Source organism: Xenopus laevis, chromosome 3L (genome assembly GCF_017654675.1).
Source record: "Xenopus laevis strain J_2021 chromosome 3L, Xenopus_laevis_v10.1, whole genome shotgun sequence".
Taxonomy (NCBI): Eukaryota; Metazoa; Chordata; class Amphibia; order Anura; family Pipidae; genus Xenopus; species Xenopus laevis.
The window spans coordinates 119,841,938-119,986,116 of NC_054375.1; positions in this window are offsets into that span (position 1 = coordinate 119,841,938).

Genomic DNA, 144,179 nt, shown 5'->3' on the forward strand with positions numbered 1-144,179 from the left:
TGGAAAGGGTGTTTCCCTTTGTTGATTCATTAACAAGAGTCCTATAAAATATGGTCTGGAGTTCATTAGCAGAAGACTGAGGTGCAATACAACTCTTTTCACTCAATAAATTCAACCAGAGCAGATGTCCAAATCCCTGCATCCCCAAAGAGCATCTCCTAATGAACTACAACTCCCATCATCCCAGCCTTATTTAAAAATGGTTTCTATTACAATCCAAGAAATGGTAGTGGTATACAAGTTTGACTAAAAACAGATTTTCCTTCTTTATAGATTTTCATTCTTTATATCCCACCTTTCTTAGGTAGTAAGGTCGGCACCAGTGTCACATTAGCCCTTCCTTGTTGACTTTTGTCGCAAGTTTAAATAGTGCTGCATGTTTTCTATCTCATTAGACATTCTGATTTCTTACATTTATGCATTTTAACGGTTTGTTGGATTTGTTTATTCTTAGGGGCATATTTATTATGCTGTGTAAAAAACAGTAGGATAATTTACTGCACATCGACAGGTTTCACCTTGTAAAACAGGGCATCAAATTTGTATAAGCTTTTTCTTAAAATGACTTCCACTGGAAAATAATGTAAAAATAATGTAAAATGACTATGGCAAATCTGGCGTTCGCATGGCGTAAAATTACACACACTGTTACACAGCTTTTTACATCGTTTTTCAGACGAATTTCACTTTACACACCATAATAAATATACCCCTCAATGTTTACACTTTCCTGGTTCTGCCAAATCACAGGTATCTTCACTCAGCAGGGCTTTCAGTAAGTGAGTTTTCCAGATAAGGGTTATTGATCCTTCCAGACGACCTGAATGATAAATTGCCTGGAAAAAGTTAAAGACAGAGATGAGACATGGAATTTACTGCAATAGATGTCTGTACTTCCCTCCTTCCCTATGGCATGTAGCAAGGACAGGTCTGCCTTGTTCCGGGCAACACTAGGACTGGTATGGGATCTGTTATCCAGACTGCCATCTCCCATACACTCCAATTTAATCAAATTATTCAAATTTAAAAAATGATTTCCTTTTTTCTGTATTATGAATAGTACCTTGTACTTGATCCAAACTAAGGTAAATGTAATCCTTATTGGAGGCAAAACAATCCTAATTGGTTTAATCCATGCTGAAATGATTTTTTTGGTAGATGCAAATTACAGAAGGATCCCTTATGCAGATAACCTCAGGTCCTGAGTATCCTGGATAACAGGTCCCATACCTGTATTATATTTCCAGTAAGGGCACAGCTAGACCCTGAACCAATGCACTTTTTGAATAGGTGAGTTCTTTTTAATGCTCTAGCATTTAGCATTGTGTGTGAGTCCCATGACTCAGAAGTTGTACTACATGTTGCAGCACACCCAGTGGCCTTTGGCTGTTGGTAAGAAGCTGGGAATTTTGGTTCAACAGCAATAAATGGACCACAGGCTGCTTACTCTGTATAAACAAGTGTGTATGTGCTCCATGTGTGTTTCCCATTATGATGAATTAATATTGGTATAAGTGAGAACATGGTTGAGCTGGTCTAGAGTGCAGGGGGCATCCAAGTAAAACCCAATGTGTGGCGTGTGATTGGCAACTGAATTTCTAAGCAAATGCAACCAGAAAGGGCACAGCAGAAACCTCAAAGAGCCATGCCTTTTCAGAGGACTTATCTTACTATATTGATGCCCACACCCACAAGGAACACCATCAGAAGATCAGTTATCTTGTCCTGTCATTGACAAGTTGCAAATGTCTGTTACATGTAACCAGACATTGATGAAGTTTGAGAAACAAGCGGCCTATTATCCTGACAATACACAGGCTTTAACCACTTGAACTACTATTAAAGGCTAAAGCCTAATGGAGGGGATCTGTTACTTTTACTTGTAGTGGACAGTTTATTTGACTTGTCTTATTTGCAACAAGGTACAGAGAGAGAGAGAGGGAGAGGAAAACAGCTCTTTTTTTCTCCCTGTTAATTAGGGAAACCGTGTTGAGATATTTCCTTTGATCTGAAGAACTGAGGACTGGTTAAAATCTTCACATCTCTGTTTATAAATCCCAGGGCTAAAGCATCTCGCTTTTCTAAGGCATTCGTTTTTATGGAAAGGTTACAAGGGGGGTAAAAGGTCAATACCTATGGTAATCCCGTATATAGGTTTAAAATATGCTTAAGCGCTCCATTGTAAAGTCAAGAATACTGAAAAGATTCATTAAATCACGAACAAAGAGGCAAACTGAGCACTTAAGTAGTATTATAGGACTTTCTATCAGTTGGCAGGAGCAGAAACTCTGAATGGGCAACTGGAAGGAGCAGATTTATAGAGTACATACATTAGAAATAAAGGCAAAAAGTTTCAAGGATTTAAACATAAACGTTTTATCTATAATTATGTGAGTTTGGTTATCCTGGGAAACAGCAGTGTGGAATCAGAGAGCACTGCAAAATACTATCCTATAATAATATACAGGTATGGGATACATTATGATTCTCTTTGTAGTCATTGTTGTTTTTGGATTATTTAGATTTGTGTTCAGCAGCTCTCTAGCACCCCCCGATAATGGTTTGACCAGAATATGAAAAGGAGAGGCACTAAGCAGAACTAAGTAATACAAAGTAACAGTAATAAGGGGCAGATGTATCAAGCGTCGAAGTTCGAAGTTAAAAAAAACTTCGAACTTCGAATTCAAAAAGACCAACTGATTAGTGGTCGAAGGTTTCTGGGGGTCAAAGTGGTCTGTATACTTCTCATCCTACGATCAAAAGAATAGCGCCTTCGATCTACTTCAATTCGAAGTTTTTCCCCAAAAAAAGTCGATCTCTCAAACTCCACCAATTGCCTCCATATAGGTTCTAGGAGGTCCCCCATAGGCTAAAACAGCACTTTGGCAGCTTTTAGGTGGCAAATGGTCGAAGTCAAAGTTTTAAAGAGACAGTACATGATAAATTTCAATATTCGAATTTCAACGTTTTTTTCAACTTCGAATAAATATCTCAAAATTCGAAGTTTTTAACCTGAAAATTCACCTCGACTTTTGATAAATCTGCCCCAGTAAAATAACAGTAAAATTGTAGGGTAAGATTGTGGCTGCCGAAGCAAGTGATTCCAAGCCTAAAGCAGGAAACAGACTGAACAAGAAGGCAAATAATTCAGAAACTGTAAACAATAAAAAGAAGACCAATTTCCTTATTGAAATTAGGAAATTTGCTAAGAATAGGCCTATTCATTTATCAGTAAGTAAAGTGAAAGTAGAAGCAAAAGAATACCCCTTTACATTATAGAAGGTGCAGAAGTTGTACATATATGAGACCTGTTATCCAAAATGCTCGGGACCTGGTGTTTTCCGGATAACGTGTCTTTCTGTAATTTGGGTCTTCATACCTTGAGTCTACTAGAAAATCTTGTAAATATTAAAATATTGTAAATTGTAAAATATTAAAAAACCCCAACAGGCTGGGTTTGCCTCCAATAAGGATTAATTATATCTTAGTTGTGAGCAAGTACAAGGTACTGTTTTATTATAATAGAGAAAAAGTAAAATAATTTTTAAAATTTGGATTATTTGGATAAAATGGATTCTATGGGAGATGAACTTTCTGGATAACGGATTTCCGGATAACAGATCCCATACCTGCATTACCAAAAGACAGATTAGGGGAAATGGTGGGCAGAAATGCCTGACTCGTTTTCTAGAAATTGGAAAGTTTTAAGAAAATATTAATAGGTGTAAATCTAGCAGGTTAGCATTAAGCCAATTTGGCCTGTAGCCAGTAGAGACCAATAAGCTTTAGAGTTGATCAAAAACAGGAAAAAGTAAGTCTATAATTGCTTGCTGTGGGTTACTGTCATTTTATGAAATGGCCCGTCCTACTTCCATACATCCAGTTTAGGATATATTAAGCACTAAGTTTGGTGTGTGGGCAGAAGAATCAGACACAGTGACAATATGCCCTTGAAGTCCAACGAGTTTCAGTAACTAGTGCTGCAGTAAAATTAATCACCGGCCTCATTAATGTGCAGTTGGATCCAGTTTTAGTGCCAGACAGGGGAAGCACTTGCTCCTCTCAGCAGCAATGTCTGCAGGGTGCCTCTGTTATCACTAACATTTCATAAGTCCATGCCAGCTTTTGTCCTGCGGGCGAGGGATGAGGAGGAGTGCTGCTTGTCCTGGCATCTACTGTAACTGGCAGCGCTTCATATATCACCCAAAGAATGAGCAGCCAAGTTTGGCAACACATTCATATTAAATGCACTGCACATACATATCATTTTCATGCTGCTTTTCTTTGCAGGCATCAACAGCTCACTGATTTTTTTTTTTGGGAATCCTCCACAGTTTCTGCAAACTGCACTATATTTCAGGGCAATAACTCACTTTAAATACAAGGTGCCTTTGAAAAAAAAAGTATATTTCCTATTGTGTTTATAGTTTTTCTGTGTTTACAGTATGTAGGTCCTGATTACAGGGGTGGGTCCTGTACATGGGCCCTAGGTAGTGATGTGCGAATAAATTCACCTAGGGTGAATCTGAGGCGAATTTCCACGTGTTGCTGCAGTCCAAAAAAATCACGAAACTCCCGTTAAAATTCCAGATTTAGACGCAAGCAACTTATCAGAAGTGAGTCCAAAATTTTTGGACGCAGGCAAATTTTCGCCAGCATCAAAAAAAAATTTTGGACGCATTTCTGAAAAGCTGCTCGCGTCAAAATCGCAGTGCGTCAACACTATTCAGACGCCCATTGACTTTTACGCTGGTGTCAAAATTGACGCGAGTTTCACTAATTTTTGGCTGAGAAATTCACAAATTTTTCGGCAAGGCAAATGGGAGAAATTTGCACATAACTAGCCCTGGGTCCTTTACATGGGCCCTGGGTCCTGCTGGAATCCAAATGAGCACATACAATTGGGTCTTTTATCAGAAGAGCAAAATGTCTTTTTAAACACCATCTTGGCTTTGGTGCAAAGTCTTACCCCTGGCCCTGAAAATGTTTGACACACACTAAACTAGGGGGTTGGGGGAGTCTCGGCCACCTTCTCTAATTGTAAATAAAGGGTAAGGTAGTCATAGAAAACGGTGGCAAATGTTTATTTTAAGGCATGTACCAGAAGTAAAGGGCTATTAAGGAAAAGTTACCATTATTTGTATACATATGTAGGATCCCTTATCCAAAAAACTGTTATCCAGAAAGCTCTGAATTACAAGAAGGCTGTCTTCCATAGACTCCTTTTTTAAGCAATTCAGATTTTGAAAATGATTTCCTTTTTCTCTGTAATAATAAAATAGTGCCTTGTATTTGATCCCAACTATGATATAATTATTCCTTATTTGATAAAAACAATCCCATTGGGTTCATTTAAATGATTTTTTAGCATTCTAAAAGCATTGTGATTTAAATTACAAAGCAATCCCTTATCTATAATACCCCAGGTCCCAAGTAATCTGGATATTAGATCCCATACCTTAATACAACCATCATTCCTGCTTCCTACACTAATTGCTATGGGGTAATTTCTTACTCCTGTTTTTTTTTAAATCATTTATGCTGTCCCCTACTTAAAAGAATGCCCTAGTCTTTGCAGTATTTCAATTGGACTTCATTTTTATGTTTTCTATTTCTGCTTCTGCCTCTTCAACCATCGAATGGGGGCAGCCAAAAAACGGTTTCACTGTGAGTCCACAATTTTATTGTTAATTTGTCTTTTTATTTGTTAATTTTCCATTCCATTTAGTCATTTTCCAGTCTCTCATTTAAATCACTGCCTAATTGTTTTGGTAAATTGGATCCTAGCAATCAGATAGCTGCAAACTAGAGATCCGTTGAACTAAAAGCTATATATTTTAAAAAACACAAAAAAGAAAACCTTTAAAGACCGATATCTGGCAATCTCATAATACCACTATTCACATCATACAAAAAGTTAATTTGAAAGTGAACTACCCCTTTAAAACATCCCTTGATTCCACCCATACCTCATAATGTTGTATATAATATTAACACACTCATGAACTCTTGCAATCTCTAATTGGTTCTCCCATAATAGTACTATTACTTCCCCAGTTCCTGCTAAATGTTTTTACTAATGAACTAATAACTATTTCTGCAAACCTCTTTTGTACTCTCACCATATTTCCTCTTGAATGCAGTTTACTTTCTAACCTGGAAGGTTTTCACTAAACAGAATATTGCCCACATCTCCATAACTATTTATTTGAGATTAGGAAGCAACCAATGCTTAGTGCTCGAATAATGTTCCCTTGGGGCCCATGGAAGTTCTCAAAAACCGCTCCTCTTTATAACCTCTGCTGTTAGGCTCCTTGCATGTCCTGTTTGCAAATTGTTCTCTGTGACCTTGGTACTGCTGAAATAAGTAGTGGCATTGACTAGGCCAGTGATCCCAAACAAGTAGTGATCCCCAACCAGTGGCTTGCGAGTAACATGTTGCTCACCAACCCCTTGGATGTTGCTCTTATTGACCTCAAAGCAGATGCTTATTTCTGAATTCCAGGCTTGTGGACAAGTTTTGGTTGCATAAAAACAGGTCTATTGCCAAACAGAGCCTCCTGTAGGCTGCCAGTCCACACAGGAGCTTTTTTCATGCTTGTGTTGCTCCCCAACACTTTTTACATTTAAATGTGGCTCATGGGTAAAAAAGGTTAGGGAACCCTGGACTAGGCCATCACGCATTTTTTGTCTTATGCTATTTATTTCTGGTACAGGTACTTACTGAATATGAGATATTGGCAAAATGCATGGAAGTTTTAAGAGTGAGTTTGTAGGATCCTGGGGTTATTCCTCTAGTGTTCTAGGCTCTTCTTAATAATTACAGTATTTTTGCATTGCTTGAAGCAATCTACACAATAAGTCAGGTTGAAAAAAAATTTTTTTTATTGAAAACAAAGGTTTGACTTTATCGAGAAAAATGTAAAGTTATCTTATTTCAGGATTCCAAAATTGAAATTGGACCAGTCCCTGGATTTACTTTGTACCAGGACTTTTATTTTAATGTCCTTGTCTTTCCTGATCTGTTAAAACATTTGCTAGTACCACCATTTAAGATAAAATTGCAGCTCAACATCGACCCTTCCTTTCTTCTAATCCTAAAAGATGATTTAAGAGATGCTGGGTTTTGCAGGGAGAAGGCCAAGAAGTGGACCGAGAACATGCCAAAGCTAAAATATCTCCTAATGGTTTTAGGAACACCTGGTGGACTCGAGGGATGTATAGAGGCACTGACTTTTATACATACCACATACAAAAGACTATCCATTTATGATCCAGGCATTCCAAGGTATTTAAGGCTGGGTTATTATATTGTCACCTTTCACTGGGAGAGAGGGTAAATCATCTCTATGTCTTATGTTCATAAGAGTTTCTAGTCTATCGCCGTCTAGTTTAATGCAGAACTGTCATCCATCCAATTTTTTTTTAAAAAAAAGTATTTCAGTAAAAATCCCTGAGTTAAAATGCCAATCTATTTCTATACCTATTTAATTCAAAATTATGAACTATAGTATGTTAAATTTTTTAGTATGAAAAATTGTCCAGTATAAGTGTATAGAGCTGTGTTCTTACAGATACTAATGAGATGATGTTAGAAAGAAGAAAGAAATCATTAAAGGCTGCTTGTAAGTGATACTTAGGAAATTTGTATTACCCATCATTCCCTTTTGTCCGAGAGCTATTTGTGGTGGAACTCAATTTCCCAGATACCTTAGCCAGCATCTGAAGAAAAGTGGAGTTATGAAGTATCACTATAGGTGCAGCAAGTATTTTATTATGGCCTAGAAGCAGCTCACTTTGAAGTTTGAATGTTCCATGAAAGCTCTATGCATTGCTACACTTCTCTTCTTCGAACACACAGTGAGAGTCTGCTGCTTGTCAATGCTTGACTTGGTTAATTTTTGTTTTTTGCCCCTCTATCTGTTCTCACTTTCAATTATTTCTCCATTCCCTGTAGGATCTTGTTCAGTGTTCCTTCAGCAGGCCAAACATTAGGGAAGTGAGTGGCCAAAGGGCAGCAGAGGGCACTCCAGGCCAGTTCAGGTTAAGCTGTGGTCACTTTGTCTTTTTTTCTCTCTCTGTTGTTGACACAAGGACACAGGGTCTTGGCCTGAGGTTTTCCTGCCTAAATGTGTTTACATGCAGGTCAAGGACTTGAGGACAGATAAGCATTACAAAAACAACTTTACAATTGAGATTTGAGAAGCTGTGCATGCACAGCCAGAGAGGCCTTTAATAAACACACTTGTACAGTGTGTGATCTCAGCAAAGTCGCTGAAAGATGAGAGTAAAGCTCCTTAAAGAAAGTCTTCGGCTATAATCTTATTTTGTAATGGAGCCGAGAAATGAAGCAGGCGAGTTTTTAAAGGGGGCATGGAGCCGGTTATTTTTACCGCGTAATTTAATCGCAGTTCATCTATCTGAGCAGCAGTTACTTTCCTGGGTTCCTCATTGACATTGTAAGTCCAGTTTACAAGCAAGGGAGGATACAATGAGACGGTAGACCCTGAGGCTCCTGGGAGCCTAGAAGTTTAAGGGCCTTTAATGACTCATTTAGGCAAACACTGCAAAGATGCAACTGACGGTATTGACCTATCATGTTTTGAAAAAAAAAAAAAATATATATATATATATATATATATATATATATACACCCCCGTTAGGGAGGTGGGAGTGAGGACCCCTATGTGTCTTCCTTCGACCACCACTTTTTTTGCACTTTGTACTTTCTCTGTCCCTAATATATTTTAGTAACTAAAGTATCCCACAAAGAACTGGCCTACTGAGTGTAGCATATACAATAACTGCTGTTACCATGCTGTTCTATCCAGTGTTTTCACAGCCCATTTGCTGCCAATTAGTTTGGAGGGTGCAATATCCTCCCCCAAACCAGCATCTTGGGCCTCATTGTTACATGCCTTTTTAGCCCTGCACCAAATTACATCCATATCCGCCTACAGCCCCATCTACTGGTAAGCCTAGCTTGTTTTTCACTTGTTATTTAAAACTACAGGTATAGGAATCCCTTATCCGGAAACCCGATATCCAGAAAGCTCAGAATTAGACTGCATTTTATCCAAATAATCCACATTTTTAAAAATGATATCTTTTTTCTTTGTGATAATAAAACAGTAGCTCGTACTTGATCCCAACTAAGATATAATTAATCCTTATTGGAAGCAAAACCAGCCTATTGGGTTTATTTAATGTTTACATGAATTTCTAGTAGACATAAGGAAAGATCCATTATCCGGAAAACCCCAGGTCCCGAGCATTCTGGATAACAGGTCCCATACCTGTACTAAAAAGAGAAAGTTATGCCTGTGGCCCTCCAGTTGCTGCTACAAGTACCAGCATGCTTAGCTATGTGATGCTGGGAGTTGTAGTCCCAGCAACAGCTGGAGAGCTGCAGGGGATTCTGTTGTAATTGTAATTACATCTTAAAAATCATAACTCATTATAATAATGTGTAATCAGTACTTTGATTGTCTTGCCTGGGGGCTTGCTCTGAGGTTTGCCGCATAATAAAATTGTCTGTCTCCCCTGCCCTGTGATTATTATTAGATCAGTATATTGTCAATACAAATGTGCAGTTACAGGGGTAAAATGCTTTCATTCCACTTTTTTGAAACTCACATTTACAGACATAAGTGACAGCAGTGAAAGGGTTAATCTCAGCAGCCATAGTAAATTAAGTTTGATAATCTCTGTTAAAAAAAAAAGAGTTTTACACTAAATGCTTCTACTCACAGTAGTGCAACAAATTTTTTGCGGCTTATTTTGTTCCTGTAAAAGGACATCTGAGACAATGGCAGCTGAAAAGAATTAGACCTCCAATGCTCAGAGAGCAGCAGGAGGGAACTAAACAGTTTAAACACTGTTGGAGTTTATTGTGGGTAGAACACATGAATACCAACACTATTGACAAACCAAGGACATGAGCCACTCCTGAAATTAAACCCTACAACACAACACCCCCCTTTAAATACACACACATACGGATAAGGATAAGGCAGGCATTGCAGGCAAAACTCCCGTGCAGAACTGCCAGATGTAAATCTAGTGCAATTATTTCTATGTCACAGGCAGAATCACTGTGACTGTTAACGTAAATTCCTGAAAAATAAAATAAGGCAGCCCTCACTGACTGCCACAGAGCAGGCAGTTAGTACAGAACTCCATTATGGCCTGCACCACCTGTGCTCCCTAATTGCGCATCTAAATAATGTGGCAGTTAGAAGGCAGAAGGAGGGACGCCAGTGTTATAGATATATATATATATATATATATATATATATATATATATATATATATATATATATATATATATATATATATATGGTCGAAGGAAGACACATAGGGGTCCTCACTCCCACCTCCCTAACGGGGGTATATATATATATATATATATATTATACATAGGTTTGGGATCAGTTATCCAGAAACCTGTTATCCAGAAAGCCCCAAATTACGGGAAGGCCATCTCCCATGGACTCCATTTTAATCAAATAATTAAAATTTTCAAAAATGATTTCCTTTTTCTCTTTAATAAAAAAAAAAAAAATACCTTGTACTTCGCAAAGATACAGGTATGAGATTCGTTATCCGGAAACCTGTTATCCAGAAAGCTCCTAATCACGGAAAGGCCGCCTCCCATAGACTTCATTTATTAGCAAATAATTAAACTTTTTAAAAATGTTTTTCTTTTTAAATAATAATCGAACAGTAGCTTGTACTTGATCCCAATTAAGATTTAATTAATCCTTATTGGAAGCAAAATCAGCCTATTGGGGTTATTTAATGTTTACTTGATTTTCTAGTAGATTTAAGGTATGGAGATCCAAATTACGGAAAGATCCCATAGCTGGAAAACCCAGGTCCCGAGCATTCTGGATAACAGATCCAATATCTGTATAATGACTCCTTGTGAGAGGTAAAACATTCCTATTAGGTATATTTAATGTTTAAATAATTTTTAGTAGATTTAAGGTCTGGAGATCAAAATCCGGAAAACCCCAGGTCCCGAGCTTTCTGGATAACAGGTCCAATACTTGTTTAAATGAAGATATACATACATACATACATACATACATACATATTGACTTTCACCTATAAACTGAGAGAATGAAGCAGTGACTTCCTTATGCATAGTATCTTAATCTGTCCTACATTTTATTTCTTCCAATCATAAGTCCTCGGACGACTAACAGAATGCCGGGCCAGAGTATTAAAAATAGTTACATTTGGGAAATGGTCACATTTTGTTGGCTCCAAAATGTAAGCACTCAACTTATTCAATTAGCAGGCTATGTAAAGCATTTACATTTTTCAAAATCAAAATAAATTACGATGAAATTTAAGAAGAGGGCTTTTTAAATTTAGTAAAGTTATTATTTTGAATGTTCAGAGGCCTTAAATATAAATATATACTTTTGAATGATTAAATAAAAATTTAGGAGACCCCAGCCTGTTTGATCTGACCTCGGAAACTTGTGCTGTTTGCTGAGACTCTACATGCAGGTATAGGATTCATTATCTGGAAACCCGTTATCCAGAAATATATTACTGAAAAGCCATCTCCCATAGACCCCATTTTATCCAAATAATCCACATTTTTTTTAATGATTTCCTTTTTCTCTGTAATAATAAAACATAGTAAGTTGTACCTGATCCCAACTAAGGGGTATATTTATCAAAGAGTGAAGTTAGAGCTCGCCACAGTCCTCTAGAGCAGTGATCCCCAACCAATAGCTTGTGAGTAACATGTTGCTCTCCAACCCCTTGGATGTTGCTCCCAGTGGCCTCAAAGCAGGAGCTTATTTTTGAATTCCAGGCTTGGAGGCAAGTTTTGGTTGTATAAAAATCAGGTGCACTGCCAGAGTCTCAATTTAGGCTGACATCCACATAGGGGCTACCAAATGGCCAATCACAGCACTTATTTGGCAAGAACATTTTTCATGCTTGTGTTGCTCCCCAACTCCTTTTTCTTCTGAATGTTGCTCATGGGTTCAAAAGGTTGGGAATCCCTGCTCTAGAGTGAAATTCCGCCACTCTTCATTCATTTTTATGGGATTTTTAAAAGAGTATTTATCAATGGGTGAAAGTAAAAGTTCATCCTTTGATAAATACGCCTTTCAAAATCCCATAGAAATGAATGGAGAGTGGCGGAATTTCACTCTAGGAGACTGTGGCGATCTCTCACTTCAATATACACCTATGACATAATTAATCCTTATTGGAAACAAAACCAGACTATTGCGTTTATTTAATGTTTACATGATTTTCTAGTAGACTTAAGGTATGAAGATCCAAATTCCAGGTCCGAGCATTCTGGATAGCAGGTACATCTGATTCCCTTGCTCACGTAGATAAGCCTTTTTTTTTTGAGATTTTTGTCTCCAGTCTCTTTGTCTGTTTTAAAAATACATTTATATTTATTTATAACAAGTTAAGTCATTATGACACACAGGAAAATCTGTTTGTCTGGTAAAGTCATCAAAATAATTAATTCCAAATAACTGGCCAATATGATATGATCATTGACTATTGGACCTGGTGGGCCTGTGCAGACCTAGTAGCCAAGTGAAACATCAGAAATCCTGTATGTTTTGGGCCTATACATGGGCCAGTGGGTGTCAAATATAGCTACACCTGCAGCCATATATGGTTACCTTTGGAATGATGTTATACATATAGTATATAAAAATTGTAGAGACACTGGATAGAAATAGATTTCATTGTTTTATCCTGTAAACAATGAATGAGCTTCTACTTCATGGAGAATATGTATTTGTTATCATAAATATACTATGGTTAAATGATTGACACATCAATATTTTCCAATAGCTGTACAGGTATGGGACCTGTTATCCAGAATGCTCAGGACCTGGGGTTTTCTGGATAACAGATCTTTCTGTAATCTGGATCTACGTACCTTACGTTTACTAGGAAATCATATAAACATTAAATAAACCCAATAGGCTGGTTTTTATTATAGGATCAATTATATCTTAGTTTGGATCAAGTACAAGGTACTGTTTTATTATTACAAAGAAAAAATAAATCATTTTTAGTGATGGGTGAATAAATTTGGCAGACGCGAATTTGTGGCGAATTGGCGCATTTTGTCACCCGCGAATTAATTTGTGAAACTGGGGTGAGAAAAAAAAACTTTGGACGCGTGTCTGAAAAGCCGCTCATGTCACAACTGTCGCGTGTCAACATTATTCGGAAGCCCGTTGACTTTAACGCGGGCTTCAAAATGTACGCGAGCGTCAGAACTGACGCGGGCGTCAAAGTTTCCGATTCATGCATTTTCCCGCGAAACGGGGCAGATTCGCCAATCACTAATCATTTTAAAAAAATTGGAATATTTGGATAAAAATTTTGAGCTAAAAAGGTCAGTCCTTCCAGGAGATCCTGGCCAAAAGGTGAACATTCAAGGGCCTTAAACTAAAACAGTTTGACAATCATTAGAGTTAAATGATCATCATGGCGGGACACCTATGGCAAATAAAAATCATTCAGAAAGGCCATTAGGATAAAAAACTTTCTGCAAGTTCTGGAAAAGCCCTACAAAATCTGTATGTTCTGTACTCAACCCTGAAATGTGTTTCAGCATGATAAAATGTTTAAAATTTGCCTACATGAGTAAAATATATTTACCACAAGAGCAGTTTACTATTATTTCTACTATTACTATTCAATACCTTTTCTGTTCCCTGTCCTTATTTATGGAATATGAATTCAATTAGCACTAACTGTAACTCAGTAACTGATCAAAGTTTTCAGATGAAATCAAGCTCCGTTTGCACTGAAGTGTTTCTCCCACAGGGATCCATTAGTTCATATTCACTTTCCAGTGGGGTAGGAAAATGGGAAGTCTGATCAGGAACCAGCCATTTTTGAAAGCGGTTTCAACAGAAATCATGCCAAAGAGAGAAAGAAAAGGGAAACAAGAATGTTTTAATTAAAGAAATCACATTAACGGAACAGTCCCAATTTTGACAGCTCAGCCCCCAGTCCTGATTTCTTTCTGAAATGTTCCGTGTTTCTGTTTGATCTCCTGCACTGAAACCAGAAAAAGATACAAAGTTTCTGAAACTTATTTAGATAAGAGGCTTTTGACAGAGAGCCCAGAATACTCAACACCTGCACTTAGATACATTTGTAACTATTTAAGATAAGAAATGATTTAATTGTAACTATTATTTAAAATAAGCTGGTCTCTTGGGACTTAGCAAAACTGTAATAACACATATATCATGACCCTAAAACCCCCAGAAATGTGTTCAGACTTTCCATAACATGCCAAATTTTGTAAAAGGCACGTGGAATTTAGGGGGTGTGGCCACATAACGGGAGCGTGGTCAAAAAATATTCCCTGTGCTGAGCGCGGCAGAACTTTCTGTTCCTCTTTTTGTTTTCTAAATATTGGGAGGAATGTAATTTGCTTTTACCAGCACCTGGAGAAGAACCTAGAGGTACGATAAACAAAGTTCTCTATCAAAAGGGGTATAGATTCATTTTAATTGAATTAATTATTTGATGCTTGGCTCATAGCTACTAAAGTTATTTGTACAACCAAAATTAGAGTTTTCGAAGATTCTAAAGCAAATAGTAATTTTACAAATACAACCATAGAGTGCTTTGTATAAAACTGTATGTAAGGAACTTTCCTTTTTTAATGTTTCTTTCCCATTTAAAGCCTGAGCCCACAGCAAAAATAAAAAAACAAAGTCAATGGAATGCTCTATGCTGCCTGACTTTTCAAAAGCTATGCAAAATAGAGTTTATCTGACCAGATTGTTTTGCAATGTTGTCTGGGAGTTATGGCCTCTGATTCAGAGCTTCTGTTAAAATATTTCAGTGGAATTTTAACCCCAACACAAATTAAAACAAAATGTAAAAACACATGATGTTTAAAATGTATCCTTTAGTATAGCATTAGTCTATGGGTTCATTATTCTGTCTACAATATAACACTTGCAGATTATAAAATACTCCTGCTAGACAGAACTCTGACCACCAGCTGTATCTCGAAAACCTCCAGTCTGGTTAACACAAAATACTTTAGATTTGCTAGGAATGCAAACCTACCATTATGGCAGTCTGGTCTACTTATGTCCCCAATGACGGTAATTGATGATCACTCACTGAGCCTGAAGTGGCAGGAGCTTTATTTGTTTATGTTACGCATGATATATTCCATTGGGATCCCACATTAAATAGTGAGTGAGTTTGTTGTTGTTTTAAAATAAAAAGTGTGTAGGTCCTTCTCCTGGGTGCTTCTTGTTCCATCTCCTGGGTGCTTCTGGTCCTTCTCCTGGGTGCTTCTTGTGCTTTTGGGTCCATCTCCTGGGTGCCTCGGGTCCTTCTCCTGGGTGCTTCTGGGTCCAACTCCTGGGTGCTTCTGGGTCCAACTCCTGGGTGCTTCTGGGTCCATCTCCTAGGTGCTTCTGGTCCTTTTCCTGGATGCTTCTGTTTCTTCTCCTGTGGACTTCTGGTTCTTCTCCTGGGTGCCTCTAGTCCTTCTCCTTGGGTGCCTCTGGGTTCATCTCCTGAGTTTTTCAGGTCCTTCTCCTGGGTGCTTCTGGTTCTTCTCCTGGGTGTTTCTGGTTCTTCTCCTGGGTGCTTCTGGTTCTTCTCCTGGGTGTTTCTGGTTCTTCTCCTGGGTGCTTCTGGTCCCCTTCTTTACTCGACTCCGTTAAAGCTCCAGTTTGAAATTCGAATAAACATTGTAGTCAGACTTGTTTTATTTGATGCTTTTATCTCTCTCTTCAATTGAAGAGTGACATAAAATGCTATTAACATGGGTACATTTCATTAGAGCTTGCAATCTAAGTTCAAAGCTATTCTATAAGGGAAAATTTGCAGCAAGTTATACCTTTACAAACAATCTTCCATTCCAAAGCCAATATGCCAAAGTGCTTGATTAGGCAAGAATTTCAGATAAAGAGCTTTAAAGCAAGATCTAAAGGAGCAAATGGGAAAAAAAGATAAAAAAGAAATTTAGGAACCTAATAAGATTTTCTTTTTTTAAATGTGGCATCAACAAAAATTGATAGCGTGACACTAAAAAAAAAAAGGACAGCTACTTTAAATTCAGTATAATGATGAAGCCAGATTTGTACATAATAAATCTGACCTGGACCAACACGGGATGCCTCATTAAGAATACATCCTGTTTTGGCCTCTCTATCTCCCGCTGGTTTGCAGTGGGGAAGAACCGCAGAGACTTTTTTGAAGATGGGCTTTCATATAAACCTGGACAATGTGGAGTGTGCGCTACCCAGTAATGAAATGTCATTCAAAAGATCCAACCATCAGACCTTTTCTCACATGAAATGGGAGCTGCGACTGTTTGGCATGTTTAAAGGCATGTGGGTCTGTGACTGCAATTTGACAATACTAAACTAAAAATATTATTGGAACAAGAATTATAGCAACTGATTATACTGTGCCAAGCATTTACAGCGATAATTATAAACAAACAGTGGCTTATTTTAAAATTCAGAGAGAACCTACAATCTCTAGAGAATTTATTCCATGAGTAGCCAAATACTAACAATTTGCACTATATAGTAACCCATAGCAACCAATGAGACATTTACTTTCATTATACTAACTGAAGTATCCTGATGTGAGCTAATTGTTGATTGGTTGTAATGGAATACTGCACTGGTGTCAATTAGCCAGTAAATCCATGCCAGTCTGCCTAACATGAAAAAATAGATATTGTTCATTTGAGTGTATGTATATATATATATATATATAAATATAATTTTCTGCGGGACTCACCACTCACATCAACACAAGCCGGGTGCTCACCAAGATAATAATATTCCAGTAGCAGAAAGCACTCATGGCACAAATTTTCATAAAAATGCAAGAAAGTCACCCCCATGATAAGGGACAAATATCCTTGATTTTATCCTTGATAAATACATGGAACGATGGGAGACGAGACTTAACAGGGTGCAGGAGAAGGCCCAATAGGAAATTGCCCTTGACAATATCAGGAAGGCGTCTAATAATACGATTATTAAGGAAAATGCTTGTAAGCTCTTATACGATTGGTACCTCACTCCGGCAAAGCTCAGCCAAATATGTCATTCCGAACCAACCTGCTTGAGAGGCTGTGATACCATGGGGGATGAACTACACATGTGGTGGGATTGCCCTCTAATTTCTGACCTTTGGAAAGAAATATTTGCTCTTTTGAGTGCCATGCTCAATAAAACGATTGAACCAGATCCTTGGCTTGTCCTTCTTACTTTCCAGTCGGCATCCCTTACCAAGAAGGAATTTAAGCTGTGCTCCCATATATGATTAGCAACTAGATGTGCTATTGCCCACAAATGGAAAGTGGGTACTCCTACAATACCGGAAATTAAACGTAAAATATGGTGAGTGTCCTCCATGGAAAAACTTACAGCAATAATCCATCATAACATGGACAACTACAATGCAATTTGGTCCCCATGGGTGACTTGGTGTGAGGTGAACTCACGAGTTCCTTTAAACTTACCTGCAAATGCAATGTGAATTCTCTCTTATAGTGTCTCGTGATATACTTACTGTTTTCCATGTGATCTTGACTCAGATTGTGGTACTGAGTTGTTAATATGCTTATTTGTTATAAGGTCTCAATAGGCGAGAGTCCTTCCCTCTTCCCACCCCCCCCTTTCCCTCCATCGTCTTTTCTTTCCTTTCCATGCTTTCTCTAAGTTTCTTTCTTTCTATTACAATTATATTTTCACAGTCCGGACATCATCATCTGTCACGAGTTGCTGAGATAATCTATACCTTGTAATTGTCTGATTTTCACTGTAACTCTTTTGGCCTGTTATATAATTCTTTATTCCTCCAACCACATAGCTACACGTTTCGATCCACAAGGAACCGTCATCAGGAGTCTGTGGACGGTATATATACATTTTTATATTCGGGAAGTCACCTCACAGGCCCACACCCCAGCCGCCTAGCACAGAGCCAGCCACGCCTCCCCCTTACATGCGTGCGTTCCTCTTACATATGGCCACTAGAGGGTGGGAGAGGAGCACCCTTAGTTTCTGGTTGTGAGTGGAAAACGGGTCTGGGCTAGCGAGGCCTACAAGACCTGTGTCCCTTTTTTCCCTGTGTCCCCTGGCCAAGTCTGACCCTCAAACTGGATTAATGATTTGCCTATGAAGCATGTAAGTGTAGTATACGGGGCTTCCCAGATCTGTGACTTTCCATTCAGACTCTAAATATGGCCCCATCAGTTCTGTTATAAGCACAGCTAAATTAGTGGTGTGCCAGGGTTTGGGAGCTTGCCCAAAACCCTCCCCTGGGTGAAGAATGGGTAGGCCATGACTTATGGGCCCAAAGTAGGCTTGTTTTGTTTTAAGCCTATAGGCTGACTGTTGGCTGGAAGGACTGTCTTTTATATGCCTGTCCTTTCCCATTTCATTTGCTCTGCCCTTACTGGAGAAAACAGCTTTCCACCCTCCCTCCCTTCAGGTAGGCACAACTATATTGTCAGTCCTTTAGTATATGATATATTTTATAATGTATATATTTTATCATACTCTTCCATTTTAATGTCATTTATTGCCCTTAATTTCACTTCATTTAGTCTTTTAGCACAAAAGGATGCATGCTGCATGGAAGATGGTTTTCAGTTAAAGCACACAGCATTATTCCACAAAGCAGCTAAGTCTATCAAATACGTTTTATAATATGTCGTCACTTTGAAAATCTACATGAAAAAACATTTCCAACCAACAATATTTGAATTTATTCTCAAGGGTTTGTTTTTGTTGGAGACCACGTGAAATGATATCAAGGCTTTTCCTTGAAGGAGGATCTTTCTTGTCTGCACAATAAGATTTGTTATGTCTGCTTTACCTGCCAATGTTTAGTAGAAAGGGAGTGAAAGTGATGAGGACACACTGAGCTGGAGGAAGCATTGTGTTGTAACTTTAATATTCACCTTGGTTAAATAGATAGCAGGGACTAATTTGGGTTCATGACAACCTTCAGTTTAGATATATATATATATATATCTAAATATTCAGTACGGGAGAGAGAAAGAGAAATACAGTAAGCATGTATGAGGGGGATATTTATTAGAATGTTGTGTTTTCTCCCTTTCCCTGTACTTCCTTCTTTGAAGTGCCCTGTTTGTTTAAATCCTGAACTCGTGATCTCAGAACAAAGAGCAGGGAAGTCCTCATTTTGTCACATACTTTCATTTGTGTCACATCTATTATCTGAGCCAACATTCTAGAGCTTGCAGATCACCTTCCTCTGTGGCATGGGAATGGTTGCCAGCTACACTATTATATGTCACATGCTGCATGATCCTGCTGTGTTTCACAAAACTGCTTAAAGGGAATTTGCTGTCAGAAGAAACAGTGTATACCTTTGCCAGAACAATTTGCTGCAAAGCAGCGTCAGTTTGGAAATATTGAATGCATCACTTTACGGCTGGAAAAGTTACTAGACTCATATTATTAGCATCAGCAAGTTACCCAACACTTTATATTAATATATACAGTAGTTATCGATGCCTTTTTTGCTTGTATGGAAGAACACATTAACTGTGGCTAGTTCTGTTTCCTTTACAGCAAAAACGAAAAAAAAGAAACAGAAGCCGGGTCTTGCTTTATGGCATGGGTTCTAGGAAGACATTTTTAGGATCAGAGCTATGGAACAACTGGACTAAGAAGTATCAATTGCCCTTTATCTGAATGGCTCATTAACATGCTACACTGCTGTTTGAGATGCCTGGGACTGATTTCATGATGAAAGTGAATGCCATGAGAAAGGCTTAGCTGTGGCAAAGTAAATGGAAGTCTGCACGTTGATCATACACGTTGAGTTCCGCTCATGTTGTGAGGCTGCTGACGTCTTGGTCTGGAGGGAAATTAAATCTGTATGTGTTAAATCTGAAAGTTTGAGTGAAATAATATTAAATGGTACATTACAATAAAAGAGGCAAACCATGATAACAGCATGCCTAAGATTCTGTGTACCAGATTCAAGGAAAGTAAAGACTTCAACCAATTCAATGGGACAGATTTACTAAAGGGCGAATTGTCACCAGCAACCGATTCGCACACATCGCACGACTTCAGTGCAAATTCACTACCAGTAGGTTAATCACTAATATGCAAAGTTGCTTCCTGGGCGCAAAACGCTGGTGACTTTTCGCTAGCGTTACTTCGGCAGTGCGAGTATTTCATAGCAAAGATGCACTAGCAGTTGTTTGTGCTTAGTGATCTTGCGATTCGGTCAATTTACATACGGCTGATCATTTAAAGCTGTATGGAGGTTTATTATATTATAAATGTTGGCACAAACGCTTGAAGTTTTTCTTACAGATGTTCAGGGAACCATAATAAAGGCAAGAGCGTTAATATAATGCCCTAAACATGAGCCCACTGTAAAATGAATATTCCATATGTTACGAAATGTCTGGATAAAACTGGTTACCTGAAAAAAGTTTAAGGTAAAACTTAAAAGTTTAAGTTAGGACTTTTGCTGGCAATCCTACTTGAAAAAAGGAAAAGTCGCCATTGTTTTTTCAACTTTAATGCATTTTCGGCAGACGGGATATGATGTAAGTGAACAGAAGATTGAGGAAGATCTGGCTTCTTTTTAGCACTTTGCCTGGTTTGAGGTGGTGAAGTCAACTCTGGCGAAAGAGATAAAATTCAGATAAATCCACACTTTACTGAATTTGCGAAGTAACAACCTTTCACCAGAGCGAAAAGTTGCCTGGCAATAGAGTGCGAACTAATTCTAGTTATGGTCTTTTTTTATAGCGAATTGGCTCCTGAATTGACGATGTCGCTGCAGATGTTAACGCTGGGAAAAAGTTGCTAGCGTTAGCCACATAGCCCTTTAGTGAATCTGCCCCTATGTCATGATCCAGTTCATATCACGCTTAATGGTAATTTGAAAGTTAGGTCTCAGAAATGCCTGGAGTGGATCATTATCACCCTCATGACATGGGGTTTGTTGATATTTCTGGTCAAGGTGCAAAGAATAATCTCACTGATTTAACTGCTTCACAGATGGGTTTAGAGGGGGCAATTTCGCACATCTTAGGATTCATTATTTGCACCTCTTAGTGTCCAATATTTGCACCTGTGGGATACTTAAATGAGACCCAGTGTGTCTTCTCATTATTTGATTGAAGAAGAATTTTCTCACTGGTGACTGTTGTCATCAGTGAGTTGTGTAGGTGCATGTACAATTTATATAATGGAACACCTTCACTGTTACACAACACATAACTAACATGTCTGACCTAATGCTTTATCAGGCTTAAATTGTACTCTATATTAATGAAATATGTAATTACTCCTATACAAAGTTGTCAGAAATAAAATGTTTTTGCATAGCCCACCTGTAATCCTTATTCAAGAATCAAGAAAGAAGCTCACAGAAATCTTCAACATACAACCTAGTGAAAAAGGATCCTGTCAGTTTAAATTCTGGGACTAAAGATCAAGAATATGATTGATGAGAGAAGCACTGAGTGACATGTCTGCTCAATATAAATAAAGGACAGCAATTCTAACAATAATGATAACAATCAGTCCAATCACTGTGTTGAAGGGGTATCTCTTCTTTTGCACGTGCCCTTACAAATCGCCTTTTTGTTAAGAACTATAGGACTACGGTATCAGTAGACATTCCAGATTTAAATGAGAGCAACTGATCAGTTTGATTGGAAACTGACAACTTTCTAGAGTAGACCCTTATTTTAATACAGGTATGGGACCTGTTATCCAGACTTCTCGGCACATGGGGTTTTTTGGATAAGGGGTTGTAATTTGGATCTCTATATGTTAAAAATATGGATCTATATGTAAAAAAAAATCTCTATCTGCTAGAAAATCATTAACATAAATCAATATCAACATAAAACTCAATAGGACGCAAATTCACTAAAATGCGAAGTTGCGCTCAGGGAGGCGAACAGTAGCGAAGTTGCGCTACCGTTACTTCATCAGGCAAAGCGAAGTTACGCTAGCGATGCCTAATTGCATACGGTGTGAAGTTAAAATATAATGGATGTATATGTTGCAGCAAATGCATTACACTACACAAGCCCAGGAAACCTTTAAAAAATAAAATAAAGGTGTTCTATTGCCCTAAACATGTGCCCACTGTATCGTTGAGTTGCCATATGTTAGGGGGGAAGGAGGGTACCCCCAAAAAATGTTTCGATCTTTTTCAGCCTATCACCCTTTGAAACGTAAAAAACTTTTTTTGAAGCAAGCCCTATCTAATCTATTGCACTTCGCCTGGTCTGAGGCGGCGAAGGCAAGTCTGGCCCAAGAGGCAGTAAAATCCACAAGTTAGTGAATTAGTGTAGTTATTTCCCTTCGCCATAGTGCAACTTCATCTGGCGTAAGGGTGCGAAGTAGCGCTAGAGTAGGTCCACTTCGCTAGCGAATTTATAGCAGCACCGTTAGTAAATAGGTGAAGTAACAAAATGATGTCACGCTGGCGAATTTGCTTCGCGCTTTAGTAAATTTGCCCCATAGACTCCATTTTATCCAAATAATCCAAATTTTTAAAATTCCTTATTCTCTTTAATAATAAAACAGTGACTTGTACTTGATCCCAACTAAGATATAATTAATCCTTATTGGAAGCAAAACCAGCCTATTGGGTTTATTTAATGTTTAAATGAATTTCTAGTAGACTTAAGGCATGAAGATCTACATTACAGAAACATCCGTTATCCGGAAAACCCCAGGTCCCGAGCATACTGGATAACAGGTCCCATACCTGTAGCTGATGGAGACCATGATGTAATGTATACCTAATTAAAAAAATAAAGCGTAGCATGCTGGCGGTTCAGCCACAGGACAATTATATTAATAAACATCAAATAACCAGACAATAACCTGGTTTAAATATACTCATCTCTTGGACTCATCGTTCATGAGCACAGATCCCACATTGCTGTTGAATTCCTCTTATTGTGTGATATTGCAATTGCTGCTTGACAACAATATAAAACCTTATACCACAGATAGTAGATTGTTAGAGTCGGTGGTGTCAGGTTCAGCCAGATTCTTCTTAGCTGTAGAAATCCCTTGAGTGCTTTCTGTTTTGAAAGTGACCCTTAGACATCTGGACAAAAAAATGCTATTTCCTCAGGTGAATGACTAGAGACTCTCTCACCTGCTCTTTTGTCCTGGGTATTAGTCACTGAGCAGTCTATATTTATAACAATGGCCCCAACTAATGAGTTGGGTAGGTGAACCTCTAGCTTCATTTGATACCCATGATAAACTGTGAATACGAAATAAAAACAGCTTTTCTTTGCCCAAGGACCTGTAAGTGGCTTATTTATGTTCTACTGTTTGGTTTTAAAGGCACAGAAAATAGATACTCTTAACACGCACAGAATTCTCTTATTTGTGCTTTCTTTCCTATTCCCAGAGCTCTCAATAACCATTTGTAAGTATTGTCCTATTTCTGTATAGCTCTATCCTTTATAACCTGCAATGGAAGCCGCGGAAATGCACGAGGGTTTCTAGAATTGTCACAAGTAATAATAAATAATAGCAAATAAATATGGTAACATAATACAGTAAACACAGAAAATACTGTAAATACTCTTAACATGCACAGTATTCTCTTAGTTGTGCTTTCTTTCCTTTTCCCAGAGCTCTCAATAACCATTTGTGAGAATTGTGCTATTTCCGTATGGCTCTACCCTTTATAACCTGCAGTGGAAGCCGTGGAAATGCGTGGAAGTTTCTACAATTGACACTAGTAATAAATAATAGCAAATAAAAATGGTAACAGATAATACAGTAAACACAGAGCTGACCCTGAGTGTGAGCTTAGTTTCGTAAAAGGAAAATGTCACAATCTAAAATCAATAATCGTGTTTACATGTTAAGTTGTGAAATAGATCATTTTTCTATTTGGAATTTGTTAGAAATTTCTAGGAACAGCAGACGGGTTTCTATGGAAATGGAATTTGTATATTTACTAACTGGTAAAAAAGACTTGTTTATTTGCAGAGCAGAAAAGTTAAGTAATGCTGATCTCTCTGTTTGGACTATGTTAGAAATCTCTAGGAATTAAATGAAATGGAAATTTGTAAATCCTTAATGTAACTCCTGGCTGGCCAGTGTCACTGTCAGGCTCCTCTTGCCCCAGTCTTTCCTACTAAGAGACTGGCACACTTGCAGATAAATCCGCCTTCTAAAAATAGAAGACATTTACTTGCCTCATGCCATATACATAGCACTGCCTTAATACAAAAAATGAGAGTTTAAGGGGCAGATTTATCAAACGTCTAAGTGAATTTTCAAATTTAAAAAATGTTGAATTGCTAAGTAATTTTGGGTACTTCGACCATCGAATAGGCCAAATACTTCACCAATTTGACCATTCGAACATCGAAGTACTGTCTCTTTAAAAAACTTCGACTTCGACACTTCGCCACCTTAAACCTGCTATGTTAGCCTATGGGGACCTCCTAGAACCTATAGCCAGTATTTGGCTAAGTTTTGAGAAGTTGAAGGATTTTTTTGTAAAATCAAACGATTCGAAGTATGATCTTATACATCCTTCGACTTTGAATGTGGGACTACCCTATTCGATGGTCGAATTTCGAAGTTTTTTTCACTTCGAAAATTCGACCCTTGATAAATCTCCCCCTTACTCTCACATAAGGCATCATGGGCAGAGACATGCAAATCACTCATTTATGTCCTTTTGGCGAATTATGCATCCAGAACCAATGGTTTATAGTACAGATACAGCCTAATAGCTCAGAGCCATAGTTCCAAACTTGCAGACAGCCTATTTCAATCTTGTTAGATCTCATCAGTGCAAGATAGGTTCTTTGTAGATAAATCAGGAACACCATTTTTGGTCTGACTGGACAGTCAGATCACATGTAGACAGCCAACTACATTCAATTCACCCTGGACTGCGAACTCCTGGGGTTAGAACAGGAAGCCAGTGGGGGTAGAGAAAGGCTGGTGAGGTCTGGTAGAGGAGCATGGAGTAGGCCTAGGCAAAGTCAGGTGAAACCAGGGTGAGGACAGGCAAATTAGGATAAATAGAAGGAAACAGGCCAAGGTCAGGGCAGGCAGCGAGCACTGGGATCAAGTTCAGTCTGGGTCACAATCAATCAACAGAAAGAGCCAGGATACCAGGGAGACATTCTATAACCAAGTACAGTTCAGAACACAAGCTTGTGACATGCCAAAAGACAGGGACAGAGATGACAAAAAAAATTACACTGCTCAGGAAGTGTCCCAATAAAAGGAAAGAGAGCAGAGTATAAGGGAATGAGGTGACTTCCCTTAAACTTTCCTTAGTTAAATCCCAAAATAACACCAAAGCAGTTGCTTGATTTTAGGTGCTTCCTACACTGTTCCTGAGAACCATGTTGCTACTGGTTTTGTGTTAAATTTGGCCTGTTTTTTCTAAACTCTGCCTGCCCTGACCTGTGCCTGGATTTGATTGTTGCTTATTCCTTTTGTTACTTTGCCTGTTTACAGTACCAGCCTTGCCTGTATTTCCTATCCTTCTTGCTTTCAGGGCCAGCTTTGACGGTCTTCCCTGTTGTCAACCATGTCTGTCTTGCTTATCTTGCCTGTGCCAAATAAAGAGTGAAGCTTGTCTTGCTAGTCAGGGGCGATCCTGGCCCCCCGTCCCCCGGAAATTCGCTCTTAAAGTACCAGGAGCAGCATTTTTGCTGCCCCTGGTACCTAGTGGGGCGCTACCGCCTGAGGCGACGGCCTCAACTTGCCTCATTGGCGAAGCACCCCTGTTGCTAGTACAAGTCTTGCCTCTTCTGCTTGTACCCTAACTGCTTCCTCCTCCTTACTAAACTCTTCTGGTGACCATTGGTCCTGACACTGAGCTTAGACCTTTTTGTGGGCCATCACCTCAGACAGTCAATGACTGATAAAGTTCATTGGACAACTGGATTTGACATCTTAAGCAGTCATTTGTTAGGGCAGTGGCAAACATGACTTTTTGTTATCCACATCTGTGTAACCCTGTGCAACATCCCTTGTTTCCTTCCCACTGGCAGTAATGCAAATGGCAGGTGGGGAAACGTATGCATCACTTGCACTTTCTGAAGTAACCTACAGTTGTTACACATATGTTTTTCTTCTGGTGATTTACATTACTATCTGATTTTAAATGCACTACAAACTCAGAATGCTAAAAGATAGTGTAGGAGGGGCCTTGCCGTGGCATGTGAGCTTACATATTTTGGCCAAAGTGTTATACTAACACCTAATTTTTTTGCAATCATTATTTTTAAAGGCAAACCACACACTGGAAATCTTTCTCCTTCTTTTGAGTACAAAAAATGGCTTTTAATCATTTATAGCTGCTGGTCAACTCCAGAATGTAGGTTAGACCGAGCGCTGACACAAGGGTGCTTCTAGCAGCTGGTCAAAAGGTGGCTTAGACCAAGTACTGGTGATTTCTTTTTGTGTTACAGAACTGTCTGATGTCACTGATGTCACCATAGATGCTATGAGAATATTGTTGCTGATATGGACAGGTATGCTAGGAGCTTGAGCAACCTTAGTGTGTGTGAATTTGAATTGTAAACTTAATTGAGACATGGAAAATCTCTGTAAATGGCTGGGGAATATGTTGGTGCTATATAAATAATAATAATAATGACTAACTCTAGATGTCCTGCATCACAGGTAGTGATGGGCGAAATTATTCGTCAGGCCCAAATTCGCCGGCGTCAAAGTTTGTTCGTCAAAATCGACGGTTCGCTAATCTTTCGCCAGTTTTGCGAATTTCGTGGGGAATTTGCAAAATTCATGGCGAAGCGAAACAGGACATCACTACAACTGAGATAACTTGCACTCACATGATATCAAGTACAATGTGGCCTTGGCATTAAGCTGAAATTAATTTAAAAAACTGAACATGTACAATTCACCCAAATTTCCTTCCCTGCAAATATCTTCTTACACCATTAAATATCCCAATGATGTACTGTCTATCTTACTTAAAAAAAAAAAAAACAATTAAAAAAAAAATATAAGATTGTTTAAGAAACTAACCAAGCTTTTTGCATACTAAATGCATTCTGAAAACATATAATCTTAATAAATTAAATGTTCAGTCCACATAGAAGGCTGAAGGCTGTTACATTGTTACTAGGTGATTCCGTGTAGGAAATATCTAAAATAGAGCTTCAGAAGACTACATGATTTCATGCCTATTTCATTATGCTCCGTAATGTCTGATTACTCTCCAGGGTTCTCATCTTTTCTCTTTTTAATATTCATTTTCAAGCAACACTTTGCAGCTCTTTATTTTAAATTTCTGCATGAATTTAGTCAGAGTTCCAGGGAATTGTTGCGAACAAACCATCAAATTAACCACTTTATACACCAAGTCCGGCTTCTGAGTCTGGTAACAAAGAACAATTAAGTACAGAAGCAGCCAGACTTGTGACCTGGTAAAGGCAGGTAATTTTCCCAGCAGAAGGACTGGTGGGTGAGCCCATGCTGCTCAAATGTTCGCCAGCTGCAGAACAGATGTAAATAAGAGGGATAAACTGGAAGAATTCCACTCAGATGTTAACCACACAGGGCTTGCAGGAAATTCACATGCACAAAGAGTAACTAATCAGTCTGCTCAGGACACCTATATTATTTGCAGGCAGTAAAGGTTCAAAAAAATAAATATATATATATATATATATATATATATATATATAAAACAACAAAATGGAGTGGAGATTAACCCTGGTTTGTGACCTACTCCAAAGGACAAATTATATATCAACCAAAAAAAAGTCCAGACAACTTGCTTGTTCATCAAGAAAAAACTTTTATCAAGCAAGTAATAAGTACAACGTTTCGAAGCTCCCGCTTCTTTATCAAGCAATAAAGTATTGAATGACATCACATCCTTTTAAAGCCATAAGTATAAGCCACACTCATAAGTGGGATGTGGTTTACCATGCAATATATATAGACCAATATCCATAGGCTTAAACAGTATAACACACCTGTGTCAACAGAACATAAAAGTAGCATCATACAATTATTAGAGAAACATATTGGTCAAAGTTAACAATATGATAAGCAAAAAAAGAATTATAAGGAATGTGTAGAATGTCATATTTAAATCATCCCAACCACAACCCAATGGAAGTGTGTCATAAATTTTTCAATCACATGAAAGCATACAGATCATACTCTCTGTTAAGCCCTTTTGGGGACAATGTTTGCAATGTATGTATCCAAAATTTCTCTCTTTTCTGGAGTTGTAGAAGTCTATTGCCCCCCCCCCCCGATGTGGGGGGGGCAATAGACTCCAACACAAGAAATCTGAGGGTTGCTACAGAATGTCGTGCCAAATGGAAATGGGCTGGTACAGGTAATTTCAATAGCTCCTTCCTAATTGTGGATTTAGGCTGACTAATACGATCCCGTATCGGTTGGACAGTCTCCCCAACATACGCAAGCCCACACTGGCACTTAAGCATATAAACCACATATTCCGTATCACATGTAAAGTGACCTCGTAGATCGTGAGTCAACTATGCAGGAAAGATTACCAGATAGGACAAAAAGTTCTCGTATACCCTTTGTACATTCTTACCATCCCTGTACTCGGAAAATTCACCATGTAATTTACAAACAGTGGCCCTTATTGCGTACAGCATACCCAGATATCCCAGAATTTCAGGAACCTCCATTACTATCCTACAAACGTCCACGAAACCTTAGGGATAGGCTCGTAAAAGCTGATCTGGGCACCCAACGGGTCAATACACAAAGGGTCTTGGCACCCTTAACAAATGGCATGTCCCCATGTGGCAGGTGTAATCAATGTTCCAGTGTTATTCACACTAACGCTTTCACCCAGCCACATACAGGGAGGAAGTTTGAGCTACGAGGTCACTTTACATGTGATGCGGAATATGTGGTTTATATGCTTAAGTGCCCGTGTGGGCTTGCGTATGTTGGGGAGACTGTCCAACCGATATGGGATCGTATCAGTCAGCATAAATCCACAATTAGGAAGGCGGTATTGAAATTACCTGTACCAGCCCATTTCCATTCGGCACGACATTCTGTAGCAACCCTCAGATTTCTTGTGTTGGAGTCTATTGCTCCCCCACGTCGGGGGGGGGCAATAGACTTCTACAACTCCAGAAAAGAGAGAAATTTTGGATACATACATTGCAAACATTGTCCCCAAAAGGGCTTAACAGAGAGTATGATCTGTATGCTTTCATGTGATTGAAAAATTTATGACACACTTCCATTGGGTTGTGGTTGGGACGATTTAAATATGACATTCTACATATTCCTTATAATTCTTTTTTTGCATATTGTTAACTTTGACCAATATGTTTCTCTAATAATTGTATGATACTACTATTATGTTCTGTTGACACAGGTGTGTTATACTGTTTAAGCCTATGGATATTGGTCTATATATATTGCATGGTAAACCACATCCCACTTATGGGTGTGGCTTATACTTATGGCTTTAAAAGGATGTGATGTCATTCAATACTTTATTGCTTGATAAAGAAGCGGGAGCTTCGAAACGTTGTACTTATTACTTGCTTGATAAAAGTTTTTTCTTGATGAACAAGCAAGTTGTCTGGACTTTTTCGGTTGATGTAACCTGTTAGGCTCACCCTTAGATCACAGCTTAATATGCATGCAGATAACATATATGTATACTATTGTATGCACGTTTTTGTATTTATTTAAAAACTTTGCATCACTTCTTTGTGGTGCCGCGAAGTCGAAGGATTTCAATTCGGCAGTCGAATATCGAGGGTTAATTAACCCTCGATATTCAACCTTAAGTACATCTGCCCCTTAGGGTAGGACTCCATGAGCGTTTTTGTTGCGATCCGATATGCTGCGACAAAACCCATGCTGCACACTGCGTCTGCATCTGACAGTCGTGTTGCGTTGGATCAACGCTGTGACACCATGCAACAATTCTATTACTTACCTTATTTTTGTCGCATGCGTTTTGACGCAGCGCGTCAGATCGCGACAAACACGCTCGTGGAGTTCTACCCTCATGCAAAGCAACCTGTAAGCAACTGCAATGCAAACTGTAACTTGTTGTATTGGTTATTGCATTAGTGCAACTTGGCCCCCTTAATGTAAAATAGCCCCAGTGTATTCTAGTACCCCTTCTGCTTTCAAATGTTCCTATGTATAAATAAAGTACCTTTAAATCGAAGTTTCTGTTTCATTCTCCTTTAAATATATATAACTAGTGATGGGCGAATGATTTCGCCTGGTGCGAATTCGTGAAACTCCCACGAAAGTTCGCCGCCAGCAAGAAATTTTGGACGAGCATCTAAAAAGTTGCTCGCATCAAAATCACCAAGCGTCAACACTATTCGGACGCCCATCAACTTTTAGCGCCAGCATCAAAACTTCAACTTTTTCGAGTTTCACAAATTTTTCATGAATTTTTCGGCGTTCTGTGAATTTTGCGGGAAATTCACTCATTTTTTCAGCGAATCGAAATGGTAGAAATTCGCCCATCACTATATATATAACTTTAAAAAAAAAAAGTATATGTATTATTAGGATGGCTTATTTCGTGATAGGGAAATCAGATTAGGTATTTAAGTCCACCACTTGTATGAAATACACTGCTGGTTGATTGTCGCAGACATAGCTGATTATAGTGGCGCTAGCACTGGAGTGCTGAACTGAAGGATATGTTATGTAGAAGGGTTCCCTATCTACAACAATGATCAGTATATTTGTCTCCGACTGTGTATGACATTATGTTACATTACTGGCCTGCCTTTGCTGAAAATTATATATTGATTTTTCCAGATCTTACGATCAGATATATCAAATTAAGATAATTTCAGTGCACAGACATGGTTGTTTGACAACTTGTACGTATATAGCTTTAGGGTCATCTCCTGATTCCGGAACAGAAATAACTATATATGTGCAATTTCATAGCCATGCAGCTGTGCTCTTTAAGTGAGAATTTATTATAAGGTGCTTCCAAGCCAAAATAGACTTATTGATCGAACATCACAGACATCACAGGCTGGATAGCATTATTTTGCTAAATCATAAATACTTCTTTTAGGTTGCAAGAATGTGACCTTAGACAACCTTTGCAAGCCTGCAATACAGAGAATATATTTTTAATTTTTGAGTTAAAATATTTTACTAGTAGGATATAATTATAAGAATATTATATTCTTGCATACAGAATTTAGCACATCAAAAGTTTTATATTCTTCTCAGTGTATTTGAAAGAGATGTGATGTTTGGGGCATGTTTGGTAGTAGCAATATTAAGGGGCAGATTTGTCAAGGGTCAAAGTGAAAACTTGAATTTCAAATTTGAGTATTCGAGTTTTGTTGTGGCCAAAACTGTCAAATTTGACTAGGGAATTGTTAAATTAGATTTTCAAGATTTATCATAAACTGGCCCTTTAAGAACTCAAATTCAACTATTTGCCCCCCTAAAATCTGCCGAATTGCTGTCTCAATCAGCGAAAAACGTCCTGGGATCAATTTGGAGTTGTTTGCAGCCTTCCTGACATTCAAGTTTTTTCCTGATTCGAGTTTTCGAATCAGTTGTCGATCCCATTTTTAAAATTCGATTTTTTTTTAATAAATTTCGATTGGCCGAATTTCAAGTTAATGGGAGTTTATAGGAGTTTTTAAAAACTCACATGAACTCGAAATTCAACCTTTGATAAATGTGCCTCTAAGGGAGGTTGAGTAGCACAAAGACGTCAAAATAGTAAGGTGATGTTAAAGGAAAACTATACCCCCAGAAAGAATAATTGAGCAACAAATGTAGGGGGGAAGGCGGGTACCCCCAAAAAAAATTTGATCTTTTTCAGACTATAACCCTGTAAAAAGGAAAAGACACCAGCGTTTTTTGGGACATTGAAAAAATTGCAAGTCCTATCTAATCTATTGCACTTCGCCTGGTCTGAGGTGGCGAAGGCAAGTCTGGCGATAGAGGTAACGTTCAGTAAAATCAAAAACTTTTGTGAATTTGGGTAGTAACGCTCTTTAGCCAGACCGAAAATTTGCCTGGCGTTAGAGTGCGAAGTTGCACCAGAGTCTATCTCCTTCACCAGCGTAATTACGCCAGCAAACGTTAGTAAATCGACAAAGTGCAGAAATGACATCGCAATAGCGAATTTTCGCGACCATTAGCCACTTTGCCCTTTAGTAAATTTGCCCCTCTGTCTGGTAATTGGTTCATGTGACCTAACAAGTATAGTTTGTTTGGTATGTTTGTGTGCACCGTGAATCATACAATCCCAGGGGGCTGCCCTTATTTTTTAAAATGGACGTTTTCTATTTATGATTACCCAATGGCACATACTACAAAAAAGTATATTATTATGAAAATGGTTTATTTACATATGAGCTGTTTTATGCAATAGCTTTTAATAGATGCCTACAATGTGTGAGGGTTATAGTTTTCCTTTAACGTCGAAATGTGAAATCATCATGACATCATGAGCTATGTAGGAAGGAGCAAACTGATCAGTTGTGTGTTTATGAATTGACTTGACTTGCCTGACAAAGCACATGGTAGCTCTGAATAAAATTACATTAGATAAAGGGTTTAAAAAGGCAGTAATATCAAGCACAGTCTGTTGAGACCTTCATGGCATCTTGGCTTTATCTGCTGTGACATCATACAGGCAGGGGAGCTATCCAAGGTGGGAGAAGTACCTGAAGCTTGCTGGGAGCCCTAGAGTACACATGTGAAAGGAGGCCCTGGCAAAGTTTAGTTTAGGCACCCAATCTACAGGATGAGCCACTAAAAGTAATAAAGGATCCCTAGCGGCAGAGAAAAAGACTATCCATGAGAGGAGAGAGATATGCAGGAGGAATACGGTCATGGGAAAACATGTTTTTTAAAAGTTAATGGTGCTGCTCCAGCTGACTTCTGCACTGAAATCCATTTTTCAAAAGAGCAAACAGATTTTTTTATATTTAATTTTGAAATCTGACATGGGGCTAGACATATTGTCAGTTTCCCAGCTGCCCCCAATCATGTGACTTGTGCTCTGATAAACTTCAGTCACTCTTTACTGCTGTACTGCAAGTTGGAGTGATATCACCCCTACCTTTCCGCCCCCCAGCAGCCTAACAAGAGAACAATGGGAAGGTAACCAGATAGCAGCTCCCTAACACAAGATAACAGCTGCCTGGTAGATCTAAGAACATCACTGAATAGAAAAAAAACCCATGTCTCACTGAGACACATTCAGTAACATTGAGAAGGAAAAACAGCAGCCTGCCAGAAAGCATTTCTCTCCTAAAGTGCAGGCACAAGTCACATGACTGGGGGCAGCTGGGAACTGACAATACATCTAGCTCCATGTCAGATTTCAAAATTGAATATAAAACAATCTGTTTGCTCTTTTGAGAATTGGATTCCAGTGCAGAAGTCTGCTGGAGCAGCACTATTAACATGTTTTCCCATGACAGTATTCCTTTAAGGTTCCTGTCTCAGTCTGGCAGCTCAGTAATTCAGGTGCAGATTCTGAACTGTTACAATTTGCTACATTAGTTGATACATTTCTCAGAAGCAACTGTGGAATATTAGCAACTATTGTATCATTTCTAAGTATCATTTGTAACAGCTGCCTTAATCGAAACACAGGGATTCTGTTCAGCAGGGCCAAAGATAAGAAATGTAACATCTAGGGGGTTATTTACTAAAACGCAAATTTATCTTATATTTTTATTGAACCAAATTCAACCAAACTCTTATCCATGATTTCCTCTTTTTTATCAATAAAATAACTTGAAAAAGTCGAGTTGTGAAAAAACTCAATAAAATCAATTGAATCTGAATTTTTCAGATTTGACACCTGAATAGCTCTTTTTTTGGGTTATCTCCCCATTATCAAGCAAAACCCAGTGCAGATCACATATCTCCAAAATGTAAAAGGGACATCTGCCTACTGACTTCTACATGACCTTGGCATGTTTAAGAGTCTGACTTTTTGCAGCTTCCGAGTACAATAAAACTTGAAAAATTCAAGGTTTTTTTTCCCATGAATATAAGTTTTTGCCCAAAAATTCTTGTGATTTACTAATTAACCCCCTAACATATCAATTTTGAACCGTGAGCCCCCCTCCCAGAACTGCTTTAAATAGACGTAAGAAGGTCAAAAATTCAACTTTGCAACTGCCACAGGTGCCAGGCGGAACAGGCCAACTTTCTTCACATGACGTGGCAATGCCCCCACATACAAGCATTTTGGAGAGCGGTCACAACTCACCTCTCGACACAACTGGCTCTCCCCCCATTGCTTAATCCTCAATCCTGTCTGTTGGGAATTTTGGAGGGAGTTATTCATGGGAAACTCTTACACCTTCTCACTAGAGGACTGTTATACTATGCGAAAAAGTGTATTATATTGAGATGGATGGGGCCCAGGCCTCCCTCGCTGACAATGTGGCGTAAGCAAGTGAATAATGTTCTTCACCTGATCAAACTTACCTACTTGTCTAGGGGCTGTCCGGACAAGTTTGATAAAATTTGGCGTCCATGGACAGATGCTGAGGGCATAACTGTTGTAGGTGAATAAAACTTGTATCTGATGGTCATGGGGAACTCTGTATGCATTCTTTGTAACTGATGACCGGTAATGTCAATGGTCAGTGTCTCCCAGGCGGGAGTATAAGCCCCTCCCCCCCTCCCCCTTGTCTTGTGAATGAAAATCAATAAAAACTTTTTGGTTTAAAAAAAAAAAATTCAACTTTAATTAAATAGAAAGTAATTGGATAAAAGTCTTCATTTCTGGTGACCAACTGAATTGAGAAAAGCGTTGGAAGGTGAACAACCCCTTTAAGTCTAGCTACAGTTCCAGTTGAGGCCCTATATAAAAGGAGACATTTGGATCAAGGTGTAGACTCTTGAATACAATGAAAAAAGTAATCTCTATGAAAAGATTGGAAATGATTGTCTCCTTTTACAAACGGAATAAATAGTAATGTTTAAAAAGAGTTACTGGGAAGGACTGAACTATAACAGCTTCCAATTACAAGTGCCTCAAAGATTAAAACACCAGGCACCAGCCGTGATTTTGGTTTATGTTTTTTTGCTGCATGATAACTTAATAACTGTTTATAGATCTGAGCTTGAATATTTGTGGCTGATTCTAAGCATGATTCTGTGCTTGTTGTCTTTATTCTGCATGGAGCCTTTACAGATCTTTCATTCGCCTAATATAGCTGAGGAAACTGGGATTACTAGCAGTTACATTTTGGTTTGGGTCTTAGCCATTATGTTCATTCCATATGTGAACAGATGAAACAGGCTGTAATTGTGTAATATATCTCAGAACAATCTAGTATGGAAAAGCTATGCTTTGTTGCACTGTGCGGCAGGTTCAATGAATCTCTCATAGAGCTGAAGGATAGCTCTATGCCCCTTCTGTATCTGTACCCTAAAACATATGCTATGAGGATAATATAGTTTTTGGTGAACTTCGGGAGATGATTAGCAATAAGCAAACATTTTCTCGATGCATGGATTCGTGGTGAAATATTGCATTTCACCATCTGCGAATATTTTTTTACAAAACGGCAAAAAAAGAAAAAACGTTCATTCACTTTAATGCATTTGGACAAAACTTGAGAAAAAACACCCACTCCGTTTAATGCAATTGGAGTGAGGAAAAAAAAAAGTTGCCCATAGATTGTAATGTATTTTGCTACAAACAAGTCTCTGAGACAATCAAATAGATACAGGTATGGGACCTGTTATCCAGAAAGCTAAGGACCTGGGTTACCCAGATAACAGATCTTTCCATAATTTGGAACTTCATACCTTAACTGTACTAGAAAATCATGTAAACATTAAATAAACCTGATCGGCTGATTTCGCTTCCAATAAGGATTAATTATGTCTCAGTTTGGATCAAGTACAAGGTACTGTTTTATTATTACTGAGAAAAAGGAAATCCTTTTTAAAAATGTGGATTATTTGGATAAACAAATCATAATTATAATATTAAAATATAATATTATAATAATAATTGGCTATAATAAATCTAAACGAGCTGTGATAAAAACGACTAAAATCACCGAACTAAGTTACCAGATCACTGAAAATTCAGAGGCACCAATAAATGCAGGTTGTCAGGCTGTTCCACCGTTCTGTTCCTCAGATTTTGATTAAATGCAACTAGTGTTGCCCTTGTACCTTGATTTTCTGAAAGTATCCCTGATTTTCCAACTCTTCTAACTTTTATTTCTAACCTTACTGATTTCAAAGTTGAGTATGCCCTCAAAGCATGCATGCAATAAACCAATGTACCTGTAGAAGTAATTGTGCCAGTAATCTTCCTTGTATCATGTCCCCATCTGACCCTGTTGCAATATACTGTGCATGTGTTCCAGAATTTTGCTATGCTGCCCACAAAGTACACATTTTTTCCAGATATATTGCTGTATATGTATTTAGAGACAAACTGTCCCAACTGATTGAGAAGGAAGAAAAATGTAACCTTTAAGCAAATTTTTAGTATGTTACATTTAAGCTGATTTCCATGCCTTCCTTTTTTGTTCCAATATAAAATGCTATCTGCTGTGCCGTTTCTTTAAATGCTATCTGCTGTACCGTTTCTTTAATTTAATCAGGCCCTATCCTTCCCATCTTCCAGTTTCACCTCCAAAACACTGCCTGGTTGCTATGGTAAGTAAGCCCTAACAGCCACTTAGCAGTTTAGACTGCAGAACCCAAAATACTGAATAATTAAAAAACCACAACAAATAAAACAAAGTATAACATGTAAATAGTATTGTAATGCCACTGACCCTGTCCCTCCCATACTAAAATGGAACTGATTCTTGCTTAGCTTGTTTATAGTATAGGCGGTCAGTTAGATTTAACCTTTTGTGTACCAGCAACTGAAAACAAAAACATTCATAGATCATATAGTACCATAGTACAGGTATGGGACCTGTTATCCAGAATGCTCGGGACCTGGGGTTTTCCAGATAAGGGATCTTTCCGTAATTTGGGTCTTCATGCCTTAAGTCTACTAGAAATTAATTTAAACACTAAATAAATCCAATAGGCTGGTTCTGCTTCCAATAGGGATAAATTAGATCTTAGTTGGGATCAAGTAGAAGCCACTGTTTTATTATTACAGAGAAAAAGGAAATCATTTTTAAAAATTTTGATTATTTGGATAAAATGGAGTCTATGGGAGACAGCCATTCCGTAATTCGGAGCTTTCTGAATATCGGGTTTCCGGATAAGGGATCCTATACCTGTATATATGGTACTAGCTCTAGGTTTCTTTAGAGCCGATGCAGTAGGTTCTACAATCCATGCCAATGGCATTTATAATACAGGTATGGGATCTATTATCTGGAAATTCATTATCCAGAAAGCTCTGAATGATGTAAAGTCTTTTACACCATAGATATAATTATAACAATTTGCTGGACATGAATATGATTTGATACGTGGACACGTTACTGCTTACTCAAGTTACTCTATAGGGACAAAATATGGCCTTCTTAAATCTTTTCTGTTGAGCTACAGTTGTCATTTAATATGGTAGAGAGTCATTGATAGTGTGCGAACATCTCACTCTTTCCTCTCTTATTAAGATTTTCTCTTTTTTTCCCTTTAATCTGAGATGCGACCTAAAACCTTTAAGACAGAAGAATGCAGAATCCTAATGAGTAAACATTAAAACTGTTTTGACAACTGTCCAGGCTTAAGCCGTTTCCTATTTCATCTGAGTATTGATTTTCCTGTTAAATCAGATATTGCCTAGTACAAAGTGAACCAAAATAAAACAGTCTTTTAAACAAAATGTCAGTTAAGGTGTTTTTATTTATTTATTATAAAAAGGAAGAATATGCTTTATATTAATTTCATTGCAATAAAGTGCATATATATATATATATATATATATATATATATATATATATATATATATATATATATATATATATATATATATATATATATATATACACCATATATACCATATATACCATATATACCATATATACTGTATGTGTGTTTGTTACTTCCTCTTAATACAAAATAAACATTAAAGCATTGTGTTTATTGTTTTTAGATGATAATTCTTGTTCTGTAATTATGCTCTTTAACTCTTTTACTGCATATATAAGTTGCTGAAAAATCAGCGAAAGTATTATTATTAATACTAATATTTTTTTCATTAATAAAGTTGTGCACAATATTATTCATGCACTTTAAACCCCTTCCCCCAGAAGGGGAAGTTGATTGCTTATTAAAGCATACCTCCCAACATTTTGGAAATAAAAAGAGGGACAAAAAAGTTGCAAAAAAAACTGACCACGCCCATTCCTGTGACCACACCCCCTAATTACCATGTTCATTTTACAAAATTTGACAGGTTATGAAAGTTTGAACATATTTCTGTGGGGTTTTTTCAGTTATTACAGTTTTGCTAATGAAGGTGAATTGCCCTTTAAGTGGTGAATTTTCCCAAAGGGTCCTGTTATCTTATATTGTTACAATTACTTATTTGCTTATCTAGAAATTGTTACAAAAGTATCTTAGCTTCTGCTGTGGCTGTTCTTGGCTCTGCCAAAAGCCAATTGAGTTAGAAACTTTGTTTCTTTTTCTGGCTGTTCAGTACAGAGAAAAACTGGACTTTCCAGAACAAATGACGGACTGCGGGTTAAGCTGTCAAAAGAGGGACTGTCCCTCTAAAAATGGGACAGTTGGGAGGTATGATTAAAGGTGAAGGAAAGGTGACATCACCCCAGGCACCCCCCCACCCCAGTGATTATAATCACTTACCTGATACCCCGGGCCAGTGCTTCTGAGTGAGCCAACAATTCGATCTTCTTCCTTCTTTGTGTTTTTGAGCAAGATCTGCATAAAATTCACTCTGGAGAACCACAGCAAGTTCAGTGTTGTTTTATTTTCTCATATACAACATATATCCTCATACATATCCTTCATCAGGTGCTTGTCACAATGTGAACCACCCAAACTATTGATCAACCCATTTACACCAACAAGTGTGTCAGCTCCAACATGTGGCCAGACGTATGGCTTTGGAGGTGCCGGAACCCGGTTACAGATTGAAGTGGGGATGGACACCACCCACATTTTAAAATTTAATTTTGAGCAAAAAGATGGCTTTTTCACTTTATTTCAAATGTGCTGGCTCAGGGTCATTGAAGAATTAAGAAATGGAACTGCTCCACAAATACCCCGACCAGTACAGTGTTCTGCTAACAGGAGCTATGTAAGGGGAAGAAGCACATCAATTCACACGGCTTAAGCCTTCATCTTGTTTATTGCAGACATTGTGGCACAAGCTTTCAGATATTTGCACCTGAGGAAGGGGTTTGTCCTCGAAAGCTTGTGCCACAATGTCTGCAATAAACAAGTTGAAGGCTTAAGCCGTGTGAATTGGTGTGCTTCTTCCCCTTACATAGCTTGGATACTATTGGACTTGGAGGCAGTCTGGGAATTGAATCACCCTACATGAAAGTAAGTGTGTGCAGCAGTGAATTTTCATTTCTTACTACTAACAGGAGCACCAGCCTGGGGTATCAGGAAGGGATTATAATCACTGGAGGTTGCCTAACATGTGGCACCCATGCAGTCATTTCACCTTTACTACTCCTTTAAATAAGATTCATCAAATCCAGAATTTTGCAGGATTTGCATTTAGCCTACTCAATGTGTTAGAGCCAAATCCAAGCCCTTCAATTTATATGACTCTGGACAACTAAATTCAACATATTTTAGTTTAAATTAAAGGATTTTGTAAATTGTTCTTAATACAGTATGATTTATGGATACCTCGATAAAAATAAGAGGATGGCAGTTTTCACCGTGTTTTAACATGTCTGCAGGCTTGTTATATGCTAAAAAGGCTGATCAAATTTTGGACTAGATGTGAACCCAAAGTCTGAAGACAACTGATTTTTTTTGGCCTGTGCCAAAGCAAAGCACAGGGAGATAAAGTTATGTGCACAATCCCATATGAAGATGACATAGGGACAGGCATTGTTACAAGAAGTCAGATCTCTAGAAGGTATTGACTTATGGGTAAACTGGGTAAATATGCACCTGGTAAGTAACCCATGGAAACAAGATAGTGATTGTTTTAGTCAGCTACAGGTAGAACATTTAATTGGCTGCCATGGGTTACAGTCCAGATGCAAATTTACATAGTGTTGATAAATTAACCACCATTTTTTTATTTGTGTGCAAGTATTCCTTTCTTGTATATTAGTACCTAGGCTAGAGCTCATCATCTCTCACTAACTCATGCACCTTGCAATGGTTTTGAGCCAACGCATTACATGCCTGTCTTATTAATATGCCTTATTAATGATTGGCCTGTCTTCCTGACCCCTTTCTTTGTCCAGTTATTTCCCTACACACTTCAGTTCATTATTTGAATTTCATTTCAGCAATAAGCAAAATGAACCCTTGCAGTTTTATGCTGGAAAATGAATTATTTAGATGAGCAATTTTGGAAAATTTTAAGTTATTAGGATTGGGAACGAAAGCAAAACAATTACAAGTACAGTAATGGAAAAAAAGAATTTAATGAAAAATCAAATCAAATTGCTTTTTATAAAACTAAATACATTTTTAACAAGAAAACTAAAAATATCGCTGTTCCCCTCCATCAGTTTGAAATTGAATGCAGAGTTTTGATAGCTATAACTTTTATGTTCATTTTTAGATTACGTCTAATTGATTTATAATGCAATACACCTATTGGAGGAATAGTGAAACAGCAACAGGTGGAGGAATAATAAAACAGCAACAGGTAAAGACAAACTAAAGCCAATGGCAGATAGTGTATTTCCCCACAACTAACAAGCTAGCAGCAAATGAGACCAAGTAAAGCACAAGGTATGCTTTAGCAGTCAACAAATTAGTTGATAGAGATGTTACAAAATTACAAAACTACATTAACTAGACTATTTATTAAATGGTGTCATGGGAACAACACAGCAAAGATTTCAGGCAAAAATGGACAGAAGTATTTTTAGCCCAAAATCCACCCTATGTATACAGTGACAGGTGGATTCCATTACATGAGCTGGTGAAAGACTGGGTAGTATTGGCTGACTTTAGCCTTACACTGTGCCATTCTGGTTTAGCAAGAACCTCACAAATGTCAGAGCTGACACAGTTCAAGTCCATAGTACAGCTGCTGGTTTAGTCCTAGGACTCCAAAAGCAAAATAACTCAATTATTTTTATTTATGCATCATCATGTTGTTAATGTGAGATATTTCTTCTAGGAAACAAACAATAACCCTGTATTAAAAGAGCATTTAAACAAACAATATTCACTGAAATGGAGCTGTGGTTTCTATGGCAATATCATTAGATAATACCATCGTTAGCCAATCTCCGTCCGTCATATATACGAGCATCATCATTTTACATGATACATGAACTTTGTATGTTGCAATATATGCAAACTGTATTGATCTAATTTCAGTATTTGTGATGTATGGTATAACAATCATTAACGATGGACGAATCTGTCCTGTTTCACTTTGCCGAAAAATTTGAGAAATGGCAAAATTTCGTTAAACCCGTTTCATGCGTGCAACAATTTATCTTGCTACAAATGCATTAAAGTCAATGGCCGTTTTTTCTTATGGCTACTTTTTTTGTCCTAATGTCTTAAAGTCAATGGGTGCTTTTTTTCTTATGGCGACTTTTTTGTCCTAATGCATTAAAGTCAATGGCCATTTTTTATTATGGCGACTTTTTTTGTCCTAATGTATGAAAGTCAATGGGTGTTTTTTTCTTATGGCGACTTTTTTTGTCCTAATGCATTAAAGTCAATGGGCGTTTTTTCTTATGGTGACTTTTTTCTCCAAATGCATTAAAGTCAATGGGCATTTTTTTTATGGTGACTTTTTTTCTCCAAATGTGTTAAAGCCAATGGGTGTTTTTTCTTATGGGCGTTTTTTCCATGGTTGGTGCATTAATTCGCTCGTCACTAACAATCACGTAATATTCTAAAGTGAGATGAGTGATCAGAAAATCTGTCCAGCTTTGCTCCGGCAAAATTTGCAAAACCACAAGAAAAAGTGTGAAATGGTAAAAATGAATGAATCACATTAAAGTCAAAGGGTGTTTTTTTCACAGTGACTTTTGGGGCAACTTTTTAAGTTCAAAATACAATGGAGTCTCCGCAGTGATATTTTGCACACAGAATTCTTTGGCGTTTATGAAATTTTCCAGTGGATTTTATAAAATATTTGCCAAAGGAGAAATGCAGGATTTCACTGCAAATCTAAAACTGTCGAAAAGCTTTACTCATAATCCCTCTCCATACAAAATTGACTTTTGGGCATGATCCTGTATAAAACAAGCAATGCTGAATCATAGAAATACATTATTTGAAATAATAATGAGGCCATGTTATTACATTTGCTTTGATTTACAGGGAAAGACTTATATAAGCAGTGCAAACTGTAGAGCCATTAATGAAACAGGCGCTCCCTGTCTACTCTCTTCTTGTATATTAAATTAAACGGATAAAATAATTAGAGCTGAAGAAAAAAAAATTAAGCACTTACAAGCTTGTCAGCACCAGAAAAGCCATTGAATATAAAAAACCTAAAAAGTACTGCAAAAAGGAAATCACAGGTTTAACCACCCTTCCCTTATGCTTTCTGAGTTCCCTTGTATGTTATAGTTTTCCTGGGTTGGAGCCCAGACAAAATTCTACACCTGCCAACACCATCTAATACCACTTAGATCTGCTAAGACTCCACTACCTGCTCTAAATAAGAGCTTGTTGAGAAACCAGCATTAGTAATAACTCTCCCCACGAAGGAAATCAAAGGGGTCTGCGTATTAGCCCAGAGCAAAGTTTGTTTTAATGCACTATTTCATTTTAAGAGCGGAGTTAAATCAATTTGTAAGGGGCTGTTTTTATTAAATGTAAATCATTAATCTTAAGAAAAAAGTTTACAGACTATTTGTTAATAGCTGAAAGGGTCAAAGAAAAAAGGTTTTTTTTTAAAAAAAAAAAGCTCTCCCACCATGAGCATTTACAAAGTATCCATTCCCTCTAATAGACATTCTTTTTAAAACTATAGGTAAAGCATACATATTTATTTATACTACATAACATAAGAACACGAGTGAAGGATTCGAATTAAAAAAACTTCGAATTTCGAAGTATTTTTTGGGTACTTCGACCATCGAATTGGTTAAATTCGATCGAATTTGATCGAATTCGAACGATTCGAATGATTCGAAGTACAAATCGTTCGACTATTCGACCATTCGATAATCGAAGTACTGTCTCTTTAAAAAATACTTCGACCACCTACTTCGGTAGATAAAACCTACCGAAGTCAATGTTAGCCTATGGGGAAGGTCCCCATAGGCTTGCCTGTGATTTTACGATCGAAGGATTTTCCTTCGATCGTTGGATTAAAATCCTTCGAATCGTTCGATTCGAAGGATTTAATCGTTCGATCGAACGAAAAATCCTTCGATCGATCCATCGCAGGATTTGCGCAAAATCGTTCGACTTCGATATTCGAAGTCGAACGATTTTAGTTCCCAGTCGAATATCGAGGGTTAATTAACCCTCGATATTCGACTCTTGATGAATCGGCCCCTAAAAAATTAAAAATAAATTAAATATATTGTTTCCTGCAAAACAATAATAAAATAATTTCTGTGGTTAATTCGGTGATCGCAGCACTTTAGGCTAGATTATATTTAGAAGTCAAATAAAAGAATGGATAGATGCTTTTAATATTCTTTATACCACAAATTAAAAATTGCATTCATACCAAGGGTATGTACGTGAAGTTGGTCCTCTCTTTGCTGCTAAATCAGCTGTTACCCTCTACTCTTCTGGAAAGACATTTTACTTGATGTTGGACCTATACCAGTGGGATTTGCTCCTGTTGCACTGATGCTGGGAGATGAGGTCTGGCTCATATTGGCACTCCAATTAAAGTATTCAGTTGGGTTTTGGTGAGGGCTTTAGGCAGACCAATCAAGTTCTGCTCCCATCACTGCAAACCAGAAATGCATGGACCTCTCTTTATATACAGGTTTGCTACCTGCTGACACTTGAAATGACTTATCCCAAGTTTTTACCACAAAATAGGAAGCATGGAATTGTCAAAAAAATCTCACTATATGACATGTCGTCATGGAACGTATTGGTAACTGTTTCTAGGATCTAACTTGGGCCTCTGGGGCCCACTGGGGCTGTGACTCCTGAAGTAAGCCAAGCCTCCTCATCCTGAGGTCCTCTATCCCCCCTCATCTCCGTGTGACAGTCCAGGCAAGAGGGAGCAACCCTTGGTCCAGGCAGGGGAGTGGATCCTGGAGCAAGCAGGGTACATAAAGACCGGGCCCAATCAGGTTTTTTTCCTGGTGTCCTGCCAGACCTGTCCGACACTGCCTGTGTTAGCAATGATGGATAGGGCTCAAACAGCCAATGCTAATAATTAAAAAAGTGTCCACATCATTTTTTGGTGATATAGTTTATATGTCACTGGCAAGCAGAAGAAAAGGTCATTAATAGGTCATTAATAACTTCTGAGTATCACTGTTATAACCATTAGTCATCATTCTAATATAAATAGGAAGCCATGTGACCAAATGCATTAACACATTTTTGACAGTTTGATTGGCCATTATAGAATAAAGATTGGCCATTATGCTAAGTATAAAAAAAGAACATACAATGCTCTAACATTCAGAAAATACCAGCTATTAAAGGGATAATACCTCTGGAATTACTGAACTCTCGGACAGAGGAGCAGTGGCACTTAATGTGAATATGCTAAGTAAAGAATGACATTGAGAATTCCAATGCACAGATTGAATTGCAGATGTCAGGAGCACATACATTTTTTTTCCAATAAACAAATCCAATCCTATTTTTAGAACACGCTTCCTTCAACAAAATTTGCTTGCTAAGAACAATAAGAACAGGGTGTGTAGTCAACTAATTACTTGGCAAGAATCTGATCCATCTTCTCTGGAATGTGTTAACCAACTTGAAGCTTCTTCTGACACAACTAATAGATTCTCATCCCATTTTAATGCCATTTCTATGACTATATTTAATATTGTCACGTGGGGACAACTGACTCTAGTGTTAATCTCTTGGCCTTGAGGCTTTTCAAAAATAAATATAAAGGTCTGAATTCCTTGAGTGGAATAGGCAGATGGGAAGAACAAGTGCTCATTAGTCATCAAGGGAAAATAATATCCATGGAAAGAGTCTCTGGAATCATATTCTCTCATGGTTCTCTCTCAGGCTTCAGGTGGGCCTTTTAGAGGTGTATTATGGTACAAGCAGTCATGTGGGTAACATTCTCCTCCTGTCTCAAGAAGGAAATGTATGTGGTTATTATTACTTTAATTGGCTTTATTCTAATAAAGGGAAATCCATTTACATAGATATACATCCCGTTGACAGTTCCTGCTCCATAGAAGTTTAAAAATTAGTTTGCTGTCTGAGGCATAATTACATTATGGGATATGTTATGCAAAACAACAGAATTTTATTGACTGCTAAAGACAAGTAAACAAGAATTAATGGGGACATGATTTGCTAGAGTATATTCAAAGCAAGTTTAAGAATGTAATGAAGATCAACACCTTGAGCTGCAAAGAGGAGAAGAAGAGGAAGAAATATTTATAGGACCAGTTTGATTAAAGATCAGTGCAGAGCAATCCATAATGTTTTGTTATTTTCTAACAAATTAATACAATTGAATTAGACTAACTTAAAAAGGCGGTTCACCTTTAAATTAACTTTTAGTATATTATAGTATGGCTAATTCTTAGCAACTTTTCAACAGGTCTTCATTATTTATTTTTTAAAGTTTTTGAATTATTCGCCTACTTCTATTGATGGCTGAAATTGCAAACTGGAGAGCTACTGAATAAAAAGCTAAATAAACCAAAAATAATAAAAAATGAAGACCAATTGCAAATTGTCTCAGAATATGCCTCTCTACATCATACTAACAGTGAACAACCCCTTTATTTGATTAATAATATATAGGGGTATATTTATCAAAGAGTAAAGTTAATAGTGAACTTCCGCCACTAGAGTAAAATTCCGCCACTCTCCATTAATTTCTATGGGATTTTTATAGGCGTATTTATCAAAGGTTGAACTTTCACTTTCACCCATTGATAAATACGCCTTTCAAAATCCCATAGAAATGAATTGAGAGCTGCGGAATTTCACTCTAGTGGCGGAACTTCACTCTTTGATAAATGAATAAATAGTATTGATATTTATATATTATTGATATTTTTTAACTAAGGATAGTTCTTATTGATTTTTATCAAGTTACAAAACAGCAATTGATAGCAAAGATAGTTAGTTAAAAATCACTTATGGTTGACATAACATGTACCACATAAATATACTTGGGGGCAGATTTATCAAGGGTCAAATAGTAAATTGGAATTTTCAAATTGTTTTTTTGGTGTCAAAATTCACACATTGGAATATTAATCCCCCAATTAGAATGTAAATTTGAATGTGAGATGTATCACATTTTGACCATGGAAACAGTTCTAATTCAAATCAGATTATGCTACACTTGTTTACCCTCCTTCTTCTACCAAAATTCATGCCCTTAAAATTAGACTGTTTGAGACCCACTCAGTTATCACCCACCTCTCTTTTCTCTCTTTTGTTATACCTGTAATTACTAATGAAAGGTGCCCACCATTTTTTTATAGGAAGAAAGTTTCACCCTGTATGTTCAATTAACACAAAGCAGTCAGGTTGCTAACAATGTCTCTTGAAATAATGTAATTTCACATTTTAATTGATCCTTGTCCCGCACCCCAAAAATAATTTCAAGGAACTTTTGGGGGCAAATTCATCAAGGGTTGAATTTCGAGGGGTTAAATCCCTCGAAATTCGACTGGGGAATAGAATCGAATAGAATCGAATAGGCAATTCGGGTGAATTTACGCGCTGGCGAATAGTCGAATTGGCGACTATTCAACAGGCGAATAGGCGCTCGATCGAATATTCGCTCAAAGGATTTTCATTCGATCGAATGCCTTTTTATTCTATCAAAAACTTGGAAAACAAGCCTATGGGACTTTCCCATAGGCTTTTAAAGCAATTCGGTAGGTTTTAGGTGGCGAAGTAGGCAGTCGAAGTATTTTTAAAAGAGACAGTACTTCGACTATCGAATGGGCGAATAGTCGCAGCGTTTTTGTGCTCGATCCAGTACTTCGACTATCGAATGACGAATAGTCGCAGCGTTTTTGCGCTCGATCTATTTGAATCATTCTACTCAGGCGAATTTACGCCAATTCGATAGTCGAGGAGCACAAAAATTCGAAGTTTTTTTACTTCGAATCCTTCACTCGAAGTTAGTGAATTGGCCCCTTAATTTATTAATTCCAACCTTCCAATGTGCTAAACTATTGAGATTTAAAAGTTTAAGCAGTATACTTTACTGTTAGCCTACACAAAACATATTTTGAAGAGAAATATGTCATTGCATTCCTGATAACATTCAGCCTATCGTGATGCTGCTCACAAATAGGCATGTGGGCGTAAATTTTATAGGGAAAAATAGAACCTATTTTAAGTGACAGTGCAAAAAGTCTCCCTCATTATCCAGCAAATGAGATGTATTTATAAACCAGCAGGAATAACCAGTACCCATTAAGTGAGCTGAACAAATTTATAAGAGCTACCGATGACTGCAATCTGGCCGTCAATGTGACTCAAGGTCACTGCATGTTTTACGTAGTCAAATATCAAGCAGCCAATTTTATCTTGTGAAAAACTATCACAGCCTAAGAACGATGCAGTGTTTTAGTGCAGAGTTTCAGTAAACGAATGGAGCCAAAGTATTTTATGCCCTCCCTTTGGCTGACATTGGAAGGTCAGAGGGTGCAGTTAGCTAACCTGAGGGATTCAGTGGCTGTGTGAGAGGACTGGGGGCATCTGATAAGCTATTTGTTCTTGTTGACCCTTGGTTCCTATAAAATCAGTCTAAATGTAGCAATTTGAGCTAAAATACATTGATCCAAGCATTTTGTTTTCCTGTCACTAGAACAGGGACAGGTACCCACAGGGCACACAACTCCTGATTAAGCAGTTCCTTGGGGATCTGCATCAGTGTTGACCCAGTTCTCCCATCTCATGTTCAACATGCCATAGGATAGAAAATTCACCAGGGTGGATGTTTGTTGAGATAAATTTCACTGTCTGCCTTTTCAGATCTATGTCAGGCAGCTGCTATCACCTTCACACAAACAATATCCTTCAGTAAACGATAAAGTCAAGTCAAAAGGAAACCTAGACGTATTATCAGCAAGTCTGTGCTATCCTCTTTCACTATTTTGCTTGCCAACAACGCACCCTTTTCCTACACAAAGATTCAAAACCATCACAGATGAGAGCAAAGGCCAAATAAATTCCTCTGTGACATATTCTTGGAAAATTCACTTTGTGAATGTGTGCGTTCTCATAAAGAATAAAAAATACCACATTATCAAATTGAAATCATCCTGCATGATATTGAATGAGCTGTGAATGAATTACAACATATGATAGGATACAATTTAATATGCCGTGTTATCGGAGAGATTTTACTATGCAAGAATAGAAGGGAGCGTGGAACATTACTTACTGGGTAAGAACTATAGAGGAAGAAATGGTGGTGCTAAATCCTTGTCTCAGAATGAACTGATGCCATGAGATGTAGACATTTCGCATGTTTTGACAACCAGTATTAGAATGTTAGCTCCATTGCCCTGCCTTGGTAGAAGAGTTGCTCAATACTAAAAAGAAAGTTTCCATTTTAAAAATGAAGGGCCGCCCTCTGGAACCCTACGATTCATGGTGCACACAAACAAACAATACATCACAAGAGCTACTTAATGGATACAGTTCTGTCTTTTGCTTCCTCATTCCTTCCTGTTACAGTTAGAGCTGCAGTATTTCCGAGGCAGCACACAGACCATCGCAAAATGGTGGCTCAAGGTAAAAAAATGTAAAAAGGCAATATTTACTTATATATCTATTCTAGTTTAGGTAAGATTCTTTAATATGCCCCTTAATATCATATAAACTGTTGCTTAGGTGTTGACTTTGGGGGTATAGTTTACCTTTAAAGGAATTGTTCAGTGTAAAAATAAAAACTGGGGAAATAGATAGGCTGTGCAAAATAAAAAATGTTTCTAATATAGCTAGTTAGCCAAAAATGTAATGTAAAAAGTGACTGGGTGTGTAACATAATAGCCAGAACACAACTTCCTGCTTTTCAGCTCTCTTGGTTTACACTGACTGGTTACCCTGGTTATCAGTCAGTAACCAATCAGAGACTTAAGGGGAGGCCACATGGGTCATATCTGTTGCTTTTGAATCTGAGCTGAATGCTGAGGATCAATTACAAACTCACTGAACAGAAATGTACCATGTGGCCCCCCTTCAAGTCGCTGACTAACTCAGAGTTATAGAGCTGAAAAGCAGGAAGTAGTGTTCTGGCTATTATGCAGGGTAGAATTCAGCTTTATTCCTGGCTGTTCTCTCCACACTCTCTGCTCCTCCCACTTCACTTTCACTTCCTGTGTCCATAACCTTTCTCATTACTAGTGCTAATCTCCTAATTCATGTTAAATTGAACATTTAACATTCTTACAGGAATGGATGGAACAACATAACAATAAGGAAGAGCTAAAATAAATAATAAATACCCCACAGGCGGGGCCCACAGGTTGACAGGTGCGCACAATGTTTGTGGACCGCAGGCGTGTTCAGGCTGATCACCGCCTCCTAGTGCCCCACTTCCGCCCAAACCGTGAAACATACCTCCCAACTGTCCCGTTTTTAGAGGGACAGTCCCTCTTTTGACAGCTCAACCTGCAGTCCCTCGTTTGTACAAAGTTTCTAACTCAATTGGCTTTTGGCAGCTACAGAAGCAGATAAGATACTTTTGTAACAATTTTGAGATAAGCAAATAAGTAACACTATAAGATTACAGGTCCCTTGGGAAACATTACACTTACAGCTTAAAGGGCAAATCGCCTTCATTAGCAAAACTGTAATATATATATATATATATATATATATATATATATATATATATATATATATATATATATATATATATAATATCAAAACAGGGGGGTTGTGGGAGCACTCTAAAGGCTTTAAAGTCTATATATAAGTATAATAAATGCTATTGCATATGTACCCAAAAAAGGGGTTATTTTGTTACAAAGTTATGATCATAAAACTGATAAGCCACCATACCACGTTAAGGTAAACCCCGAATGACGGTCCCTAACTTGTTTTATTTTTTATGTGCATTTTAGCATTACCTGTAATCAATGTCCGTTGAACGCTGTTTTTTCACTGAGGGCTAAATCCTCCCCAGCCAGCAATCAGGCTTTTAAAGGAGAGATATTCCCAAAACAAACGCCCAATTTTAAAAGCATAGGATCACCACTAGTTTAAAGGGGGGGTATGGGGTGCTACAACCACTGAAGCTATGCCACAGCTTCCAGCTAAATATACAATATCAAAACAGGGGGGTTGTGGGAGCACTCTAAAGGCTTTAAAGTCTATATATAAGTATAATAAATGCTATTGCATATGTACCCAAAAAAGGGTTTATTTTGTTACAAATTTATGATCATAAAATTGATAAGCCACCATAACACGTCAAGGTAAACCCCGAATGGTGGTCCCTAACTTGTTTTATTTTTTATGTGCATTCTAGCATTACCTGTAATCAATGTCCGTTGAAAATAACCCCTGTTTTGGGTACATATGTAATAGCATTTATTATACTTATATATATACTTTAAAGCCTTTAGAGTGCTCCCACAACCCCCCTGTTTTGATATTGTATATATACATATATATATATATATATGTATATGTATATATATATGTATATATATATATATATATATATAAATACAGTATATATATATATATATATCTGAAAAAAAAATATGTTCAAACTTTCATAAACTGCCAAATTTTATAAAAAGAACATGGTAATTAGGGGGTGTGGCCACAAAAATTGTCGTGGTCAAAAAATTGCCGCACTACGTGCAGCAACTTTTTTGTCTCTTTTTTTATTTCCAAATGTTGGGAGTTATGTAATAATACACTGGATGTAGGCTCCCAGCTAACTTTCAATGAACTCTGGAATAGGGGTTGCAAAGGGGGGGGGAGCATGAAGACAAATGAGAACCTCTTCTGTTTGTGCTTTTGTTTTTGTTTTTGCTGAATTCTAGTTTGCATGAGGGATTACCATATTCTGTACTGCCAATTTATGAAGGCCCTAATTATTATTATATGTTAACTATGTACCATGAAGACATATTTCATAAATACTTAATATCGTATTGCAGATTATTCACTTGTTTTAAAGTATTTAAAAGGTATCACTTAAATGGAAACTAGTCCACAAAAGTCCACAGTAAACATGCATTTGAACTCATTTATCACACTTAGGGGCAGATGTATTAAGGGTCGAATATCGAGGGTTAATTAACCCTCGATATTCGACTAGGAACTAAAATCCTTCGACTTCGAATATCGAAGTCGAAGGATTTAGCGCAAATGCTGCGATCGACCAATCGAAGGATTATTCCTTCGATCGAACGATAAAATCCTTCGAATCGAACGATTCGAAGGATTTTATTACAACGATTGAAGGAATATCCTTCGATCAAAAAAACTTAGGCAAGCCTATGGGGACCTTCCCCATAGGCTAACATTGACTTCGGTAGCTTTTAGCTGCCGAAGTAGGGGGTCGAAGTTTTTTTAAAAGAGGCAGTACTTCGACTATCGAATGGTCGAATAGTCGAACGATTTTTAGTTCGAATCGTTCGATTCGTAGTCGTAGTCGTAATCGAAGGTCGAAGTAGCCCATTCGATGGTCGAAGTAGCCCAAAAAACACTTCGAAATTCAAAGTTTTTTTACTTCGAATCCTTCACTCGAGCTTCATGAATCGGCCCCACCATCTGTGCAAGGACGTATGCAAACATACATGGGAGATTTAATGGTTGTATCTCTGGATGCAAACACCATCTCTATGACTATGACCTCAAAAGATTGCTAGTGTTTTGAAAAATGTTTTAACTGTGGATAATTGTGGTAACACAGAATGTTATAAGAGAATTGTATTTTTTATTCTTTGAAAACACAGTCATGAAAATATTTGGCAGAGCTTTTAAGGCTTTGTTCTATCCATTCTGTCATTGAAATAATCTCACAGCCTTGAGTCAGTCAGAAATGTACATTTGGTCACTTCCTGTACAATTCTGGAGCTATGTAAATATCAGGCACAAATGAGACATCTTTTGATAATAAACGGAACTTGATACAAGGTTATCAAAACAATAAAATGTTCACATTGTCTCTGAGTTTGCCATCTGACACCTCTGGTGCCCTGAACGGAAAACCTGCTGGAGTTTAGATGTTTGAACTTTGCCCTCAGTGGACAAAACAAAAAAAAATAAAATGCTAATTGGAAGTGGAAAATAAGTCCTATTCTGCTTGTTTCCACATTCTGACATACATCACTGACATATTTCTCTGACAGAACAGTGACCTCAATTCTTATCCAAATCTGTCCAAACAGATACTGGAAGCAGAATGTCCCAGAGGTTATTTCAGCTGAGCATCTGTTTCCACTGTATGATATATTCATAACCTTGTGTACACCATGATCAGGAATATGTATAGGGAAGGGTAAAGATGAGTGATTTGGGAAAGGGAGGACAAGGGTTTATATTGCAGACAGAAGCAAAGTCAGTGACCTGATCCAAGCCGAAGGCTAAAGCAGTGAGCTAAAATAATGCTATGATGACACTCACCAACAAAAAAAAAAATTTGTTCTTCTGAGGCCACCATCTCATACACAATAATTATGACCATTGCTGTAGGCATCAAGAATAACAAGAAAAAAAAGAACAAAAAAAAAAAATGTTTTTTCTCACAAGAGTCTGATAAGTGTTGGCACTTGTGGGCTTCACCCATACAGCAGAAGTAAATGATTTTTCTCAAATATAAACTAGAATAAATAACTGCTGATTTAAAAATATGTGCATAAATACAAATTTATATGAATAAGGGATGGGCCACTATTTAGATTAATTTAGCCAAATACTGTATCTTCCAATCACTTTTATAAAAATTAAATTAAAATCAACAGAACTTCCATAAATGGTTCTCTTTGTGGAACTTTGTTGCACAGCTAAAAGAAACTGGTCTGGCACTGGATTTATACAGTAAAGATATGGGACCTGTTATCCTGAGTGCTCGGGACCTGGGGTTTTCCAGATAAGGGATCTTTCCATAATTTGGATCTCCATACCTTATGTCTATAAAATTCCATTTAAACTTGAATTAAACTCAATAGGATTGTTTTGCCTCAAATAAGGATTATTTATATCTCAGTTCGGATTAAGTACAATGTACTGTTTTATAATTACAGAGAAAAAGGAAACAAATTTTTAAAAATTTTAATTATTTGATAAAATGGAGTCTATGTGAGATGCCTGTAATTTTTTGGATAAGGCGTTTCTAGGTCTTTTGGAATGTCTGCTCTGTCTTTCTATATACATGTCATAATTTTCATTCTGGTTAAATTGTCCCATTTGGCTGGGCTGTTGATCTCTGTCCTTGTATAACATCACATCTAAAATTGTTATTTTAGAGAAATTTCTATTTTTATTTCATTTTTTACATTCATGTGTTACACTTTCATTTGACAAAACAAAATAAAAAATTTTGATTTTTTTTTTAAAAGCATAGAGTTGTCATACTGTATATAAATCTATGCCGTTTTGGATAAAGTACCCCTAGTATCAAACATAAGAACAATGCAAGGCAAAGATGATTTCCAAGACTATATAAAGGCACATGGCTGTGGAATTTCAAGGTGATTTATAAAGTCCTTGGCAAAAAAAATCCCTGGGGTAAGATAATATGAAGTTGCAGGGAGTGAATTATTAGCAGATATTTGTTGTTTGGTATGTATGCCCTAACAATCATTGTCAGTGTCCTTCATAGAGTTTAGGATGAAAATTTTACCAGATTTTTCAAATAAATCTCCCTACTATTACCACGTTGGAAGGAACTAGGGAGGAGACTACACGGAAATAGAGAGTGGTCAGTGCACCTCTTCTCGTGGTGGTTGTCTTTTTATGACAGACCTCTATCAAATGTAACACAAAAACTATAGGGAGATATTTACAATGGCATGGACCTGGTCTGCTCATTTACTTAGTTTGGGGAAAGTGTTATTTTCTCGGATGAGTAGGAAAGAGCCTGGGGCCCATGTAAACTGCTGCTAGGACCCAATGTTCATCAATTAAGAAAAGTATACCTCCTCGCATACCCCCTTTAAGACTTTGATACAGATGTACCCTTCTGTAGAATTCCCTTCCATATTCCATTTGACTTTCTGAAGACAAATACAAGAGGTCCTCTGCACTCAACTCATTATCAATATATTAAGGACATTGAGACATTGATTTTGTGCCTTAAGCTACAAAAAATGCCAAGGGATTGTTTGTCCATAAAGTATATTGCACTATATTTAAGATGGCCAAATACATCAAAGTCAACTTTCATCTGATGACACAACTTTCCCTTTGATTCTTACTTTCTCCCAATTGCTCTGCCTTTAAACAGAGAGATTTACCTTCATCTTCATCTAGCCAAGGATTCCTATCTTATACATGATAAGCCAGACCCACCTAATAAATGCAATGCTCAGTTCTACGCTTTTACTGACTCTTGGTTTCCCATTCTTACAACTTTTGACTCATTAAACTGTAAGTTCTACTGAGCGGGGTCCTGATACCTTCTCTATCAGTCAATATTTGCATGTTCGGTTAATCCTGGAACTGCTTCTCGGCAGCCCGGTAAGACATTTGTCATTTTATTTGTCTTTGTTGACCTGGATACCGCTTTGATTTAAAAAAAAAAACAATAATCTATAAATGTTAGATTTGACTTCCAAATTCTCATATAGGTGGGAGTTTACACATTTGCCCCAGTAAGTAAAGGGTAGTAACTAGGGATAAGCAAAGTGTAAAATGTATTTTCACAAATGGGCTGTCATTGAGGACATAAGTAACAACCACACTTGTGCCTAGCAGGAGAATGCATTGTTCTCACCATTGACAGTCAGGGCAAGCAGGAGTTGCAATCGGATCACGTCTCCTGCTTGCCCTGGGTGTCATTTCTGTCTGCAATGCTTGTGGCAAGTGGAAACAGTCTCCTGCTTGCCCTAACTTTTAAACAAATGACAAAAAAAAGTCAGCATCAATTTGACCTGTGTTTGGGAGATCTTCTGGATTTTGTAAGCTCACTTGGAAAATATGCTCGCCGCTGGTAGAAACCGATTGCTTTATTCGTTGTTAAATGTACAATTCCACAAAAAGAGTCAGTATGCTTTTACAATGGTTTTACGGATATGGTATCCATTAACCGAAAACCCGTTATCCAGAAATCTCTGAATTATAGACTATAATTATAGACTCCCTTTAGATGTGTTTCCCGATAGTTGCTAGAAGCTTCATTCCATTTAAGAGCCATAGACTAGAAATGCCTTAAAAAACACCCTAACCCTGCTGTTCAAATTTGTGCTTTATGTTTTACATATAATGTGCAATAGCATTTTAATTTTTTTTACCAAAAAAAAGTGGTTACATCAGTTGTGAAATACATATTTTACTTTTTATTTAATGGTGCTCCTGTGCATCCCAGTGCTCAGTGTTGCTAAATAATAGATCATAAATGCCTGACTGCCACTACATTGTCTGTACACTCTCTCTCTCTATTTACACTGTATATACTGTAAAAGAAATAACAGTCGATTTAGCAGTTTATTAAGTTCTTAACAAATTTGTGAAGTCCTGATTTATTCTGATCATTCCAATCTCTCTAAAGAACTACAGTTTGCAGCCCAGTAACTGTGGCTTCGGGAACCGTCGTTCCTGTGAAAGGGGATTGAAGGCCACCTGGCCTTGAATGGCAACAGAATGAAATAAAAAATGTGTTCATTTATTAGGACAGGAATAAAAATTTCTGGGTCTCAAGGCATGTACAACTAACCTTGATAAGCACTTAAGGAAAAAAAAAGCAATTTGCATTTTTATTCCCCCCTCTCTAACATAATGCTTTATTTTACAGTTTCCATTAAGGATTATTGCTGTCTTTACACAATGCATTAGGCACTTTTCTTTCTATTGTTTGTGTGCAGTTTCCATCAAAATGTTTCATCCTGGTAACATTTAACACTGATGCAGTCTTTGTCAAGCTCTGTTGCTATTATCTCTGAATGTGTTTATTCAAACAGGTCTCTTCAGGACCCGAGAACTGCCCTCTGTGAAAAACGTGTCACTCATCACCTTCTCATGCCGTCTGAATTAACAATGCCGAAGGTCTTATCTGACATGGAAAACAAAACCTTACCTGGGTGGGCAGGTCAACGCTGCTTCTTATGGTCTTAATGGACTGAAACCAAATGTCACTCTCCTCCGTAACCTTGAAAAATCATTCTGTGCCAGATCAAGAATGTTTAATTGGTACAGGTCCTTATGCTGGACAAAGTCTCCATTAAAATAATAAAAAAATAAATAATAAGAAAAATATGTCCTTCGAATACTTGCAAAACGTTGATATTTCACCCCACTGTTATAATATAATGAAAGTAATATGAAAGTGGTTGACTTTGTATTACACAGATCTTTCACATCTATTGATTAGGAAATAAGCACACACAATAAGGGTCCATTACAAACACAGTGCAAAATACAATTATCAGCAGCAAATCACTTGTTTTTTACACACTATGCAGCATTTTTTCCCAGAATTCAAACTATGCAGTCAGTTACATCCAATAGATCAAAACGAATGTAATTGCAAGTGCACTTGTTCACAAATTGGGTGCAGGTTGCAGCTAATACTTTCACAAGAGATTTCATCACTTCCTGGATGCTGCTAATAGCCAGTTTAGTCTATTCTATATGGCTGTAGGACAGCATTGCCATGTTTTTTACCACAATGCGTCATTTTTCTCCACAATTTGAGCTTTGGTACAATTTCTAGGGTATCTGCGCCTAATGCAGTTGCATCCGCTGCATAAGAAATATTTAAAATCCTTTTCTATCATGTTAGCTGAGCAAGATAAACTTTGCTTATATTATACAAATGATTTACATCACAGCAAGCAGAGAGCAGCCATTTTGTGGACATTGTTATTAAGGCAATCTTTACATCACCACAGAATCTTGTGTATGTGTCTGAGTTGGCTACACAATTATAGGCATTGAGGAGGGAGGGGGATGTAAGGCGTGCAGGGACATCTAGGAAATGCAGAATTGAAAGGGAAAGTAATTGACTGCCTCACCTCTATGCCTGAGACATAGGCAGAGCAGGCAATATGTGATTATTAAATACATTTATAATAGGTATGGATGTTTAAAAATGATTTGGGTTTCATGTTCAATTTTCAAATTACCTTTATTATACAGCTTTTTATATCTGGGTGACAGGTCACCTTTAAATTAGCATTATCCGACCGATAAATCAGATGCAATTGCGTTTTCTAAGTGCAGTTGGCATCATTTTCAGCATTTGGTGTACAATTGACATGTGCATCCTTCTCTTCTGTGATATTGGTGCAGTAATGCCAAAGAAAGGGGGAGGCTCATGCACCTCAGCAACCGCTCCTCCTCTGCCTCGCCATTCTATCAATCCCTGCACTGGCTTCCGCTACCTTTCAGAATCAAATTCAAATTAATGACCCTGACATTCAAAGCACTTCATAACTCAGCCCCACCCTACATCTCTGAACTCATCTCTATATACTCACCCAACCTCTTACTACGCTCCTCTACTGACCTGCTACTCAACTCTTTTCTCATTACCTCCTCACATCATGCTCACATTCAAGACTTTGCAAGGGCTGCACCCCTCCTCTGGAACTCTCTCCCACGGTCTGTCCGACTTTCTCCCAACCTTTCTGCTTTCAAGAAATCTCTCAAAATGCACTTCTTTCGAGAAGCCTACCCTCACTGTTAACTTAACTACCAAATGCAACACCACATATAGTACCACAGTACCCACTTAAATTCAATCTTGCCCACTCCCACACCTTGTGTATTACTCCCTTCCCTTTAGAGTGTATGCTCTTTTGCATAGGGCCTTCCTCACCTTTTGTACCGGTATTGATTGTTATGTATGTAACTCCATATGTTCTATGTATATAATTCATGTGATTTAGTTGTATATTCACATTTACTTTACAGTGCTATGCAATATGTTGGCGCTGTATAAATACATGTTATTAATAATAATAATAATAATAATAATAAAACCTTGAATGGTGATTATGAGATCATTGGTAAAGGCCAAGGACACTAAAAATTGGGGGGGGGCATCTAATGAAACTTTATAGGGAATGCCAAGGAAATGGTGTGAGATCACTGGTAAAGGCCAAAGAAATTTTTATGGAATTTGGTAATGCCAAAGAAATGGGAAAACATTGAATAGTGATTATATGAACATTGATAAAGGCAAAAGAAATATAAGTGTCACGTTCGGCACCCTATATCCAGAACTCAAGCTAGGCTCCCTGGTCTTGGCTCTCACTTCTGCCTTTAAACGCCGCCTTTCACCTCGGGAGGAGCCCTTGGCTAATTGGATCCCGCCAGGTCTTATTTGAGAGAGGAGCAAAGCTTACGGTTCTGGATGAGCAAAGGGGCACGATCGTCTCACCAGGATACTGAAAGGAAGAACACCACTAGGAACAGGCAGGCTGGGCCAGCACATGCAGAAAATCATCAGACAAGCTAGATTCAGGGTTAGAGAGTGTAGAATAGTCAGTGGACAGGCAAATGGTCAGGATTGGAGAGTTTGGAGTTAACAGGCAGGCAAGGGTCAGGATTGGAGAGGATCAGAATAGTCAAGAAGTCAGGCAAGGTCAAACACAGTATATCAGATAGAATTCACTAAGAATAAACACCCAGGAACTTTTCTAAATAGAACCTAACAATGGGCAGTGTACTGATACCTGAATTCCCCTTTTATACTATTTGAATTTTGCGCCAGGCGCGACGACGTCATCACGCTGGCGCATAAACCAGTAAGCGTGCCAGCGTGCGCCATAGGAACACAGAAACCCAAAGGAGAAGGACGCATGCGGCGGGCAAAAGCCACTGGACCACCAGGGTAAGCGTTCACCACTAGACCACCAGGGAAACCTTTCCTTACAATAAGGATACGATGAGATGATGTTTCAGGGAAACCAAAATGCAGGTCACAGTTGAAAATAGGTCATTAATATTAATGAAAGGTTTTGAATGGCTGTAACAAGCAGTGTCGTGATTGTCAAACAGTAGAGGTATGGGTAACAGGGCATATAAGTCTCTATCAGTGATTTCTGTATGGATCTGTGCTGACAGATTGTGTAGGGGAAAGCCACAGAGAGTTATTACAATCCATGAATGGCAAAATACTGTTCTTTGGTCATTGACAAGAATATTGATACAAGGAGATCTTTTTTTTCCATTTTACTGTAGTAAAAACATATCCCATATTAATTTTAGAGTTTAAAAACTCTGTTGACAAATATACCCTTGAGAGCTGCCAAATGTACAACAAGAAGGGTAGCCAATTGTCTTTACTGAGTTTCCAGAAGGAAAAGATAGCAGAAGAAATGTTCTTTTTTTTGGCAGGATAATATGCAGTATATTAATATGCTGTGTTTTATACAATTTTATGTCCTTCGCCATAAGTTAAATCCCTCTAGTTAGCCAATCTTTAGACTCGCATCTTAATTGATCATATTTAAACCTTGCTATTTTTATAAATACAAGGACAAATTATGCAGCTTATCTTCTCTACCACTGAGCGCAAATGTACATGCAATATGTTACAAAGTACATGCATTACCTTGGAATAAATCACATTTCTAATACCCAACAAAAAATCAGCCAGGCATTTGTACATATACAAAATATGAGATGAAAAATAGATGTTCTCGACACAATAGGGAAAGGCTAACTCTACTGTTAAGCCACTCCCTGGAAGTCATGTTTTCTTATTGTCACAATGAAAAAAGGACACTGACGGGTAATGATTATATAGAAATGGAACATAATTTTTAACACATTCTATTTAGAATATATCTGATTTCCTTAAGATTAAGCTCATAATACAATGACTGTTTGTTTTAATGATAGTTCCCCTTTAGGTTTACACAGGTGAAAAGCAATTGTCCTAACAAGTATGCAACTGCAGTGAGTCATTAAAATAACAGGCAAATTTTCTGAATAAAAAGCCCACAGTTGAGGAATCATTATACAGATTGGGCATCTAAAGAACACCTGTGAAAATTAAGACTAAAAAGCGTGCCAAAAAAGTTAGAGACAAAGTAATAAAAATGCATAATTTAGGAAATGAGTGTAAAATAATATCCAAGTGTTTGGAATTGTTTAATTGGAAGTGGAAGTCACAATCAAATAAAATGTGTCCATTTGGCTAATGGCATATGGGGTGTTTTTTCGTTGGCCTTTCACCACTTGTAATATAGTTTTATATAGCTAATACACAAGGAGTAGTGATAGGCAGACCTTCACACAACAATGTTCATTGGATGCTTAGGGGCACATTTACTAAGGGTCGCATTTCGAAGTGCAAAAAACTTCGAAATTCGACCATCGAATAGGGTAGTTCGACATTCGAAGTTGAAGGAATCCTTTGATTTCTCAAAACTTGCCCAAACACTCAAGATAGGTTATAGTTGGTCCCCCATAGGCTAAACAGCAATTCGGCAGGTTTAAGATGGCGAAGTGTCGAAGTCAAACTTTTGTAAAGAGACAGTACTTTGAATTTCGAAGTCGAATTTGGCCTATTCGATGGTCGAATATCCAAAAATGACTTCGGAATTCGAAGATTTTGAAATTCGACCCTTAGTAAATCTGCCCCTAAGTGTGCATCATCATGCTTTCCATTAAATACCAATACAAGCATTGTCAGGTGGACATGGGAGTTTTGTCAGGCACTAATATTTGCTACTTTTCACTGGATGGCAACAGAGACAAAATATATCATATGCAATTATCCTTAAAAATGCAACTAGGAAAAAGCCTCAGAAAGCCAACAATCCCATTAAAGTAGCTGCAATGTCCATTAGATTGCAGTGGAGAAAGGGTGCACCAGTAGTTTTCTATTCCATTTTCTAGAGAAGATGTGAAAGTACCTCCAGAGTTTGCAAAAAAAAAAAAAAATATGAGTGATTCAACCGCAACGGAAGAAAAGAGGTTTTGGTCAAATCAGACAACAATAGAGTTTGTTTTCTTTGCCAAGTTTAAAGCAATATACAGTCACATGAAAAAGTTTGGGAACTCCTCTCAGTCTGCATAATAATTTACTCCTCTTTCAACAAAAAAGATAACAGTGGTATGGCTTTCATTTCCTAGGAACAGTACTGGGGTGTTTTCTGTCTAGAGGCTGTTGCATCTGCAAAAGAAGGTTGAAGTATTGATGTAATATCTCTGTTGGGGTGCCCACATTTATGTGCCTGTCTAATTTTGTTATGATGCATATTTTCTGTTAATCCAATAAACTTTATGTCACTGCTGAAATACTACTGTTTCCATAAGGCATGTTATATATAAAAAGGAAGTTGCTACTTTGAAAGCTCAGCCAATGATAAACAAAACTCCAAAGAATTAAGTGGGATTTCCAAACTTTTTCATATGACTGTATCTAGTTCAAATCTACCACTGCCCCTACCTCAAATTACACTTACCTACAGTAAAGTATGTACAGGTATTATTCAGAATGTTCGGGACCTGGGGTCCTCCGAATAAGGGATATTTCTGTAATTTGGATCTCCATACTATATGTCTACTAAAATATCATTGAAACATTAAATAAACCCAATAGGATTGTTTTTCCTCCAATTACATATTAGTTGAGGATTGAGTAGAAGATATTGTTTTATTATCATAGAAAAAAAGGAAATCATTTCTAAAAAGTAGAATTATTTGTTTAAAATAGAGTCTATGGGAGACAGTCTTTCCATAATTTGCAGCTTTTTGGCTAAAGAGTTTCCGGATAATGAGTCCTGTACCTGTAGTAGATTCATTCTATTGGGCTGCTTTCTTTAGAAGTGATAGGGCATCTTATTAAAATAAAATTCTTGTAATGTAATTACTGCAAAAAAAATAAACAAACCTGAAACTGAAAACTGGGTTATAGTACATTTTTTTTAATCCCAAACAATCCCCAAAGTAACACTGTGGCTCAAGAACAAAATAGCAATATGTCTTGCAACAGCTCAATAAAAGTTTAAAAAACCCAATTCCAATTTAAAGTCTGTAAAACAAGCATTATACTACTAAAACGTAGTCCAAATTCAATGTTAAGCAGTATGCAAAGCTGATAAATACTAGAAGACTTAAATTAAAGCTGCAAAAGGTGGCTATACAAAACACAACACCAGATTTCATTTTTTTGATCATGTATGTTGTGTAACAATATAGTTCTAAATTTCATTCTGACCTGAACACTGAGTGCAAGGACTTTTGATGTTCTTCAGAATCTGTGTAGGTTCTCGTTGGGTACTCTGATTCCAAAACTAGCAGGTTAACTGATGAAATTGACCCAATCATGTATTGATTGGAACTTTCATTTGGGCACTTAATGATAAACAATTTCTGTAAAACACTGAGCAAATATGTCATAGCTATATAAATACAAGATAACAAAACTCTCTGATATGAACAGTTTCTATGTTTCAAGCAACCATGCTTTCCTCAAGGTTACAATGTTACCTGTAGGAATCAGTTACTGAGATTTACTTTTACTGACTGAGTCACTCGTTCTCAGACTTTATTGTTTACTTTGCCCATTAAAGTCATTTTAAAAGTCAAGCAAACTATCAGGCGCTGTGGTAGGTCTGACGAATTAATAGCCTCCCCTATGCCTCTTACTGGAACTCAGAGCCCGAATGGAGACAGGAATAAGTCCAGGTAGAGAGTAACAGAGGTGCCGGTAGTAGGTGTTCAGCAGCACTTGTGTAGAAACCGAGTCGAAGTAGCCGAATAGGGTAAAACGAGGACGTAGTCAAGCCAGGCAAGGTCAGGAAACAGGATCTGCGGTACCGAGGGAGAATCCGAAAGAAGAGTCGATAAACAGGCCAAAATATTCAGGAAACCAATGGATCAGACAGTCAAAGTTCAGGAACGCTTAGTGTCAAGGCAAGATCACTTCGCAGTGATTTGCAGGCCTCGGCGTCCTTTTACGCGCTGTGCGCATGCGTCAAAAACGGGCGCGCGCCCGCGAACCTTCGTCCGCGCGCGCGCGCGACCAACTCGACGCGGACGCGCCGATGCGCGAAAATGACGCGACCTCTCGCGAGGGCAGACATCAGCACCAGAGGACTGACATTGCCCCCCCTCAAGGCGCGGCCTCAGGACGGGCCCAGGCTTAGCAGGATAGCGTTTGTGAAACAGCTTAATAAGCTGAGGAGCATGAACATTGTTTGTTGGTTCCCAAGACCTCTCTTCAGGAGAATACCCCTTCCAATGTATAAGATATTGTAACTGACCTCTGTGGTACCTGGAATCCAGAATTGCACCTACTTCGAATTCCTCGACCCCTTGGATAGACACTGGCACTGGAGGAGAAGAAGAACGACCAGGAAACGTGTTCTTGACAACTGGCTTGAAAAGAGACACATGAAATACTGGATGGATCTTGAAGGATGCCGGTAACTTCAGCTTGAAAGCCACTTTATTTATTTGTTGAGTGATGATAAATGGGCCAAGAAATTTCTGTCCTAACTTCTTGGAAGGGCAGTCTAATTTAACATGCTGAGTGGACAACCATACTTGATCCCCTACCTTAAATTCTGGACCTCCTCTTCTCTTTCTGTCAGCAAAAAACTTGTACGATCTCTGTGACAAAGTCATAGCTTGCTGGATCTTTTGAAGATTACTTGACAAAAAGGCAAGTCGGTCTTGTAGTAAGGGTACTGTTACTTCTCTGGGTAGGTTGGGTAATACCTGAGGATGAAAGCCGTAATTGGCAAAGAAAGGAGTCTCCTTGGTAGAAGAGTGCACAGAGTTATTGTATGAAAATTCAGCAAATGGAAGAAGTTGATACCAATCATCTTGTAGGAAGGAAGTAAAGCAACGAAGATACTGCTCAAGGGTTTGATTTGTTCTTTCTGTTTGCCCGTTAGTTTCAGGGTGAAAAGCTGTGGAAAAAAGAAGTTTAATCTTCAGGGACTGACAAAGTGCTCTCCAGAATTTGGATGTGAATTGAACTCCCCTGTCGGACACGATCTCATCAGGAACTCCATGTAGTCTGATGATTTCTTTAATGAAGACCTCAGCCGTAGAGGCAGCAGAAGGAATACCCGTGAGGGGAATAAAGTGCGCCATCTTGGATAAACGGTCAACCACAACAAAAATTGTATTAAAACCCTGTGAGGGAGGTAATTCCACAATAAAGTCCACTGAAATAGATCCCCAAAACCTGTCAGGGACTGGTAAAGGATGAAGAAGTCCCATGGGTCGTGAACGAGAGAATTTAAAACGAGCACAGGTCTCACAAGAACGGACAAACAACCTACAATCCTTATTTATCCCTGGCCAAAAAAAAGTCTTTTAGCTAAGTCAATGGTTTTCTTTGTTCCCAAATGCCCGGACAAAGGATGATTATGAACAAATTGAAGAACCTCCACACGAAGTTTCTCAGGAACAAAAATTCTATTCTTGAAGAAGAGAAAACCATCCTTTGGTTCTAGATCCGGGGCGGTATCAGAGGCAGAAGAAGCTTCTTTGACTCTAGACATAAGTTCAGACTGTAACAAAAGGAAGTTTTGTGGTAAGAGGATGGTATGGGTCTGTTCAGGGCATTCACCTTCTTCGGAAAACATACGGGAAAGGGCATCAGCCTTGCCATTCTTGGCTCCTGGTCTGTAAGTAATGTGAAAATTGAAACGAGAAAAGAATAAGGCCCACCTCGCCTGTCGAGGCTTGAGACGTTTGGCTGTACGCAAATATTCCAAATTCTTGTGATCCGAGAAAATTAAAACAGGATGTGCAGCTCCTTCCAACAAATGTCTCCACTCTTCAAAGGCAGCCTTAATTGCGAGGAGTTCCCTATCGGAAACATCATAATTCTTCTCAGAGGATGAAAGTTTCTTGGAAAAAAAGCTACAGGAAAAAGAGAACCTTGGGATCCAAACCTTTGAGAAAGAATAGCCCCTACTGCGACTTCAGAAGCATCTACTTCAAGGACAAAAGGCAAAGCAGGATCTGCATGTTTAAGAATCTGGGCCGAGACAAATAATTCTTTCAATCTTTGAAAGGCAGACTGAGCTTGAGGAGTCCAGAAAAAATGTCTAGAAGAGCTGGTTAAATCTGTAATGGGGGCAATGATTCTAGAAAAGTCTTTAATAAACTTTCTGTAAAAATTGGCGAAACCCACAAATCTTTGAACTGCTTTGCGACTGTCAGGCGTTGGCCACTCAAGAATCGTCGCAACCTTCTTCTTGTCCATACATATTCCTTGATCAGAGATGATGAAGCCTAAGAATTCGATGGAAGTTTTATTAAATTCACACTTTTCCAATTTAGCAAAAAGACCATGGGTCCGGAGTCTGTTGAAAACCCTCTTCATATGTTGAATATGCTCTTCTAACGATGCAGAAAAAATAAGTATGTCATCCAAATAGACAATAACAAATTGATCGAGGATGTCTCTAAAAATATCATTGACGAAGTGCTGAAACGTCGCGGGGGCATTGCAGAGACCAAACGGCATGACAAGGTATTCAAAATGCCCATAGCGAGATCTAAAGGCTGTCTTCCACTCATCGCCCTCCCGAATTCTCACCAAATTGTAGGCCCCTCGTAGGTCGAGCTTTGAGAATATCTTTGCACCTCGAAGATTTTGAAATAGTTCATGAACAAGAGGAAGAGGATAACGATTCTTGACAGTTATATGGTTTAACTGCCTATAGTCAATGCATGGACGTAAAGAGTGATCCTTCTTCTCTACGAAAAATATGCCAGCCCCAGCTGGCAAAGTTGACGGACGGATGAATCCTTTCTTTAAATTCTCGTCAATATAATTCTTTAATACCAGTAGTTCAGGTTCTGAAAGAGGGTAGATACGTCCGAAGGGAATAGCCGCTCCGGGAAGAAGATCAATCGGGCAATCATAAACCCGATGAGGGGGAAGCTTGTCAGCCCCCTTCTCATCAAAAACGTCTAGGAATTCATGCAAAAAGGAAGGTATTGTCGTTAGACGAACATCACCGGGTGTATATAGGGCTAGGGAAGTATTTTCACAACTCTTAGTGGCTAAATGAGTGACACCAAACTTTGAGTTGAATTGCAGAACACCAGTGCACCAATTTATTGAAGGATTGTGACGTCTCAACCAGGGTAATCCAAAAATAACGGGGAACAAAGGAGAAAAAATGACATTGAATACAATAGACTCTGAATAGTAGGGAGTAATCAAAACATTCAGGGGAATCGTCTCATGTGTCACAGGCCCGGAAGAAAGTGGTGACCCATCGGCTGTTCTTACAGAAAAGGGATCTTGTTTAAGACGAATGGGAATGTCGTGATTCTTAACAAACTCAGAGTCAAGGAAACAGTCACAAGCCCCAGAGTCAATGATGGCAGAAGCTTTAATTCTTCCTTGGAGCCACTGTAGAGAAATGGGAAGAATTAATGGTGAAACTCCCCTAGATGAGGTGTTAACGGACAAAAAAGACAGTCTTGTTTTACCTGAAGGACGAGTGGGACAATCCTTCAAGAAATGGCCAGACAAACCGCAGTATAGACAGAGATTTAATTGGCGTCTACGAAGTCTTTCTTCAGGTGAAATGGCCGATCTTAAAAGACCAATTTGCCTGGGCTCACCCGATTCCACAGCAGATGAAGAAGAAGAAAAACGAGGGAGCAAAGGAGCCTTGGGAAGGAGCCAGGAAGAAGATCTTTCAGCACGTCTTTCTCTTAGGCGTTGATCCATCTGAATCACCAGATCAATAAGGCCTTCCAGATCAGTAGGCATTGCTACACGAGACAATTCGTCTCTTAAGGCATCAGAGAGACCAATACGGAATTGATGTCTTAAAGCTTTATCATTCCATTCCGTGTCTGCAGCGTACCTCCGGAAGTCTGAGATGTACTCTTCCACGGGTCGTCTTTCTTGACGAAGACAACGAATAGCTGCTTCAGCAGACACGTCACGTCTAGGGTCATCATAGATTTGACCCAATGCCTGGAAAAAAGTACTAGAGTCATTCAGGAGTGGACTTTGACTCTCCATGAGACGATGTGCCCAAGCTTGCGGTTCCCCAGACAGTAGAGAAATAATCACTCCCACCTTGACTTGTTCGGAGGCATAGGTCTGTGGCTTTAAGGAGAAGACCAGGCGGCAGCCATGGAAAAAAGCCCGGAAAAGTTTTCTATCTCCAGCGAATTTTTCAGGTAGCGCCACCTTGGGTTCAGAAAATGCAGGAGCAGAAGCGGTAGGTAGAGCTTGAGATGCGGGAGCTGGAGGAGGGTTGTCAGGAGAAGCAAGATCTTGTAGCTGCAGCTGGATCTGTTGATAACCCCCTTGGAGGTCTCGCACCGCCTTGGTGAGAGAAGTGATTTGCTGCACGAGGGCATCAAATGGCTTAGAGGCTTGATCACCGTCAGACTCCATACTTGGCGAAGTGATACTATCAGGCGCTGTGGTAGGTCTGACGAATTAATAGCCTCCCCTATGCCTCTTACTGGAACTCAGAGCCCGAATGGAGACAGGAATAAGTCCAGGTAGAGAGTAACAGAGGTGCCGGTAGTAGGTGTTCAGCAGCACTTGTGTAGAAACCGAGTCGAAGTAGCCGAATAGGGTAAAACGAGGACGTAGTCAAGCCAGGCAAGGTCAGGAAACAGGATCTGCGGTACCGAGGGAGAATCCGAAAGAAGAGTCGATAAACAGGCCAAAATATTCAGGAAACCAATGGATCAGACAGTCAAAGTTCAGGAACGCTTAGTGTCAAGGCAAGATCACTTCGCAGTGATTTGCAGGCCTCGGCGTCCTTTTACGCGCTGTGCGCATGCGTCAAAAACGGGCGCGCGCCCGCGAACCTTCGTCCGCGCGCGCGCGCGACCAACTCGACGCGGACGCGCCGATGCGCGAAAATGACGCGACCTCTCGCGAGGGCAGACATCAGCACCAGAGGACTGACACAAACTTATGTAGGCCAGCGGTCACCAAATGGTAGGATCTTTGATGACAAAGCCACCCATTACTCTCAAGTTTATGGGTAAATTGTAATTTTTCCTTATTTAAGAAAAGAATCAACACAGAAGAGGAGATAATGTAGTTACAGATACAAAAATACAAAAATATGCATGTGTAATAATTTATAATATAATATACACAAATTTATAAAACGGCAACATATTCTGCTGCTTGTAAAATGAATGTATATGCGTACAGGTGACAAATAAGAATACAACCAATACAGGAGGTTAAGAGGGTCCTACTCTATAGTGCATACAGTATATGTATTTAAGCTAAATACACATTGGTAATAAATTATGGTATGGGACCTGAGATTTTCTGCATAAGGGATGTTTCTGTCAAGCTTTAAGTTTAGTAAAGAAAAACATAAAACATTAAATAAACCCACTAAGATTGTTTTGCCTCTAATGAAGATTAATTATATCTTAGTTTGGATCAAGTACTGTTTTATTATTACAGAGAGAAAGGTGATTATTCTTAAAAATGTGAATTATTCGATCAAAATGGACCTTACGGAGATGGCCTTACCGTAATTAGGATACCGGTTTTGCGGATAATGGATCCCATACCTTGATTCCCCAGATCAGCACCTCAATAAACATTAAAGACAAGACAGTTTGAAATCATGACCTGAGAAGTCCTGAAAGGAAAACAGGAGGCTAATCCTACAGGTCCACATGCTTCTCATGGCAGCTCAGCCAAGACTGCAAGTTGTTGAAACAACCCTTAACCAGAGTCTCTTCAAGTTACACATTGTTGATATAACAAATCTGCCACGGCTAAATAGTTTTACTTGTTAATATTTGTTCGTATAATCTTTTCTACCGGGTAACTGCTTGTTTATTGCTTTCAGAACTAGCAATGCGGGGCTCGGCATTGCACAAACGTTTGAGAGAATTGCAAACAGTGCCCGGCTCTGTGCTGAGTGAGTAGCAGCAGTGAATGACACAGCAATAGAATAAACTGGATTAACTGCAACAGGCAGTTTTATTTTAAGGCACCTTAACTCTTAGAAATTGTTGCTGACTCATTGTAGAACACTGAAAGTTGGAGTCTAGACAACATTTATAACAATATATAATAATGCGAAAACTGACTATACTTTTAAAGCTCCAGAAGAGTCACAAATGAAGTTTAAGGTTAAAAACAAATAAGGCTGGAAATGTTGTATTTTTCTGTATATACTTACTGTGCCAACAAAGAGGTTCAGCAGAACTGTAACAGTACAGTGGCCTTCAAAATGTCTACAGACATTTGGCATCTTGGCTGGGCCATATTTATATCTAGGCACCCAAGGACCCGTGCTGCTGATTCATTGTAGTTTGGAATGTAGACTACATTTATAATGAAATACAGTATAATAATGTGAGAACTGATATACTTTTTAAAGCTCCAGAAGAGTCACAAATAAAATGTAAGGTTAAAAACAAATACAGTATAACCCTAATTTGGTTACTCACTCTTTAAATAGCAATTAACCTTTGGCAATCCAGGGCCCTGAGTCCCTTTTCAAATGAAAATTACTGGGAACTGGGATTTACAGTGCAGTGCCTCCACCTAGGGAACAGTGAGGATCACACCTCAGGGGATTTCCACTAGGAAAAATAAAACACACACAGTTTGCAATAAAACAAATATAAACTTTATGTAAACTATAAATGCAAATCACACAATATAGCTTTTTATAGCTGCTACAGTCCCACACCAGGTGGATAAATGCAGAATCATTCCAGTCAGTTCAATGTCCCCAGGTAGCTCTACCTACCCCAAGGTACCCTTCCCTTTGAAAGTAGTAGCCGCTCCTGCATCGCAGGTACACAAGCAAGACCTGTCCTCACCCTGGGGAACGGTAGCCGAAATATCCTTCTTCCTGGAAACTCTTTTTAATCAGCTGCGCCACTCTCCGCAGATCTGATTCTCTCTAGCTGCTGAAGCAGGAACCCCCCTTCTAAGCTCTGTACATTTGGCTCCAAAGTCAGGCACTCCCTCTCTCCCAAGGATGCACTGGGGCACCCAGCCAATCGGATGCCTCTCCAGCCTGTAACTGGCCTGGATGACATCACAGACAGCAAAACAGGGAAAGGATTTGTCTGATCCCCTACACAAATAAGGCTGGAAATGTTGTATTTTATATACTAAACTTACTATACAAACAAGAGGTTCAGCAGAACTGCAACAGTACAATGGCCTTTAAAACTATCTATAGAAGTTTGGCATCTTGGCCAGGCCATATTTATATTTAGGCACCCAAGGACCGGTGCCTAGGGCAGCTTTAAGGGGTTGGGTGCCTATATATAGATCAAGTTTTTTTAAAAAATATTTGCATTTGTAGAGTTTTGAATAAACAATAGCAGTTGTAACATTGCAATGTCATTCAGTACAATAAATTTGCCAATAAAGTGATGTTGATTATAACCAACATGTTGATGATGCATTCTTTACCGAGTTCAAATGTGCAATGGGGAGTTATCCCCAATAGCGAATCTTTAGCAGTTCCATATATTTTGATAACACACTGTAACATTAAAAACAATGAATCATGAGTCTGCAATATTTTGTCATTATAATAAAGGTAAAGATTAATAGTAAATAAATGAAAATATATAAAAGAAAGAAAAAAACTAAAAACCAAAAATGAATTTAACTTGTGGTTGCCTAAATGGGCTTGGTCTAGATCAGGTTTATTACCATTAAAGTGTAAAAAGGAGGGGGGGGGGTAATGTTCCATTGAACCTGTATATTATCCATGGTTGCCAAACCTTTGGGAACATTGTAAGTTCATCTGTATTTTCTCATTAGTGAAAATCCAATCAATCAAGTTTTTTAAAAGAAAAATAAAAAAACTTTACCCAGCCACCACTGGAGTTTTCCCTTTTAAATCCGGCAGCTGAGCTGGGGGGTGAGAGGGTATAATGTTCATCATCAAGTGGAGACTGCGGAATACATCTCTGTATGTGACATCACTTCCATAACTTTGGGGCGCACTGAGATCCAATGCCTAGGGTGGCACCGAACCTATATACAGCCCTGCCACTTGGATGTTGTTGAGAGGCTAAGCTTGGGGGGGGGGGGTCACCGGAAATAATCAAGAAGAAAATGAAGTGCTTGTATCATATGAGGTGATGCTGCAGGACTGATTATTAATTCTGATACAGAATGGGATGGTTTTTGATTTGCCATGTAATGTAAATCTAAAAATTAGTCTTGTATGATGACTTTTTATTACACTGTATGGGGCCGATTCACTAAATTCGAGTGAAGGATTCAAAGTAAAAAAACTTCGAATTTCGAAGTATTTTTTGGGCTACTTCGACCATCGAATGGGCTACTTCGACCTTCGACTACAACTACGACTTCGAATCGAAGGATTGGAAGTAAAAATCGTTCGACTATTCGACCATTCGATAGTCGAAGTACTGTCTCTTTAAAAAAAACTTCGACCCCCTAGTTCGGCAGCTAAAAGCTACCGAAGTCAATGTTAGCCTATGGGGAAGGTCCCCATAGGCTTGCCTAAGTTTTTTTGATTGAAGGATATTCCTTCGATCGTTGGATTTAAATCCTGCGAATCGTTCGATTCAAAGGATTTAATTGTTCGATCGAAGGAATAATCCTTCGATCGTACGATCGCAGAATTTGCGCTAAATCCTTCGACTTCGATATTCGAAGTCGAAGGATTTCAATTCCTAGTCGAATATCGAGGGTTAATTAACCCTCGATATTCGACCCTTGATGAATCGGCCCCTATATGTACCATGTATTGTCAGGTACAGTAAATGTAGATACATGCGCTATGAATCAGCAGACAAGGAGATGGATATCTACTGGAAACATTTTCAGAGGCACAAATATTCAATGCTAAAGGACTGTGACTACCTTGGGACAACAGAAAAGCCCAAAAGGTACTATAACAGTGCATGGTCTGTCTTTTATATGTTTACCAGTAGTGTTAGTCTTACTAAAAGTTTAGGCTGGCATAGTTGTATATCTTTCTGTACAGACTATTTACCTGCACAACTGATATGCACCAGTGTTTTAAAGATGTTCAATTTAGAATATTGTAGAATTGCTGAGCTGGGCTACTGTTAGCATCCCTTAGGAGGAGTTTTAGATAAAATTTAAAGAGCAGAAATATTTATAGTAAAAACACTTTGTTGGTTATACAGAGTGTCTTATCTGTATTTTCTTTAAATAACAGTGTAAAAACCAAGCACATTTATTTAGAGGGTCTCATAATCTCCCCTTCAGTTGCTCCCAAAAAATGTTCAAGAGAAAAAAAGATGCCATTGCCATGTAAACAAAAAAAAACTAGAGATTTTATATCCTATGAGTTAAGTCTGAGGGGGGAAACAAGTGATTCTACTACAGTAGATAACTGGATCTCCAAAGTAATTTATTGGCTTAATAAACTGAAAGCAATACCCAAAACAATGTACTATGCTTGCAAAAAGGCAGGATTTTTCGTGTGTGCATAATAAATGATGCCCTTTGTAAGGCTGGTATAGAATGACATTAGTTTATTATGATTCTGGATTCCCTGGGAAAGACAGCATGCATATACAAATGGGTTTGTGTTTAGCAGGCTTGACAAACTGCATTCCTTGTGGAACAAAACAGTGCAGGTGCTCAAGATATTGCTGTTTTTGTGCAGGTGTTGTAACTATTGTCTGTCATTCTTAATTGTGCCACTGCTGAAAATGCATGGGTATCCTGAGAGAGACCGAATTTATTTCTAAATACACTTGTCATACAAGAGAATTGTACAGCACTCACAGATAGACAAATGTATTATCGATTTATTTAGTGTTTGACTATTCGCCATCTAAAACCTGCCTAGTTTTAGCCTATGGGGATCTCCTACAAGCAATTTGGAGTCGTTTGGTTGACTTTGAAATAAAAAAAAAATTGTTTTTTTTTTGTTTTTTTATGAAAAAACTCAAATTGAATTTGATCAAATTTGATTCAAATTTGCAGGTTGATGTTGTTCACCCGAATTTAAATTTTTTTAATTTTTTAATACATTTCGATTGGTTGTTTGTTTCGAGTTTATGGGAGTTTTTAGAAAGTCCCAGTAACTCAAACTTCGACCCTTGATAAATCTACCCCCTAGTATTGCTTCAAAATAATAGGCAATCATAGGCTACACTCTGCACACACCTCTCACGAATACATTGTTGTTAAATGCATAACAGCCTTGTATTCATGAGAAAGTGCAGGTAGAAGTGCAAAGACCTGCATCTGTGGGTGCAATCTATAAATTCTCATTGTTGTGATGATAATAATGCCAATTCACTCGTTTAAGGCAATGGCACAAGTGACATGTTGTTGCCTGCTCTAAATTTATTCCATTAAGAGAGACAAAACATCTGAAAATACCTTTGTATGACTCTCCACTAGTAAAACACTGGAATTGCTTAATTATACAAAATTGCCTTTTCCTCTTTTTAGATATGTAGCTGCCCTCACTGATATAGATTTAGAGCAGTCAACAAAACATTCTGCGGTCTTGAAATAAGGCATTGCCCCTTTCTTCATTAAAATAAAGGCTTTGGAAATGTGTGCCAGGGTATGCCATGTAAGCAGTGTGATAACAAACAATGTTTGCTTGGTTTCTACCTTTACATATACACCTGTGAGTGAATGAACTGCTGTCACAAACAGTATGAAAAGTTGTGGAGTGAGAAGGTGCTGTGTACGGGGTTGAACTTGGTGAAAGCATTTAATCCCAGCAGAACATGGACCCATTTAGGAAAAAATTCAATATACTGAATGTATATACATAGAGGACATGGACCTCCATGCCTTAAGTCTGCTAAAAATTTAGACATTAAATAAACCCAATAGGGTTTTTTTGCTACCAAAATGGATCGATGAAGCTTAGGTACAAAGGTCCTGTCTTATTATTATAGAGATAAAAAAAGGAAACCTTTTTTTTTAAAAAAAAAATTAGAGTTATTTGCTTAGAATGGACTTGGCATCGCTGTAACTTAGAGCTTTCTGGATAATGGGTTTTCTGAATAAAGGATCTCACACTTATTACATATAAAACAATAAGGATGTATGTATGATGATACAGATTTGTGGCAAAATTTACACTTTGCAGTTCTGCACTACACCATTTGTTCCAGATCCAGACCATGTGTTAGATATTTCTGCCAAAAGGGAAGTTGTACTGCCTTGACTACATCCTCAGGAAATGCAACTGCCTCTACTTCTGATATACTGTCTGAGCTGAGTGCCTATATATTCTGTAAATGCCTCTTTACTGATGTAAGTAACCTGTGGATCATTTGTCTCTGACAAATAACGTTATTTTGTTCTGTTTGATTTGCAAGAACCTCCTGGCGCCCATTTCTTTATTGGATAAAGCACAGTAGCCTGTGGGAGTTGTAGTTGCACTACACCACACCTTCAATACTTCCCTTTTGCAAAGGCCCTGCCTTAAGTGATATAGTCCCGTGTAACCCATGCTGTAGTATACTAGCTGGTTGTTAACCCCGTTGGCCTGTATAGTCCAAAAATGTGTTACACTTTGATAAAAAGTTCTGCTGGGGTTGAACAATGTAATGGTTAAGCTGAACTCAGGAGAGGTGGTTTTGAGAAAAAAATAGGATCAGACAGCAATGTTCATTGGCTTTAGACTGGAGGGTGTGCTTTGTAATCTGATCTGAGAAAAACTGAGCATGCTCATTAGCCAACAGCCCAAGTAAATTCCTGAGGGAGGGGTGGAGTGGGTTAGAAGAGGAGAAGGATTTCTAAGTGATTAGGGGGATGCTGCAGCCTTACTTTTAGCCTTTTAACATCATTCAATGTGTGGGGGGTTTACATTTCCTATAAGATCCTTCTAAATGTCTAGTCTCCATAGAATAACAAATTTAGACTGCTATGTAGTTACTCTCTAAGCCACTTTAGCCTCATAGAAAAACACAGCTGGTTATCAGGGTCAATGAGTGCAGGTTTTGGGTATCAGCATGTCCAGGGTCATTTCACAAGTGCTTCACTTGGCAGAGGTGACTGGATGCTTTGGAAAGTGCCCTTTCTAGTAAATAGATTGCATAAAACCTCAACTGTATGAAGCCAGATGCCGTACAGTGTGTTATGGAAGATGAGAAAATTAAGTATGTGTTAGAAGACAGGGTGTTCCAGAAGCTCGAGGATGAGGGGACACTGCATAAAATTGCCAATCATTTTTATATGGAGTCAATCAAACTGCCAATCTTGCTGAATGAGGAAAGTATAATTTAGGAAGGTAGCTGAACAGGGTGGAACACAGTGTACACCATAAGAGAAACTGATACCCTCCAGGCTATCTTAATGTGACTTTCACTGGCACTGACTTTGTAGATATCCAGGAGGGGTTTTTTTTTGTAATAAAATCTGACTGATCCATGATGCAATGGAGTTGATCTGTAATCACAAGAACTTATTTGTATTATTTGTATGAAGCGTTATATTATGTGAGTAGGACTGAGCACATGGCACTGGAGTTTTCTAATAACTAGCGCAACTCTGTGTGCCCTTTATACCTTTTCTGTCTCTCATCCTTCATGTTCTATTTTGGTCCATGACTACAGTAAGTAATTCCCAATTCTAAAGTAGTTACAGGCTGCTAAGGGGAAAAGGGAATTACAAGATGTTCAGAAAAGAACGCAGCAAAAAAAAAACCAAAAAAAAAAAAACAGTGCTTTGCAAGAGCTTGCAATCTATTTGTAATTTAGCAGTCCATACATTTAGTAGTTGATCACACTCAAGTATGAACACTTCTTATGTCGCAAATTTTATCAGGTTATAGTCTACAATCAGTTTTGAGATCTGTAGCTGGTTTTATGGTGCTGATGGCTATTACTGATGCTCATGATAAGTTACAGGCACTATAAGATTGCTGGAATATTTATTCTTCTGTATTCAGCAGGGATTGTGCACAACTGTGTGAAGAAAAATATAACTCACTTTGCCCTTATTTCTTGTTTATTTCTTCTTGTTTTTATTTCCAGGTGTCTTTTCTCCCTTCCCTCGAGAAATGAAAAAAACGCTGGAAGATAAATCCATTCCCGGAGACACAAATACTAATTAAATACCTCTATTCACTTTGTCACGTCCTCACTAACTCCGTCCATTGCAACTAAAGAGATGAAGCCCTTGTTTAATTTCATCAGGCCGGTAAGGAAATATTGCCTTTCGGGAATAGACCAAATTGCAGCAAGTGATTTCAAGGCAGCAGTATTTATCTCCAGCCCTTGTCTTTGCGACCAACAAAAGGCCACAACTGTTAGTCCCTTCCCCTGTGTGCAGCTGCAAATGAAAAGGGGCAGGGACTGGTACTTTCAAGTGTCAGACCTTTTGTACCCGAATACTAGTTTATGAGGCTGATGTCAAGCAGCTTACTCAATGAAGCCTTTGTCCAAGCTATACAGGGCAGGACAGTGGGAAAACTGCCCACTCTTATCCTCAACCCATCCATCTTTTTTTCCAGTCCCACTGTGTTGCATTTTTCTCTTAATTTCACTCCCTTCCTTGCTCGTGGACATAAGGATCCCCTAGGGTTAATGTACTGGAAAATTGCTCTGCATGTTTATGAGGGGGTTCTGTCCTAAATGAAAGCAGAGAAACATGCACTTTTTCCACTGAACTCTAAGGGCAGGTTGGCTCTGACCCTCATTAACAAGACCCCATAGATCTGCTAGAGGCCTCATTGTGGAGTTTGGCAGAATTCACTTCCGAATAATTTTTTTCTTTATTATTTATGAGTCCAAAAGCGGTTGCCTTGCTGACAGTCCCCGCCTTATACATAACCATTATACAGGATCACATAACCTCTACAACGCTAGGATGAACTAAGTAACCAGGAATAGCCCTTGTGTTTGTGATGCAACAAAGATCCATGTGAGCCCACACTGCTGCTGACATTGAATCCTTGCACAAGCATGCCTCGTGGTATAAAATGCTATCTTTAATTGGGAGAGATCTAAATTTAAACCCTCAAAGAAGTTTCCACCATAAAAAAAATAGCATCTTCTTTCCAGGGAAGTCAGACCTTTAAGTGTGAGGGCTTGCTGTTGTATGTAAAACTAAACTCCTTTATTGCTGCAAACAACAAGTCAAAAGTGCATTACACCCTAAGGCTCCATAAAAAGGAAACCAACCTTCAGATGTCACTTTAAGTGGCAACAGGATTGTCCTTTATTTTCTACTCCTACTTCTACTACTACTACTACCTGAACAAGAAAAATATATACTATCCCTAGGTAAAATGTTTATCTAAGTTTGAGAGAAAATAAAATAAACTTTAATCGAACTCAATGATAATAAAAGAAGACAGCCAGCATGTGATTAGATGCATAGATGCATATCAGTGATCTTCTATATAATTGTTTTCTAATTTGTGTTGTCAAAATACAACACTAATATGTTTCCTATCTCTGTGGTTTATTTTCCATTTAATAATTCATTTTCATAAACACTAACTACTGTGATGCCAATATTTGGAGTTCATGACGCATTGCATGCAATCTTAAGAAGATATTTTCTCTCCTATTTTTCTTTTCTTCCTAAAGACTGGAACTATGAGGAACAGTAGTGGTCAAAATGGACCGTCATCTAAAAACTCCCTCTTCAGTATGTACAGTACCTGTGTCAGCAGTCCAAACATCCCATTAACCATGAGTCTTTAGAAAAGCTATAAGTGTAATTTATGACTATGGATCGCCGAATCCTGGATTTGGGTCAGGATTCAACTCAATACAAGCTATTTTTATCAGAATCTGGGCAAATTCACGCACACACATAGGCTTTATCCACATGTGCGCCAGCTTTTAGGGTGTAGAGGAAGGGTTTGGATGCGGTTTGATATTTACCTGAATCGATAACCCTTCACGGTGCATCACTATTTCCGGCCAGATGTGATATACGCAAAGTGCGATTCCAGATTTGTGGATTTGTGAGTATAACCCGATGGATCCTGTGTTTGTTACTAAATTTTGTTCTATTGGTTTATTGGAAGAACCTCCTTTCTTTTATTTTTAAGCACAGTAGCCTATGTGAGTTGTAGTTCCAGTACACCTTTACTTTATATCTTCCATATAGCAAACGTCCAGTGTGTTGTCAGAGCCAGGCCAGTCCGGCCAGGTGCCCCAGGCAACCTTGCCGGCTGTGACACTGGCTGAGCGCATGCCCGTCTTGATGCTGGCGTGAATGCTGAGTTGGCGCTGCCGGGCATGCATGCACAGGACTCAAAAAGTCAAAGCTATACGCACACAGTTGGGAAGAGAAGGGACCGGACATGGGGTAGGCGATGGAGCAGATAACTGCCTGACGCCCCCAAGCTTTGTGCCCTAGGCACATGCCTACTCTGCCTACCCCTAGTTCCGGCCCTGCCTGTTGTGTTAGAGTCAAATGTAACCTGTGCTCTATAGCTTTAGCTGGACATAGCCTATTTTAACATATAGCTTTATCTTAACATAGCCCAAATTAGTGTTAGGCTTGTGACACATGGGCAGATTCGGGGAGATTTAGTCGCCTAGCGACTAATCGCCTCTTCTTCTGGGCGACAATCTCCCTGAACTACCTTTGTGTGCGACTAAATCTCCCCGGATCTGCCCGTGTGTCACAAGTCTTACAGCTCAAACTAAAGGTGGTTCATAGAAACCAAGAGTCAGCAGTTTATTGGCCCACATATGGAGCCTGTCCGACCGATATCTGGTCAAAATTTGGAAAGATATCTATCAGGCAGGTTTGATTTTAAATCCGATGAGGACCAACCCCGATTTGACCCAGCCCATGGGTGGCCAAATTGGTCCTAGATCCACTAGTCTGTGTATGGCCATCTTACAAAATTAAAATCCAAATATACTTTGAATGTGGCAAACTCAGGTTAGGCAACATGCTACACCTGTCATTCCGAGACTGATTCTCATTATTTAGACTGGACATAGAATTTGTGCTAAACGCAAGTTCTAAGTTGTCTTATTAGGATCTAAAGCTACTACTGAGATGAATAGTTCCAAAATGCCAGTGCCAGAATGCCACACACACACACACACACATATTATTTCTCAGGAAAGCACCTGTATTTAATGTGGGGTAAGTGGTCCAAATATGTGGGGCCAATTGAGCTTTTAAAATCACTATGGGGTTGCTACCTTAGGGTTGCCAGATGTTCAAATAATTTCAAATCTTTTAAAATGCTATGAGCAGGGCAGAACTGATTGCAAATTGTTGCATTAAAGCAAAAGCCTGATGTGTCCTCTAACATGTCATGGGTCTGATGCGCCTCACAGTCAGAGCTGGAAATTCAGTTTCCTAAAGTTTGTATTTTTACTTGTGTGACGCACAAATCAGCCTGTGTTGCACTGAAACCCGAGGCCGGCATCCGAGGGATACATCAGCATTATGTAATTATGTTTCCTAAAGCAACACTAGGAACCATTTAATTTTCAGCTGTGTGGAGAGGCATCTTTATGGCCATAATTACCAAAGCTTGAGGGGTCTGATTACTGGTAATAATGCTTAAAAAGTTGCTTAAGCAAGCACACACACACACAGCCACAGTGGGGGAAACTCTGTATTTTATGACAGATTACACATGGCTTTCTGTATAGCGTGCAGAGAACATTACACTGCCGAAAGGCTCATTTATTCTTTATTTGAGCAAACTCACTCTGTACCCTAGGTCAGACACGGACAATACAGTGTCATTTTTTTTTCTTTGAAATGATTTTCAGCCCTGTAACTTGCTTTTCTGATGGAATCCTACGCAGAGCGGCCTGCCGTATCTCTGATATACTCCCCACCTCTTTCTGGACATGGTAATGAGTAGTTTCAGTGAAGTTATTACACTTGTTTAACACCATCAGATATGGGTATAATCATGTCCTCGGGCAAGGTCTGCTATATTAAAATACAATTCTCTTTGCAATCCTATTTCCTTCATTCCCCGCTTTGCAAATAATCTCACATTCCAAATGACAGACCCCTGCTATGGTTTTTTCTTCATATCTATACGAGCTGATTGAGAGACATGATCCTTTTAAAGTGGTTGTTCACCTTTAAATTAACTTTTAACATGGAATAGAGAGTGACATTCTGTGAAAATTTGATTTTCATGTTTTATTATTTGTGTTTTTTGAGTTATTTCGCTTTTTATTCAGCCGCTCTCCAATTTGCAATTTCAGCAATCTGGTTGCTAGGGTCCAAATTACCCTAGCAACCATGCATTGGTTTGAATAAGAGACTGGAATATGAATAGGAGAGGGTCTTATTAGAAGATGAGATGAGTAATAAGATGTAGCAATAACAATTCATGTGTAACCTTACAGAGCATTTGTTTTTAGATAGGGTCAGTGAAAGGTGGAAAGAGCCAGGAGGAGAAGGCAGATAATTCAAAAACTATAAAAAATAAAGGCCAGTTGAAAAGTTGCTCAGAATTAGCCATTCTGTAACATACTAAAAGTTAACCACCCCTTTAAATCCATATTGAATGTGCATGTAATGATGACTAGTTATTATCATTATCCTTTATTTATATAGTTAAACATAAAGAGGGGTCAGACTTTGTCCATAAAGGGGTTAGGAAGTTGTGCTCCCGAATGGCCTTTAACAAGCAGATGTTACTGTAACATGCTTAGGGAGTCAGGCAAAAATATAACCTTTGACCCTTTGTGGCAGCTGATCCGATGAGTCCTTTGGAAATATTCTGGCAACTTTGCACAGTTCTCACTTTTTTCCCACCATCCATTCCTATTCTCTCTTCTGCTTTGGTGCCGTGGAGCTTATGGGACAAGGTCTTGCACAGTTGCTCATGGTTTGACCTGTCTGTTCAGAGAGGTCAAAGAGCTAAGGGCCTCAGGGGAAGCCGTACATCTAACTAAAGGCCAGCTGATGAATCATTCCCAATTTACAGGCAATGGGTGAAGGGGGGAAGGGAGACAAGGGCAGGGGGTGTCATGGCCTTTTAGGAGACATACAACTGTGGCCTATACATCAGCATTTACATTGGACTAACACATTGGAAACGCACTTTCCTTTCGGAGCACAAAAGGCTGAACCTTGGCAAATAAAGGCAGCGATAGCAATCTGCGGATCTGTAACATGAGATTCTGCCCAAACTGTTTCTCACAGTGAGAGCACTCTGTTTTGTTGTTTCACATACACTGTCAGTGCACTGAGCAAATAATATTCAATGCTATTACCATATGTTTGGATAAGCAGAGATTCGCTGGGACTCCGGGGTCACAAAACTAAGGGCATGGGAGCCATACAGACACCAAATAAGCTTGATTTGCAATTTTGCGCTATATATTTTTCTTTCCCGGGTATTTATTTTGATATAAATATCTAATTGTACCCTTGGGGTTTTAGCATTAATCATTTTACAATTAAAATTCTTTGGCCAAAAAATAGCTTAGTATGAGCTTGTCCGTCACCATTCCTAACAGAGAGCACAGACACATTTGGGATGTCTCGGTAGGGTCTGATAACAACCTGGCATTTACATAAGGCCACCAAGGAACTTGCCTTCCCTCCATTAGGCATCCATTACATTCACATGCACTGTGCATGCACAATTAAGCTGGAATTATGGATACAAATGCTGCATTATAGACTAAAGGAATTGTTCACCTTTAAATTAATTAATTAATAAACCCATTTTCTAGAAAGCTCTCCATTACGAAAAGGCTGTCTCCCATAAACTGCATTTTATTCAAATAATCCAATTTCTTTAAAAATTCTTTTTTCTTTTTTCTCTGTAATAATAATACAGTAGCTTGTACTTGATCCAAATTAAGATATAATTAATCCTTATTGGAAGCAAAACCACAGACTATTGGGTTTATGTAATGTTTCTAGTAGACTTAATGTATCAGGATCCAAATTACAGAAATATTTTTTATCCAGAAAACCCCAGGTCCTGGGCATTCTGAATAACAGATCCTATACTTGTACTAAAAATTAACTTAAAGGTGTATAATCCTTTAAAAAAAAAAATGGGGATTTGTGGAAATATTACTTGCAGTCAGAAATGAGCCCCCAATTACTTGATTTGGGAGTAAAGTGAGTGGCCCTGCCCAGGTCGTTACTAGTGGCACTAATGGGTAATGGGTGGCCCACTGTGTATCATTTTCAATGGAAACAAACTGCATTAAAGGGCTCTTACACACGGGAGTTTGTTTGTGTGCTCCCCTGCGTTGCGTTTTCTTCTATTCAGCCGCAGGGGATTGCAGGAGTAGACGCACTGAATTTTTGTCAATGGGGCTGTACTCACACAGACGCATGTATGCACCGAATGCAGGTAAAATGCAACATGCTGCGTTCCCAACCTGCATTTGGCGCTTACATGTGTCTGTACAGCCTCATTGACAATAATTCAGTGTGTCTATTCCTGCGCTCCCCTGCGGCTGAACAGAAGAAAATGCAACGCAGGGGATCGCACAAACGCCCATGTGTAAGAGCCCTTACATAGTATCATTGTGATAATTACTCTAAGCAGCAGTGATCAGAATACTATATAAATACATGGATATGCCACAGGCCTTATACCTACAAGATCCTGTCTAGAGATTTTTGAAAAATAAAGACTATTTGGTTTTGAAAAAAGACAATTAACAGTGGACTAGATACATTTTTACAAAGGCAGAGAAAAAAAGAAATGAATTCGATGACAATAGTGGCTAAATGAAAATATTTCCATAGAAAGCATTTGGCAGACCCAGTCCATTTCCTGGAAACTTTTTTGAAGACGTAATAGAGGAAATATATGCAGTGATGGGCGAATTTCTCCCGTTTCGCTTCGCCAGAAAAAATCTTGAATTCCCCACAAAATTCGCCAAAAAAAATGTCAAAATCAAAATTGCTGACCGTGTCCAATTTTGGGCGCGCATGCGAAAAGTCGCTCGCGTCAATTTTGATGCTGGTGTTAAAGTCAATGGGCGTCCGAATAGTGTTGACGCGCAGCGATTTTGACGCAAACTACTTTTCTGAGGCACGTCGAAAAATTTTTGACGTAGGCAAATTTTCTTTTTGGCGACGAAATGTGAAAATTCACTGCAAATTCGTGACAGGGGAATTTTTTCGCCCGTCACTAAATATATGCAGTTAAATAAGCTTGAGTTACGTGTATGTTGTATACAGGGTTCTGGATGCACCTAAGTCTGAGTAATGAAGGCCAGAGGAATGAGAGTCTTTTACTTTAGCCAAATATGTCCCAACCATGTGGTTTGAAGTGACTGACGCTGACAGGGTAAATCTGTGCATTTGACATCAATATCTACGTTAATGATTATGGTGTGTGTTGTATTATTTTTGTGGTTGTTTGGCAACCAGCTAAAGGCATGTAGCGCATTCAAAACTCTCCTATGAAGGAATGACAGCATGAGCCAGGGCCCAGGGATTAGGTGCTGCCACTTTTAACTGTTTACTTGCTTTATTATGTCTTGGCTACATACTTAAAAAGAAAAAAACCAAAACGAAAAGTACGTTGGGATATATATTACTGTTATATATGTTGGACTGTTTTTGTTAACATTATTGTAATTGCCAAATTGATTCTTTTAAACAGTAAAACGATTCTTATACAAGAAAATGTTTTGAGTTTGCAAACTCAAGATAAATTCTTTCACACAGACATATATGGATATACACCAAACACAAAAACTGTAACCCTTACCAAATAATTATTTGCTTTAACTATTATTCCAAGGGCAGGTTCAAGTTTATACACAAACGTGGGTTATGTCTGCCCAAGCCATGTAACTACAACAAGCAAACACTCACATGCTCTAATGCTTTCAGGCATTGCAGGTTTGGAGGTACAGATATGGGATCCATTATCTGGAAACCCATTATCTAGAAAGTTCTGAATTATGGGACGGCCATCTCCCATGGACTCTATTTTAAATATTATATATTTTTTCTCTGCAATAATAAAACCGTACTTTGCACTTGATCCAAGCTAAATATAATTCATCTTTATAGGAGGCAAAACAGTCTTACTGGGTTGATTTAACATTTAGATGATTTTTAGCAAACTTAAGGTATAGAGATCCAAATTACAGAAAGACCCCCTTATCTGGCAAACCCCAGCTCCTGAGAATTCTGAATAAAAGGTCCCTTACCTGTATAACTAGGAATACATACATCTCCTTGGGTTAGGAATCACAAAAGTGGCGTAAACTGAAATTGGAGTAATACATATTATTGGAGTTAAACTGTAGTAAAAAGAATGGCAATTAATTATTTCCATGAATGCAGTGGCTTTGTATACTTTGGCAATGTCAGACTAGGACACCAGGGGCCCACCAAAAACCCTTAGAACAGGGGCCCACCCAAACACCTTTAGACCAGGGGCCCACTCTAAGTATTATTTTCTTCCTTTCGTTAGTCAACCTCTATTCTCCTATTCTCTTTTCTTTCCATACTATAACATACTATTCCATCTATTTAGCCTCTTTATTCTCATAGAAAAAGGGAATGGCCATGAAATAAGCCAAATGTTTAGAAGCAGGAGGGCCCATTGACACCTTGGCCCACCGGGAGTTTTCCTGGTATCCCTGTTGGCCAGTCCAACACTGTACTTTGGTGTTAAATTGACAATTTAGACCATTAGCTCCAGTGACAAATACTATGGAAACATAAGCTGGCACACTCCTGCTCACAAACCAGCCACTTGGAATATAATGGAGATTTGATTCAATGCGTTGCAAATAATTTTGGGACACAAGCCACCTGCCTACTGTATATATAAATGTGGTTCTGCATGATGCTATTATCGGGTCACAAGCTCTAAATGTTTCAATTCTGGCTGTGCAACAGAGGGACTCATTTATTAATAACAATCAAATGTGTTTTTTCACTTTTTTACTTTTTGCTTTCACTTTCTTGATCAGAGGTGGATTGACACGGCATATGAGTCTGACTGACTGGGCTCTGGAATTCCTATTGATGCAACCAGCTGTGGGAATCTCCGGAGCTACTATTCCAGGATTCCTGCTAACAGGAATTTAAAAATCAGGCCAAGATATCATGAAATATGAATTATTCCTTCCCTTTAATAAAGCTCCCTTAGATGAAAATGATAAATGATGGCAGAAGTCACCTGTGATCTGGATATTTAAAAGATATTTATCCCATAAAGAACACATTTTGAGATCTCTCCTCATATTGGGTTAGCTTGCATACTATAACAGCGCTATGAAAATAATCCTGCTTCACTTTCCAGCCGAGAACTTTTGACTTATTCGTTTTGGCTGAATTAGCAATAAACATTTGCAGGTATGTGATGGACAGACAACTGGGGAAGCCGTAAGCCTTGCCCCTGAGCGTTAGATTGTTTTTCTCCTAACTAATTTAATACAGACCTTTGCAACTTTGCACAACTCGGCTTTAGAGGGAAAGCAACACTTGCTGTGAAGAGCTTCAGGGAGTAAGGAAAACAAATGTTTTAGTTTATTTTGTTAACTACAAAGCTTAAGATCTATAATTTCTTGCTGAACTTTCAAATGCATGATGGTACCTCCTTCTTCCCTGGCTAATGTTTACTACTATAAACAAAGGAAATAACGTGAACAGTTATTTAACATATGTTTATTAATCTGAGTCAAATATAGGCAATTCAGGAATGTTGGCAGAACAGTGAACTATTTCTGATGCTGACCACTTAGAATAAGATACCCTGAAATTTTAAATGCATTTCAAGTCCTTTCATTGATAATGTATTTAAAAATGTCATGTGCAGAAGAAGAAGGGTGTAGAGATAAAAAAGTAAAGGCATTTCAGTCTAAGATTAGCAAATGGTGAGACTGCCCTACAGGTCCTGAACTGTTGACTTTGGGACACCATCTATACCATTGTTACCATCTTAAACTGTTGACCTCAAGGCACCAGTTTGTGTATATTGCTGTTACTATCCTGAACTGTTGGCTTTGGGCCACCATCTATAATATTGTTACCATCCTAAACTGTTGATCTTGAGGCATAAGTCATATTGCTGTTACTGTCCTGGACTGTTGACTTTGGGCCACCATCTCTACCATTGTTACTATCTTAAACTGTTGACCTCAAGGCACCAGTTAGTGTATATTGCTGTTATTGTCCTGAACTGTTGGCTTTGGGCCATCATCTATACTGCTATAACCACCCTGAACTGTTGGCCTTGGGTCACCATTTATAGAGCTGTTACCATCTTGAACTGTTGGTTTTGATAAAAAGAAAATTAGCACTGGACTATGAAGCATATAACTGCCTTAACACTATAGCACATCTACATACAAAGTTTTCTGGGCCCCCCACAGGGGTCCTAATGGTTAAAAAATAAATCACACAGTGGTGACCAAGGGCTCTATTGGTTAAAGAAACATTTTCTGTCCTGTAGAGTAACCATGAGCCTTTTCCTTGCCCACCTTCCCCTCCCAAGCTGCTGTGCTACTGCTCATCACCCTAAAGCCCACATAAAAACCAGTGACATAATTAGTATTTAGAGCTTTACTCTTCTGTTTTGTGGAGAAAGGGGGCACATTACGGGGTCCATTTACTTAGTTCGAGTGAAGGAATAGAGGAAAAATAGTTTGAATTTCTAATGGTCGAATATGGCTACTTCGACCATCGAATGGGCTACTTCGACCTTCAACTACGACCTTCGACTTCGAATCGAACGATTCGAACTAAAAATCGTTCGACTATTCGACCATTCGATAGTCGAAGTACTGTCTCTTTAAAAAATTCTTCGACCCCCTAGTTCGCCACCTAAAACCTACTAAGGCCAATGTTAGCCTATGGGGAAGGTCCCCATAGGCTTCCTAACAATTTCCTGATCGAAGGAATATCCTTCGATCGATGGATAAAAATCCTTTGAATCGTTCGATTCAAAGGATTTAATCGTTCGATCAAATGATTATACCTTTGATCCTTCGATCGAGGGAATATCGCAAAATCCTTCGACTTCGATATTTGAAGTCGAATGATTTTACTTCGAAGGTCGAATATCGAGGGTTAATTAACCCTCGATATTCTACCCTAGGTAAATGTGCCCCTACATGTTTAATTCATAGCAGATAAAAAGGTTTTGCTTTTGATTCCGTTTTTTCTCCATGATTTGAGACTAACCCCTACCCCCTGAGAACTCTAATCCCCACTCAACTGCTTCCAAATATTGTGCTGCTACTGTTCTTAACAGCTTACCAGTCAGACAGGCTGCCTTGCATTGTTTATAGCATTGTGTACCTGCAAAGTAAGTGGAAGTCTGCCTGCTTGGTAAGATGTGAAGCACAGTATTGGTGGAGCAGAAATTGGAGATTGAAGAGCACAATAGAAATTGTGGGCCTCCTTACTTTGACCATTCTGTCTGTGGTCTTCTACAGAAATGTCGCCGGAAGATGGGGGAGGGGTGACTGATTAAAGATAAAATAGTACAGATTGCAAATGGAGGAGACAGCTGGAAAAGAGGAGGTGGAACTCGATATTACAAGCATGGCATATCATTTGTAGGGATGTGTAAAATAGCCACCCCTAGTATTATGTGCAGGCAGTCCCTGGGTGTTATAGACACCTAACTGGGTCCTAAAATACAGTTGGGAGGGGTACTGTTTGCTCTTTCTGCTCTAAGCTATGCCCCTTTGCTGCTTCTCACAGTGACCAGCAGATGGCATTGTGCTGGGATATAAAAGGCTCTGAAGCCATGCTTTCAGGGTCCATTTTGTGCTGGCTCTAGCCTGAGTTAACAGGCTGAGTTGGTGTGGAACCTGATTGTTTTAGGATTAGTCAGGATAGGCTACTCACCATTATAGGTCACTCTAGGAGTAACAGATAGACAGGTTATTTAGCTGAGCAGCTCAAGGCTCCGAAGAGGAGAGTCAGAGGGATTAAGATCCCGGGTACTAATAGCCCAGAAGTAGGGACTAAGTGTATAGGAACAGGGTAGATAGATTCCACTTAGGGAAAAGGCTGAAAGCTGGGTGTACCTTTATTGCTGCTGAGCGCGTCCTCTTGCCTGTGGGGACTAATACTGACCATATGGTGCTGTGAGTATTGCCTATTCAATTTGATGCCAAATTCTGTCATGCTCTATTGTATACTCCACTAAGGATTGTGTATGTTCAATAAATATTAAGTTATAAGAACCACTGGCGCCCAATTATTATACCCTGAATCCAGTTACAGTTGCTCTACACCCTGCCTCCACACCGTTGCGAGCGCTCACTCTCTAAGATTACAGGTCTCATCGGGAGCACATTAATTGGGAGTGGAGCTCCATAGTGGTGTACAACACACACAATTTATTATAGCGCTACACATTAATTAAAAAGGAATATACTAGAGTTAATTATATGATACTATAATATCTATAGAACTATAGTTCTGGCCACAGTTCCCTTTTAAATGCCATGTGCCATATTCTATATTTACTGCACCTCATTCCCCAATCCTCATTCTTTACTTGGATTTTACGTGCACACACAGGGTGCAGTTCTGGGCCGGCAGGGCCCACCGGGTTTTTTCCCGGTGTCCCGCTGGCCCAATCCGACCCTGGTTAGGCTGGAGGGTGAAATCCAAGCTCCCTCTCAGTTCTGCAGTTCTATCAGGATTTAATTTTTGAAAAAGAAACGAGCAGTACAGAAAGCTGCATAAGGCAAAGAAGATACAGAAATAATAGCTCAGCCCTCCTTACCTGCGGATAGCATGGCCAGGCCTCCTATGAGACCGAAAACCCACTGGGCCTGGGACAACTGTCCCCCCTGCCCCTCTCCCCCCATGATGGTGGCCCTAATGCTAACCAATATGTCTCTTGCATTTTAAAGTACAGTAAATTCCATTATGCAGGCCTGTATTCAGATAAACGAAAATCAGAGTCCAGATGCAATGGTTTTGCTGCCAAATTCACACTATTCACATGATATCTGTGGTTAAGAAACTTCCCTGAACCACACCTTCTATATGCAACTATTACCTGCAACAAATTCAATGAGGAGTAGAACAGGTTTAGTAGCTGGGGAGGGCAAAGCTGCACGGCAAATGAGGAAAGTGGTATTTTTTCCACAGAAAAGACTGCCTTAATATCTTTAAATGATAAATGAGAGTGCATAGATACATGAATATAATGAACTAAGTTTGTAATGAAAACCAGCTGGGTTCGGTCACAAATGTTTTTGGGTAGGAAAAATAAATATGAATATTGTTCTTTCTCCCTGAGGGGGAATCGAGCTCATGAGTGAAGTATTGCAGCTCAGACTCACAGCACACAAAGTCACATATCAAAACCTGTAGAAAAAGCAGCCTTTCAACAAGACAAATTACAACAGGTTTAATTTCTCCACATGACAAATTGCACTGGGTTTCCTTTTTACATAAAAAAAATACTGATCTATTAAGAAATGCATGAATAGTAACTAATTTGAAGTCTTAGAACTGACTGTGGTGTTTTCTTTAGCCTGAAGTCTTTACATTTGCCTTACAAGCACAATAGTATCAGAGGGGTTGCCTTTGGTAGTGGCAGGAGAGGGGGGCAAATAGCCTTGTGTGGAACTTTGTTCAAATTCAGACTGTCCTTGTATTGGCCCAAGCTATAGCTAGAACTGCCATGCCATTTTATATACTGAGAAACACTGATATAACGTTTACTGTGGGACCTGGGAAGCTGCTTCTATTTGGACCCCTAAAAGACAGCTGGATGCTCTGTAGGTAAATTTGTAAACATGTTATTTCTGGAGGAGACCAATGATTATGAATCAATGCAAATTCCACAACTAATTGAGAATTATATGGCATGAGACTTCAGGACACTCTAGGACAGTGATCCCCTACCAGTGGCTCATGAGTAACATGTTGCTCTCCAACCCCTTGGATGTTGCTTCCAGTGGCCTCAAAGCAGGTGCTTATTTTTGAATTCCTGGCTTGGAGGCATAAAAACCAGGTGTACTGCCAGTCAGAGTCAGAGTCTCCTGCCAGTCCACATAGGGGCTACCAAATAGCCAATCAGAACCCTTATTCGACACCCCAAGGACTTTTTTCACGCTTGTGTTGCTCTCCTACTCAGGAGTGTGGCTTATGGGTAAAAAAGGTTGGGGACCCCGCTCTAGGATAAAAGAGTTGTGAGCTGTGAGGTGCAACTCACAAACCTCCCTTCCCAAAGAGCACTCAAAGAGCACTCACCATGATGTATTTATAGAAGTAAATGTTCCTGATAAATTAAACAAAGTAAAAAAGTGTGAACAATCGAGTCAATCTGTCTATGAACAATATTTCTGTATGAGTAATAGTACCTTTCTTGTGACTGTACTAATCAAGCTTGGAATTCTTTAGGAAGCTCTCAGTCTGGAGTTTTCTTCTTCGCTGCTCTTTTTCAACTCCATGCTAGAAAACTCAATCAATGGCCTACATTATCTAGTAATGATAAGTCTAAAATAACTTGCTGATCCAGTGGTCCTATTATAGATAGCTTTAACCACAATCCATTTTGCTTCCCTTTTTGGGCTCCCATATTTAACATACTGCTTTCTGTGGACACTCCTGGACCCAAAATTGTCCCTTAGTGTGTTTCTTCCCTTATTGGTGTAAAGTAACATGCTCTAAATTAAGGGTCCCCAACCTTTTCTATCCATGAGCCACATTCAAATGTAAAAAGAATTGGGGAGCAACACAAGCATAAAAAAAAAGTTCCTGGAGTGCCAAATAAGGGCTGTGATTGGTAATTGGTAGTCCCTGTGTGGACTGGCAGTCTACTTGGCAATATACTTTAAAACTCGTTCATTTTTTGGTGTTTCTGTTCCTTTTAATGTAATGAGGGCCACTGCGAGCAACATCCAAGGGGTTGGTGAGCAACCTGCTGCTCAAGAGCCACTGGTTGGGGATCACTGCTCTACATACTGGAGTATCACTGAGTGTTTAATGAGACCTTGAAAGCTTCCCATTGTATTAAAACTAAAAAAGGCCTCAATTTGAGATTTCTCATGGGGGGGGGGGAGAATCAGCACTGGGTAGTTTCGTTTTGTGCATATTTGTATAACAAGTGTCCTGCTGCATTTGCATTTTGAGTTTGCAGTATTGGAGTTTAAAAGAAGTCCATAATAGAAAAGTGAAAGCTTGTGAGAGTGTGGGAAGCTGAATGTATATTTTGCTTTAGTAACTGTATATGTAATTTTTTTCAAGTTGACAGTTAAGTGTGAAGAGCATTTTGTCTGAGTGTTGGAATGTTTGGCAATGACTGAGCTGTATGTATTTGAGTGCCCTGTGAAATAATGGATACAAATAATTACACTTATAATGAGTATGCTGTCATGAGTGTTCTGTCATCACTTGATATTCACACACTGATAATGAGCTGCTTTAATGATGCAAAGGGGGACATCTAATATTATAAACTATGGGGCAATTTGTTGACAGTTTGTGAACTTTGGGCTGCACTGTGACCACCACTGTTTTTAGAACAAGAAGCCTAGTACTAATAGATTAACCATCAGTGAGAGAAAATTCCAACCCCAAAGAGATGTCAGCAACCCTTACCAATTACTTCCCCAGCAGCTGACATTTATCAGGTAGCTGAAATTGCTTTGATATATATATACAGAGGAGTAATTAAAAACAATTTTTAAGGCACCATGCATTCAAAACAACACCGTAAACAATGAAGGCCCCTCTCTGTTTCTAGGACACAATATTTTGAAAAACACTATTAAAAGCCTTATGGAAGGGTCTGGTTTTGCATGTGTTTCCAATGAATTCTGTCAGTGTTCTTTATTGATGGGACTAAGCCTTAGCAAGACCCCAAGAGTACACGTACACCTGTTTACTGGGTAGCAGTTCCTTGGTACATGTGTAGTTTGTTGGATCATAAGGCTATGATTAACTTTATATCAAGAATCAACTTGTAAATCCTTTGATTTTTTTTAAACATTTCTCCGAAATGCTTTGACATCAGTGAGAAGGCCCAATTAAATTACAGGTAAAGCTTTTTTTTTTAGCATAAACATTGCCCTACTTTGTTAGAGAAGCCCTTTTCAACTATGTTACAACTGTATTTCTTAGAAAAAAAGGCTCTCATGTTGACAACTTCTTACAAATGTCCCGAGGACAGATCCGTATATAGATGAGGAGGGTTCCTATCCCGTTGGTTAATGTAGAAGGCAACCAATGGGATAATTGGATAATCATGAATTGTAGACAGAAACATCTCATATGCATGGCTCATAGAGTAAATGGAAAGATAATGAGAGAGAAAAAGAGAGAGGCAAGACACATTTGGTGATCAAAGCAGAATTCACGGGCAGGCAGCAAACAAATGCTGTGGTCACACAAGGCAGAGGTTAACCAAACTAGCAAAGCAACCATCTTGGTTAGGGTGAGATGGTCCAAAAGGCGCAAGACATGCACTATGGGGGAATGTAATATTGGTCACTGATGCAAAAAACATTCATTATTCAATCGAAATGCAAACAAATATTTGCAAAGTGAACAATTTTGCCTTTGCAAACACTTTCCCACTCATACGACAGTATAGTGCACAGTGTATGTAATAAAACTTCTTAATGAAAACGTTGTTACGTTTGCTTCAAAAGTTTTCACCACCTTCAAGCAAGTGTTAAAGATTCGCAATGTGCAATTACGATTCGCAATGCAATAGAAGCCTAATGAAGAATATTACATTGCGGCATGCAAAGTTTTATTTGCAAATTTGTTCTCTTTGCAAATGTTATTACAGTACCCCATAAGAGCCTTTTTAAAACTGCAGATATTGACATGCTACACTCCTAATAAGAGCCTAAAACGGTGCTATAAACTTCAATAAAGGAAATATACAGAAAAATGCAAATGACTCGTTAATTGCTCTTTAAGCAACTCTGCATTTAGTTCTGGATTTGGTTCTGGATGCATAGTTTGCTAAAGGGACATGAATGGTGAACAATCTCTATAAAGGTCTGCAGAGTATGTTGGTAATATATATATATATATAATGGGTAATGATAATAATGTCTTAAGAAGCATTTTTACACTCATCTCATGCAAAATTCATTGACTTTAATGTCAATGTATGTTTTTCTCTCATTTTTAATGTGCCAAAAACTTTTGATTCAAAGGATGATTTTCTTGCTCCAAATGCATTGGAGTCAACGGGCCACCCATGAAAATGCAAATTTTGTAAATCTGTATCAGGTGAAAAAAAATTGCAAATATCTAGTTGAAGTAAATCTAGAGCAACTGGACTTGCTGATTAATCATAGAAGACATTTCACTACTCATCTGAGCAGCTTCTTCAGTTCAACTGACTGGTACGGGAAATCTTTGTCATATAAACTCTTCCAATAATCCAATTGCTCTAGATTTACTTCAACTAGATATGCCATGACCTGGATGAATGAAAACCTTCATAGACATATTGCAAATATTCAGTATCCAAGCCTAGGTCACACAAGATAAACCATTCTTCCTTAAAATCCCGGACATAAATATGGTAAGAAACTGCCATGCAGTATTAGACCTGTTATCCAGCTTGCTCGGGACCTGGGTTTTTCCTGATAATGAATCTTTACTGTAATTAAGAATCTTCATACCTTAAGTAGTGATGGACGAATTTATTCGACAGGCGTAAATTTGCGGTGAATTACCGCATTTCGCTGCTGGTGAATAAATTTGCGAAACAGCAGCATAAATTCGCCGGCGTCCATTTTTTTTAAAAAAATGGACGCCGGCATCAAAAACGAGACACCAGCGCCATTTAACAAATTTTTCTCCATTTCGCGAATTTCGCTGGAAATTCGTACCTTTTTCGGCGAAGCGAAATGCCCCAAATTCGCCCATCACTAACCTTAAGTCTACTAGAAAATCATGTAAACATTATAAACCCAATAGGCTGGTTTGCTTCCAATAAGGATTAATTATATCTTTGTTTGGGTCAAATACAAGGTACTGTTTTATTATTATACAGAAAAAGTTTTTATTATTTTTAAAAATTTGGATAAAATGGAGTTTATGGCCTTTCCGTCAAGCTTTCTGGATAATGTGTTTATGGATAATGGGTCCCATGTATGTACTTGCAAATCCTCTCAATGGAACTAGACACAGAATGTGTTCTTTGAGGAATACCATAATGACATGATGTTAAGAGATCTATTCTTGAGTGCAGTCTAATCAGCCAAGATAACTGAGCCACCAATTAAATCAGTAGATTATTTCTACCATTTGTTTCAGCCAGCATCTGTCTGTTAAAATGTTTGTACGTATCCTTCCCACCTTTAACCTGTGCCTAAGAAGAGATATCAAATGATGCTCCAGAGGACTGGACACCATTATCACAGGGAAACAGCTGTGGCCAATTACCATAATGATATAATAATTTCTACTGCAAAAGATCATTTCACCTTTAAATTAGCACACATCAAAACATCTAAGAGGCATCACATTGCCATAAAAATGAAGGAAGTTTCTTTTTTACTTGAAAAAATAATGAAATAAATTAGATATATTAAAAAAAGTAATTGGTTAGTAGGGTGGAGATATACCTTAAGTGCAGGTGGTTTGAAATTGGAACCTGAACTTTTTTCCCCCTTAAATGAGGCGTTGAGGGCTGGGAGAGAGGTTGTAAAATTAGTGGAATTACTGGCTGATTTTAACCAGATGATTACTCCAGTTGGACACCACTGAGATTTCATAAGGCACTCTAATTTACTAGCTATTCACCACATTCCTCTAGAACATAGTCACTCCCACAGTTCCCAAAGAATGACAGTGGCTTAACCTAATGGGAAAGATAGCTGAATGCAGGAGCTGAGAAAAACCTGACACAAAAAACTATAAATTAATAGCATTTAAGGACTATGAGTAACTCCCTGGCCTATTTCTTCCTGGCAGCCCCACTACTTACTTGCCATTCTATACTTTTCTCATTTTACATTCTTTATGGTTTCCATGTGCTAGACATAAGACACATTTGCACGTTACTGGCAGTGGACAATAAAACCTCAATATTTTTTTTTATCATGGTGTTGTTGCTTTTATTACGCTTTCAATTTGTGCATGAAGTTCACCATGTAAATTTAAATAGACCGGAGGTCTCTCCAGTTAAACAGGCGATAGTTTGGCCAATAAAAAAAACACTGAGGAAACAGCTTTTTAATCATCTGAAAGCTATGGTATAAATGCTTCAGCAGAAAAAGAGGGTAAAGAATTGCAATGCTACTAACGGTACGCATACCCTCAGACATTGAAACTCATGCTTAAAGTACAACAGCAAGCTGGAGTCACCAAAGGAAGCAGCAGAATCCTGTAGTTATTGGCTGCTTGAAACTGAAAATTCCATCCCCATGCCACCATGTGGGTAATTTAAAAGTCTTTCCAACACAGTCTCTTGATGATTATTGTTCATATTCCCAAACTGAAGATGTGTAATCAAATGGGAGTTCTCGTGTATAGGTTTCTTTTAGACAAAAACAAGTCTGCTGACTCTTTCTATTACATCTCAAGTTAGCATTCAATGGCACTGAATACAATACAGATACTGTATAAAGTATATAATATGTACGGTCGGTTCTTTCATGGGTTCCCAACCTTTTTTACCCATGAGCCACATTCAGATGTAAAAACAGTTGGCAATACAAGCATACATTTTTTTCCTGGTGGTGCAAAATAAGTAGCGAGATTGGGAATTTGATATTCCCTATGTGGACTGGCAGAGTGAGGGAAGGCGTTCGGGGAGATTGGTCACCACAAAGACGAGGTGATTAGTCGCCTGGCGACTAAATCTCCCCGAAATGCCCAGTGTGACCTTCCTCTAAAGGTATGAATATTCTTTATATTGCAAAGACTTTCAAAGCCTGTTTGTCTAAACTTCTCTTCCCAGATGGCCGATTGATCAGTTCCAAAGATTATTAGGATTCAAATTTTATAAAAGCAAACATGGGTTCAGTAATACTGTTCCAGGTGTATCAGTTTGCATTATGGAACAGGAACACAGCATTCTCTATAGACAACATCCATTAAATTTCAACAGGCTCTTCACCTTTTGAGTTTTTTTTTTCTAATTAATTTTACCATGTTCTTTAAGAAGAATCTAGTCAACTTCTCCACATTCTATATTCCCCTTTTTAAATTATATTTATGATATTTGTTCAGTAATATATTGGTAAACAGGTATTCAGTAATAGAATATAATACACAAAAGCCATGAATATCCTGTAAATTATATCCTTATTAGTGATGGGCGAATTTATTCGCCAGGCGCGAATTCGCGGCGAAATTGCGCGATTCGCCGCCAGCGAATAAATTTGCGAAACTCCCGCGAAAATTCGCGGCAAAAATTCGCCGGCGTCAAAAAATTTTTTCGGAAAAATGGACGCCGGCTTCAAAAACGGGCGCCGGCGCCAAAAACGGGCGCCGGCGCCGGAAAAAACGGGCGCCGGCGTCAAAAACGAGACGCCGGCGCCGTTTCGCGAATTTTTCGCCGTTTCGCGAATTTCGTGCGAATTTTTCGGCGAAGCGAAACGGCGCAAATTCGCCCATCACTAATCCTTATAAACGGTGAGTTCTGATGTCATCAGTTATAAACTGTGAGTTCTGATTTCATTTCTGTCACATGACTCATTGAAATTTGTGTATTATAATAAATAAAGTACCCCCAGTTGTAAAATATGAGGATATTAGAAGTTACCTCGGAGTTCCATGACCTGTATAAAAACACTCGGTTTTATATGGTCATGAAACTCCTCGGTAACTTATAATATCCCTATATTTTACAAAAGGGGGTACTTTATTCACTATATAATTGTATGTTTGCCACCAAATTACATTTTTTGCGTTAGGTCAATGGCAATCTGATGTCCCTAAAACCACCCCTACCACCTCCCATTCACTTAAATTACAAAACTCTGCTTACCTTGAGCCATATATTATTATGGTCCCCTACATATCACTGGTCTGATGTGAAAGTTTTACTTCTAAATGTGCTTATTGCTTTCTCATTTCTAGATTAATTAATACTACAAGCTACTCTTTGGTGTTGTCCTAATGATTACATATGTAAAGACAGTTCATGACTTATCTGAGAGCAAAAATCTTCCATAGCATAAAAATGACATTTTTATATTCTATTTTATTTTCCAAATCTTCCCAAGTCTGTCTAGTGGATATATGATCTAGCTCTAATAGGACTATTCCATCCCCATTCTCTAGTCATATAGTCTGGTCTCAGCTCATAAATTGAAAATGTTATGTCTTTAAATCAGTGTAGATCATTTTCAGGGACATCCTAAATCCCCTGTCTACTCTCTAGAATTATTCTAAGCATTTTATATTAATGTCAAATTAAGGTTGTCATTTTTTGAAATGACATCATTGATGTGTAAGGTAAAAATCTGTTGTCGACAACCTTCTAAATAAGCCTGGAATAACACCAAACAAAAGAAGTCAACACTAACAAAAATGACTTTAAGAAAAATAAATGAGATTGTAAAGGGAGAGTTTGTTTCCTTTCTGTTTGCCCAATGGAAATATTGAGGGCTAAGCAAAATAAATTATTTCCTTCTTTCTTTGTTTTTATCTCCTCCTGTGGAGCATTTACTGACTCTGCTAACAATTTCCACCTTGCAAAACACTCCAATTTCCAAGCAGGTAATTTATGTATTTCTTTTATTTATAATTCTTATAATATTGTAAAATTAAAAGCTCCCTCCCACTGACTTTTATTGAGGCTCACCAAGTTTTAGCTGTCATATGTATTCATTCAAATGTTTAATGTTTTTTTTTTGATAAATCTCAAAAATGTTAAAAAATTTGAGATCATGTTTTTTCTGCAATGTTGAACTTTGGAAAAAACTTGAATGTTAATATATATATAGGCCCTGTCTCTCTACACTTTGGCACTGGATTTCTGCAATGTATTGTTTATTGACTGGTGTGTCCTGAGGATTCTTTGGTATCTTTGACCCATATCCTCTGGTCCCCAGTTTAATAATACCCTACTTTCAGGTAGCGCTTTAGGTAGGTCTTTCATTTTCTTTCTTTTTTTAATCATTTTTTTGGAAAGTACACTATATTGTTCGGTAGCAGAAATGGTCTTTTTTTGCAAAAAGTTTGGAATCTCCAAGACAGATATCTATATAGAAACAGAATGAAAAGGTTCGCATGTTCTGGATTGAATAGCATGAATACTGGCTCTGAATCAGAAATCAGATTGGTGGACCAGTCTATTCTATCAGAAGAATGTTTATATAATTATGTTATGTGAATTTAAAAGTACCCTTGGTTGTGGAAAACCCTGCTATGATTAAAACATAGGAGTATACCTGCTGGAAATCTACATTGGGCGTGTCTCCTCCTTCAAAAAACATATTGCCTCCCCATTATTTCAGTGAACCCCACACTGATAGCAGTAATCTAGCCATTACTTTCAACATAATTTCGCTTCCACGACCCATAACCACATTTAGAACCTACTGGTACATTTTACCTGTTTAAAAGCCTGTTTTTTTTTTACACTCCATACAATGGGAACCTCCAGTGAATATGCATAACCTCCTGCTACAGTTTAATACAATGTAAATGGGCTCTGAGTTTTATTGTAAGTGTTTTCTCTTTATATTTTTCATTGTGTTTATACAATCTTTCAATATCTACACTATGTTTAAAATCCTCCTCTGGCTTTAACAAATATGTTTGACTTGTAAAGTAGCATGAGATTTCTTTTCTAAATTTCTCATAACTTCACCACAAAGCAATTTGCAAAGCTCTTTCTTCTGAGAATGATGCATCATTAATATAAGGAGGAACATGTGGTTTCTCCAGCCTGAAAAATAACATTAAGGACTCATCAGCACCTGGGCTAAATTTATTATTTATGTCAACTTTGCATATTTGTAAAGTTCAGGGGTTTATTGCCCTGGCCTGACCCAGCTCAAGCAGAACTCACATGTGGCTCGCTAGTAGCAATTTCTTTCAAATAAACTCTGCATTAAACCCAAAAAAGCATGTGCAACTGATTTTGTTAGTGATTTAAAAATGCCATTGTGGTCATTGTTCGGTTTTGAAGTTGGAAATGAAATATGTCATTTTATTACAATTTAATTGCATTATAGATCAGACATAAGCTATGTACTATTATGAAGTTTAGAAGAAGACACTTGTATGCAATTAGAGGTGAGCACTGGACATGTCATTATTATCAGTAAGTGGGGGAGTGAATCAGGTCCATCCAGAGGTCAGCCTGTAAAACAACTGTTAAACCAATGACTAATGAACCCTGCTTATCTGCTGCCCTCTGTTTACAGTATTTTGTTGATTTCTGATTACTTTCAAGTGATACATTTTACAGATATTCCATTTATTATTTCAACAGATAAAAAACCCATAAATCTTTATGGTTCCTCCCACTTCAAAATGAACATGCTGTCCCCATTAACAGAGAAAGGGAAAAGAAGATAAGTTGCTGTATTTACAGACATAGAATACACATTTAGAAATGACGCATATCCAAAAAATAATAGCTTCCTGGAACTTAGAGCCATGCCATATTGGAATTCTCTAACATGCACAATGGGTACCGACAGAAAATGTAAAAAGAAAAGGAAAAGAGGGAAAGAAGTTAGTTCTGAGCAGATCTGATCAGATCTGATCAGATCTTATTTTACTAAGTTTCCAGAACAGAGAAGACATTTTTCATGTTTTTAACAGGATTACAATGCTTAGAAGGGGTGTTAACGCTAATTACTACCACTGAGCTCTAACACATCATTCAAAGTAATCATCTTCAACTTCTAAAATCTACTGAACACATTCTGACAAATTAGCTGATCTGCTTTGGTAAATGATTTCATTCCTTAAACACTCAGGAAAGTGTTTCTTAACTGAGCTAAAATTCAAACTTTGGGGATCCTTTAGGATACCCCGGATTTTAGTTTAGTAAATCTGCCCTTATGTGTCTGAGCAACACTTGAAGATAATAGTATAAATTGAGTGACAAAGAGACTAAACCAGATGTAATTTTTCAGCTAACCTGTAGGGAGACATGCTGTCATCAATGTATCTAAAAGAATAAAGCAATCTATTAAACACCATAACAAATTTCTTATTTCTTATGAAATTTCTGTTTTGGACTTTCTTCTTCATGCACTAATGCATAGTCATTAATCCTTCAGTTTTAGAGTACACCTCATGCTAAACAAGCTGCTATTCTCTCTTACATCAGTGCCATTGCAGGTTTATGCATTGCCACCCATAGTCCAAGTGAGAGGATTAGATGTTTCTGGAAAAGTAATTAAACTAGTCCAATATCTTGCAGTAAAGCAAAGGCAATATATTTATGGGTTTGTTGCATTCTAGCACCTTTACTTCCTAGGCATAAGTTTTTCCTTTCCTTCTTCCCCTGTGTATATGATATCATTTAATCTCACTGAAAGTCTGAAGGTTCAGCAAACATCTTCCATCCCATCTTATCTTTATTACCTGACTGATAAGGAAGGCTTAGACTAAGGGTAATGAAACACTTGTCTGGCAAACATGGATTTACAGACAAGCACATGAGGAATTGAAGCTTCTGTTTTATGTAAGTAGACAAAAAATAAGCAGAATGATATTTCTATAAAAATTTGGAAAATGTTTCTTATGCTCACAACATTCTTATGTCATTGCTTTATTTTCTGAATATTTGCTTGAAGTGGGTTTGTTTTAACTACCTCAGAGCATGCATCATTTGGTCTGCTGAGCCATTGTTTAGATACATATTTACTTGTTTATATGAGTAAGACTAACAATTTCTTTTCTTACCAGGGCAACCAGATGCATTTCTTCAAAACCACTTTGAATTAGTAGCCACCAGAAGTCCAAAGCTTCTTCTGGCCGAAGAATGTCTTAGGTATTGGTGTACGACTTTTTAATTTACCTTTGCTTTTACATCATCATTTCAAAACCAGAAACATATTCAATTCACACCCTGCATGGCTAGATACATGATACCAACTAAATTGGTTTTTGAATGCAACTATACAACTATATGCATCTAACAGGCCATGCAGAATTTTAATTTCATTTCTAGTTTTAAAGGAACTTGCAGGGAGCAAATCAAATTTACCTACAATAATTTACAGATATTGCCATTCATAAGGGTGGTTCACCTTTAAAATAACTTTTAGTATGTTATCAAATGCCCTATTCCGGACAACTTTTCAATTGACCTTAAAGGACCAGTAGCATAAACATTTTTTTTAAAAAAATATTAATTTCTTTGTAACGAAAAAAAAACACCAAGACAGTTTTAACTTTTAAATCTCAAAGCTTTTACTAATGACTTACCGATTCTCTGCATGCACTCCTCTTCAGAAAAGACGACAGGGCGTCGATCTATCGTGCGGCGCTCAATTTCTCCTACCTGGCTATGGCCTATAAAAAGCAGGGAGGAGAAATCGAGCACCGCACAATGGATTGTTGCCCTGTCGCCGTTTCTGAAGAGGAGTGCATGCAGAGAATCGGTAAGTCATTTCTTAATAAAAGCTTTGAGATTTAAAAATTAAAACTGTCTTGGTGTGTATTTTTTCGTTGCAAAGAAACAATTTTTTTTTTTTTTATGTTACTGGTTCTAGTTTTTATAGTTTTTTAAATGTTTTCCTCCTGACTCTTCCCATCTTTAAAATGGGGGTAACTGACCACATATAAAAAACAAATGCTACAAAAGTATTGTTATTGCTACTTTTTATTACTTATTCATATTGCAGTCTTTTATTCAAATCAAGGCATGGTTGCTAGGGTCATTTGCACCCTAACAACCAGATTGCTGAAATTGCAAACTGGAGAGCTGCTGAATAAAAATCTAAATAACTCAAAACCCCCAAATTATAAAAAATGAAAACCAATGGCTAAAAGTTCATTTAAAGGGGAACAGACTCTTTAAGGTGAGAACTTCTTCATAATGCATTTGACAGATATTCTCTGGTCTTCCTAACACTAGGGCTGTAAAAACTAGAAATGCATACATTAGATACTCCTTAAGGAATGTCTTCTGTCAAACAGTAAATCCACTGTCTATTTGGATAGAAATCTTGTTTTCCCTCAAGTGTTTGAAATGTACTGGCCATGTAGTGACCCCTTGTAACCCATTGGTTGGAAATTACACCCGTCCATACAAACAAGCAGATGGAGGTCAAGCAGAGCAGGGGTCTGCTAAAAGTTAGGGATCCTACATTAATTCCTTAACATAACTCATCACAAATGGACAGCCTTATCTAGCAGGGATCTTTCACCTATTCCAATGAGGTCAATTTGCAAACCACTTGAGCATGGGAGTTAGATACAAACAGCATGCACTCTTCATCGGGGATGTCCTCAGTTGGAAAAAATGCCTTTGAAGTCTCAAATCTACCAGATTTAGATATAATTTAATCAATCATGTTAAAAGACTGGGGATTTCATGTAGATCTGTCATCCTCTTCTTTTCAAGGACTGACTGAAGATCCATTTGTTAGGTTCCTTTTGTCAAGCTGGAGCAGCATGCAGTTGGCTTTACCTGTCAAACAGCTGAAAGTTTATCAAACTAATAAGTGAGAGGAATGATTTGTACAGGAACTCATTTTTGCCTAATAGGAACAGCAGTAAATCAGACCTTGGTTATAGTTTGTTATGTCAATGAGCTTGTGATACCTCAAGTTTAAGGCTTATTGACACTTTTTCTTACGTGATAAATGGACAAGTTGCTTGAAATTGCCTGGATCAACATGATGTTGATTGGAGGGTGACAGTTCCCAGTTGTGTAATTATGCTGAAGGATGAATGAGCAGAAAATATTACATCCCTTTAGCTATTATTTTCAGCATAAGCAGGAATGTGTCATTTCTAGAAGCTTGTTCAGTGTTAACACCTATGTTCCCAGGGAAAGGCAATGGAGGATAATGGATACCTGGAGTATTTGTGCAGATGTTTCTCACTGAAAACTTGGACTGTATGTTCTGAGCAGCATCCCATTTTATCAAATACATTCAAAATAATTATTATTCCTATGGAAGAAAGTTATGTATCTCAGCTATAAAATCACACTGTAAAAAAACATGTAGTGACCTGAAATCCAAAGTGAAAAAAAATGAAGTATAAACCGGCCTGTGTGTGGAGATAAACAGAAAGCTGAATTTATTTGTGATTAATCACATGATATATTTACTATAGTAGAGGGATAAACTGTATGAATGATTTGATGAGATATAGGGTGCTTCTAGTAACTTCAACATTAGTAACATATGGATAAAGAGGTAAAAATAATGAAATACATATTTGTACCCCAAGAAAAATGGCAAAAAAAGGTTTAAGTTGTTGGTCACTGTTGACTTATATCAAACATGAATAAGAACAGGATTTATTATAACTATTACATTGCACTTTATTTTTAAAATTGATGCTGGTCTCTGCACTCTGTTCCAGAGCACAGAGCCGTGTGACCACCCCAATGCTGCCTGTGTCCCTGCAGACACACAAATTGATGCAAGCGAAAAATTTTATACACGCGACTATTCGGTCCAAATGCATTAAAGTCAATGGGCGTCCGAATAATTTTGATGCGTCAATTTTTATGCATGCCAAATGAATTGTGGTGAAACACTGAAATTCAAAGTGAATTTGTGTCTGGCGTATTTATTCGCCCATCAGTTCAGAGACCCATCAAGTGTAAGGTGCAGAGTGGTACCATTCCCCCATGCTCCATGCATGAGCACAGAGGGGGTACCCTTGCTCTCCTTAGTGCTCTTGCACTTCTGGCCGAGGGGACAGTAAGTGCTCCCCTGTGTGTTCCTATTAAATAGAAAAAGAAAGGCAATGTCTAGGACACACACTCTTATATTGTTAGTTGGGTATCTCTTGGGACCTCTTGTTTGCATTGCCTACCAACAGAGAACTTCCTCCATAAACTCGAACTGTCAGACTTTCTCCTTCTTTCCAAACTTTCAAACGCTCCCGAAAGACCCACCTGTTTAAAGAAGCTTATTCAATGTACCTTAATCAATCATTGCTGTATCATAAATCACAAAATTGTTTCTAAAATCCTAATGTCTAAATTGTACTCTAACATTTAGTTTGTAAACTCTAATTTGTTGGGCCCTCTAATCCTATTGTACTCTGTAACCCTTGCACTGCGTATTTTGTCGGCGCTATATAAAAGTAAATGATGATGATAAACTGCTTGTTTATGAAAAGGGAGCATCTGAATTCGGAGACAAGCGTTTTGAAGTCCTTGTACAGGTATGTGATTCGTTATATGTAAACCCATAATCCAGAAATTTTGGAATTATGGAAAGGTCATCTCCAATAAAGTCCATTTTAAGCAAATAATTAAAATTTTTGTAAATTATTTCATTTTTTCCAAACTAAGCTGCATGGAGCCATATTAGTGGCAAACAATCCTATTTTACTTCATGTTTAAATAATTTTAGCAGAGTACATTATACCCCAGGTTCTGAGCATTCTGGATAATATATCATATACCTGTACTATAAGGGGCAGATTTATCAAGGGTCGAATTGAAAAGTTTATTTTAGTGTAATTCGACTAGGGAATAGTCCAAATTCAATTTGAGTTTGAAAAAAAATCATGTACTGTCCTTTTAAGAATTTGAATTTGACTATTCACCATCTAAAACCTGCCGAATTGGAGTTTTAGCCTATGGGGGACCTCCTACAATCAATTTGTCTTTTGGTGGACTTTTAAAAATCTTTTTTTTTTTTTTGGTGAAAAACTCGAATTTGATTCGAATTTGATTCGAGTTTGCAGGTCGGTTCTATTCCCCCAAATTTAAAAAATGTGAATTTTTTAATAAATTTTAACTGGTCGTTTTTTGTTTTTTTTAATTTCGAGTTTATGGGAGTTTATGGGAGTTTTTATAAACTTATAAAATTTGACCCTTGATAAATATGCCCCTGAATGTCAGAAATTTAAAACAGCAAGTTCAATTTTTTGTTACGCATCTTCATGCAATAAATTCCATGTTGAAAGCATTTTGAAAGACTGTCGTGTTCTCCCTTACAGCTGTTTTTATAGCAACGATACATATTCCTTTGAAGATATACAGTATACGCTTGTATTTGCATGGGATTGTTTCTATGTACCTATTGTACTTTTTATCATTTAGAAATAAATTAACTAATCACCATTAGAATATTACATTAAATTACTACATGCGTTCATTCATATATTTATATGCTGTATATGGGTTTTTACTTTTTTTTATTTAAAAGAAAATCAGAGCAGCTATTACTTACAGAACCAGGTTCAATGCAAATTCTTAGGAAGTGGCAAAACCAGTCCTCCTGCATTAAATCACATGTGGAGAATTAAAGGGGGGCTATTAAATTGAAGAGAACCATTAAGGGCATTTCACTCAACACCCGCTTGTAATTGGCAAAGCTGTCAGTTTAAATCTAAGGCTTTAGCGTTAAAGGCAGATTTTTTTTTTCTTGTTTTAAATGCAAGTTTAAAACCTTAAGGAAGAATGTCATAAAATTAAATCTCCAAGCCCAACAGTAAATATGGTGTGTGGGAATGTATTCCTGTATGATGTTTATATACATATACACGTACAGTTTGTAGCATATATATGAATAACAGATTGTGTTATTGACTGGTACATCAATCTATTATCCTTATGCTTTATGTTATACTATATTTTTATGAAATACTTCAAGCATCCAACATTTGGTAGAAAACATTTTATACATAACAATATACAGGCATAGGATCTGTTATTCAGAATGCTTGGGACCTGTGGTTTTCCGGATAAGGGATATTTCCATAATTTGGATCTTCATACCTTGAGTCTACTAGAAAATCATGTAAACCTTAAATAAACCCAATAAGCAGGTTTTGTTTCCAATAAGGATTAATTATATTGGGTTTCCGGATAACCTGTATAGATATATATATATAATACACAAAAGCCATGAATATCTTGTAAATTATATCCTTATAAACGGTGAGCTCTGGTGTCATCAGTTATAAACGGTGAGTTCTGATGTCATTTCTGTCACATGATTCAATGAAACTTGTGTATTATAATAAATAAAGTACCCCCAGTTGCAAAATATGAGGATATTAGAAGTTACCTCGGAGTTCCATGACCTGTATAAAAACACTTGGCCTTCGGCCTCGTGTTTTTATATGGCCATGAAACTCCTCAGTAACTTATAATATCCTTATATTTTACAAGAGGGGGTACTTTATTCACTATATATTTGTTTACGCTTTATTTACATAGAATAATTTTTAATAATTGTTTTCAATTTTTAATATTAAGTAAATTGTACATAATAACAACAACAACATAAGAACTAAATAACAATTTATCGTACCAGACATACAGAATAGCCTCCTCTTCATCTTTTAGTCAGTGAAATTGATTATTTAAGTCCTAGAAGGAGCCCCAAGTCTACACTTTTCAATACCAAAAAAAATATATCTTTCTCTCTACAGCATACTTCTGAAATGTAATACTGGGAAAACAGCCACATAACAGTGAGGTTAAACTGACGGAGGTTATGATAACAGTAGGACATGGCTTTGTTCTTTAATCCATGGCAGTCTTGCAGTTTTGTTTTTCTTAATGTCATTTATCTTCCAAGGATCTAGGGAAGGAAATTTGCTTTTATAAATGTGCTGGGGTTTTACACCATGGGATAGCATCCCTGTTGTACTGACAAAAAAACATAAAAAAGCTTGCATGGCACATCTAAAATTACACCTATCCTTGAGGAATGTGAAAATGTGGGCCAGGATCATAGTCCATGGGAAATTAATAAAAACAGAGACGGTGTTTAGAAGCAAGTCTCAGAAGATGTGAGCACAAACATTTCCAGCTAACTCTTTCGGTTCAGTATTCACTAATGTGCTGATCATTTCAAAATCCTAATCAAATTGGTTGGTTCAGAACAGCTTAGTCGCTTGCATTACTTCCCCTTAAATATTTTGTTTAAAATAAACTTAAATATTACAATTATTGATTTGTTTTTATTGGAAATTATTTAGAGACAATGTTATGCTTGTTTTACCTGGGTTTCAGACATGGAAAAAAAAACCACATATTCTCCCCCCCACCCCATTTCTGATATATGGTCTTCTAGATGTCGTTATACCTAAACATTTCATGTGTTCACATCAACTTTGTTTTACTATTATATTTGCTCTGAACTAAAGCATTCTAAGGAGCATCCTGTTTGTTCTTCTGTACTCCCTATCAATCTTGTCTTATTCCTCTTCCATTCAATGTTTACTTAGAGAGAAAGCCTTTAATACCACCAATTTGGATTTATGCTATAATCCCTGGACCACTACAGAGATATGACTTTCTGGCCCTAATCAAGTACATAGTCTGTAGTTCTACCAATCACAGGTTCTTACTACGTATGAGCCCCTTGCATCCCTACCCAAGAGTCACAAATAGAGATTATTGATTCAAGGAAGATGTTGGGAATGTTAGAATGTCTTAGAACCCAAACTGAAAATTATTAATTTTATTTAGCCAAAGGTTAATAAAAAGTTGTACATATGCCTTTGAGAACCAATCTGTATCTTTCTAGTGCAGGGGTCAGCAACCTTTACCATCAAAAGAGCCATTTTGCCCCCTCTTTCACTAAAGAAAAATAGTCAGGAACAGCAAAACATAACACAGTTTATAAACGTTTAAACTATTAAATACAGCCCTCGCACCTGCTGGCGGCTTCCTGAATGTGTGACGGTGGCAAGCTAACCGTTAGCTGCCAGGTGTGACAGTTATATAGATGACGTGACAGGCAGAGCTGCAAGACCGAGCCGCAGCAAGCAGGATGAAGAGCCACATGAGGCTCCAGAGCCGCGGGTTGCCTAACCCAATCTAGTGGCTAGCGTTTCCAGTCAAATCCAGTTTTACGGCAGGATAGTTTCCCCCCCCTCCCTCCCCAGCATTGAGGGCAGAGATAACAATACAAAGGACAATTATTCCGTACAATTATTCGATTATACATACTTAACACAAGAACCCATTATTTGCCGTGGGACTGTCCTTGCTCAGTGAAGCTCAGGGCTGTTTTCGAGGACCTTGGGTCCTGCGCGATCGCACTAGGGGTGAACCAAATCCAGGATTCGGTTTGGGTTTTGGCCTTTTTCAGCAGGATTCAGATTTGGCCGAATCCTATAAATTATGGATGGGGAGGGAAATCACGTAACTTGTTGTCATAAAACAAAGATAAAAAATGCTTTCCCCTTCCCATCCCTAATTTGCATATGCAAATTAGGATTCGGATTTGGTTCGGTATTTGGCCATATATTTCGGGGTTTCGGCCAATGCAAAATAGTGGATTCTGGGCATCCCTAGATAGCACTACCACATTATTTAGAATTTTTAAACATGGTTTTCAAGATATGTCTCTATTTTTGACACCAGTAAGGCATGTTCAAATATTGAATACAACATTCCATATTCCAGTTCCAGTCAAAATTAAAAATAGCTTGAAACTCCTTTCATAGCTTTTAGGTGCTGAATTTTTACATTCAAATTTTTAAGTTATTTGCTTTTAAGAAGTTGCAAAATTTAGATTTCTGAAATTTGACATTGAATTTTCAATTTTTCCTGCAAAAAAACTCAAATTGTGGTAAAAAGATTAATGTTAATAAATCTGCCCCCAAATTACATGAAAATAATTGTAAACTGAGTGCCTACTTTCACTATGCTGTTTTGTAAATTCTCAGGAAGACATCACTTTCTCTCACTGGGCACAAGTCTTGCATATCGGACAGTATGCCGACAGGTTTTCTATGACAAAATTGTTCTCCCCGATGATACGTCATTAGCAAAACTGGCCTGTTTGACTTCTTTGAAAATTTTTCAAAATCACTGAAAATTTTGAGAATGGAACGATTTCACAAAACGTTCACCAAATTCATTGGAGTCAATTGGTGCATCTTCAGCAAAAGAACAATGAAACAAAACACATGGGGGGAAAAAATTCATGTCGCTGGCATTTTCCGTATGTTTATTAATCAAAACACATGGCAGGATTCTGGCATAGTTTAGTGAAAATATTTGGTGCTGGTGAAAATGTGAATTTCGCCACAAAGCTGCTCATCACTATTTAGAACTAGATTTTTTTTAACAGCAGGTAATAATAAGACACTGAGAAAACTTACCTGTAATGAGGCATGGGTCTGTGTGTGTTCCTATTTATCAAGAATGTAGATATGTATGTAAAATAGGTATATCCATTGAAAAAAAAAGTCTATAAAGAAGCACTGGCATTGGCTGTATGGCATGTAAGATATACAGTATATGTACAACACCTCTACACTTCCTTAAGACTAGGTTGTACTTTAATGCCCTTCAGACTTTTATTGATCTGTCTCCCCTCTGGCTTATACATACTTATTGTCCCTCTCTACCAAACAAACTCATTATCGTGTTAATTAGTGGGAGGGCTGTTGGGCTCTTCCGCTTCATTACCTGCTAATTTCAAGATAAATGAATCTACAGGTTCCTGAATAAATAAGGTCACTTATCAAGTACTTGTAAATGTGTTTGTAAACAAGGAAATAAGAGGAGGGAGATATGTCTGGGATCTCAACCAAGTGGGCTGTTCACAGCTCTAAATGGTTTTATGGAAGCCCCATGCTGTTGAGCTGAAAGAACCATTGTTATGCGATGGGCTTCTGGGAAGTGATTATATTTTAATGGTAAAATAAGCATGTTCTTATTCTTTATTAAAGGATTTTTTATTTTCTGTACTACAATCATACATTAATATATATTTTTTTTTTCAGACAATGAGTTTAAAATATTGGCAATAGCCTGTAGAGGTGTGTATGTGTATGATGGTATTAGGAGATATATAGTGCCACAGACTATTAGGAGTAGTCATGGGCGAATTTGGGGCGTTTTGCTGAAGAATTTTTTTTTCGAATTTTTGCGGTGGTTTCGCAAATTTATTCAGCGGCGGTGAATAAATTCGCCCATCACTAATTAGGAGATATATAGTGTCACAGACTATGAACAGTGCGTTGGTTTTCATATGGATATATAGGTATGGGATCCAGAATGCCTGGGACCTGGGATTTTTTGGATAATTCCATACTTTAGATCTTCATCAAGTCTAGAAGAAAATCATGTAAATAAGGATTAATTACATCTTAATTGGATCACGTAGATTGTACTGTATTATTATTACAGAGAAAAAGGAAATCGTTTTAAAAAATTTAAATTATTTGGATAAAATGGAGTCTATGGGAGATGGACTTTCTGTAATTTGGAGCTTTCCGGATAATGGCTTTCCAGATAACGAATCCTATACCCGTAATACACATACATATACTATGTCAGGGTGCTGGTAAAATATATTCATATACACAAAGGGGGTTACTTACTAAACTCTGAATATTTCTGGTTGGGCTTTTTGAATCAAAACTTGAATTTTTTTTTTTTAAAACTTAAATATTTCAAGGTTTATTAAAGTCCGAATCCAAAAATTCTTCATCCCAGACCTGCCAAGGTTGTGTATAAGTCAATGGCAGAGGTCCCTATCCTATTTGGATGTTTTTGTGGTCTGCGCTGGAATTAGCCTGAAAATCCGACCAAAAAATCGAGCCATTCAAGGAAAAAATCCTGTAAAAATTTGAATTTTCGCTCAATTTTATAGAGTTTCTAGAGATTAAATCAAGATTTTTTTTAATCATAAATAAGGTAAAATCAGGTATTGGAGTTTGATCGTGGGATTTTATTTAAAAAATGAGATAAATTTGGATTGTAGTAAATAACCCTCAAAGAGTCACAGACATAAGTTACAACATATTTAATTTTCAGCCTGTTCTACTATGTTCTACTATGCGGATAGGTTTCAATTTATCTATCTAGAATTTCTCTGAGATTTTCTTATAAATCTAATCAATGATTAGAGCAGGCATTTTCTTTGCCTTCCAGCATGGTTTGCTCTGTAACTTTCTTCTAGCCAACAGAGATCTTTAAATAACCCTTTTCCCTGGTAGCAATCCAAACAGCATCTGAAATTAAATTCTTTTTTAATTAGGATAATAAATTGGTCCTAAATTATCCCTGAAATCAGACCAGTGTTGATTACTATGGGTTTCATGCTGTGACAGTACAAGAAGATGTTATTTTTATTCCTTTTCAATGAGATCTTAATCTTTCTCTGCATGTAAACAAATTGTCACAGTAACCTTGTTCTCTAATCTCTCTAGTGAAGACCTTTATAACATAGGGAGATAACAGATCTGGCTGAGATTTCATCAGCTTTAGGGTTTTACAGATATGCACACACTCGCCAACAGCCTCCCCTATAAAGGTTGAAAGAAGGAAAGTGCACATTAAACATAACAAACCACTTAAATATTTTACCGTGGCAAACCCATAAAGCAATTTCAACTTTGCTTCAATTGTCTGAGCCACAAAAGAGGTGGATTTGAAATACTTATCCTGTTTACATTGCAGCATTTAAAGCTCCATTATACAGACTCTGCTTTCATTAAGTATTGAGAAAAAACTGCAGGTGCCATCTTATCATATAAAAAGGTTACCCCATGTCAATGTCAAGCTATTTATGACCAAACTCGTATGATTTATTTTGGTGAGTTTGGTCATATTCTTTGAAAAATAAATCATCTGGTTTTTTTGCAGTTTTAATTGTTTTTTGCTTTGTTTTGTATCTGTAGAATGCTATTTTTGTATATCTATTTTGTCATATGTAGTTTTCTTCATATCTCTATTATCTCTCTCTCTCTCTCTCTCTCTCTCTCTCTCTCTTTCTTTTTCTTTCTTTCTTTCTTTCTTTCTTTCTTTCTTTCTTTCTTTCTTTCTTTCTTTCTTTCTTTCTTTCTTTCTTTCTTTCTTTCTTTCTTTCTTTCCACATCTATCCATACACAGACAAATTATCAGAGGTCCTAGTGATGAGTCAAGACCCCCTTTTCATGCCCATGCAAGTTGTCAAGTTTGGAGGAGGATACATATGAAGAAAAAAACTACAAATTATGGAGGCACATCGGAAACGTCGCTTGTGTTAAAACCATCACTCGTCAACAATATTTGGACTTTTGATGCAATCATCAGAATTGCAGCTGGCGTCAAAATTTCGCAAATTTTTTTCTGTGTCGTGAATTTTGTGGGTAATTTCCAATTTTTTTGGCGAAACGGGACAAAGTCATCCATCACTAGTTATAATTAAAAAGGAAGGATCATGCTATATTTTCAGCCAACTATGTTCTTCTTGTTTACCTTTCTTTCTCCTCTATCCATACACAGACAAATTATTAGAGGTCCTAGTGATGAGTCAAGACCCCCTTTTCATGCCCACTGGGCAAGTTATCAAGTTTGGATGAGGATACATATGAAGAATAAAATTACAAATTATGGAGGTACCACTCAACCTCCCTCTGAAACTCCCTCTGACCCTTGTATTGAAAGCACCTATTCCACACCCATTAGCCAGACATGGAATAGAGCTGCAGCTTGAGGGAATTATATACAGACCCCATAACCTGCCACATTATAAATGAAATATTTTTCCCCTTTCTCATTTATGGCATTATGCTGTGGTCCTCGTGATAAAATATGTATCATAAACCTTAGCCCTTTCTTTGCATGGGTTGAATACCTTACAATAAATACATATCTACTGTATATAATTACACAATAGCTGAAGCTGTTTACACCTTAGTGGTCACTTGAACAAAATTGTTCAAACCCTATTATTCTCACCAAATGAGCGGATCTTTCCCCGATATGCCACTAACGGCATGGCTATATCGGGAGTAATCCGAATGTTTGGGGAAGACCCGTCAGAAGCCTCCATACACGGGAAGATTAGCTGTCAAATTGGTCTAAACGACCGATATCGGCAGCTTTATCTGCCTGTGTATGGCCACCAATATTGATGGAGCAGGTTTTAAAATCCCATCAGGGGCATCGGCACATTGAAGTGACCCTCGTTTCGACGGTCTGCAATTTCCGTCATTCCGTAATCCCATCATTTGGTCAATAAGCATGATATCACCCACCTCAAGCTGAGGAAAGATCTGCTTGGAAACCACTAGAAACTCAGAATCACTAAAAACAAAAAAATTATTGTAAACTGTAAAAGTGTTTAGAGGATCACTCTGCGTACATTTACATAGATTTTTTTGTTGTTGTTTAGATCTCTTTTAATAAAAGTTATAATTAGTGATGGGCGAATAAATTCAGCAGTGAATTCACAAAACTGCTGTGAATATTAGGTGGCGTCAAAAGTTTTGTGGAAATATCGATTGCGTCAAAACCGTCACACATCAACAATATTCGGACATCCATAGACTTTAACGCCGGTGTCAATATTGATGCAAGAGTCAGGATTGCCGCGGGCGTCAAAATTTGTGTTTCACAAATTTTTCGCTGTTTCTCGAATTTCGCAGGAAATTCTTTGGCGAAACGGGTCAAATTCACCCATCGCTGGTTATAATTAAAAAGGAAGGATCATGCTATATTTTCAGCCAACAATGTTCTTCTTGTTTACCTGTTATTCAAGCACATACAATTACTTTGAGTGCAGGATGTTTTTACTTTGGTAAAGCAGTATCTGTCTGCACAGCTGGTTCTGACTACATGTATAATTAAAGGAAAGCTGACTGAGCTGATTACAGGTATCGGATCTGTTATCTGGAAACCCGTCATCCAGAAATCACCGAATTACAGAAGAGTCATCTCCCATAGACTCCATCAAATAATTCTGTAATAATAAAACATGACCTTGTACTTGATCCAAACTAAAATAAAATTACTCCTTATTGGAGTCACAACAAGCCTACTGTGTTAAAATCATGCTTAAATTATATTTTAATAGACTTAAGGTATAGAGATTCAAATTTCAGAAAGACCACATATCTGGAAAACTCCAGGTCCCTAGCATTCTGGATAATAGATGCCATACCTGTACTGCAACATTTTCTAATGGTACATGTGGTCAGAACCAGCAGTACAGGAAATAACAAAGGTACTGCATTTAACAGCAATAACATTTACAAATACATTTAAAATAAGTCATAATTAATGTACAATAACTAAAGTTGTGTCTGGGACACCAGTAAAGGAGTTGTATTTGTGAGAATCCATTCATTTTAGAGTATCAAATACACAGACACTTATTTTATAAATATAGATTGGTTACAAGGCATTGTTGGCACCAAACGTTTTAGTCTAACATTTCACAGGAGAAACATTGATTATCTGGTGTCAGGTTCCCTCCATAACCCTATGAAATGATGTAAACATTGCGGCAAATGACATTATTTATACAATAATAGTGAAGAAAGGCAAGCAGTGCCTAATAAATTACCCTTACCCACTACTAGTACATTTCTCTTTTTTTTTTTTTTATTATTTATTGTTCTTAAAATTTAGAAAGGAGTAGAGGATTTTATAGGTGTTATTTTTACAAGCCAGCATAAGGCATGTTAAAGACGAATAGAAAGCCAGCAAAGGAATGTGTGGAAAAATTGGTATAATGACAGCAGAGGGACACTTTTGAATTGTAAATCAAGAGTACTCTTTCAGCACCTCTGTATCAATGGCAAATATAAATAGACAAGCTGCAAATACGCTCTCCGCCAGCAAGTATCTGCTTGTACAATAGGGCATCCATCAATCTGCCTTGAAGTTCATCATTCCGACAGAAAGGAATACAGTAACTTACAAACAGATAAAATCATCCAATGGGAATTAAAGCTTCTGCTACTCCTAACATTGTCTCAGGAAACAGATCTGTTTAATGTTCGCTGCTCAGCAATCCAGTAATTCTTATATATTGCCAAATGTCTGCAACAAAAAATGGAAGCGCAAATGAAAAATGGCGGGTGGGGATTTGCCTTAGTATAATAGTGTGCAAGTATTACTTTATGCATATTGGCATATGAACAAGTGAACGTACATTATGTTATATTGTTACATGTACACTGTATACAAATTCTAAATAGAAACGAATCTGTGTAATTATAAATTAATTAAATATCAGATTCACTGATATCTATGAGATGTTTGCATGTATTTGTTTAGAGATGCACTTTTCAATGTTTGGATATCATCAAACTGTGATACGTTTCAAAACATAAATAGCTATAGAATGTATTTCCCACTGGCTTTGTTTCAGTTAGCGTTTATGAAGATGTTACTTATTCAGCCAGCAGTTTTTGATCTCCTGGCCTTAGCCTTATTTACCTCCTCATATAGGCCTGTTGTGTCAGGGTTCAGTAAAGGGGTGGTTATAGGGGTTATAGTCTAGCATTATTGGTGGATGGCTCTTCATAAACACAAAGCAAAATGGAGAATGGGACCATTATCAGGAAGTTAATACATGACTCTTTTGCCATTGCAATCCTAAGTGCACCCTACCAAGCATTAAAGAGAACACCCTTGTCCTTCCCTCCACCCTCCCATTTTTAAAAGAAATGTTGTAACTAGTGCAAGGCACAAAGTCTTTCCACTATTCTAAAAGTTCCTTTGCTGTTGTATTATGCATGTTCATTGTGTGCTAGCTCTTCCACTGGTGCTGGAGCATTATGCATGTTCATTGTGTGCTAGCTCTTCCACTGGTGCTGGAGCATTATGCATGGTCATTGTGTGCTAGACCTTTCTGGTTCTGGTTATTGTGTACTAAGTGTTCCACTAGTGTTGAAGGATATGCATTGTCATTTTGTACTTGACATTTCTAGTCTGGAGATTGGTGCTGAATCATTATGCATGGTCATTGTGTGCTAGGCCTTCCATTGGTGTTGAAGAGATATGCATGGCTATTGTGTGCTAGACATGTCTGGTTCTGGAGAGGTATTCATGATCATTGTGTGCTAGGTCTTCCACTGATGTTGAAGAGATATGCATGGTCATTGTGTGCTAGACCTTTCTGGTTCTGGTTATTGTGTACTAGGTCTTCCACTAGTGTTGAAGGATATGCATTGTCATTTTGTACTAGACATTTCTCATCTGTAGACTGGTGCTGAAAGATTATGCATGGTCATTGTGTGCTAGGCCTTCCACTGGTGTTGAAGAGATATGCATGGTCATTGAGTGCTAGACATTTTTGGTTCTGGAGAGGTATGCATGGTCAATGTGTGCTAGGCCTTCCACTGGTGCTGAAGAGTTACACACTGTCATTGTGTGCTAGACATTTCTAGTTTTAGAGAGTTATGCATGGTCATTGTGTGCTAGGCCTTCCACTGGTGCGGGAGAGCTATGCATATTCAGAATGTACTTTGGGAAGAAGTGTATGCTCTCTCAGAAAGTAACGGAGCATGACTAGGATTGGCATAGACATGCAGAAGAGCAAGAGGAGCCATCTACATCAAAAAGTGGAAATGAATATAAACTACTTTGTGTAGAAAAAAACAACACAGCACATATGAATCCTTCTCATTACTGTCACGGGAAGTCTCTGGTTTGGGACATGGGAGTGATTAGTATCTGAAAACCCCATTGCCCTTAGAGATTAAAGGTTCATTCTGTTAAAAAACATTGTTTTTTATTGGATTCCTTTTGTTTTGTATTTTATTTTTCTCTCTCCACTGACCTAATGACCAATTTCTCATCATTACCAACATTAAAGGAGTTATAACACTTAACTGGGCCACCGTGCTTAGATCTCCTATAAGCCATCACTATTGTAATAAAAAACAGTTTGCTTAGCGGTAATGGAAAAAGTGACCTCATTAGCACCAGTTTTGTAATTTGCTCCATAAGAAAAAAAAGTTAATTACAATTTATTAATGCAATTTAGGGCTGTTTTAGTGTGCACTAGGACACAATAAAATGTTTAATTGGGGAAGTGTGATGGCATGTTTTTATAATAAAGGCTAGTGTTTTGATGGTTTGGCCAATCATGTCACCCCGTCACACACTCCTATAATGAGGCAGTAAAATTTAACTCTGATATAGTAAAATCTGTTTATGGTGAAGCTGCTTTTTTCACACCTTTATATTGGTGAGTAAAGTAAGAGGACAATGTTTCATTAACACGTATTTGCCTTAGGTTTCTTCGTAACGTCAACTGCATATGGACTGCAACACATATAAATATATACTGTATCATATGTAGATTGTTTTTCGTTTTTAATAAGCAATAGCCTTGGTGATGATGATGTTTTGATCTGATACCCTAATGCAATTTATAGTAGTATTTAGAAACTAAATATTTTTAAAAACATATGTCAGCTGTTGGAATCTCAATAATATAGTGTGTTCTTCTATGTTTATGCAATATAAGAATTTTTTTAACAAAGACATGCACTGTAAATATGCCCAGGCGTAGGCAGTGAACCGGACACCTGGGAACCAAAGAAAAATGGCAAATATTTCCTCAATGTGCTCAGTCAACCAATCATTTAAATGTTTTTGAAAGCACCTTAAAAAACATGAGCAACAAAGCAGCAGCCATTAGATGAGGTCTGGGCAGAATGATTGTCTCTAAACACCGCCTATGGTCAATTTATGTCTTTAGGATGAAGAAAACATTTTGTATGTAAAAGTGTTGTACTTCCTACCTGGCCAGGCACCCTCCAATAGCAGCCTGCCCTGGAGAATATGTTGTCCACCACCATCCATGATGGCTGAACAATAATAAGCATAACAGAGAACATATAAATAATGGGTTAGGATTCTACCATTGAAATTCTCATATATTTCCCATGATTCTCTTTTTACTTTTATCACTTTTCACTTTTTTTTATATATTTACTTATATTTTAACAATCAATTTAATTTTGATTTGACACCATACAGACTACACGCTAGGCAGCACTTTCCATCTGCATCCTCCAAGTGCTTTGTTCTCACTTTTGCTTCTTATACCCACTGCTTGATATGTAGATGAGGAAGCTCTGTCTGCTCTAAATGTCTAGATAAGAAATAAAGGTAGCAAAGTAGTGACAGGGTGCATAAGAGGCAACTTGAAATATATTTGTTAATTCCTTATTCCTGATCTGGTTTGCTGTAATGTAATTCTTTTTCTTTTACCCATTATGGGAAATACAATGTGCTTCATATTTAGCATATTTTATACAATTTGAGACTGTTTGCGTTTTTGCAATATATCAGCTGACACCTCTGTAAAATCTCAATATTAAGTGCCGTTGGCGAGTATACACCAAATAATAGCATTACCATTTGTAATATTCATAGTTGTGGCTTTATGACTCCTTTGCTCTATGCATCTTAAGTAGGGAAGTCTTTATTGGTTTTATATTTTTATAATGGCCCATTTTGCCTTTTTTATGTAAGCCAAGAGAGTAGTATTTTGCAGTCGGAAATTGTAAATTCTTCAATAAAAGCAGTTGAACAATTTGATCCATCACGCGTCTCTCTCTCTCTCCCTCTCTCTTTGTATATACTGTATATATAAAATGTAATTTTGTTTGCATAAAATATGAAAGAAAGAATTTTACAAGGAAGCAGTCATGTCAAACTTGAGCTGGGCAAAACACCATGAGAGCATACCCTTCCATACCAGAAGAAATACCATAGCAATTGAGGGGTGAACAAACCTTTTTACCCCTTTCTTGAGTTAAATATTGAACCATTTTATTTTGATAACTGAATCCTTTTTGTAGCCAAATTTAACTGAAAGCACTAGAAGTAAACGTGAGTGCAACGCATGTGGCTCTATGATCACCGTTTGGCATGCCTGCTTTAATGCTAAATAAGGTAGAAGCATGCACAATGCTAAAGTACAAGTTTTTGAGCAGAGGTCCTCCTGTCACTGCTACATGTAGGCATAGTATTTTCCATTGATTACTACAGGAAAGGGTAACAGACACACTAGAGTGTTTTCACCTAATAGCAGCTGTGGTCAAAACATCATCTTGCTTTATTTCTTTAGTTCTTAGGGAGCCTATTAGGGGATGGGTACTGCATTGTGTCTGGTTGATGAGACATCACTCATTGCAAAATAGTACAATGCAAGAAAAGATGAAGATGTTCATCTGACAGCATGGGAGCACAGTGGCAGTAAGTTGAGGTCTTGCCTTTGATTCTGACCAGACCATTGTCTGCACAGATATTGTATGTTTCATTGGATCTGCATGGATTTCCTCTGGGTGTTCTGGTGTAACCCCACAGTTGCATCCTGATGAAAGGATATAAACGGATGTAAATTTACCCTGAAGGTAAAAAACGCTGCAAGTCTTGTAAAGACAAACTTAAATGCCATAATCTTCCCACTATGGAGGACGAAAGAATTTGACGCGGCAGGCCTTGTTATACTGTTATGTTCTTATTAAGTATTTAACACTATAGAAAGACAATTCCTAATTATTTATATTGACTGTGCTTTAATTGCTCAAACCATCGAGGTAAAGCAAGTGATCCAACCTTATCAGTAGAGCGACACAAACCTGTGATTTGGAGGAAAGTAACTTCAAAGTCTTCTCAACCAGACGCAAAGTGACTCTACTAACACCCTAATGACAGATTATTTTTTAGTCTGAAGTGGGGACTTCACCAAAAAATATTTCATCAGCTGTAAAATCACTGGAGAAGAAACGTTATCAACAACAAATGACTTGAGCAACCTGCTACCAGCTTATTATGGCACAATTACAGTAGATGCTCTTTCCCAGTAATGGGATACCAAGCTGTGGCAATATCGGGCTGATCCAATCATGGGCCCTAGGGCCCAACGATCAGATCCTAATGATGGCTAACGGGCAGTCGGATCGCAGTACCGCATCAACGAACAGATGCGGCCGCGATCCGACAGGATTTTTAGTCCCGTCCCATCGACATCTGGCCGACTTTCGGACAGATATCGATCGGGAAGCCCGTCGGAGGGCCCCATACACGGGCCAATAAACTGCGAACTCGGTCAGTCAGCAGCTTTTATCGGCCCGTGTATGGCCACCTTAAGACTAATGTCTAGAAAGTAAAGATCAAGTCAAAAGCGGTGATTAAGTGATCACCATGCAAGAATAACTAATAAAAGGATCTTCTTCCAATGAATACCATATGTCTGAGCCCCACCTTGATAAACGATTACAGTTTTCACTTACAAATTAATCTGCTTGTTGTAAGTGATACTTTGTATCTGTCGACCAAGAACAAATACTCTGAAGAAGTGTATAAAAGCCAGACATCCCTTTGCTTAATTGTCTTCACAGGAAGCGAGAGCTTTGCATTACTGACAGGTTTTTGAAGTGCTTTCCAAACGTAAGACCCTTTTTACTACAAGGAGTAAGTCGAGGATTGTCTGTGTCATATTTTGGAAATCTTTTCTTTGGCAATCGCTTGTTTGTATAAAGATGTTTTCAAAAGATACTTTAAGCCAAACTGTCTCCAAAGGCACACACCCTCTTCAGAATCATATTCATGTGCTTTTTTTCCCCACTCTAATATTTTCTAGATCATTCTTCTGTTGAAAGAACGCTGTTTGGATTCAAAGATTGTTTTTCCACATTTAGATTATGTTGCCTTGTTTCTCTGGCCGTGACCGTTTTTATATCTATTATTGTGAGCTGACAGGACATTTCTTCCCAAAATTAAATCGAAGATATGTCGTTATATTTTGAATGGTTAAAGGGTTATTGATGGGTAGCCAATACAGAAGAGGATGGAATAAGTTGGATCAGCCTTAGGGACCTTAAAAAGTAGCAGCTGTGACTCAACTTTGAGGAGAGGATAAAGTCGAGAATAAGAGATAGGCAAACTTTGGCTTAAATGTTCTTCTCTTTGATTGTCCTTGGACATCTGCCTCATCTCCTGTCAGGAATGTTGGCAGCTGCTACATGAGAATAACACTGCTGTTTAGCCATCCTGATAGCTGGGTCTGCTAATACTTTAAGCCAACTAGTCTCCACAGTATGCATAGGCTGATATAAACTATGCTAATGTCTAAAGCCAGCCACCCTTTCTAGGAGCAACCTAAAATATACACGCTGGATGGTTAATATCATTTACTTGTCTGTTCATTTGCTTTGTAGCTGTTGGCAAATTTGATTTTAGTGACAATGGTCTAGACCAAAGTGTAAGTCAGGGATCGTGGGAGACTTTTTAGGCTTTTTACTTTGAAATCCTTTTTTTTTTTTTTAACATAAATTATTTTCCACACATTCATTGCATTTTTATGGCTTTACACATTTTCAACAAAGATTTTTTTTTTTTAAAGTAGCAGACTTAGAATTGTAAATGTAAGTAACTAGATTAAATATTTCACCCTTTTCATTTACCAAAGTAAAGCCCCATTGGGTGGCTATAGGTGTTGTGTGATGAATGCTGGTGTTCTTGTGGCTCAGATCTGACAGATTTGTTTTATCAAAGCAGAATGAACAATATATCATCACACCATGGTAACAGAAGCCGCTGTGTGGGTAGGCAGATTTTACATCTAGAGCACAGCAAAATAGTAGTATATATTCAATGTATAGACACAATGTATTGTGGACCATTCAAAAAGTTCCAGAAAATAATAAACTACAGGTATGGGACATGTTATCCAGAATGCTTAGGTTTTCAGGATAATGGATCTTTCCCTAATTTGGATTAGAATTTGGATCTTCATACCTTAAGGGGCAGATTTACTAAGGTTCGAGTGAATTTTCGAAGTACAAAAACTTCGAATTTCGAAGTAATTATTTGGATACTTTGACCATCGAATAGGATACTACGACTTCGAATTTACTTCGACTTCGATTCGAAGTAAAAATCGTTTGAATATTCGACCATTCGATAATCGAAGTACTGTCTCTTTAAAAAAACTTCGACTTCAATATTTCGCCAAATTAAACCTGCCGAGTTGCTATGTTAGCCTATGGGGACCTTCTACAAACTTTTTCTAAGTCTTAACACATGGAATAAAAATCCTTAGATCGTACGCTAAAATTGTTCGAATCGTTCGATCGAACATTTTTTATTAGATCGTAGGATTGCCAAATTCTGATGTTCGAATTTGAAGTTTTTCAATTCGATGGTCGAATTTAGAAGTTTTTTGTACTTCGAAATTCGACCCTTGATAAATCTAAGTCTACTAGAAAATCAAGTAAACATTAAATAAACCAATAAGCTGGTTTTGCCTCCAATAAGGATTAATAGTATCTTAGTTTGGTAAGTAAGTAAGTATTTATATATTTATACTATATTTATACTTTCTTAGTTTTACAGAGAAAAGGGAAACCATTTTGAAAAATTTTTTGTTATGTGGATAAAACAAAAAAAAAGTCCACAGGAGACAGGCTTCTTGTAATTCAGAGGTTTCTGGATTGCGAGTTTCCAGATAATGGATCCCATAGCTGTACAATTCTGCCTTAAGTATTTTAAAACTGACTTAGTAACAACCTAAACGCACACTTGATACAGCACATATAGAAAGAGAAAGCTTTCAATTCAGTATGTTTCTGAACTGATTGACAGGTGAGGAGTAATGATGGGCGAATTTGGGCCGTTTTGCTTCGCTGAAAAATTCACGAATTTCCCGCGAAATTCGTGAAACAGCGAAAAATACGTGAAACACCACCGGCATCTCGTTTTTGACGCTGGCGTCCTTTTTTGGTCGCCGGCGTCCGTTTTTTGATGCCAGTGCACATTCGCCAGTGAAAATGTGCTGGCATCCAAAAAAATGGACGCCGGTGAATTTTAGCGGCAGTTTCACTAATTTATTCGCCGGCGGGGAATCGAGGGAATTTGCTGTGAAATCACGCCTGGCGAATAAATTTGACCATCACTAGTGAGGAGACTAAAAAGCAGTTCATACAAGTCAAAAATGTTATTAAGGTAAAAATTATTCAGACAAATGATAGACTTATAACAAGTAGGAGGCAGTTCAGCTAATAACTGGATTTATGAGCAAATCAAACAATTCATGAAGGTAATAGATTAGCTCTATGAGCAAGGTAGAACAGTTCATATAAATGATGGGCTGATGAAAAGTGTAAAGCAGTTATCATTATTAACAGGTATTTTTTTAAATCCGTATTTTGCAGTTCAACTGAAAGGGTGTATAGTCATCAACCATGCAGATAACATATAAATATTGAAAATACAGATGGTAAAGAAGGCCCTGCTCATTAGAGCAGCCAACCAGCAGACACTTGCAGCTAAATCCAGGAGCGGAGCTGAGATGGATTTGGCACGTATGCAGAGACTGTATTGGGCATGTACCAATCGTGAAGTAAAGGTACAGTTAAAGAGTGAGTGCCAAGGGAAGTGTTGGATATTAAAGGACATGTAAACCCTCCCCACAAAAATGTAATCAGCCTAAATCTTTAGATACCTGCCACTCTGGTTGTTAAAAGGTTAACAGTAAAAGCTGCAGCATCCCCTTAATCACTTAGAATTCCTTCTCCTCCTCTAACCCACTCTGCCCCCTCTCTCAGGAATTGACTTTGGCTGTTGGCTCATGAGTATGCTCAGTTCTACTCAGCTCAGATTACTAAACACACCCTCCAGCCTAACAGCCAATGAAGAGATAGCATTACTGGTTCCCATAGAAACCCTAGCTGTCTGATCCTATTTATTTCTCCTAACCACCTATCCTGAGCTCAGCTTAACCATTACAGTGCTCAACCCCAGCAGAACTTTTTATCAAAGTATGTTGTGCCTGTGTAAACCTACATTCTGTATTGCATGAACTTTACAATCTTAGTGATGATGTGTCAGAGGGAAAATGGCCGCCGGGTGAAAGCTATTTGTTTTAGGAAAATGTGATGGTGCTGGCAAATGTTGGGGGTATATGCAGTACAAATGATGTGGCTTGGGTGGGGAAGATATGGCCAAATTATATACATGGTAGGAAAATGTAGGCTTTAGATATCCTTTAATCTGGTGCTGGGTTTATGAGCAAACAGTTCATGCAAGATCCCACACCTTCTCCCCTTCTCCTTTTAGTTTGTAAGCACTTTTTCATCTCTTGCTTTGGTTATTGGTTGCTTTGCATGTAATTCTGTATGTTCACTATAATAAACCCATTTGTTGTAAAGTGCTGTGGAATATTTTTCATTCATTTGCTATGGGTGTCAGTACTCTGGACCCTGGAGAGGATGATTGGTTCTGGAGAGAGTAAGTTAGAAGGCCTCAGTAGGAATAGCCACTGAAAATATTCTTTAATAGCTCACTGTAGGAGTGGAAGTCAGGCTAAGGGTAGCTAGTAGAACCAGCAGAAGGGTATGTACCCCAAAGTGTCAGTATATGGCCTCAAGCATGTACAGGAACATAAAGATATGCTGAAGAGTACCACTGTGAGTAACCCTTCAAGCTGGTTGTAACTACCTTGCCTTTGCCCAGTGCCATCCACGGAAGTAACTATTTAAAGTATCTGTGACATTAGTGTATATTGTACCATATACAATAACCTCAAAGACACTGTTTGGGATTCAGCAAATAAACAGTTACTTATTGTTTGAGATCCAATGCCTACAAAGTTATTGAGAGATCTGTTCTGTGAGTGTCAAATTAGAATGGCTAGCCCTTCCTCCATAGCACAGCAGGGTCCAACCTTAGAGAGAGTGAGGCCAGTGTAATGCATGCTTTACTAGAAGTTGTGACTAAAGCATAACCATAATAGTGTTACATGTATAACTATCATTAACTCTTTGACAAGCAGCATGTATCAGTACCACTCATTACAAGTTAAGGACAGTTGATTAATCAGTCTGTCTGTGTTGTATCTATTCTACGGCAGATGTGCTGGAGCAATTTATAACCTATGTTAATAAACCAGCCCAAAGGTTATCTTCCTGTTTTTTTTCACCAAAGCAATATCTTTTTTTTGGGGAGGTCAGGTAATCTCTTACAAGTGAAGGTGATTCCTTCCAGCAATGCAGGGCTGATTGCTCTTATCTGAAAGGCATGACACATACCTAGCTTCATTTCCCAGTATCATCAGTCTGACATTTGTCTCTAGCACTACATCATTTCTACAAACGTCAGAACATCCGATCTGTTTGGTCATCACTGATATTATAAAAATATAAAAATCTATTAGACTGCTCCTTATGTGACTGGCCCTAGTTAGGATAAGGAAACTAGATTGTAAGCTCCACTGGGGGCATGGACAAATATGAATGATTGGCAAATGTCTACAAAGCACCACAAAACACGTAGTCGCTATAAAAATATAAAGTGGTAAAAGGATGATCTACATGAGCACAATCAATATTACAGAGCTCATTTACAACCTTACAAATGCACAAATACAGCTGCTCACAGCATTTAATCAGCAAATACCAGTTAGATAATGAAAGCTAATATCTGATTGGTTGCTATGGGCATACTTTATTTATTACTTTTATATTTAACACTTATCTTAGTAGATCCTCTTCTATTTGTTTAAAACTGTGTAAAGAAATATAGCTATAATTCTAATTTCTTTTACAAAACAGCACTACAGGTATGGCACCTGTTATCCAGAATACTTGGGACTTGGGGTTTTCCGTATAAGGGATCCGTAATTTGGCATTTCATATCTTAAGCCCACTAAAAAAATAATTTAAAAATTAAATAAACCCAGTTGGATTGTTTTGCCTCCAATTAGGATTCATTATATCTTAGTTTGGATCAAGTACACTGGGGGTCACCATCTTGGAAAGTGTCTGCAACACTCACATGCTCAGGGGCTCTGAGCAGCTGTTGAGAAGCAAAACTTAGGGGTCGTCACAAATTTACAAGCAGAAAATGAGGTTGGCCTGTAATATAAACTGATGCTACAGGGCTGATTATTAAATTCTGATGCTGGTTGCACTGGTTATTGTGCTGCCATGTAGTAATTATCTATATTCATTATTAATCAGCCTTATAAAGTGAACTTTATATTCTATGTGTACTGTATATTTTGAGTCAATCCCTAAGCTCAGTAAGTGACAGCAGCATAGAGCATGTGAAGTGAATCAGCAGAAAAGATGGGGATAGTGGGTCCTCATGTTGCTAAACTTTTGGCCTATTTCATGGACATTCCCTATTTCTATAAGAACAAAGTCGTAAAATAGGTGGAATAATAGATTATAGTACGTAAAGAAAAGAGACTAGAAGAATAGAGGTTGAGTGAGGAGAGGAAAAAAATAGTACTGAGGGTGGGCCCCTGATGTAAAAACTTTTAGTGGGCCCCTTGTCTAAGGATTTTTGGTGGGCCCCTGGTGTCCCAGTCCGACACTGGCTGGGGAGCTATAGGGGCATATTTAGAGGTACAGCTCTTTACTGCTAAAGGGCTGTGGTTGCCTTGGGCCGGTGTAGAAGCCCAAAACATAATGTACAACATTTCTAGTCTACTTCATTGTTTAGGCTTTATTTCTCCTTTAATAAACTCCTCCTTATTTATCATACCGGAAACCCCAGGACAGCAAAGACCTTGCTGTTCTTTTTTCCTTCCAAACTCCAGAGTACAGAAAATGGCATTCACATTGATCCGGAAAAAAAAAACAAGCATGCTAGACCGAATGATGATGATGATGATTAGTATTACTAATAATAATACAGATTTACAGGACAGATTATTTAAAATTGCTTAGACAAAAGTTAAAATTGTTATTTTGGGATTACTTAAAGGGTATAATGTAGACATTAGTAAAAAAAACCAAAAAAACCTGTGATTGGTCTTCATTTGTTATTTTTAGAATTTATGTTGGCATAATTATTTGTCCTGAAACTCATCAGTTTGGAAGTAATAATGGACAATCCTTAGGATATGACCTGGAAAAAAGAAACAAGCCATTTGAAGCATAAAAATAAAACTGACCCTCACAGTTGATTTTGGTTGCTGGGGTCAGTAACCCAGAGGAAATAATCAGAATATGAAATTTAAGAATTAAAGAATTAAAGAACTATAGATAAATAATAAAGACTAACTGAAATTTAACTTACAATATGTCCATCTCTAACATACTATAACATACTAAATGGTATTATAAAAGAGAACAGTTTGTATTCCCTAAAATAACTTGAGGATATAATTTGCTTTTATACTTGGATGAGGTCTGCCATATTGGTTTGCTCTGCAAATTTCTTAGTCAACGTTAATAATACTTGGAAGGGATGAATTTTATTAGTCCTCATTTTGCAGTTTCTTTATGTAGCCTTCTAATATTGACCCTTCAAAAGGATCCCATAAGGCCTTTAAGTTCTTAAAATAATGGGAGTTGTGTGATAACCTGATTGGTAGGTGAATAGTTAATCTGAAGATGGACTGTAACTATATAACACAGAACTTTGCAATCGGATCACTTCCAACGTGTAAACTGATGGTGGGTTACAATCTTGAAAGACTGGTTATCGACGACTCTGGCTTGTCACTCTTCACAAGACAAGACCACCCAGTGCATCGCCTGCAGAAATGATACTTCAAGCACTACATCTGCACAGAATCCACACGGCCCAGAAAAAGAACACTCGCAGAGTTGAAGAGAGCATGACAAGCTCCATTTGTGTGTTGACACAGATATGATATGATTAAATTCTCATAGCTGCATATTTAGTCATAATGTAAAAAAAAAATCATACACTTTGCTAAATAAAAGCCATATTTAAGTAGTAGGAAGTGTGTAAGTAAACTATAATATTAGATTATATGCACTTTTCATTCTAGGTCCAAGACTAGGGGTAGGAAAAGAGACATATACATAGGGCATAATGCTGGGGAGACACTAGGCATGTACCTTTGCTTTTGACTACCCCTAGTCTGGTCCTTTGTCCCATCAACCGCCACATATTCCCCTGTCTTCAGTGTGGCCGCATGCATGCACTCATCTGCATATGTGCTTGTACAAGCACAATGGGGTAAGGTGAAGAGGTCGGCCAGGTTTCCATAGGGCACCGGCTTGACCTGGCACTGGTTCCTTCAGTATTTGTCTGTTATTATAAATCCCAAAAACTTTCCTTTATATATGGGGATGAGCAAATGGGCATTCTCCCCAAATTTTAACATAAATGGTCTTCAGGCTAAGCCACTAAGCCACTTTTTTGCAGCGTGCCAGTTCTACAGTTTGGGAATGACTGATTTAGAGCCACTTGGATAAGAGTGTATTTATTTTCCAGTAAAGAGTAGTTTTGTTTATTTATAACTTGACATATTTCAGATGAATTATTCAAGATCGCAATTAAAAGTGGCTTTATTTTGGTAATTTGCTCCAAAAATAACACTTTTTTATCAAGGCAGACCTCCATAACATATTTATAATGGGATCTTTCCCAAAGTTCTGGAGTTAAACAATTCAATTCAAGAGCTGCACAAGAATTCAGATCAAGGATAGGGTTGGAGAATTTGCTTAGACTTAGTACAATATATTTGTTAAAGAAGAAGAAGACGGTTGACATTGACCATAAAACTTTTTTTAAACTCACATTCTCCCAGTAGTTTAAAGGAAATATTATTCACATCTCTTCAGACTCTGACTGTGTTGATTCACATTTAACATGTGATACATTTAAACAGAATTATTCATGGCTGTCTGGAGAATGATGTGACCACGCTTTCCAAATGCTGGCCCATATGATCTCAACAGGCGGCTCATACAAAACAAACCTTAAAAAATAGCAAGAGCTTGAATGACTGGGGAAAGATGTGCCATAATTCATAACTATAGACACCTGCCCACCCTAACGGGATATGATATATTGTCAGAATATTTATCAAAGGTCTATAGCATCTGCATTAACCCATATCTAATAACATTGCACTGTGTGTCAGCCATGACAAATGTATTCTTAGTTTAATGGGTGTAGTAAAAGGGGAAAATCTGTGAAAGTATTAGGAGCTCACATACTACAGTTCTGTATCAAATGACTTCTTCCAGTAAAGTGAAAGCAGCAATACTTTAGGTCTCTAGATACAAGGATCTCATTGCCCCTTGCTCCAAAAAAAAACAAGGGAAAAAAAGAGCCTGGCAAGGTTAACGTAAGAATACACAAAAAAGGTTCATCATCACAAAGGAACTGTTGTTTTGTAGAATAAATAAAAGAAGAAAATACTCCTGGCGCTAAGTATAATAAAAATCTGAATTAGATGCAGAGGGAGACCCACCATTAATAAACACCTTAATATAAATACAAAGGGAGGGAAGGCTACTTTATTACAGAAATCCACCACCATCACAGCTACATCATCCTGGAGTTAAGTGTCTCTCCCATGTTATTAATTAGAATAAAATATCAGTTGAGCCTTTGAGTCTTGAATAAACCCCGTGCCATTACATAATTACAGCTATAGGATCCATTATCCGGAAATCCATTTTCCAGAAAGCTCTGAATTACGGGAAGGCCATCTTCCTTATGTAAATAATAAAATAGTACCTTGTACTCGATGCCAGCTAAGATATAATTATTCCTTAATGGAAGCAAAACCAGCCTATTGAGTTTATTTAATGTTTACATGACTTTCTAGTAGACTTAAGGTTTAAAGATCCAAATTACAAAAAGAGCATTTTAGATTACATGTCCCATAAGTTTATAGAGCTTTTTAAAATCAACAAGGCATGAGTTATTTATGTGAAGGGAATTCTTCTTGTGTTCTACTATGTGCATAATGTATAAAAGCTTGATAAAGTATTTTTTAGTATTTTTATTTTACTGTAATTTCATTTGGGGACAGACTTATATAAGGTATATACAGTAAGGATCCATTAGCACAGAAGAGTACATTGCAAACATAATAAAAAGCAAGATTTTAGGGGTGAGGTTACTGGTATTTTACTATAGCTAGATGTATGATGGGAATAACATTGTTCCTTTTGTCATTTTGTAGTCCCAATTGCACAGTCAAGTCTCATGTAAAAGGACCTGTTTCTTATATATATATTCTAGCTGAGCTTTCATTTACTTTTTCCTGCATAAAACTAATTATTTCCCATTTTACAGAGAAATAAAAATCCATTAAGATTTAAGCATTCTGCTGATCTGCCCAATATCACAGGTTTCCATGAAGCATGAGACACCCTTTCAGATCAGCTTCTTTAAAAATGCACTGAAATCTATACAATCTAATTCTCTTTACTTACTGGGAACAATTCAATGTTTCAGAGTGGATGAGTTTTATTAAGCAATGGGTTGTCTGTGTGGGTTTCATAGATTTGATAGTGGATATTGGAATCTAATCACCTAGTAAAGTTTTCTCCCAATTATTTGAGAATAATTTAATTTAATTAAATGGTTGACTTGTCTCACCTAGTATTTTATAACTTCTAGATATGGTATGAGAGGTACTGGCCATCGTGGGTTTGTTATAGAAATATGTGGGGGAATGTAATATGCTTCGTTATCGTAAAAAAAAAAAAAAAACATTTTTAAAGACGCTTGTGCTTGTTAGCGACCATGTTTGTGCCATTTTTGACTGATTAAAGACCTGTGTATGTATTAAAATTTCTCAATCGCAAACCAATATTTAACGAAACTCCAGAGCAGGCGTTAAACATTCGCAATGTGCAATTAAGATTCGCAATGCAATAAAAGCCTAACAAAGAATATTACATTGCGACAGGTAAATTTTTATTCACAAAGTTTTGCTCTTTGCAAATTTTATTACATTTCCCCCATAGTGTAACCAGCCTCATAGTAACTGACCTCTTAATATAATGTTACTCTGTGAGTACAAGAATCAACTGGACAATTCTGCCACATAAAGTAGTACAGTTGCATATGAAGCAGACCATGTGGCTGCAGGGAGGCCTTGGAATGAAAAGGGACAAGTGGAGCCCTATTCATTGAGCAATATCAATATATTGATAAACAGGTCAATTTCTGGCAGTTTTTGTTTTCCAAATAATTTGCTGGTGGGCGCAGTAATATGTAGTTGTGCCACTGACAGAAGGTAGATGGGTGAGAACGTAATCATACTGTGCTCTTGCAGGACAGCCATTACGATTTTGGTAATATGTGCATGACCCTTTCCATAGAATGTTATTTGACATTGATACTTTATAAAGTCTGTTAAAGATATTAACTCATTGGACAGGCATACTTTTATTGTGCTCTTTAGAAAGAATTCAGAAAAAGCATAGGGTAAGTCTAATAAAATAGTTTGTGCATTAGCGCCTATTAGAATTATTAGTATTAAGGGCAATTGCTGAATTCGTGAGCGAGCATTTTCTATCATAAACAGTATGGGCAAAGGAAGTTTGGTGCATGTGCAGTAGGTCGACTGCGGCCTAATTGATGACATCTGGAAAGAAAATGGAGCCAACTTGGGAGCGCTACATTATAAAGTAAATAGATTCAAATGCATGCTAAAAATAAAATATTTGGTGATATTAAAGTGGCAATTTGAAAATATTTATGTTGTGAATCAGGCCCTATCGGTCTACACTTCCACTACACTTTTCACTTCATTCTGCAAATCTACATAGACGGGAAGAAATATTGGGATCTCAACCTGACGTTATGAAGACGCATGAGGTAGAATGAGGTCTTTAAATTACTGGCTCAGCTAGGTTTCTCAGCACCTAGTAGGTTACCAAGAAGCCAAACTTTTAGAATGATTGTATGAGGGTTCAGAACCCCCTAGTGGTGGTTAATCCAGAGGTTAGGTCATGCCCTTAAATTAGAACTAAAGCTTAAGTAAAGAAGTAGGCTAGAAATGGTGTACATTATATTTTGAACTTTTGAAGAGTAGTTTCACTTTAATACTAGAGTGATTATTAACACGATAGATACTAATACCAATGTCTCCTAGAACGTAGAAATCGTTTGCTTCAAACAATTTCATTGGTCGATCTAACGATTTTCAAAAAAAAAAAAACTTTGACTTCTAAAAACATAGCTACTGGCTATGAGTTCTAAGACGTCCCCATAGGTTAACATAGCAATTCAGCAGATTTAAGGAGGCGAAGTGTCGAAGTCGACGTTTTTTAAAAGAGACAGTACTTCGATTTTCGAATGTTTGAATATTCAAAGTTTTTTCAATTCAAATCGAATTTTGGCCTATTCGATGGTCGAAGTACCCAAAAATTACTTCGAAATTCGAAGTTTTTGAATTCGAAAATTCACTTCGACCCTTAGTAAATGGGCCCCTTAGAGCTGCATTATTTCCTGTCAGGTGATCAGCGGTAAAAGATGAAAAAAGGGCAATATTTACCGATGTCTTTATTCCAGTTTGGTAAGATTCTTTAATATGCCACTTGATATGACATAAATTATCTTTTGGTTAAGTATTCATTTTGGAGGTATAGTTATCCTTTAACAATAGCTTTGCGTTTGTATGAAGCTGCATCAATGTGTTTTAGTGCTGCTGGTCACTGTGGGTATTAACTAACTGCTGAACTACTGTCTTATGAGTAACAGTTTGTTTTGTATAAAGGTTATTACTATTTGATAGCTGCACATTACAGGGAGCTAATATGTTCTCAAGAGATAAGACACAATTGACAATCACTTGATCCTTATAATTTGGGGGATCCTTCCAGTTAAAAGAGTTACATATATTTTCTGTAACTGTCTTTTTTTTTCTGCAGCACATTCTGCACACATCCCTTTGGAGTTTGTTTGATCTTGAAATAACTTAAATAAAAATAAATCACGTTTTCTTGTCGAACACTTGGTATTTGTAAATGCTCCTCACCATGTAACTTTTGATTTGGCAATTTCAATGCTTAAAAGAGGCACAATAGGCGCAGAAAGTCAGAAGAATTCAGCCATCACCTCCCACTCCGTTGTTGCCATGAGGCAGACATTTAAAGCATTTCAGACTTAAAAGGTTAAGATCTGAGAGCCCTTGATTTTATCTGAGCTTTTAACCACCACAGGCAGATGGATTAGTGATATGTGCACAATCTCCTCTGCAGACGCCTCAGTAAATATGCACAAGCGCTGAGGGTGCAGAGGAAGAATTTGATGTTATTGTCTATTCATTTAAAAGCATAGAAAAGCAATAGGTGCAGAAATCAGCAGTGCAAATATCAAGAAAGGATTTCTACTGCCATGAAGGAAAAGAACTGTATTTTTTTTAGACACAGTTATCCTTAGCGTAGGGTGACTTTCTCATGTCTGAAGGAAAGGACACTATGCTGAGTTCACACCTCAGAAGTAAGAAGAACAAAATACAGCGTATCTGCGAGGATCAATATTATGTTCCAAATCAAACAAGCTATTTATTTTGCTTCATAAAAGTATGCACCACGAGCTACAAAAAGCATGTAATGGATTTCAGATAGAACCCTTTTTCTCTGAGATGGATAAGCCAATTTAGATTACATTTAAGCAATAACCTGTCAACACACGTGCTCCTGGTTAGAGCATTTATTGACCAAAGAATTATGTATCAGGGTGAGAGGGCTTATTTGTGCAGTGAAGGAGTTGCCTGCATAAACTTTCTTCTGCAACCTTGTTGGAGGTAGCATTTTTATAGGGTCAGTGACACGGACTGGGGTCTATACTGGGCTGTAACTGGGTTTAAGTCCATGGAAGCGATGGGCGTCAAAATTATTTTGGTGCGTGACAATTTTGAAGTGGGCATCACTTTTTATACTCGCGACTATTTTATCCAAATGCATTTAAGTCAATGGGCGTCCAAATAATTTTCAATTTTTATGCGACAACCATTTTGACAAGGTACAATTTCTTTTTTTATGTTGCAGAGATTTTTTACCGCAGTTTCGCGGGTGGCGATTCCCCAATCACTAGTTATGATAAATATAACTTTTGAATCACATCACATATTAAAGGAATTGTTCACTGTAAAAATAAAAACTAGGTAAATAGATAGGTTGTGCAAAATAAAAAATGTTTCTTATATAGTTAGTTAGCCAAAAATGTATAAAGGCTGGAGTGAACAGATGTCTAACATAATAGCCACAACTCTACTTCCAGCTTTGCAGCTCTCTTGGTTTCCACTGATTGGTTTCCAGGCAGTAACCAATCAGAGACTTGAGGGGGGCACATGGGTCATAACTGTTGCTTTTGAATCTGAGCTGAATGCTAAGGATCAATTGCAAACTCACTGAACAGTTATGTCCCATGTGGCTCCCCTTCAAGTCACTAACAGAGTTAGAGAGATGTAAACAGGAAGTAGTGTTCTGTTCTGTTACACATCCAGTCACTCCAGCCTTTATACATTACATTTTTGGCTAACTAACTAAATTAGAAACATTTTTTTTATTTTGCACAGCCTACAGTATGTATTTACCCAGTTTTTATTTTTACACTGAACTGTTCCATTAAGTACCAGTTGCCCTATAGATCTTATCATCGTTATGGGTGGGTAGCCTTTAAGTACTAAAGTGAGATTTATACATTACTTTACATTTTATATTACTTACAAATAATTCAAACCAGAAGATTTAAATGATACATGGTGTAGTTCAGCAACCACAAACAAGAACACGTTGGGTATCCCCAATAAAAAACTTTGATTAGAGAATGCCATATATCTGCTTTATTAATGGAAATATAATTATCTAGTGTTAATTATAAGGATAATAGATGTTGGGTATTCAACTCTAGGTTGCTTTCGAATATAGTTTTTACTTAAAGGGTGGTTCATTTTTAAGTTAACCTTTAGTATGCTATAAAATGGCCAATTCTAAGCAAATTTTCAAGTGGTCTTAATTATTTATTTTTTATAGGTTTTTGATTATTTGCCTTTTTCTTCTGACTCTTTCCAGCTTTTTAAAAGGGGGTCACTGCCCCCATCTAAACAAAACAAATGCTCTGTAAGGCTACAAATTTATTATAGCTACTTTTTATTACTCATCTTCTATTCAAGTCCAGGGTCAGACTGGGCTGGCGGGACACTTGGTAAAATCGTACTTCCACTTTCAAAAATAAACTCAAATATTTAGTTGAAAGGGGCTTGCAGGATATCACGGACAAATAATTTTAATGATCATTTGTAGAAAAGAAAAAATAATGTCACTGCTTTTTATAAATATGGTTGTTCCTTTAAGGCTCTCCAGCTTTAGCTCTACTTATTGATCTTTAAAGGTTACACTTTGCAAAATAAAGTCCATACAGTAGTGTTGCTTGGCTATGCAAATTACCTGTGTCATCCCGGCATAGAGTCCATGATTCTAAGCAAAAACAACTATAATTGCTGGAAGGAAAGCATTCTTGGGAAACCTAATAAAATCACAAAACCAATGTGGCGAACACTGCTAGGGGCACGACATATAGCAGACTAAATCCCAATAAAAGAAATGTCAACAATCTTAATAAGGTTTAATAGAAGGTCAGATTATCCACATACTTAGCCATCATCATTCTACAAATGAGATTTGATGGACACGGCTTTTCAAATGCATTTTGTCAGCATGTCAGGCTACAGTTTAAATGCACATACAATTAGATGAATGGCAGTTCCCAATGATCAGTGACTTTCACTAGAATTGGGACAGTTGCGTTTTAATTGACTTTTTCCCCTCCAGCACATTGTTAGGAAACCTGCTTGGATAGACTTACAGCAGGGTGGAAACAGCTGAACTGCTGGCCAATTTCTACAGTCCGTCATATGGTATCCATTTGTGGTGCCACTGTCATGGTTTAGATTCAGACATGTGTTTCGGAGATTAAAAGGAGATTCTCTGAGCCGTGTATATAGATTACATTTTCTAAATTTGGAAACATTAGTACTTAGATACAGTATATACAGTATTCTGCACATATGCTGAAAGCACGTAATGTGTAATATTTATTTTTATGGTGCTAGAATTCAGGATATTTTTGTTTTATTACAGCTATTTGACCTAACTGCTTTTTTTAGAATTTGAAGAATAACATTTAAATAGAAAAGATGCACACTATTAAAAAAGTAACTAAAGCCTTGAGTAAATAATTAAATATGTTCCTATGTTGAATCAGAATCGATCTACATTAACCATATACCAAATACCTAAATCTAGTTCTGGGGCATCCTCACAGCTCTATAACTTAACTATGCCTGATGTGACCCACACTCTTATCAATACTAAGCAGAGAGTGGGTGAATTTTAATACATGGGCAAAGTGCCCATTTGTTTAGAGCCCACCAAGACAGGGGGACCCATCATTACACCTTTGCTATAATGCTATAAATGAAGCCCCCAGGGATGGTAGACCCCTCAATTTAATCAAATGGAAGAGCTCTACATCATTTTGTGATGTAAGGATTGTCCACTCCCGTGGTTGTTGGCTCATGTGTCCTTTAAGTGTTTTGCCTCCTGTTACTGCCCCATGTGGTCAATAGCTTGCTTTAACATCACTAGTATTAGGAGGAATAATTACAGGGGGAGTTTTGTGTATTGTCACAACCAGGGTTGGACGGGGGGCCCGGGGCCCACTGGGACTATTGTCCAGGGCCCCCTCCGCCCCTCCCGCCCCTTACTGTGATGGTGTGAGGGCACCATTCAGTATTAAAACCGTCTTTATTTGTAGGACAGCAGCACAGATGCAACGTTTCGAGCGGCACCCCACTCTTTGTCAAGCATGCTTGGAGTGGGGTGCCGCTCGAAACGTTGCATCTGTGCTGCTGTCCTACAAATAAAGACGGTTTTAATACTATTGGAGTGCTGTCTATTGGATGAAAATACTTGTATGATGGAGAACCCTTGTGAACAGGTCTCTGGACGTGCACCCAAGTAACAATTGGCCGAAGTAACAGGTGCGGTATAATTGTATATACAAGGGCACCATTCAGCGCACCTGCTTGAATGGCGCTGCGTGGCGCCTAAAGAAAACTTTTTTGTTTGTACAATGTGATCAGGAGAGGGGTCCAGTCCGACACTGGTCACAACTGTTTTCTGTAGACAAAAAGCCTCTCATTCCATAGCCCTTACATATTACATTGTAATAAATAGTACTATTAGTAATTTTGGATGAAAATTGCCATTTTTTCAGACAATGCAGCATATTTTCCCATCTATTCTAGCATAATGTGGCCACAGGCAGATGTTGCATATCACAGTTGCGCCCAGTGTCAGTGAAAGAAATTTGCAGTCAAAATGTAATGGGTACTATGTCATTTTCAGCATATGAAGTTAAAATGCCTTTAGGATGTGATTCTTTGGGCATGTATAATACAGACCACTATGGGAACCCAAGAATTACCATATGCTTAGAGTGACTGTGGCTCCAGGCTTCCCTAGCATTAATAAGTGCAATTGCATAAGATTTATCAGAGCCTTAGTACTTTTCACAAATAGGTGAAAGTGCAAGCAGTGTGTTTAGACACAAGTACCTGCAATGAATGGGGTCAATACACACAACACTTGCTGCAGGATGGGTCTTTCTGGCCATAAACCTCCTGAGGTCTATAATAATGTCCATCAAATTCAACCCCTCCAAATAAACCCCACTGCATAAATATATATACACACATGCACTCATACTGACCTATCTATACACTCACTAAACTACACATACAAATATCTATTACTAGTATCACAATAGCCTAGTTATGCTTGTTCAAGAAATCATCTTAGTCACTCTTAAAAGCATTCAAGGGGTTGCACATCTTTGAGTAAACTTTTTAGCATGTATAGAGTATTATTCTGAAACAATTTGCACTTGGCTTTCATTTTTTATTATTTGTGGGTTTTTGAGTTATTTGGCTTTTTATTCAACCCCTCTCCAGTTCTTCATGCTCTTCAGCATTTTAGTTGCTATGGTACAAATTACCCCAGCAACCATGCATTGTCTGGTTTCTACAGTCCAAATTACCCTAGCAACCATGCATTGATTTTAATAAGAGACTGGACTATGAATAGGAAAGGGCCTGAATGGAAAGATGAATAATAAAAACAATACATTTGTAGCCATACAGAGCATTTGTTTTTGAGATTGGGTCATTTAAAAGCTGGAAAGAGTCAGAAGAAAAAAAGGCAAATAATTAAAAAAAAACTATAAAAAAATAAATAACGAAGACCAATTGAAATGTTGTTTAGAACTGCCCATTGTAAAACATATTAAAAGCTAACTTAAAGGTGACCCACCTATTTAATAGTATTTTCTGGAGGGAAAAATCTCTATATATAGTCCAGGGCTTAGCATACCTATAACGTTAGTGTGGCAACTCATCTTAAAATCAACTTTTAGTGAAAAAAAATATCCAGCATATATAAAACCCCAAAGCAGATCCAGAGGGTGAACACAATTGCGTGACTCTGAAATTTCCCCAGGAGTGAAGTTTTTAACCATGTAAAATAAAAGGGGTTTATTTACAGAGACATAATTCGGGTATGACCTTGGTGCCAGTATGCTTTTCCTGTGCACGCCAACATTTCAGGTTCCCATTGCTCACATTAACTGAATCGATCATACCCCCTCTTTACTTAATCCCTTTATAATCTCAATTGCGTCTGATTTATGTCGGCATATATCTTAGTAATACAACAGGTAACAATTTTACATGCCAATATGTTATTGTTCCATGATTTCGATTTTATTATTAGAACCGTTATAAAGACATTGGATTCTATGAGCTTGGGCTCTGATTATTCTGTTGACAAACAAAACATAAATCTTTTTACAGTGACTCTTACCTACCAGATCCAGATGTCAATGGGCAATACATGTCTTCTGTAGACTCTATTTCTTTTATTTATTATGTAAACTGCATCTTAACCCCTCTGGCAGCATGGCACCATTAAAGCCAAGGGAGCCTTCTCTGTTGTCTGGAACTACAAAGGATCTGGTAGTAAAGCACTGGGATCTGAGGTGGAGATGAAGGTTTAACACCACCGGGCAATGTGCCCCCAGGAGTAAGCTCCTTAGTATCAAGAATAGTTTTTTTTTAATGCCATACCACTTCTATGCATTTTGTTAACAAACTTCTGTTGAAACTGGAGGCCAAGTTGCTATCATTGTGATTTTGATTTACCAACCTATCCATAAATATTTATATTAGAAAGACTAAAGCATCTTTGCAGGGCATAAATCTAACATGACCTGAAAACCAGATATACAGTTCAAAGCTTTACGCAGGGATGTACTGACTTCACAGAATTCCTTCACCTTATTCAGTTGGGACCATTATCAATTCCTACAGCTAATATAAATGGTAACCACATCTTGATTGGAAGGAGGTGGAAAAATTTAGAGGTCAATGTAAAGGTATTTTTGGATAAATCAATGTATAAATAGCATCATTATAGAGGCTGCCCTGAACATCAAGATAAGTGACCTGCAGTCGGTGTAATTTCAGGGGGTAAATTATATATCAACGTTCTGGCGGAGTGCTTGGAGACCTTTATGAGACTCAGTAGGCCAATGCACCTTTATGGAAGTCAATACTTGAATTATGTTTCTTAAGGAAGCCATTGAGTTCTGTTTGTAGACAGCTTTGCATACTCATCTGTGACACCCAGCCTAGTTCTACTCCAGGTTTTCTACATTGACATGCCTCTGTATGGACTGAATTCATGGATAATCGTTTCATTTTAAGCAGAATCGTATTCAAATAAGAGCTGGAGGCACTCTGTGGTCTGTATGTTAGATCATATTGTAGCTTAGAGTTACAACTTGATTTTCTTTTTAATACATTTTCTGTTTGTTCCTTCCATGCTGATATTTCCCTGCCCAGACAAATTAAATAGTAGAGTCATCAAAAAAAGTCATCCTTTTAACCTTTATTGCTTTCTGCATTCTGGTAACTTTGAACAACATCTCAGTTTCTGAAACCCTGAGTGATAACATTATTAATAATTGATTTCTAATTTAAAATCAAACTATAAATCCTAGTTGGGTTTTTTGTGATTTTTTTTTTTTTTCCTAATATAAACATTCAGTGAAATGGAAAATCGGTAATGTTTACATGCTGGAATTGAATAAAGCAAAATCTTTAGCAGTTTTCTAATGCATTAACAGAATCCTTTAAATAATGTTTTTTGCTTTGCAAATATCAGTTCTAGGGTGCATTTTGCATTTTTTTTTTTATTTTTTCAATTATTTGCCTTCCTCTTCTGACTCTTTCCAGTTTTCAAATGGGGGTTACTGACCCCAGCAGCCAAAAAAACTTCTTCTCGGCGAGGATACAATTTTACTGTTATTGTTACATTTTATTACTTATTTTTCTAATTCAGCCCTCCTATTCATATTTCTATCTATCTTCACTGCCAGGTTACTAGGTTAAATTGGACCCTAGCAACCAGGTAGCTGCTCATATTCCAAACTGAGAGCTGCTGCACAAAAATGTATTTAATAAAAAAATGAAGACCATCTGCAATGGAATTCTCTCTCTGAATCTGTTGTACAGGCTGATACATTAGATAGCTTTACAAATGGGTTGGATGGCTTTTTAGCAAGTGAAGGAATACAGGGTTATAGAAGATAGCTCATAGTACAAGTTGATCCAGGAACTAGTCCAATTGCCATCTTGGAGTCAGGAAGGAAGTTTGAAGGAAATTGGAGAGGCTATTAAATGGGGTTTGTTGCCTTCCTCTGGATCAACTGGCAGTTAGGCAGGTTATATACAGACTGAAGGTTGAACTTTATGAATGAGTGTCTTTTTTCAAATTAACTTACTATGTTACTATGTATATCACTATGTCTCATAGAATAGCTTTCTCTACGTCAGCCCAAAGTTATTTTAAAGGTGAACAGCCCCTTAAAAGGAGAACGAAACCCTAAAAATTAATATACTGTAGCTTAAATGGCATATTTTATATACTGAACTTATTGCACCAGTCTAAAGTTTCAGCTTCTCAATAGCAGCAATGATCCAGGACTTCAAACTTGTCACAGGGGGTCACCATCTTGCAAAGTGTCTGTGACACTCACATGCTCAGTGGGCTCTGAGCAGCTGTTGAGAAGTTAAGATTAGGGATTGTTGCAAATTATCAAGCAGAAAATAAGGTTTGTCTGTAATATAAGATGGTGCTAAAGGGCTGATTATTAAATTCTGATGCTAATTGCACTGTTTTTTGTGCTGCCATGTAGTAATTATCTGTATTAATTACTAATCAGCCTTATATTGTGACATTTATGTTCTATGTGTACTGTATATTGTGAGTGGGTCCCTAAGCTCAGTAAGTGACAGCAGCACAGAGCATGTGCAGTGAATCAGCAGAAAAGAAGATGGGGAGCTACTGGGGCATCTTTGAAGACACAGCTCTTCCCTGCTAAATGGCTGTGGTTGCCTTGGGCTGGTACGGAAGCCCAAAACATAATGTACAACATTTCTAGCTAGCGACTTAAGTTAGGCTTTAGTTTTCCTTTAAGCAATTGATAGGCAAAGGCCTTGACCCATTTACCAGCATTATTATTGCCTACACTTGTTCCCCTTACACAAACACAAATGTAGTGGAGCGCACGAACCCAAAACTGCAGAGATAATCATAATTATACACAAATAGAAGTGGAATAGGAAACATAATGAAGCATGTCCCTCGCAGTTGCAGAGAACCGGCATATACAAATACACACATGCAGCCGACACAGCTTGATATACAGGAAGCAGTCTATAGAGAACTGTCTATATAATCCCCTAGCAAGTACAGAGATCATTATCCCTAACAATGACATGGAATGGGTTGTCCCTCACTACTGCAGCTATGCTTTCCCTTTCAATAGGGGCTGCAAGACCACAAAGAGATTAGACTGTAAATGAGGTGATAATTTGTGTTTCTTGCCTACTTTAACCTGCCCTAGGTCATTTTGCAAAGGATTCTCCAGTGAGACATCTGTCCTGAGGAAAAAATGTCCCTTTCACTCCCTTATTAAACAAGCTGAAACAAGCAACTGACCAGCGCTGCCACCCCATTATTAGGTCACAAATAAGGGCAACTATTTGGAAGCAGGCACAAGTTTAAGTGATGTTGGCACTATTTTAGAATTAGAAATGTATTTAGTAGTACAGGTATGGGACCTGTTATCCAGAATGCTTTCTCTTTCTGTAATTTGGATCTTATGTCTACTAGGAAATCATGTAAACACTAAATAAACCTGTTTTTACTTCCAATAAGGATTAATTATATCTTAGTTTGGATCAAGTACCAGTTACTGTTTTGTTATTACAAAGAAAAAATAAATCATTTTTAACAATTTGGATTAGTTGGATAAAATGGAGTCTATAGAAAATCATCATGGCGGGACACCTATGGCAAATAAAAGGCTGGTTTTGCTTCCCATAAGGATTAAATGTATCTTAGTTGGGATCAAGTAAAAGGTACTGTTTTATTATTACAGAGAAAATGGAAATCATTTTTAAAAATCAGAATTTTTTGATTATAATGGAGTCTATGGGAGACTAGCTTTCCATAATTCGGAACTTCCTGGATAATGGGTTTCTAGATAATGGATCCCATACCTGTACAGGTATAGCACCCACTATCCAAAAAGCTCTGAATTATGCCATCTCCATGCCAACTCCATTTTAAAGAAATCATTACATTTTTTAAAAAAATATTTTCTTTTTCTCTATGATAATAAATCAGTAGCTTGTATTTGATGGTAACTGAGCATCACAAATCCATAATGGTGGCAAAACAATCCTATTGAGTTTATTTAATGTTTAAATGATTTTTAGTAGGCTTAAGGTATGGTGATCTCAATTACAGAACTCCACTGGACAGAATCTGCACCAAGGGGTAAGTAAAGATTTAGAGGTATTTGACTGGAGTAGCAGCTAGCTTGGGGGGGAGGAGGAAGGGGGTTCCAAATTATGCAAAGATCTGTTATCCAGAATACCCCAGGTCCCAAGCATTCTGGGAAAAAGGTCCCATACCTATAATGGGTAATATGCAAGTAATAGCTCCTACAGAAGTAAATGGCAGACAGTTATTTTGATTGCTCAACCATTCAAAACTTATAAGATTTAAACTATTTGTTTAAAATTAATTCTATGGGAGCTGGCCTTCCTCTAATTCAAAGCTTTCTAGATAACAGGTTTCCAGATAAGGGAGCTCATACCTGTATTACAAATATTTTATTGCTTTGAGCCTGCAATTATTTAGTCACCCTCTCACTTTATACTTTCTGACTTATCTCATAAAATAATCAAATACGGGGCAGACGTCTCTCAGATCTCAGGATTTCCTCACCTCACAAATTTGCTCTTTTAAGAGAAAGATTATTTATAATAACACTGAGGTTGTTCTGACAAATACATGACATACTGTCATTCTGAGAATGTGTTGGATGCCAGTTTAACAAATGATAAAATATAAGCTTACGTGTATTAATTGATCTAGCACTGGGTTGAACCAGGGACCAGCCTGATTGCTGTTATCAAAGGATTCACCTCCCTCATCACCTCTTATAGCAAATTAGCGATTCATTTAATTTTGGGTTTTGTTCACTTTCATCTAATATTACCTGGCAGCTAGGTAGGTGTTGTTTAAGAAATGACTGGATTTAGTAAATCTCAATTATTATTTTTAGATAATTATATTGTTGGAAAACTGACATTCAGACAAATTGTACAGGTATGACAACCCAGACAAGGGATAATGGATATTTTTGTATTTTGGATCGTCATATCGTAAGTCTACTACAAAATCATCTAACACAATAGACTGGTGTTGCTTCCAATAAGGATTAATTATATCTTAGTTTGGATCAAGTGCAAGCTCCTGTTATATTATTACAGAGAATTTTTTTTTTTTTTTTTAAAAATTGATTATTTGAATAAAATGTAGTCTAGGGGAGATGGCTTTACAGTAATTTGGCACTTTCTAGATAACGTTTCCAGATAACTGATCTCATACCTGTAATTTGTAATGGACGTCTTTTCAACCTCAAATGCAAATGTTGATTTCTTACTAATACAAAAATCGTTGTTTTTATTTGTTACTACTTCAATAAATTCAAATTACATTTTTTAAAAAGAGAATTGAAAATTGACAATAAAAGAAATGTATCTGTTTTCAACCTCAACAATAATGTAAACTTTAATTTAAAATACTTTTTTCTTGGGTCAATATTGCAATAATTCTGAATTCTTTTTTTCCATATACAGATATAGGACCAGTTATCTGGAAAACCATTATCCAGAAAGCTCCGAATTATGGAA